This window comes from Neopelma chrysocephalum, unplaced genomic scaffold, assembly GCF_003984885.1.
Source record: "Neopelma chrysocephalum unplaced genomic scaffold, ASM398488v2 Primary Assembly neopelma1_59, whole genome shotgun sequence".
NCBI lineage: Eukaryota > Metazoa > Chordata > Aves > Passeriformes > Pipridae > Neopelma > Neopelma chrysocephalum.
In genome coordinates this window covers 12,127,316-12,236,013 of record NW_020897714.1, presented here as the reverse complement: position 1 = coordinate 12,236,013, position 108,698 = coordinate 12,127,316, and the positions used below count along the sequence as shown (strand labels likewise).

Below are 108,698 nucleotides of genomic sequence, written 5' to 3'. Positions count from 1 at the left end.
GCTGCAGGCGCTGTGCAGGACGCCGCGCCGGCCCGGGGGCTTCGCGCCGCGCGCGCTCTGCGCGCGCGGTTTTGGACCCCAGGCAAGGCCGCGGCAGGAGAAAGGAGAGAAAGGGGGAGCCTTGCCAGCGAGCACTGCACCCCCGTGGAAGATGAGAGCACAGCTTCGGAGCACACAGAGGTTTGCCGTTCCAGGTTTGGGGAGGGAGGGAGAGGGGGAGGGGGACGGAGCAGAGGGATGGGTGTTGAGCTGGCCATGGGGGTCCTTCGACTGGCGGGTGGGAGAGCAGGGCTGTCCCGTATGAAACATCACATCACATGTGAGCAGTGCACCTGGAATTTGTGGTAACACAGTGGGGGAAGGATAAGGTCTGGGTGGACAGAGGGTTCTTTTGATTGATGGGGGTCCCGGCCAGGCTGGGGCCTTGTAAGGTACCTCAGCCTTGGACAGGTACGGGGGCCAGAACGGTTGGTCGGTTGGTTTGTTTGTTTGTTTGTTTGTTTGTCTATTTATTTCTTTCGTTTTGGCTCTCCTGCGGCTACTGCCCAGGTTTGGCATATTCTGGATATATTTGCTTTGCTCTGTTACAACCTGAAAGAGTGGGCAGGACAAAGGGTTGTTACTGGAAATAAAAGACCTGCCCAAATCGTTCTAACAGGAACGTAGCCTATGTACCCCTGTGTGGTTGCGAGCTATGCTGGCGAGGGTTCATGCCTTCGGTAGGGTCGCCCATGCCAGACAGGTCAAAACCATAGGACCAGATAAACTACATCCCTGGGCAGGATGAGCTCATTAGCCTTCTGGCAGTCATCCTAGGAGAAGGACAACTCTCATCCCAAACCCGGGCAGATGGAGCTCGCTTAGCCCTGGAAGGCCATCCATCTCAGAGAAGGTCACTCTAATCAAACCTACGTCCTGAGGACCTCGCTGCCACCGTCCAAGCTTGCTCGGCCCTGGCAGATGAACCTCAGGATTAAAGGGTGGGTTCAGTTCCGCGCATACTGCATCTCACCTAAAAAATCCATTGCGCAGGCTTGAAGGCTTTACCCACATGCAAAAAGTCCTGTAGCGACGGGCGAGGGTCGAAACGGTAGGTGAAAGATGCACTGGGAGCCGCAGACTCAACCCTGCATACAGGCGGTTCAGGATATTGGTCATTTGAGACTGACGGAGATGAGAGTCTCTTGGGGCAGCACCCTGAACGACCAAGCAGCCTTTTCAAGGACAGCACTGCTTGCTCCACTCGGAGAGGGGCCTAGAAAAGGTGGCCTAAACAAAGCTCATCTCCACCTCCACCCGGTTGGTTAACCGCAGACCGACGGGCATCTTCTTCCAATGCGGTCGCACAAAGAGCAAAAGTCAAAGGCATGCACCTGCCTCCAAAGGTGTACTCAAATTAACTCTAGCATGTTGGAACATCAGAACCATGCTCGATTCTGCCAATAGTGGACGTCCTGAGCGACGTTCTGCCCTAATTGCCCATGAACTGGGTCGTCTCAACATCGACATTGCTGCTCTCAGTGAAGTTCGCCTTCACGAGGAAGGCAGCCTCAGAGAACATGGTGCCGGTTACACACTCTTCTGGTCAGGTAAGCCCAGAACCGAAAAACATCTCTCAGGTGTCGGCTTCATGATCAAAAACTCCATTGTCCCTAAACTCGAAAATCTGCCGACAGGTCACTCTGACCGCATTATCTCCCTACGCCTTCCACTAAACAACAAGCAACACGTTGTCATCTTCAGTATATATGCCCCAACTCTCCAAGCTGACCCTGCTGAAAAAGATAAATTTTACACTGACCTGCGCTGTCTTACCCAAAAGGTGCCCGCAGATGATAAGATCATTATCCTTGGTGATTTCAACGCCAGAGTAGGTAAGAATTTTGAAGCCTGGAAAGGAGTATTAGGCAAGCATGGTGTTGGAAACTGCAACGATAATGGTCGACTTCTGCTAGAATTCTGTGCGGAGCAACAGTTCACCATCACCAATACTATCTTTCAGCAGAAAAATAGTCTGAAGACAACCTGGATGCACCCCAGGTCTAAGCATTGGCACCTCATTGATTATGTCTTGGTGCGACAGAGAGATGTCCGCGATGTCCTCCATACCCGCGTGATGCCCAGCGCAGAATGTCAAACAGACCATCGGCTTGTGCGCTGTAAACTCAACCTTTATCTCAAATTCAAACCCAAAAGGGGCAGTATCCCAAGGAGAAGACTCCAAGTTAACGATCTCCAATCAGCCACAGTAAGAGAAAGATTCCAGGCAAACCTTCAAACTAAGCTTGATAACCATTCCACAGATTCTGCAGATTCCTCTCCCGAAACAATTTGGCAGCATATTAAAAGTAGCATCCTGCAATCCTCTGAAGAATCCTTAGGGTTCTCCCTCAAGAAGAACAAGGACTGGTTTGATGAAAACAATCAAGAAATCCAGGAATTGTTGAGGAAGAAGAGAACCGCCCACCAAGCACACCTTGCACTGCCATCCTGTCACGCAAGAAAAACAGCCTTTCGTCTTGCTTGCAGCAAGCTCCAACAGAAACTCCGTGACATCCAGAACAAATGGTGGACCGATCTAGCTGCAAAAACTCAACTATGTGCAGATACAGGGGATCACAAAGGATTCTATGAGGCCCTGAAAACAGCATACGGGCCTACATACCAAGTCCAAAGCCCACTACTCAGTGCAGATGGTCAAACGCTTCTGACAGATCAAACCTCCATTCTGAATAGATGGTCTGAACACTTTCAGACTCTTTTCAGTACCAACCGTGTAGTACAAGACTCAGCAATTCAGTCCATCACACAACAACCAGTGAAATACGAATTGGATACTGCCCCCACTCTAGGAGAAACCCTCAAGGCCATACAGCAGGTGAAAATCGGCAAGGCAGCTGGGGTTGATGGAATTCCACCTGAAGTCTGGAAACATGGGGGCCTTGCACTCCATGCTAAATTTCATGAGCTTGTGGTGCGCTGTTGGGAACTAGGCGAACTACCTTCAGACCTTCGTGATGCAGTCATCATCACCTTGTATAAGAAGAAAGGTACTAAATCAGACTGTTCAAATTACCGTGGTATTACTCTGCTCTCCATTGCTGGCAAAATCTTGGCAAGAATACTCCTGAACAGACTAATACCCGCTATAGCAGAAGAAATTCTACCTGAAAGTCAGTGTGGCTTCAGAGCCAACAGGAGCACCACAGACATGATATTTGTTCTCAGACAACTGCAAGAGAAGTGTAGGGAACAGAACAAAGGTCTCTATGTAACCTTTGTCGACCTCACCAAGGCTTTCGATACTGTGAGCAGAAAAGGTCTTTGGCAGATTTTGGAACGTTTAGGTTGTCCCCCCAAGTTCCTTAAAATGATCATCTCACTTCATGAGGATCAGCACGGCCAAGTCAGATATGGCAACACACTTTCTGAGACCTTTCTAATAAAGAATGGTGTGAAACAAGGCTGCGTTCTCGCTCCTACCCTATTCACAGTCTTTTTCAGTATGATGCTTCAAAGGGCCTCGGCAGACCTCCATGATCAGGACGGTATCTACATTCGATATCGTACTGATGGAAGCCTATTCAACCTAAGGCGACTGAAGGCCCACACTAAGACCCTAAACCATCTTGTCCGGGAGCTGCTCTATGCTGATGACGCCGCCCTTGTTGCCCACACAGAAGCAGCTCTGCAGCGTTTAACATCCTGCTTTGCAGAGGCTGCTGAGCTCTTTGGGCTGGAAGTCAGCTTAAAGAAGACAGAAGTTCTCCATCAGCCTGCACCTCAGGAAGTCCCCCACCGTCCCCACATCACCTTCGGCCAGTCAGAACTCAATTCAGTCCAACAGTTTAATTACCTAGGCAGCCTCATCTCCTCAGATGGTAAGATTGATGGGGAGATAGACAATAGGTTAGCGAAGGCATACAGTGCTTTTGGAAAACTCCATAAACGAGTTTGGCGTAATAAACACTTGAAGAAAAGCACCAAGATCAGTGTTTACAGAGCCATAGTGCTGTCTACTCTTTTATATGGTTCCGAATCATGGGTCATCTACCGCCACCACCTGCGTCTCCTAGAACGCTTCCATCAACGCTGCCTCCGTACAATCCTTAACATCCATTGGTCAGACTATGTGACCAATACATCTGTTCTCGAACAGGCAGCAATCACAAGTATTGAGGCCATGCTCCTGAGAACGCAACTGCGTTGGGCAGGGCACATCTCTAGGATGAAGGACCACCGCCTCCCTAAGATCCTGCTCTATGGTGAACTTGCCACTGGCTGCCGCAAGAGAGGAGCTCCAAAGAAAAGATACAAGGACTCCCTGAAGCAACAACTCAGCCTCGGGCATATTGATCACCATAACTGGTCTGCTCTGGCCTCTAATCGGGAGGCCTGGAGACAGACCATTTATAACGCTGCTGATGCTTTTGAGAAGGCACGCAGGATCACTCTTGAGGAGAAAAGACAACGCAGAAAGAATCGAACCTTGCAGAATATACCATCCAAGGAGTCTTTCTGCTGTGTCTTTTGCAACCGGACTTGCCTTTCTCGTATTGGCCTTTTTAGCCACCAACGCGCTTGCATGAAAAATGGGTAGAGCCCTTCCCAAATCTTCGTTCGCGAAGCCTAGCCATGAGAACAGTGCAGAAGTATAAGGATTTGTCCCGGTTCTGGTCAGGACAGGGTTAATTTCTGCAGTAGCCAGGAGGGGCCATGGTTAGGCCATGGAGGTTATTCTATATCACCTCACGTCCTTTTCTGGGGACAGGGGAAGGGATCCCTTCCAGGTCGCATAGGGTGGTGGCATGGTCGGGTATTTGCCAGGCTCCTTGTGGCAAGCAACCGTATGGGAATCGTTCGCCTCCTTTGTACACTGTTCATTTTCTTATCTCCTTGCTGTTTCCAGTAAATTGTTCTTATCTTAACTCATGATCTTTACCTTTTGTGCCTCTAATTCTCCCCTCCATCCTCCTGTGGTGGAGGAGGAGGTGGGGTGGGTGTGTGAGTGAGCAGCACAAGGTTTGGAGTGTTTCAGTGGGAACACTAAATTGGGGAATGTCATGTTCTTTCTTTTCTTGGGAAATTTGTTAAACTTCTCTGTGGAAAACAGAAGCTACTGCTGTCTCCTGCAGGATCAATTTGTACAAAGTACCTCTCTGTGCCTGAGCCACCTTTGCCAAATGGGATGGTCACCAGCATCTACCAGCATGGAACAGTTGCAAAGAGCAAGCTCTCGGCGGCCTTGTGTCTCTGTCCCTGCCTCTGGCTGTGTGGGCTTCAGCAAGGTGCACTTTAATGTTGGGGGGCAGGGAGGGAGGTTTATACACACTAGGGAAGATGTGGCGGGTGGAAGAAGTGTAATAGAAGGAGGAAGAATGATTGTCACCACAAAGTTTGTGGGCTCCCTTTGCCAGCTGGTTTAAGGCTTTTTGAGTGAGAGACAATTTCCTGCCCCTGCAGCACCTTCTCTTGAAAGAAGGGTTATTGGGTATCCTCCTTTTTAACATTTTTAGCTTTTTAAAATTATCATCAGCCTCAGAGCCTTTAAGTGGTGTAGTTGTAGTGCAGCTCCTGAAGGCTGTGTGGAGGTGTGGCAGGCACTGCATATCCAGCCTGTCCCTGGCCTGCTGCTGCTTCCTACAGGTGGGAAGGCAGCTGTGAATCCCCCTCCACCTAGGCCCTACAGGCTCAACAGCCACTGGGTTTTAGACCGTCCCCTCCCCAGCATCCTTTTCTTGTACTTCCCAACTTCAGCATGATGGAATTGTGCTGTGCTGACCTGCACGGTTCTGCCCTGCAGCCTCACAGGGCTGGAGCTGCAGCAGGTATTCCTCATCTGATGCCACTCTGTTCTTTGCATGACCTTGGATTGGATTACCAGCTGTTCTTGCTTTCTTTTAACCTTTTTAAAGTACACAATCAAACTAACCTCCAAATGCTTTTATTCTAGATAAACCCATACAAACACCAACATGTATTTGTCATTTGCACTTCTTTTTAAACCATTAATTTTAAACAACAGGTTAACTTCTGTACAACAGGAATTACTTTACACATTAGTAAGATTTGCCTTCAAACTAGATGACTGCAAAATAATGCTCTGTAAGCTAGTGTTAGAAAATACACTGTTTGCCATAGCAGTTTGCCTGTAAACATGTGACAGTAAGTTGAAAAGAAGTTTGCTTTCATTTCTGAGAATGTGATTAGAACTGTTGGGTTGCCATAACACAGAGGTTTCTTTTTGTCCGTGTAACAGTAATGGCAAATGGCAGATACGGAAGGTGTGCCAATGTTTTGTGTGCTGACCCAAACCTACCAAAAGAGCCACAATCACTTAATTATACTTCACATCACTTCGTGAGATCCACTTGATGGGTTACAAAGTCCCAGCATGACTTAAAAATGGTTCACTAACAGAGTGACACTGTTTAGGAGGCTTGAATAAAAGGCAATAATCCTATTCCAGGCTGTAGGTAAAGCTACAGGGCCTGCTTCAACACATACTTAATCTCTAGAAATCATTAAAGCTATTGTAGCAAACAAGCAGTAGTACAAATACAGAATAGGACTGATTTTCATTTCCTCATCAATATAAACACATATAGTGAAGCTCACAGGATCAGACCCACGCAAACAGATTATATTTTACAGTTTTTCAAGCAGAAATGTTGGATTTGTTTTTTCTGCCTGTACAGAAGGATACTGTTGAACAAAACTATCACAGTTCATTTGAATGCACTGCCAGCAAACACCTGAAGTGGAACAAAACTCTCGAACTGGGAAGAGTAATCCGCTCGTGCCTCTCCTTCAATATTAGTTACTGTGCTTTTTTATTTATTTGATGCTGCTTTAAAGTGTTAGATTAAGAATAATAAAAATCAAGCCCTTACATACAGGTATTCCAAGCTTAAGTGCTAGTCAAGCCATGATCCACTCCTTTAGGACAGAGGGCAAGATAGGTTAGGGTTGGGTTGGGGTTTTTTCCAATTAAAATTGAACTATCAAAATACATTGTGCCAGGTAGAGAACTGCTGAAAGTACTGCAACATTGTAGTGCAGTTTCCTGAACAAAGCCATACATTCCATCAAGTATAAAGTGTAAACTTAATAGCAAGAGTAAGACTTGAATTAAAAAAAAAAACACAACACAGCCATCACAGTATGGGTTGTTTGGTGGCTGCCCTCTCTGGTATGCAAGAGGTACAACTTGTGCAATCACACAGCAGGGAGGGGGCAGACCAGCAGGCAACATGTTTTGGTGTTTGCTTTTTTCCACGTTAACAGCCGGCCTTGCTTCTGCCAAGGCTTGGTTAGCGTGTGCGGGCGCTGGCCAGCCGTGTGCCATGGGACTGTACCTCATACCAGGTGCTGGGAGCCTTTGTGCCCAAACCAGCCAGCTTCAGCACTGCTGGCCTGCAGCTGCAGGGCTCCCCCAGTGCAGCAGCACATGGCAGTAAATCTTGGAGCTCTGCCGCCTGGGAGCCCTGCACAGCCATCTCTGGCTGCTCACAGTCCCAGCACTGCCTTCCTGTACCAAACTTGGCATATCCTGCCAAGGCAGGTGACAGTGTTTCCCTCTCCTGTGGGCCACTCACCTCCAGCAGTGAATCCCTCCAGAAATGTATGGAAACATTATCTCCATGTCATCAATGCCTTACCTCAAACCTAAGGGCACGTGACAGCCTCAGTATGAGTCTCCTGTGACGGAAGCAGAGTCCATGGTGACAAATCATTTCAGCTCTGTAGTAGAGGGTAGGACTGTGCTGGTGCAGTAGCAGAGCTGGAGCCATGGCTGCTCCTCCATGGCTTTTTTCAGTAGCCGCTGCACCAGCCTCATCCCAGCAGCACAGCCATGCACCTGCTTTCCAGTTGGGCTGACTTTAGCCACCAATGCAAATGTAATGGACTCCTTCCTTTCAAAACGGCCAAGCCTCAAAAACCTCAGCCAGACTAAGGCAGACAGTTACCCCTCCCCACCCCAACCCCAGCGAGCACATTTGTATCAGTTTCTCATACACAGTCAGAGATTACACCAGTCCTCCTGTTCCTACATATTATTAAACTAACCTTCTTTGACCTGAAACCCTCCCCACATGTTGGCTTCAGGTTTGTGAGGCCCTTGTACACAGACAGAAGCCTGGCCAGGACTGTCAGCATTGATGCATGGGCCGATCACGCACCTGAGTACAGATTTATGCATCGAAGTGCAGCCATCAGCTGCTTCATCAAATCACAACAGTGTTCTGATGCAGTGCAGTTTCACCTGTGAAGCCGCTCACAAGTGTTTCACAGCTTATTTAAGGATGGAAAGGTAGAAATGTAAACACAGACAGATGTCGGCCCAGCATCTTTCTCCAAAAGCCTCCCCCCTGCCTCTTCCCCTCAGCGGCTGGCTTCACTTCGCACATGGAATTTCTAAACTAAGGAAGGTAAGTCCTGCCATGTAGCATTTGGCCTTCAAACCTCAGACCCACTTTTTTCTGCTAAATACACTTATCTGAAATGTCACTTTGGTGCCGGGTTTTTGTTGGGTTTTATTGATGTGGGGGTTTGTTTTTTTTTTCCTGAACAGGAACCAGTGAACATTTGACTGGAAGGAAGGAAACTGGAGCTGACCCGTATTCTGAAGCCGGAGCTCACCCTCACAGTTTGCCAAGCTGCTGAAAGGATGTAGCGAAACATCAGCTTTCCCTCTTAAAAAACGAGCTAAGCAACTTGCAAGTTCACATGGGCAACTCTGAACTTACAGTGTATTTTGCACATCTCCTACGACCTTGTTTTTAAGTAAGCAGAAAGCTTACTTAGACAGTATTTTTGAACCAAAGGGTTATGTGTGTTCAAGTACCTAAAAATGCTGGCCCTGCCAACACCAGATTCACTTTTACATGCCCATGTCTGAATATGTAACCCTGCCCGTATTTCATTCCCAAATGTAGATATTATTTGAATGGTCAGAGTGGAGAAGAGTGTCCAAATGTTTCAAACCCTGTACATATAACCAGTCAAAACAGTTTCAGGAGCAGTAGCACTAATTTAAAATTCCCCATAGTGATGCTGTGAGTCAGTGCTCTGCTCAAAGCCATTTGCATTTTTTCTTTTCATCAAATAAGGCTTTTACTTGCTGGAGCTGCTTCTGGACTTCTTCAAACCCCCGTTCTCGCTCGAGTTTGCTGACAATCTGTTAACAATTAGCAAAAGAGAGAATAATTTTTTAGTGCTTATTTTACTTTCTATTTTTTAAAACCTGCTTTTCTGTATTCTAACAACTGCTGACAGAAAAATCCATCTGAATGCCTGCCTATCTGTAAACATTCTTTTCTGACTTTAACACTTTATTTTGGTAGTTTTCCTTTCAAGTCATTCTAATCACAGGATTTGCAACACTTCCACAAAAGAATGACTGAGCCAAGCAGAAAAAACAAAATAAATCTAGCACATGCTCATCTCTCAAAGCATGAGGCAAGGCCAGTGCTCCAGTTTTACCCTAGAGAAGATTTGCAAATGATATTTTATTTCTCTTTCTCTGTCATATAAACTGAGGGCAATAAACTGCCTCTCTTCTTCTAACTTGCCTATTTGGCCCCAGGCCCAGGTGATAGGAAGGAGCACCGCCACTGTCTGAAAACTCTTTGCTGGCAACTCTACAATGGGACAGGTCTCAGCAAACAATGAAGTTGCTCCCGGTCAAAAGCCAGAGGGAGAAGAGCAGAAGGAGGATTTCCATCTAAGGATGGCCTAAGTTTAGCCAGTGCGAGCTTCAAAAAACCAAAAATGGGCACTAAGACTTGAAAGTACACTGAATTTTCCTGTATCAACAATTTTGATGAGCTTAATAATGTGTGATTATCTGAGAATCATCCCAGGCTTCTTTTAAGAGGCAAGGATTTGATGCTGAACCCAGATAATTTGAGATGTAAGAGATCAGAAGTGGCAAGCCAGCTAACAGGTGACTGAGAGCTGGATGATTACAGCAAGTGCTGATGCTGTGCTGTTGGGGATGAAAGAGAGAAAGGCCTGGTTGCTGGGAGACCCAGACAACCTGCTGGAAGTGGTAAGGAGGCCTTCAGGCAAACACACCCCAGCTGGCTCTTATCTGAGTCCTTGCACAGGCACAAGCATCCTCCTTGCAGCAAAACGCAGAGCAAAATGGAGTGGAGAATCCTATCATGCAAAGTGGAGGGCAGGGATTTTCTCAGAAAGCAGCTTAGAGGTAGCCTGTGACTAAGTGCTTTCAGCTGAGAAAAGATTTCTTTTGTTAGTAATATCAGCGACTGGAAGCTATAGCTGCTTCTCTTTAAGAGAAAGGCTATTATAGCAGAGCATTAAGAGGGCTATGATGGGAAAGGAGCAGACTCCTCTTGCTGTAAGGCTGAGCGTGCTCTGCAGAGGTGTTTGTACTGACTGTTAAATTGAGAGCCCTGGTGCTACAGTCTGATCTGATTTCTGAATCTCTAGGGAAATGGAGCGTGTGCACAGGAGTTGTGACAGGCATTTGCAGAGACTCTGCAAACACAGTAGAATAAGAAACCTAGACTATATAGGAACTTCCTCAAAGCTGCAGGGGGAATTTTATTGCTAGTGTCTCTCTGAAATACAGCAGTGACAGGGGAGGTGCACTTACAGCCCTTTGACCTGTGATCCCTCAGAGGGGTGGGGGCTGCACTGCTCTGGCCCCACACGTCTCAGTGGAAGGAGCAGCCTCGGCTGTACTATGGAGGGGCTGCCTTTGAAGGGACACTCAGGAGGTTGCACATCAGGCCAGCCTCTGGTTACTTTGTCAAGCACCACTTTTAAGCCTAAGGTAGTAAGCTAACATTAAAGGGTTAAGCAGGCATAGCAGCTGTGCTTACCTCATCATAATATTTCACTATGTATCTGTAGATTTCAAACAAGGCCACTTTCTCATTAAATTCATTTTCATGTTTCTAAAACAGAAAATAGTTCCTGTCAGATAGTTGTCCTTTTTAAAAAATCTTAACATGAAAGCAAATGAAGTTCCTGCTTCTCAACCATACCTTAGATTCCTGAGCTAGAAATTCTTCAACCTCTGCAGTGGTCAATGGAGGCAGATCCCTGATGGCTTTGTAGTATGCTTTCACCTCTTTCTTGTAGAGTGGAATGTCCTTAGCATAGAGAAGTTTATTTGTTGGTGCTTCCTTAAAAGAAAAAATTTGAAGCGTTGTCACTTTTCACAGCACAGATTTCCTAAGATTCCACCTCCACACACTTAATTGCATCTAATTGTATCTGTGTGACTCATTTTTTCTTTGCAGTGGTTATATGCATGGAACCAAGGTTATGAAACAAAGATGAAAAACAGAGGCAGGACCTCAGTAGCGGTGTACTGTATCTCGTGACAGTTGCCATACAATGATTTCTATTGGCATCAGAAGGGGTGACCATTTGTTCCACAGATATATTTCTATTTCTCACTTCCTCCTTAAGGCTCCCTAGACCTGAAAGAGCGTGAAAGCTGAACCAAAGGGCCCGAGGCCGATACCCTGTTTACATGCAGCATTCAGCAGCACTGCTGAAAGTTCCCCTACACTAACACACCAGAAAGTCTTCCTAGATCCTGTCCTGGCAGAGGTCCTGCTAAAACCCTTTGGTCCCTACTACTCCTCTCCCTCCGTGGTTCGAGCACAAGGAGAGCTGACTGCCAGACATGCACAGCCAAAAGAATTTTTTTTCACCCCAGGACTTCAACAATCCGGGTCAACACTGACCTATCTGGGAACTTTAGGCTCATTCGAGGAAATAAGTGCTGATGTTTGTGGTAGGAGTCAAAGACCCATTTGGAAACTGTATTTTCAGAATGTAAAAGTGGGGGCTGGTAGTCTCCTGTCACCGCTCTGGTTTAAATTCTGGAGAAAAAATGACACAATCACATGATATCTTGTCACTACTGTTTCCACTGCGTGATGAAATGATTTAAAAGTTTGTTTTCTAAATGGCTAAAACATATTTAAAGATAAAATGCTAAAACTGATGAAAAGTAAACACATTTTAGTACTAAAAGACCACAAGACATTTCCTGCAGTATCAGCAATACTTCACAATATATGTTAAGCACAGAAATCTAACAATCATGCTCATTTGCAGTTTTTCCATGAAGGAAGTGATGTATTTGTTAGCTTTAATTTATGATACTTCACTCCTAAAATATGACAAATAAGCACATTATTTGCTATTTACCTCTAACAGATGAGCAGTTGGACCAGATCACATAGGAAATTAGTCCATTTTTACATAAATTTTTTTAGGGTAAAAAGTAGTATGAGCCTGAACAAATGCTTCCTGCTTTGGTCCAAAGAAAAGGAAAATACCCTGAGGAAAAATGAATTATTTATGGTCCTCAGAGTTCCGGACACTGTACTAAAGAGTTTCTGAATGTAAGATGTCTGGACTTGGTACTCCAGCAAATAATTTTCCATATAAAAAGAGAGCAGCTAATAGATGTGGAAGGAACTGTTTCAAACTTCAGAGCTCTTTCAAGTATTCTTACAGCTTCCAGCAGCTTACTGTATGTGTTTTCTGCAGATTGGTGTGTGGCAGACGAAATCTAGACTACTTATCAAATAATATTAGTACTCTTATGACCTTCATTTAAAACTAATTTGAAACTTCATTAAAATCTTACAATTTCCACCTTCTTCCACAAATTGTGTAAACTCACTGTGCAGAAATGAACTGCAGAGAAGACAAGCAGCAGTTAACTATAAATACGGCATTCTCATAGCTCTGTTTGTCTCCTTGTGAATTCTTCAAAGTCTCGGGAGACAGACCAGCAAGGAACAAAAACCCATCTTAATTAGGCCACTGACAGTTTTGCCCCAAATGTCAGCAGATCCAGAACTTCATCGCCTGAATCATTATACAGTTGAAAAAGACAGTAGTTGAGAAATTAGCAGAAGACTGGAAGGGCAGCATTACCTTCCCCAGGGTCTGTTCTGCTAGAGAAAAGGCATCCATGAAAGCTTGTGCAATTACAGACAAACAGCCATCTATATGTGAAGTCTTCTTAATATCAAAGACAAATTGGGGATTCTTCAGTATGTTCACCCAGAAGCGAAGAGGAAGACTAGACAGAGAAGGAACAAGCATCTTTAAAATTAACCACTCAGGTAGCACAACTGCTTTAAAATGGTACTTAATTACACTGCACTCATGGAAAGCAGCACATTTCAGGGCTGCTTATTCATGTTAAAAAAGAGGTCGGGAACAAAGGCTATGGAGCAAAGAGATCAGTCAGGCACCCATCTTCAAATAATGCTCTCAACCTGCTGCTACTGCTCTCTGAGTGTGAAGTCAGTATGCAGACTTACAAGTCCTGGAAGCCATGGTGGTTTTTATTGGTATCAAATTAACACACTGAAATTACTGTGATCCAGAGAGCCAAACCACATCTTATTCCCAGACATGCCAAAATCTTATTCTTCTGATCACAGATGACCCATTCCATCTTTGCAACGTCGTTTTCAGAAAGCACATGTGCCCCTGTGCATGTCCCACAGGCATACCTGTTGGTTTTCCATATGTGGACCACATCAGGGTCAGTAATTTTTTTGCTCTCAGCCTGGGCATCCAGAAAGTCAAAAAAGTACTTGATGGCAACAGGTGCTTTATTGTTGGGTAAACTCCAAATGCTCCTGAAGAGCTTTTCAACAACTGAATGAATTGCAACCTGAAAAAATAACACGAACATTTTGTTATTACACAAGAAAAGAATAGGATCTTTTATCTCAGAGAGCTGAGCATGTCCCAAGACAACCACACACAGAAACTACAATATGCTTGTGGCAAAAATCAAGGCCACAGGTTACTGGAAAATAAGATAGTCAGTAATAAAAATGAAAGTACAATACACTGCAGTGAGCTGCTTTCAAATGCCACACATCCTATTGCTCTGCCAACAGGGGAGTTGTGGTGAACTTCGTGATACATCGTAGGTGGAAGATATCACTTGGTCCAACAAAGGCTACATCAGCTCCTGGGATACTATTGGCACTGTTGCCAAAGGCATTTGGAACTTGTGGCTGAAAGTAAGATGAAGGTGAGGAAAACCAGGACACTGGTCTTCATGGTGCCATCTGCAACACATACTCAACACGTGCTCATCAACACTTCATAGCCAAGTGGCTCTGGCACTTGGTCTAATTCTAGCATAACAGCTATTGGTGGTATACAAAGACACTAATGCTAGAGAGAAGAACTGAAAACTGCGTATTTCTGATACAGAAGTGAAGCTATTTGGCTCACAAAAGCAAGGGCTTGGTTGCCGATGGACTCGCTGACATAATCATAAAGTATTCATAAGTAGAGGCAAACAAAGCAAAACATTGTTTTGTGCCTTTTTTCTTCACATCTGTTCTGAAGCTCAGTTCAGCCCTATCTCCTCTCAACGAGAAGGATTTAAGCATATCACAGGGTCTTGATGCACTACCAGCCAGTTAATTTCAAGTGGTAAGCTCTGCAATTGTGTCTGTGTGCATGTATGGGTGAGAGAGAGAGAGGGAGAGGGACATGGTGCAATGCAATTTCCTTTGGTGTGCAGCGTATCATGGGTGGAATTTCACAGAGAAGGGTATCAGAGCACTGTTGTTCAGAGCAGTTTCATTTTGGAGATGGAGATGACTAATTTAAAGCCCTTTAAAAGGACTGTTTCTTAAGAGCCTGATCTTTTCTTCTGTACTTCAGTCTTCCACCACAAGAGATTACTGGTTTACTCCAGCAGTTCCTGAGGGCTCATGTTAGTTTTCACAGCTAATGAGAAATGACCAGTCTTCACTCTCACTTTAGGTAGTATCCCAAATTACTTCAGATGCTATCAAAAACCTAATTAAATAATGACTGATAGATTTTTAAATGCAAGAAGGCTATAGTCATCATCCCTTCAGGCCTCTCATATTGCACAGCTCTCAGTGTTGTGCACTGATTAATATTTTAAGTAATATGCTGTTGCAAAGAGTTTTATAACCATTTTGAGTAAGTCAGAAACAAGATGACGTTACCAGAGGGAGTAAGCAGGGCTTATTCCTAAAGAATGCACATTGCATAAATTAGGTAATTGTATTATAAATCCTAAGGACCTTGTTTTTAAAATTAATCTAGTTATTTTAGATGCTTAATTTGAAACCCTAACAGACTATTTCATTTCATGGGCAGTATTTTGTGAAACTCAGGCTTTGGAAGTTGTCTCTAAGCTGAGCAAACTCTAGAGGAGACCAGGGAGATTGTTGACTGAAAGCTGTCTCTTCAGAGGGGATCATTCTTGCTCTATAGGACTCAGTGGTAAAACTCACTTTCCATTAGCTCAATAATTACCTTTTTTCTTTAACCTGAGAAAAAAGGTTGTGCTTACTGAGGAGACAGAGAGTCTGAGTAATAAACAATTTTAGAACTCTAGCATTAGAAAACCTGCAATGTGTCTTTGCAAATGGTGATAATCCATAGTTAGCAGTGATTTTTATATTCTACCTTTTCATTTAACATTTTATATACATGCAGGAAGTCTGCACAATTTCTGCTTTAATTTGTATTTCTGTTGTGTCAAACTAGCCAAGCCCAACATCAGCCCTCCCCCAAAATAAAGCCTTTACAGTTTACCTTGGTTGACAGAAGCTTTGTGAGATACATTTCTTTCACTTTGAATTTTTGCTTTCCTTTGTGGCCTGCTCCCTTCACATCTTTGTTTGCTTCCGAGTCTGGTAAAATCTGTCATGAAGAGATTAGAGAGATTACACAGATAAAAATACAGCTCAGTATTAAATCTACCACTTAGCAGTGTTAATGACTCCACTCACCAAATGACAGTGCTCATCTGAGTAGTCCACATCTAAACAACAGAAAGCAGAGAGCAAACAGGTATTAATAAAACACACAGCTACAGGCTCATGAGTTCTTCTGGGCTCTGGGCTGTGCAGCATGGTGCATGCCAGGATGCCAAGTAAGCAGACTCAGCATCATCCTTTCCTGCCTGCAGTGTGGGGGAAGCCTCTGAGAAATGCACAGGCTCGGGGCACCTCCCCAGTGCCAACCTGTAGCTCTGACCACTAAGCCAGAGCATCATATCTGCTGCGGGGGTAAGCTGGCAGCAATCACAGCTCCTCTGAAAGGAGGACAAGACACAAAAGATGAGATGATTGCATTGGTTTAGTCTCTAAGAGTGCTCAGCGCAGGTGGGCTGAGGTCAGGCTTGAACGCAATGGCTGAGAACAGCAACTCTTGCTGAGAGAGAGGGCAATGACATCCCAGTGAGATGCACACATCTCTCCTAACTTTGATGGTGAAGTGAACCACACATCAGGAGTGTGTTTTTCCCCAGGGGCTACAGAAAGTTCTCCCCTGAGCCACCAGGTGGGTGGGAGCAACCTGCATCCCAATGGTAGATGAGATGAACTGACCCCCTGTAAGCACCCTTTAACTCCTGACCTGCTGTTGAGACAGCCAAGCCAAAGATTTCAGAAACGCAGTCAAGAAAATAAGGAAAATTACATTGTTTTGTTATGCCTGTCTCTGGACAGTGCACCACTATGTCTGTGATATACAGTTCTGGGCACCAGAGAAAGCCACGTTCCCCGTGTTGGTTTCAACAGTCAGCACTTTGAGTCACCCAGGCTTCCTGCCTATGAGTCTGTATCTCTAAGTAATCATTTGCTGACAACTGTAAGTCCTTCTGTCCTCCTTCACATGTCCTAGGCCCACTGTGCCTGCCAGAGGCCCAGAGCCAGGGTAACACGGCTCTTCATTTGGCTCAACTAAATCCAAGTACATTTTTCTGTCCCCCTACTGACCAAGAGATAACTGGTCACAGCTCAGCTTTCTGCATTCCCAGTCATTCTCCACAAAAGTTTAAATAGATTGCAGTTCCTCTGTTACCTGATCGGATATTTGCTTTCTTTTTAAAGACTTTTATGGTTGCTCCATTTGAAATCTGAAAGAAAGAACAAATATATAATTTTGAAACAAAAGTCTAGAATTCACGAAACCAGCAGTTTCATTTCCTCCTTCATTTCCTTCAGTCCATGGCAGCACAGGCTCACTTCGTTCTCACCATGGTGTGCACAGGTTTCAGCAGCAGCCAGGGCTCGACCTTCAGGCACGGGCAGTAGCTGCAGTTCATTAGCCTTACCTAACAAGTAACTCTTACCTAAGAAGAGGGAAGGCACCTCTTCCAATGAACCAGCCTTGAAGACCTTTCCCTTTCTTTGATTTTTCTGGTTCAGCCCATATTGGGACATTTTCATTTTCATGTACTGCTTTGTGCTGTTTCTTGCACCCATCTTTCTATAGATTGCTGAGGTTAATTTCTCTGGCTCCAATGAAATAGGATCTTATGGGAAAGTGAGGCAGGGAGGTGCACACAAAGATGAATTCTCTTCTGGTCCCCTTTTCTTCAGATCAGTCTGTTCTCCCCATGTCCTATGAAGAGGCCATGTTGAGGGTCTAGCCTGGTGCTCCCAAGAACTATTTTCAAACTGAGCAAAATATTTATACACCATAAGATCAAGATCTGTATCTTACCACCACGGGGTTTCTAGGAAAAATCTACCTCCTCTTTCCCTGAATTTATAGTGCTGCCAGAATGTTAAGTATTATCTTTAAAACAAACTGGCAAACTATGCTTTTATTGTCAAAGAGTAACTAAAAAACGGCTCCCACTGAGAGCTACACCACTGCTCTGCTGTCAAATGTTGAGTCTTGCCAAGAACTAGTGCACTTGCCTCTATAATTACAAAAACAACTGTCCAGTTCTAGGAAGGGATCTCTGCCAAAACAATTTAAGTGTTTTTTAAACCTTGGCAGCCAGCCTGGTGTGAGAAACCAGTTTAAACATTAAGATACTCTATCAAAAGCTGTGTCTTATGCCAAAAAAATCTGCACTTACATTTGCTCCTGGAAAGTAAATGCAATCCATTTTATATGCATGATTTTTTGTGGGGATTCCATTTACCATACTGACTTTCAGACCTCTTTCAGATAACATAGTGCACTTGAAAACCACACTACAAGTGGGAATATGCTCTAAGGCTAGCTTGTGAGGTGAAACAAACACCCAGAGAGTCCTCCTACTTGGTCCTGAAGATAGGTAAACAGGAACAGGGCTACACAGCAGCTTATCCCCTCTCAGAGCTGTGTGGGCAATATGCTGCCTTCATTCCCTCTCCAAGAAGTAGGAGAGCAGCTCAATGATGTTGGCTCCAGTCCTGACTGAGATGGGCAGAGCTCAAAGGGAGAACCATGCTTTCCTCCAGGAACCAGAAGCGTTGCTGCAGCGCAGCCATGACCAAAGCCCCCACTTTAGGTTTTATTTCTGTGACAAATTATGCTTTTAGTATTGAGTGGACTATGCTTTCCCTTCTTTCATTACTGCATTCTTTCATTACTTTCATTACTGCAGCAGCCATACTTGCTGTTTCTTTCTGTGTGATCCAATTAAAAAAAAAAATTAAAAAAGCCCTTCTTTTTTGTGTCCTGCTGTCTAAATCACTTTTTGTAGTGGGCTGCTCCCATTGACACCTTAAAATATCTTTGCTCTTCCAGGTGCATTACCAAGCGGAGCAAACTGGTAGAGGGAAGATCTCTTCAGTTCCAGACAACATGGAATACAGCTACTTTGCAAAACAGAAGATGTAGTAGTGTGGCTCTATGCCTCTTCCTTGTTCTCCAGGCCTCCTGTCCTCACTATCATCCAGTTCATGCCAGTCAGCTCCCTAGATCACACATTCAGATTTGCTCTCTGGGGCTCTGCCTGCTCCTGGAACATGTGATGCTGTCCCAGGTTGAGGAATTGGAGATCTGTGACTGGACAGCAGATCTGAAAGTGGTTGTCTAGCTCTCTTCTTGCGTGGGGAATAGGATGTCAAGATAATCAGCAACTTTCTTGTAATGGCTTGTGGTTACTCTCATGGAAACAATAGTGCAGACCTCATAAATAATCATATCAATAACCCTACTAGGAACAAAAAATTAGAGCAAAAAAGCATACAGGTCAGAGACACACGTAAGTCTAACAGTACAGAGGATTTTTTTTCTCTTCACAGACACCACACAAAAATGCAAATAACCCCTTCTTGCATGTTTTAAAAATCAGTGTAGAAACTAAGTCTGCTTTTTCAAGAATGACTGCTGATTCTGGGACCTTCACAACACAACCCTCATGCTCCAGTATCTTAAAAAGATTTGGTGGTACTTCCCAGTCTCAAATATCTGGTTACTTTCTAGCATTTAAGGCTGGCAAACAAGAAGAAAAATTCAGACTTGCCACAGAACTCTAGGTACTGTTGAAATGTAAGTTGGAATTTTCTCAGGCAATTTTACTGCCCTCACACTATATGCAGTGTTCCTTTTTCTTGCTAACTAGACACCTTTACATTCCCTTTTGCATTAATATGCATACAAGAAAATACACTAGATATGTTAATGGCTAATACTTGCCACTAACACACTGCCTGAAATGCCACTGAGCTTCTGTCTAAAATGTAGACTATTTTGTCAGAAAAAGAGAACTAACATAGCTAACAGAGATATCCAGCACAATATTTATAAGGCAGATGCTAAGCTATAATTAGTGTGGTTACAGCTCAGTAAAAACAACTGAGTCTCCTAATTTGCACCCACCTGCAGAAACCTCAGATGATAGCAAGGGCTGGGATAAAGATACCCAGGGATGACAGTGACCAATAGACACCCATGACCCACAGCATGCCATGAGCTCAGGAAGTGCAAAGGGCTGCTGGGTAAAATCAGGGAGCACTTGCAATAGCTGCCTGTGGTAAAGAGGGCAGGTACTGTCACATTAGACAGAAGTTCGAACATCTAATCAGATTCAAATCTATGTTGACCTTTGTTGCATAGACTCAAACTGCAACACTACAGTGTCCTAATTTGTACAAAATCTCTGCAAGTGGAGTTGGAGGAGGTTAATCTATAGACAAAGTTCAAGACAGGCATAGGAAAAGCTGTATTTAAGCCACTGGATGGTGACTCGGAACATCTGGGTTCACCGCTGACTCCTATGAGGTAAGGAGAGCTACAAACACTTACAGAAATCTGTAAAGTGACTCTGAATGAGCTGGCTTCATATCTAAGCAGCCTTGTGCTCTGCCTAGGCTACAAGTCCTGCTAGGAGTCCTTGTTTCACTATGGATGGTACTCTATTTGCTCATGCAGACAGCAACATGTTCCGTGCTGGCTCAGGTTCCTCAGCACCATACTGCATTGCATGGCACAGACCTACAGCAGCAAAACTTCTAAATAAATAAAAATTTATGATCACGTTAAGAGCCAGACTTGTAAATTCAACAATGAGGCTTGAAGAAAGATCTCTGTCTAAAAGCACTCAGCATGATAACCTCCATTTCCCAAACCTATCTATCTGTAAGCATCACATGTGAACTTCCATATCACCTCAGGCTAATCACCTGTTGCACATTTTACACAGCCTCCCTCCCTCCATTTTGATTGGTGTCACTGGAAACTCCTTAGAGAGGTAACTCTGCTTGATACACTTTTACAGTGTGCTACACTCAGAAGTGCCCTGCCACCAGTTGCAGCCTTGTGTGTTGTTGCAGTGATGGACAGATTACTGCAGCACTGTAAATGACTGGTTTGCAGGTGCAATTGGAAGCAGAGAGAAAACTTAATGCTACAAGTGGCAACAGCAGATGGAAGCAGAAACAGAGAGAAAAAGGGAAATTGACTGACACAGGAGGTCTCAAGAGAAGAGAGAGCGAACTCATCAGTGTTTTTTATTCTGACTCTTGATGAGATTTCACAAGTATCACTACTGTCTATTGAGATAATCAAAATATGAGGTGGGATGAGGTAAACAATTGCTCATGGAGCAAGAAAAATTCAACAGCAGAGACTCAAAGAGACTCAAGGCAATGTTCATAGCCAGAAATCAGATACTGTTTTAAGTGACATGCTCAACAGAATTAACAGTTTACCTAGTACGCTTGAATCAAGCAGCCCTGTAAACATCTGAAAAGTAATAGAAAACATGACTCACTGGCAAAAACGTGTGTCACACAATTCTTTCCTTCTGTTGAAGACGCTCAGCTATCTCTTCAAGATTTTGATCAATCAACACTCTTCTGTGCAGACCACATTTAAGTTGTGGAGAAACTGCTTCTCAACTCATTGGTATGGCTTCTGTGCTTACCTCGTAATGACCGATGGTATTTAACTTCCTTATCCCATCCTCCATCACCTCTGAGGAACCATCAATATCTAACAATTCTCTTTGCTGCTCCTCAGACACAAGTTCTGCAACAGAAAAAAACAACAGCAACAGAAAAAAATTACATTCCAATGGCATTCTCACTGTACAGATGTTTGTAAAGAAAATAACACCTAATTATTTTTTGACCAGTGACTCCCAACTGAGCTGTTTCTCTCTGTCCTTGTGCCAGGTCACATGGAGGTGGTTTTGCACTCCCACACTACCGATTCCTTTTCTGAGTGACAGCCACGGTGGCTTCCATTACTGCGGGCTTTTGATGCTTCACTTTGTGTTCGCCAAGGCAGAGTTTTTGGAGGTTCTTTCACCTAATCTAGCTATTCCACTGCACAAGTGTGCCCTGGTGTTATGGATACACTGAGACTAGAAGAAAGGTTCCACAAGCCACTTCTAAGAGATCATTAAAATGAGCTGTAGATTGACATAGATTGACATAGCGCTTGTCAAGGGTGGTCAGGCGCTGGTGATGGATACAGACATCAGATATGAAAGCAAATTATGAACACTTGCCAACACAGAATCTGAGAAGGTGAGGAAATATCAACATTTTAAGGAGCAAGTCCAGGAGGTGACAAATGCCAACAATGTAGAATTTGTTAGATTTCCTACTGGGGCACATGGGAAGTGGTACAGTGGCAACTACAGACTTTTATCTGACCTTGGGCTCTTAAAAACCCAACAAGGAAAGGCCTGCTGGAATGGCTTTATTTACATCCGTAGATACTGTAGGTAACTTTGTGAGTCACATAAGAACTATTATATAAACCTAATCTGACTACAAATAAGCTATATTTGGAGGCTCTTTTGATCAAGGGCAACATAGGCCTGTAGGAAGGAAGGAAGGAAGGAAGGGAGGTAGGAGGAATAGGTAGGAACTAAAGTACTTCATAATCATGATGTGTCATGTGCTGATGAAATTTAACAACCAGCTGTATTTAGGTGGATGGGCCAGCCACCTTACTTAACCCAGAAAAGGAATATAGAAATTATATATGTTTAATAAATAACATCTGTTTGTTAACTGCAGTGCTGAAGTCCTTGCAGAACTGAAGCAGATACAGGTTCAGTGTTCTAACTGGTAGCATAAATGATCTAGTATTTGCCTCAAAATTCCTCACGAAGGCTACATTCTGTTTGAACTCTAAAAGAAATCAAAGGTAAGAATCCCTAACGTAAAAACTGCACAGACAGACCAGTGAACTCCATGAAAATATAACACAGTGACATTCTCTTACCAAGACCGATTTCATCCAGCTGAAGACCATAGAGAAAGCCATTCTTATTAAAGAAAGCCTGAAGGCTCTTCTCCTTGGCTTGGCCTATGGTGTCGCAGTCCAGAACATTAACCTGGATAGTCTGACAGGCATCTCCACTCTCGTTTTCTGGGACTTTTTCAAAGATAATGTTCACTGTCTAGGGAAAGAAACACATGTTATTCTGAATTACAGGGAACACCTAGCATGGGAAACCTAAAAATTCCTGACAGATTTTCAGCACAGAAGAGATTTTCAGCATATTTATTATTAAAGCTATTTCAAATAAAGATTATTTGAAGGAATTACACAATGAAGCATTTAGAATTCTTCATGTTCAAAAAGTCAAAGATATATATAGCTATATATTTCCAAAAGTGTATTCTGTCTTCTGCTTTTGTGCAAATGTATTTCAGTGAATCACCAAAAAAAGACAGGAGACAAGGAAAAATTACAATTCATGTTCTAAAAAAAGCAGATCTTTTATGTAAAATGAATGCCTTAACAGGAAAACTGCAAGTGACAGGAGATGTGATAAGGCTGCTGAGTAAGTCATGGTGAGGATGATTGATTTTGAGTGGATAGGAAGTAGTGTTAAAATGCATATTTACACCAGCAGATTATGCTGAGTGCCTTATATCATAAAATATATCCACCTCCCCTGGAGGTGTCAGTGTCTGTCTGTGTGTAGCCATGTCTCTAGAGGCAGCACAGACAAGGTTACTGCAGAAGCAATGGGAGCAGAAGCAGTGTGAAGAGAAAGCATGTTGCAGCAGGCAGAATTCAAAATGGTCCACATCTGCAAAGTGTGTTGTATTCTATTAGTTATTACTCCAGGTCAAACACCCACACAACCTGTCCAGTTATACCATCCTGCCCTTTAGCTCACAGCTCCTCTTAGCTGAGACCCAACTCATCTGCTAGGCTGCACACTAGCTGAGTACAGGCTACAGGTAGGTGCCAATGAGACTGGGTGACCATCTCTTGGGACCGTTTTTTGTCAGGTTGTATTTCTGATCAGGTCAGGCAGATTGATTGCTAGAAGGCAGGGAAAAAGGGATGAGGCACAGAACTGCTAGTGCCGAGCAATAATAGCAAAAATTTCCAGTGCCCCAGCCTGCTCTGTGCAGCAAAATCACTGTTCAGCTACATGGATACAGATGTTCTGCTGAAGATGTTCTGGGACAGAATTAAAACAAGTGTTTTAGGTGCTGGCACTTGACTACAAGTGGCATAGGAAAATAAACATACTTGAACCCTTCTGTTTGTTGGATGTTTCTGGTATAATATTTATGTTTGACTGAAACAAGAGTACTGCAGGTGTGACTCTGTGAAAGAGTGATCATTAAAACAGGAAGCATGTGAGACATTTTTTTATCTGCTGTCATGTGAAGGAAAGAACTTCTGTCCAGGTTGTTGCAGGGACAACTTTTCTCTCTTTTTAGAAAAATGGATAGTTATTAATAGTTGTAGAATGGTAGTTTCTGCTCATTACCCAGCAAGAATGGAAATTATAACACATTGGTAGTGAAAAAAAGTAGTCCAAGGCGACATAAGTTAAGTTTACTGTTTCTACAGAAGCAAAAGGAGTATTAAAACAGGGTTGCAAAACAATGAAGATCAGGATTTAAGAAAGACTAGGATGTAACTTAAGTAACAGAAAATAACTTAATCAGGACACCGAGATGTTTAATTGTGAGGAAAATGAGTCCATGGAAAGGACAGACGGAATGGAAGAGACGGATATGTGGGAACAGTGCCTGCAGAAGGAGAAGCAGACTGGACACCATGCCTCAGGTTGGGATTTCATGCGGAAAATTAGTAAAAAATATATTGGCACAGCAATGAGGGAGTTATGCTTGGTTAGGTCCACAGACCAACTGAACAGACAGCAGTCCTGTCCTTGACTTGGATTGCCCTGAGGTCATGGTCTTGTATGATAAAAATGTGGACAGGGACTAACTGTATTTTGTCCTTGGAAAACTCATTTTAATCAGTCTTTGCCTCTTCTAGTCTCTGAAATGACCTTCCTGGAGTAGCTCCTCGCACTTTAACTGCTGTTGATTTTGCTCTACATCCTTGGAAGCATTCCTTCCTTTAGCTGATCCTTTCCTCCTAACATTATTCCTACACTGCAATATTCATGTTCCTGCTTCTCCTTAATTTTCTATTCCTTTCAAACTATCAGGAGAAACTGTCTATTTCTCTGCTGCCTTTTCAGCTCATGCTCTCACACAGGTTGCACAGGAACGTGCAGCCTCTTCAGTTATTAGCAAGTGAGAATCCTCCCATTCCCACTCAACTCATTGTAGGAGACAGGACTGTAAAAAGAGAGTACTCATTCTTTATGTAGGTAGAATACAAGTCATTTGTGGACTGCTTAAGTGGAAGTGTCCAAAATGTTAGGATAATAGGAACACTTTACAACTCAAAGAAGTGGTCAGATGGGAAGGAATATTTAAATGCATAAAAGTCCCTAAACCATGAGAGCCAGACAGTTTTGCTGATATGATTTCCTGCAGAGGTTGATCTTAAGTGACAAAGCAATTGATGGGGAGCTAGGGAAGCCAATTATTACTAAGTTGTCCCTCTTCAGCTGAAGTTTTCATAAATCAAATTCAATCTGTCTGACAGCACAATCCCTGGCTTTAGAAACCATTAATCTGAAGTGGACAGTCACAATCACTGCACTTAGACACAAAGTGTAGAACTAGAAAAAGAATCAGAAATGACTGTAAAATAATCAGAAAACATATAACAGAAATTGCAGAAGGATACATGGAAGTCCCAAGAAAATATCATCAGGCCCTTTTCTAAGCTCTCTCACTTCGCAAAGGAAACAAAAATAAATTTAGGAAAGATTCAGGAGAAAATTACAGGATATGTTGTTTACCTTGTGATAGCTAGAGATGAGACTTCATGCACTAGAAGTTAGTGATTAGCAAGACGAAGTCACAGTGCTCTTCAGAAAAGCTTTCACACGGGTTGCAAGAATTGTTAAATGCTACCTAAGAAGAAGGTGGCAAGCACCTGCAACTACTTGTATAGAAAATAGCTTGGAACCTAGCTACAAGACAGGAATAACTGTAAAAAATATATTTGCACTCATGCAGTGACAGAAATAACATTTGAAGACAGTGTTTACAGATGGCTTTTCAGATTTGTGCTTTTCCTGAAAACTTATTTCAAACAATGAATTATTTACTAAAGCTATTAATAAACATAGCAGATAATAAATCAGATGTGGTTTAATAAAGACATGTGATAATATAATATTTTCTAAGAAATACAGAACAATAATCTGGGATATTCAAGGCCTCTTATTCATTACCCTGTTCTCTATTCAGCTATGCATCTGAACAGATCATATTTCCATTTATCAGAGAGACTGAAAAAAACAAAAAAACTTTTTGATTGGTAAAAGTTAGACAATTTATGTAAAGAGTCAGCATCATGATGTATAGCACAACAAAACTGCCTTAAACCACTCCCCTCTCTCCCAGACTATGAAATACAATAAACAGGAAAAATTAGATTGATTGGATGATCCTTCTGCAGCAGTTACCCATGAAGAAGTTATAGAACAGTTAACCAATTGGCACAGAAAATGTTATAGGAGTTAAATTTAGGCTAGATGGGCACTACATAAAGGAAGGGTTGTGCTGTAGATGTTGTAGGCACTCAATTTGTCTCTAATCCAGAAGACTCTCCTGTAGCCAACATCTGCATTGCTCACTTTCTAGTGAGGGCTTTTGTGTCCTTTTCTGCTGACAAAAATCCCCATATGTCACATGCTTTTAATATCTTCCTTATCTCTCACAAAGTGTGACTAATAATACCACAACCACGATGTCTTATTAGGAAATTGGTTTCCCTGTCTCAGCTTTACTCTTTTACAGGCCTCCCACTTCTTTTAACACCCTTTTAACTCAAAAAGCCGTTGAACACTTTAAAGAACCTTCCAGCACATGGCTTAGCTTTACTTTTAATAAAAGGCCCTTGACTGAACAGGTGAATTAGATCATTTATTCCCATCTAAAAACACAAACACATTTCAGCAAAGAATTCAACAGCCCAAATGCCTTTTTTAAAATAAACAGTGACTATTCAAAAGAATACTGGAGCACCAAGTCTACCATATGAGGAAATCTCCCCTCCACGGGAGATATACCACCGAGAACTCCTCCCATGCCAGACTGGCATTGTGTAGCTTTTCTATTCAAAATGAAACACTTCAGTGAAATGCTAACACTCAGCTGTGCAGTGCACTCCTTCAGCAGTCATTGAGCAAATTATCTGCCAAGGGGTGCAGCTGCTTGTCTGCCTGTGAGAAAGCAGGCTTGCTTCCTCAGCCTGAGAAAAGGCTCCATGACACATCCAAGTCTCTTTCAAGGCAGTTTTATTTCTCACTACTCAAATATAAGCACAGCATGAAACAGCACAGCTCCTCAGCTCATACTTGACCCATGCTTTTAGAAGCATCTTTCCTTCGATTCCTCCACTTGAGTATGTAGTTCAGCAGCCCATCTCTGTTCAGTATCTCACCCTTTCTAGCAGAGAGGGCTAAGAGTAGGGGGCTGGGTGGTCCCAAGGTCTGTGGCCTTTTTAAAAAGGCAGGGGGCCCTGCCAAGGAACAGTTGTAAAACAATTCAAACCCAACACGTTTCTTAGGTCTCTTTTTTTCTGGTTACAAATGGCCTGTCCTTCCTTCTTTCTCTATACCTAGGTTCTTTCTCCTTTGTCTGCCAAGAGTTTATCTGTATAGTGGTGTGTTTAGGAGAAGACCTGTGGAGCTGCCCCTGATTTTCAGGAGCCTGTCTGTATCCTGCTTTTATTGGATTGGAATTGAACTCCCAATCTTGAAAGGAGAGATTCTCATGCAGAGCGCCTATACTCTTGTTTGTGCCCTGTCACTGATTTGAGAATTGAACTCGCTAGCAGATGTGTCCCTGCGTCTTCAAGTGCCTACACAGCTTAGAAAATTTGGACACTAAGTGTCTGCAGCTGTGCTTCAGTATCTTTCTATCACCCTCTTCTTGGCTGTATTTTTATGCTTTGTTCTACACAGATATGTTTTCATTTACTGCTATTGCAGGGCTGGGGAAAGGGGCAAAACAAAATACCAACAAAATACTGTGAGACTCAGAATGTAACTGCAGTTAGCAAATGTGCAAATGCATTTGAAAACTCAGATCAGAATCTATTCCATGCAGAAAACAAACCCTGCAATACCTTAGACAGAAATGTTCTTCCACTGTAAGGTTCCCTGTTTGTATGCTCACAGGTCCTGCATGTCATTACAGTGCATGTGAAGTGGTGTTAGTAAGAGAAGAAAAGCTGACTACTTCCTCTTTAGCCTCCTGTTAAATGCTATTCTTCCAAGAGAAACCACGCACAGCTGACTTGCTTCCCCAGCCCAGAAAGCTTCACCATTCCACCTAAGTGTCTTTCACAGCACAGTTTTAGTTTCCAGCACAAATCTCAGATAAATACGCCAAACAAAACTGCTTCCATGTCCAGCGAGAACTACAGTCCTTGGACTTCACCTCTGCAATTTCACTGCAGGATCCTCTCTCCTTTTCTGATGGTTTTAAAGGGAACGTTAAGCCACTTCTCAGCTAAGAAAGTGCTGCACCTAATAACTGGGAAAGCTGACTTACTAACTGTGTAATAGTATCATTATCTCCTATTTAAAAGCAGGAATACAAAGTACAAAGGCAGCAAACAACATCTGAGAAAGGCTATGTGCTCTCTCACTTCCTCACCCATCTACAGACAGCCTTCCCCAGTGATATCAAGTCCTTCAGACCACTTCCCCTCTTTCCTCTTCTCTGCAGACTGACCACAAGACCCTCTTAGTGACTGCATGCATAGAAGTAGCACTAGGAAAAGTATTTAAGGTTGTTCAGCAGTTTCAGAGTCAGCTATACCCCAAGGGGCTCTCGATTTGAATTTGTGCTATAAATAAGAAAAGTCAATCAATTCCACAAGACCAGATGTTTCTGTGCAGTCTACCAGTAACAGGCATATTGGGCTTGCTTGAAAATTGTTGCTCTGTATCACTACTGGGTTTTGTATCCTATGGTTACATATAGGAATATATTTAAACTTACTCTGGATAATGCAGAATGCAGCACACAAAGGAACCCAATATCTTGTATTATGCATTTTATTTTTAGGTCCCAAACTTTCTTTCCAAATGTGGTAACTTAGCTTCAAGTACCTTCAAATGAAGCTTCTAACAACAGCCTTGTAAGAAGATTTAACTATAACTTCATCAGTTTGAGAATTTTCAGTAGAAAATCACAATTCAGAAATGATTCACAGAAATGTTGCCATTTCAGTGAGTTTCCTACATGACCCAGTGAGCTAAAACCAATGGATTGCTGACAAGCCAAATTTTCTAGGGTCAGGTAGTCTGCTCCAGTATACGGCATCTTAAGACCTCCAGGTTCTTCCTGCAAAACAGATGGGCAGACCCAGAAGCTTCAGCCCTACTTGAGACTCCGGATATAGGCTCTGAAAATGACTGAATTCTCCTCCAAAGCCACCTGCACTTGCAGTGTCCCTGCCATTGCCGTTGCTGCCTGGCAGTTTCTGTTGCCAATGTCTGAAGCCCACTTTTCAGTTGCAATTCCCATACTCCTAATTAAGTATGGTAACTCCATCAGGAAGCCAGGAGTTATGAAGCAAGGAAGCTATGCAAATGACTGGAAATGCACATTTTAAAGTTCTCAGACCCAAAATCACTCGGAAAATCTGGAGCAAAAAAGTGCTCTGATTATTCTGAAAACCTTTTTCAGACCTCCTACCCCCAAAGTCACAATTTTACATGCTCCAAAGTGCAATAATCCTGCTATGTCTTCTCATCTCAGTGTCAGAATGACAATCAGCAAGAGAATTCCAGCTTTTAGAGAAGTCTGGGTGTAACTGTAAAATAGAGAGTATTTCTTAGTTGCTTTGAGAAAGGCAAAAAAATCTATGGTAAAGTTCAGAAACTAAGCTAGACTTCCTAGATACCTAGTTTTTAACCAAGCAGGTAAATAAAATCCACCATGCTGTAACCTTGCTAATTTGAAGCTAATTTGGTTCTAAATAACATGGAAACCCACAGCAAATTATTGCTGCCTGAAGATTAGCCACAAGTAAACACAACAGAAAAATAAAACCTCTGCATTCCATTCTTTCATTCATTGGTAAAGTGTAATTTAGTTTAAATTCTAAGCATGTTTATATTTTTGTAGTACACTTTAAAATAAGGATTTTTTAATACCCTGAGACTTCACTAAACCTAATCTTTGGCAATTAATGCATGCTGTGAAGTGAGGAGTGAGTGCTATTTGTGAAATATATATTGGTGAAATACCAGCTAGTTAAACTCCATTGTGTTCTGAAACTTTGTCAACAATAATAATTTTACTATCTGGGTACTTAACCATCACCTTAGTGTCTAAGAACCTTAATTTAGCTTCCTAGAAAGAGAGAAAACATTGTAGTTGTCTGTGTTTGGAGGGAACACAAGCTGGCAAACATACCACTGTTTTGAATTCAGACACTTGCCACAGCAGCCAGTCTTCATTAAGTGTGTACAGGGCTTTGCAAGTTATCGCATCAACAGGTCCTTTGTTTATCCTCTGATTGAGGGTTGTCACTAGCAAATAGAAAGGTTCACCAATTGTCTCCTAGGATGTGAAAAGAATGCAAGAAACATGTTTATTTTTGTAATCCTTAAACGACCACGAATAACTAGAAAAAAATCAAGCGTAACAAATGATGTTATTTCCTTTTAACTAACTTGTTATCTTGCAATTAGAAAAGAAAATACCTCTGAGCAGATTTGTCTAGTTATTTGTTTAACCTCCATCCTTTGCTTTTCAGTGTAAAAGTCTCATGCAAATAGCAAGGGACAGCTGGAGCGCGTGGTAAGATAGCTCACAGGTCCTTGCTGTGCACAAGCACACTACAGACAAGCTGCTCCTACTCCACCTGGCAGACACTTCCTAGTTCCACCAAAGAGTGGGTGGGAGGTGAGACATGCACGTGTTCACACACACACTTCAGCTATTTCTTCCATTTTCAGTCCTGTGAGAAAAGCTAACAACTAAAATTCCTTTTGAATTGGTGTTTCCCCTTGTTGTCCCTGAATAAATGCCTTGGGACCAAGATGGTGGGACATACACTGGTGTATCAGCAAAAGAGGGAATGAAACTGAGCCTTTTCTCTCCTGCCTAAACCCCAGTCTTCAGGAAAGCACCCAAGAAAGGAAGGGTGTATCTTTGTTTTCACATGACACCATTCCTGCAGTCTGGCTAAGGCATCACACTAGCACAGCTCTGTAAAGATGACTGGTGTACCGAAAACGTATCTCTGACAGTTCCTTGGCACTCTCCTGGGGCTTCAGGAAACTGGTGTGAGCTGCTGAGCATCAACCAATTCTGCTGCTGTATGAATGCAAGGACTGATGAGAGTGATACCATCAATGCAATATCATCACATTGATAAGAGAGACAGGAAGCGTAACCAAGCTCTGAAACCAAGAACAAAGTGCTACCACGTGGACTTCAATAAACAAACAGTAAAATGAAACAAAATGGTTATTTTGTTTCTACTTGAAGTCATTTAGTTGTTGAAATTTGCAATGCTGTTTGGAGGTTGAAAAGTTCGGAAAGAATTTTAGTTTTCCAAAGGACGGTATTCCTTAAATGTCCATTACATGGTAGCTTCCCAACCACTTGCATAGAAAGGTACCGCTGCATTTTAACAAGTGCGTCAGCCTTTTAGTTTGATGATAATATATCTCACTGGGCTGAAATAATGTCTGACATGAGAAAAAGATATGCTAGATTACAAAATTACCCAAATCTTGGCCAAATAAATGACACGATCATGTCTTGGAGATGACCATGTCATACTCTTTTCCTGCATCCTACTGATGACAACCAGCTAAGTCACCTAAAACTAGAAGAGTGCACACCAGTAATGTTATATGTTAGAGTAAATGCTTTAAACTGATCCCTCGAACAGTTCCTATGGAAAAAATCAATTAAAGAAATTCTTCACGACTCTTATGTAGTGAGAAGATGTACACTACCCGGAGAAATCCAGAAAGGCAAACAGACATCCAGTTTGTCAGCAATTTTTCTACCACAGATTCGGTTCGTCTGAGCAGGAGCTTAGGCTGTACATTGCTTGATTGCTCCATCAAGTCCCTTGTCAACACTTCCAAAATATGGGTCAGATAAACTAGCTTAGTTTGTAATGCAATAGTCAAGAAGGATGCAAACAAGCACCTGTTAAAAAAAAAAAAATAAAAAGCTGTAATTTTAGAGTATCTCTTCCCAGTCAGATTTAATAAATGAAACACACTTTAGTGCAGTTAATATCCTATGTTTTCCCTCCTCAGGCACAGAAATTGTCCACTGTTCTCTACAAAAATATAAAAAATGCAAGTCCATCTGCTCTTGTAATTATTTTTTAAACACAGAATTTGTGCCTCTAAATTTAATTCTGCAGAACAACACCTGCTTCAGTGACAGAACATTTCTAAACTGTACAACTGTTGATCTAACTGCAGGAAGTGTTTACAGTTTTGAAGTGATATTTCCTGCTCCTCTGCCTCTGTTTACATGTACAAATATTCCACTTTCTCTTTAATGGCTTGTTTTAATGGTAATGTTTTTTCTTCCTCAGTGTGTGCAGATGGAGAAAAAGGAAAAACGCTCTGGAGTACTGCAAACTTGTTTTGCAAGTAGTAGAAATTACATTTGTGTGCTACAATCCATGTTGTTTTTTCTGGCTAATTCTTTGTCTTGAAGATGATAAGCATAATCATACTATACCTGTCTTTCACAGAGAAATTTTTCTGCTTTTCAAGGGTGTGAATGAGAGTAACAAGAAAGTTCTTGTTACAAATTAAAGCATGCAACATGTTGAAGCTTTCATCCTTGCTCGTTTGGTCTCTGCTCTGGAATAGTTAAACAAAAATAAGCAAACTGTAGATTTGCTATGATGGATTCTTAATGCTCAGAAAAATGGTAAGAAACATATGGGATAAGATCCTGGCCTCATTCAAATCAGTGGGAATTTTGCATTTATTTCATAGGTCTCAGGAGTTTACCGAAGATGCATTTGCATTTGTGTACAACACAGAGTACACACATACAGAGCATGCATTTACTGCCAAATATACAAAGTAATACCAATAGTGCCAATAGTTAAGTTTGCCTGCCATTTCTCATTACTAGATTCTGTTTATTTTATTTAAATAAGTCATAATATACATTGAGTAACAGCATCTTACATTTCAAATTCTTTTTATATATAAATCCACGTAAGCCTCCTCAAGGAGGGTAGGGAACATACTGAAAACGCAAGCTCGTGTTCTAGGACAACACTGAGAGAAGGGATACAATCACTCTTGAAAAAAAAATTATTAATTAAGGCATATCACACTACACAACTTACCTGTGGCATTTCTTCACTGAAGATGGATGCAAAGCCTCCTGACTAAAATATAAGGGGATATTTATCATTCTTAAGTATACCAAAAGTTTCTAACACATGTATGTTAAACACGCCAAACATTTTTCTAATACTACTTGAAATAAAACAATGGAAATGCTAGATTCTAAAGCAGAGACAATATAAAAACTCTACACAGTAACTTCTGCAAAAGTGTGGCCAAAGTTCACTGAAAAGTAAACTCTCAAAGATGACCTGGTATTGACTTCAGTGTTCTTGAATGTGTTACTTGATGTTGCTGAGCTGCTCTAGCACAGCAGTCAACTAATGCTCCGCAGGAAGAGCTGTTTATTACCCTCATCCTCAAATGTGCTCGTGTGCAAGGGGTGCTGCAGGCTGCATCCTTCTTGGATGGCAATGATAGCCTTTAGTATGCACAGTTTCCGTAACAGAGTGACACTTGAGCTCATCTGCCTCTACTAATTTCAAGGCACTTTATGAATGTTCACTAATGAACTCTCCAGGAGGTCCATGCTGTCAGTCTCCAGAGAGGCACAGGTGCCACCACACATCCAGTCCTGGTAGAAGCCTTCACACAAAAGGAAGGCCCCAGTTCTCAAATACCTTGTCAATGCCTCTTGAGCACCAAATTTACACTAGTAACAATTACTGTCACCCGCTTTATCTGTGATGCTGGCTGTCCCTAGTTTCCTTACAGAATCACAGAATGGTTTGGGTTAGAAGGGACCTTAATGTTCATCTAGTTCCAACCCCGCTACCATGGGCAGGGACGCTTTCCACTGGACCAGGTTGCTTAAATCCCCATCCAACCTGGCCTTAAACACTTCCAGGGATGGGACATCTACAACTGCTCTGGGCAACCGGTTCTGGTGTCTCATCACACCCATCATAAAAAATTTCTTCCTTATGTCCAATTTAAATTTATCCTCTTTCAGTTTGAAATCATTGCCCCTTGTGCTGTCACTAGAAGCCCTGCTAAAAAGTCTGCTTCTATCTTTCTTATAAGCCTCCTTTTTATTGAAAGGCTGCAATGAGGTCTCCCCAGAGCCTTCCTGAACAACCCCAACTCACTTGGACTTTCTTCATAGGAGAGGTGTCCCAACCTTCTGACCATTCTCATGGCCCTCCTCTGGACCCACTCGAACAGGTACAAGTCTTTCTTGTGTTGGGGACCCCAGAACTGGCCACAGTACTCCAGGTGGGGTCTCACAGGGGCAGAGAGGAAGAATCACCTCCCTTGACCAGTGGTCACACTTCTTTCTGATGCAGCTCAGGGTACAATTGACTTTTTGGGCTATGAGTGCACATTGCCATCTCACATCTAATTTTTCATCCCTATATGTGATTTTTCATCCCTCCCTTTCTTCATTCCTTATGTTCTCTTCTCCCCTACCATACTCTTCTTCCTCTTTCTCCACTGGCTATTCCAATTTTTCCAGAACTTCTTCAGCAACCCATACACCGATTACCAATAAAACACACACACACAATGAAAAAACCAGAACCACATTAATGGTTAAAAATGCTTGTAAACACGGAACAAGCACGCAGCATTAAACCCAAAAATATGTTAAATTTAGGGAAAACAGAAATAATACTACAAATTTAACAAGTAAAGGAAAAGATAGGCTGAACAGCAAGAACATTAGAAAACAGATATAACATCCATTTAACATCCACAAGCATTAAGCAAGAAAACAAAAGCTATCAAGCCAGATTAAATATAGAAAATTGAAGCAGTGGAAAGCAAGACTCTGAAAATGAAGATGGGGTCCATCACTCTTAATTTTATGTATCTGACTCCCTCTTTAAGCTTAAACTTGTCCCATCCTGAGAGAGATGTCTCAGGCAAATGGGATGAATCACTTTTTTGAGCTGCCCATCTCTGTACTGACTACAGAAGATGCTCAGTGAACAGCTTTGATCTCCATGTTTAAATAGCTTAGATTAGATGTGACAAAGCCCATTAAACACACTGGAAGGCAAAAAGCATACAATGTGGACATCATTCAAACACATGAGGTTAGTGAAGGAAGTGGTGGTTTTGCACTTTGACTGTTCTGTCAACCCTTGTGACACTCAGTTGCAATCTCTACCCCATTGGTTTTTCTGTTCGTCTATAACGTTTGTTTAGTGGAGCACGGCTTTCCTACCACATTCATACAGCACAAGGCATGTTTGGACACTCCTGCAATGTAAACAATAAGTACTTAGCAGAAAAAATTGGTACACAACACGTTAAATAACTTCCCTGACACCGCATGTTTGTAGAGAGCTAATAGTAGCAACTGACCCTTTGTGGTATCAGCATTTCAAACTGAGACAAAATCCAACTGGAATAATTTCCAGAATGTGCAGTGGCATGAGACCTGCCAAGGCAAAACAGGAGCCCTTCCCGTTCTGACTTTATATAATGCCACAGAGTGGCAGACTTTGTGCCTCTTTTTCTTTACTTTTTATTTGCATAAAGCACAGCATTTCCACTCAGACAGCTTCTACAGATTATTACTGCTTTGACAGAGGACTATCACTAGGAAAAGATATATTCTTAAAAATAAAAGTGCTATTTTAATGTTAATATGCCTGGCAACAAAACAAACAGAAAGGAAAGAGATGCAGATAGTAAGGTTGCCTTAGTCTACTTTCTTCAAACCACTGGTGACCCCTTACAAATTAGACTGGGGGCATCACAGTAGTACCAGAAGAGATATTTGCAGTGTCCTTTGGTGTGAGAACTGAACTCAAAGTGCACCAGGATTTTGCATATGTAATTGCTAAATATTATTCCACCTTAGTATCTGGTATTTGGTTTTGTACAAAAAACAAAGGCCCTGATTCCGCACTATCACATCTGTTTAACTTCATCACGAGTTTTCACTGGGATCACAAACAGCAATAAAGTGAAGCAGTGTGCAGACAAGACTACAGGACTTGGCCGCAGCAGTGATGAGTAGCACATGAAGACTAGTAGATAATTCACATACATTCCAGTTATGCCCTAAAATAACCAAGGGTTTCTACTCTTTGATGTCAGTTATACAAATAACCATCACCAATTGAGATCACAGCTTCTGCCAATTGGGTAAATGCTGGTAAGCACTGGTAAACACCATGATATAATTTGGAAAGTTGTGGCAAAGATACTTATCAGCTCGTAATGTGCCACATACGCAAAGAAAAAAAACCAGTAAGAAACATAAAACATTCAAGAGAAGGCGTCTGGTCCTCTGACACAGTGGCACAAACTGCTCCAATAAACACTGAAAATATCTACCTCTAAAGTGGACAACACAAGTACTTATGGAATTTCTAAGCATTTGACCTGCACCCCTTTGAATCAACATCTTACCACTTCTGTCAGCACTCTGGTGTAGAAAGTCAGCACAATTTCTTCATCAGTCTAATTAGGAAGTGTCATGATGTTAGCTAGCCTGACTGTTACTCTAATTAGCTATAGCATGGGAGGTGAAAGCATGGGAACGAAAAGAGCAATGGATAAATTATAGCTTAGTTAGGATGGCCTGAAAGGCAAGCAGCTGAGTGAGGCTGGACAAAAAGAAATGGATACACACACAACCCTTGAAAATTGAAGAATGTTGCTTTAGCTACAGCATAAAGGTTTGCTTAAATATAGAGAAGTAGAGCCTTAAGTGTTCTTTGGTAATTTTTGATTTAAGAAAAGTTTTTGTGAAAACAATGAGCAATTACTGTGTAGTATTTTCTTTAGTTATTTGATCCTGAGCTTCCTAGCTTATTTAATATTAGTCAGGCCTGAAAACTGAAAGACTTGTAAACATTACCTCTGGAAAGAAAGTTCTAAGAGCAAAGTGTTTGTAGTCAAGGAAGGGAACGGTTCCAAAACTATCCACCACATCTAATTCATCCATCTGTAGTTCAGCAAATCCTGAAAAACCCCATCCCCACCCAGAGAGTTAGTTTAGTTGACACAAAATCATCTTCACAAATATAACTTGTCCCCAGTAGATGTTCCCTAAAAAACAGTTCAGGGAAGAGTTCATTATAGCTGAAGCTCTTATAAGCAGGAAAGTAGCAATCCATTTTTTCCCCCGACTTCTGTTGAATGAAATACTATATGCAACCCTATTAGCTCAGTGCTATCTGCTACTGCAGTGCACACAATATTAAAGAGGAATTCTGATCCAACACAAAAATACTTTAACAGCTACAAAATAAAAACGTTTATATAATGTGAGCTTCTTGACAGGTTCAGTTCAGAAATTATGCTATACTTAAGCTCTGTAAAGCTCTTTAGACCTACCCTCGCGTATTTCCTTACGAATCTCATATTCCAGCAGTTCAAGTTGCTGACTCTGTTTACGAGTTAACTCTTTGGATTTGTATCTAGTAACTATGAATGCCGCTAAAAAGGAGGAAAAAAAGATTATGAGTATAAAAAGCGCAGAACAGAAAACCCTCATATAAGAGACATATTTTATTATTATTTTAAGAAACAGAAAAATTAATGTACACTTGCACTCTCCAGGAGGATTAGTGTTTTACCGTTGTCAGTGTGCTAGTACCCATGAGCCCTAGTTATCTGGATTTATACCCCAATGTTTAATGAAAATCATTCCTTTTAACAAGGTCTTAGAATTGTCAATCCAACTTCATTTGAAAGTACAACACACTCTGCTATATAGAGCCTGCACAGTGAGACACAGAATCTAACAAACACTTCTACTAATAGGAACCTACTTAAGGTAGCACTGATCAAACAGGAAAAACAGTTGTTTTGAAGAGGAAATCCACTTCTAAATTGTTAACTTCTCTGAAGCTTATTTTGAGAGCATAAAAGCATAAGATACGGTTCCTTTTTAAAATGAACTTTTTTAAAAAAATTAACCAACCAAAAGAACAAACACCTAAGCTTATTAAAATAAATGGAAATTTATCAAATATATAATCAGGTAAAAACGTGCAAAAAAAAAGGGAGCACTAAAAACAGGAAGGGATAACTATTTACCTCCCTCGGTTTAGTAATGACCCACAAGTTCACGAATGATCCAAATGAGACTGAGCAGAAACACCACAAACACTGCCTGAGGATAAGCAGTTTGTTAGGGAACATCTGCCCTAGGGACAGGAGGGTAGCCCAGCTCTGGCAGCTGGAATGGACCAAGTTGTGACACAAGGATGCCAGTCCTATGGCCTGCTTGGTGAAATGATAGTGAATAATCCCAGCAGAACAGACAGAACTACTGTCTTGTAATGTGCTGCAGTCTCACAAGATGGACTTCACCACCAGAACAGAGTTAACTTTGCCCTCTCTTATTGGGAACAGGGTAAAACCACCAGACTGTTAGTGACAGTTCCAGACGTGTATATGTATGCGTTTGTGTCATGATTATACCCTTCAGCAAATCAAAAAATGAAAATGCATTTTGTACTTACCTATAATGACACCCACTACAATAGGTAGCAAAATAAGAACATATAAATATATGTACGATGATGTTGGTTTGACTTCATGCTCAAAATTTCCCAATTTGACCTGAAGAAAAGTAATGGCTGTGTTAATAGAGGACAGTTATTATATCAGTGCTTAAAATAACATTTAATGTGTTTTTAAAAAAGTATTTAAGGCACATAAGGACCACGGTAGATTATTGGGAAGACAGCAGCAATTCAGGAAAACATGTGAACCAACATAAAATTAACTTTTACTGTATTTGATGTTTAAGCAGGACAACAGAGCAGTGATGATAAAAATCTGGAGGTCCTTATGCAGCACCACATTTTGTCATGCTCTTGCCGCAAACTAGAGCCCTCAAACAAACAGCAAGAACTGGCCTCCAGCTGGCCAAGTGGCTCATGCCCTTCAGAATTGCTGCTAAACATTCTGGCATTTTGAAGCAAAGAAGGCACACGTTAATAATTAAAAACATTCATATGCACTCACAGTGTTACTCTGCTGAGCAGAAAAGTAGCATAAGACTCATGCTAAGAATGAGGGAAGTAAAATTTTTCGTAAGACAACTGGCCCACAGCCCTCTTCCCTATTTCTTTGCAGAACTTTCAACCTCTTTATGTAGGATGTATAGCATTCCTGAAGGTCTTAAAAAAAAAAGCAACACACAATACATGGACAACATCCTCCAATAGCCAGTGGGCTTGTCAAAGGCAGGACAAGCATTAATTCTTGGGAGTACATAAAAGTGCTGAAGTCTGCCAGATGCCAAACTGAGGCATTCACCACTGGTAATTACAGCAAAAGAAATTTCACAAAGGAGGATCTCAAAGAGGACTGTGAAAGCACATAAATAAAGGGTAGCTAAGACTATAAACAGACTAGATGTAAAAATATGCTTTGACACATAAAAAGTTACCACCAAGTGCCAGGGATAGAAATGAGCTTGAGATAATTGAAAAGGAGGGTTGGGTTGAAATTATTTTGGGTTACAGCAGGGAAGGCAGAGATCTGGTGATTGCAATCACTGGCTTGTCACAGGAGGTGAGCAGCCAGGGCAGCAGCAGCCTGCCAACTGGATAGTCACATCGCAGCTACACAGACACAAGCAAGCAAAAACACCCCACAGGGCTGGAAGGACACAGCCTTTATATTTCTGGGGCTACAAAGAACAGAATACAAAGCAGATCTATTTCCTTCAGCAAATGTTATTTTTCCTCTGATGTTTCTATGTTTTCACAGTTCCTATAAAAAGTTATTTTGGTCTGAGCCTTCCTAGGATCCCATTTGCCTTTTCAAGGCTGAAATGCATTGGTGGCTAAATACATTAACCATCCTGTGACTAATACACCTGCTTTTATCTACTCGTGTCCAACTGCAGGATACCTAAAGCAGAAATTTCTGTTACTCAACTTTGTTTATTGAAATGTGAGACAAAGCATTCATTTCATTTTTTGCTCATATTTGGATTATCTTTAATCTTCACCATAACCTTCCTATCCAGTGGTCACATTTCTTTCCTCATCTTTTATCTCGCTTATGAATCATAAACTAAATAAGATACACCTGAATTAATCCAATTGCTATTTCTAAATTAACTTCATTTTTCCGCATGACATTATAAAACCTCCTCTGGACTGGTAATGCCTCTGAGCTTTATGTCATCAGCAAATGTTATTAGTGCATGCCTTATTTTTGTGTTCAAGGCACTAGTGATATTAAATAATATCTGTATGAACATCAACACTGCCCAGAGTCAGCTCCCTATACACAGTATTCGGTTTTTCTAACCCCTACCATCTTCATAATCCCCATGTTAAGTCACTGGAGTGACCTTCAGGTACGTGTGATCTACCGTGTTTCTATTGCTGAGGAAATCACTCATGTTACAAAATAAAGATATCTAGCATGATCTGCTTTCATTAAAAAGAAGTTGGCAATTACCCCATTTTCCACTTACCTCCAGGTCTTTCATGAGGCTCTCATTCAAAATACATTATGAAGTTTTACACAGAGCTGGGATTAAATCAGCAAGCCTGCATTTGCCTAGGTTTTTGGTTTTGGTTTTTTTTTTTTTTTTTGTTATGTAAAATACTAGTTTTATATTTGCTGTTCTCCAGTCATACAGTGTGTCTCCTGACTGCAATTTTATCTAAAATCTTTTCTACTTAGCCTACAATATCATGTGTCAGTTCTTCCTCAGTGCTGTGATAGGAATGATCCTGTTCTTGCTGTATTGAGCCCCTTGATCTATCTGAATCTTGCTTCTGTCACAAGAATGGCATTTTCTTCTCTGACAACTCTCTTCAGACTGATCATTCTGTCTTTGAACCCACACTCAATATCCTCTTTCTTCCAGAAAACTAAGGCAAGATACATTTATTCTTGAGCCAAAATTATCTTTTATACCTACGTTATCCTTTCTTCAGTGGTTCTACTTCTTCTATGATCTATTTATAAGATTTTAAAAAACATTTACTACTTTAAAAAACATTTACCACTGTAAACATTTTTTTTCATGTTGGAAAAAATAGTTTTTAAGGTACTAGAAGTGAAATGTTACATGGTAACTACTGCATTTGATTTGCCTTAGTGAAGTAGTGACCTTTCTATGACTGTCACTCCTTTGAAATCTGCAGGATAAGCATGTGATATTGCAAGGCAACATTAATATTTAAATGCAACACCAAACTCAGAAAGGCTTTTCCATGCCATAACTGGCTCAGACGGCAGGATTCACAGATGGGGGATCAGTTAACAGTGATACAAAGTCAAGAATAGCTTTGTTAATCTTTACTATGAGCCATATGCCTTGAAGTCAATAGAGTTATTTCAGTTTTATACCACCACACACTGCAATAAGAGTCTGGCATAATTTTTCTCCCTCTTAAATGGTGATGATTGCATTCTAAAAAATTTGTATCTTCATCTTACTCAGGGAGCAAATATCTTAAGCTGCAGTTTAGCTCTGACATCCATGCTAATGTTCGTATATTTGGGCTTGGCTTTGTGCCACATGCTCAAAGCATTTTAGCTCTCCCAATGCACATTGAATTTCACCCCCTTTTTCATCCAGAAATGCCTTCTCTTCTGTCTCAGTGGTGATCCTGAAGACAGATTCTTGTCTACTTCAGTAGGAAAAAGTGACTGGGAGGACACAATCCTTTCCCTCAAGAACATATTGCAGAAGCAGATTGCTTACAGATCTAAGATGAGGGGTTCTGGAGACAGTGCTGCTGTTATGATGATGTTTGTGCTGCAGACAGAGGTGTGACAAGCTACTGTTCTCTTGGAGCTCAGCTTGGACTGCAAAACCTACCTCTGACACTACCGCAGTAACCAGACAGAAAATGAACGCAGTACTGCCAGTGGTACCTAAGCTAGGCAGGCATGCTTAGATATGAGGAAGAAAACTGTACTACCAAGTATCAAGAGAGAAGAAAATGCATCCACTTTTGCCCTCAATAAAGAACATTCATGATGAGAATATTCATGATGAGAGCATTAATGATACATTTTACTTCACTTGTATAAATATTCAAACTGTTGAATTGTAACAAAAGAGAACTGTACTCACAAAAACTTTCACTGTGGAGAAGTCAATCTTGTCTGTTCCTTCCCTTTTGAATTTGCACAGTATGGTGCTACGGTCTGGCTTTTTGGTAATATTTTGGACGCTGAACCATATCTTTTTGGTCTGTGCACCAGTCATGTAAGACAGATAAACCTCTACCTCAGTTTTAGAAATATTCAAGTTATCATTTTCTTTCTAGAAAGGAAAAAAAATGAAGACAATAAAGTCACTAAATACAGAAAGAAAAAAAAAAAGTATCCCCAAACACTATTTAAAGTAAGGCATTGTACTTTATTACTTTCAAACTTACATATATTTTTAATTCCAGATCAGGATCCAGTTCAGTGTGCAGCTGGTAGTTAATGAACACTGGGTCAGGGTGATAGTGTAATTTGACACATGGTATAAAGGTAGTATCCACTTTTAACATCATATCAACAACTTTACCCTCAGTTGCATGGCTCAGGCTTGGTGTTAAGTAATGGTATTCAGATGCATTGCCAGGACACCTAGAGACCTAGAAATGCAATAGCAAAGTTGTAACAGTCATTAAGTACTCAACAGTGGGTACAATTACAAACAGAGGCACTCAAAACTCATTTTAATGTCTTCCTGACTTCACACAGATACCTGCTAAACCTCTTCTCTGCGATCAGGGTAGGGCTGCATGAAGAGCACCCAGCAAAATTTCTGAGTTTAGCCTGTGTCTACCTTCAAGCACATTTATCATACACTGCTTGAAGGCTGATTGCACACTGCTTAGGTAACTATTTCCTGCAGTGAGTGAGATAGGAATTGTGACAGCCATTTCTCCTCCCTTCCCCTCAATGCAGGTGACAAGAGTAAGACAAGCTCTCCAACTAAACTCCTGAGAGAGTGAGGTTGCTGCAGTCATTGTAGCATTAGGTCATTGTTTACTCCATTGAGTGATGCTCTGCTGTGTTATGGTCTCTGCGCTGCAAAGGGTCAATAAGATGCCTACCTCCTTAAATACTGGGAGAAAAGGTTTCATCCCAACATCAGCAACAGTCTGCTGCCCCTTCCTGAGGCAGTGGGACCATCTGGGTTCTCTGCACAGAGCCAGAGAGAAGTACAGAACCCCCTCTTCCAACAGACCCATATGTGGAGATTGGGGTGACTCAAAAAGGACAGATTTGGAATAACTTTCTAGACCATAAAAAAAGGCTCAGGGAATTATGCAGAGAGTAGCTTATGTATATCTGTGATTTTGTACTAAGAATGTGTCCAACTGTAATCCTATAGGTGGTCATATTTATTTCAGTAGGGTGACTGACACGTGCCTGCAAGTGTTTGGAAATTACTGATATCTCCTAAAACCTTAGGAACAAAATCAAATCCATCAAGATACTTCTATTTGGTATTATAAAGGAGATTTAGACTTACTGTGAGGTTTGATCTCTGGTCATCTGAAATAATGACACTGTCCACCACATTAAAATTTCTACCAGTTGTAGTAATTTTGCGACCACCACTGCAAAAAAAAAAAAAAGATGTGGAGGAAGGGAAGTTAATAACTGTGCTTCCACAGACAGACAAGTCCTGCATTAAGGCTTCAGCTATGCATAAACTACTCATGAGCATTTTGCTTTGGTAGAAGATGATAAAGTCAAACTGCAGGACAAGATAATTTGACCTATACAGTGTACTTCCACTCTTTCCTCATAATGTAATGGTAAATATTTTTTGCCACCTCAAAACTAAACTACTTGATTGCATATATATGTATATCCCTTTTCAGGGACTGTTCACCTTGTTTTCTATTCATGCAGCCAAAGAGCCAGACCATGATTTAATCTTGATGAAAGAGCATCATGGTATTTCGCTGCCCCAGCGCAGCCCAGCCTATGCTTAATTCTTGCCTTCTTCAGGACACATTGATCGTGCCAGGCACCTCACAGGAAACATTCTTGGCAGTGTTCAGACCATCTGTCTCAGCACACACAATGGTGCTTGTGTCTGAGGGCTCTGGCTCACAATCTCTGCTGAACACAGTTGGAGTGGTTCAAGGTATTATTAATTTCCAGCTGCCTGAGCTGCCTCTCACCTGGAGATGACGGCATGCATCCTAGCTGCTCAGCTGCTGCAGCTGCCAGCCCAACTCATTACCTCAAATCCACACTTGATGGCAAGATATCAGATTAAGAACCTGCAAGTGGGTAAAAACTGTGCAGGCAGAGGGACAGGTGGAAAGCTGTGCTGAAAATATCTTAAAAACCACCCTGTAAGTCTTTCACCAGATCTGTGAGACTCCCACAGAACAAGCAGAAGCTTGAATAGGGCTCTTTTGGCTTTAGGGAACATCGTCGTAAAGTCTGCACATATCACTGCAGGGGTGATTATTTTCACTTTATTTCACTGAAACTTTGCAGGTGAAGGGTATATTAGTATCAAGAAATCAAAGTTAATAGGAATTAGAATTTACACATGCTACCCATATTTTGGATTTAGCTTTAGTCTGAATAGACTATTTTTGACTTCTATAAAGGAGACCTGGGGTGGGTAGGAAGAAGTTTATAAAATCCTGCAAACACAGAATCCATCTTGCAGTTATCAAGTTAAAATATCTGTTAAATCAGTTCATGGGTGTTAATTTATCCTGAACAACAATCTTCCAAGTTTGCATCAGCTGCATCTGGCCAAGGAAGAAGGCTCATATTGGCTCAGTGCAACTACATTTGAATAAATACATAAAAAGTAGAGAAAGACAAAATTTACCTGATCCAGGAGGTATTTGGTGTGATTCTAGAACATGACGGCAGTGAAACATAATGCAGGGTCATTGGTGGTGAACATTTTTTCCCATTAGCCTGTATACATATACTTTTGGCCTCTTTACGTGTTGGTGGGAGAGCAAATGTCATTTGTGTATCATTTAGCACATTTCTAACTTTAATGCTGTAGGAGAAAAAACAGACAAACATTGAAACACAGATGTCATTCATTGGTGTTACTACACAAAGCCTATAACCTACAGCAAATGACAAGGAGAAAAGAGAACTGAATCTTTCTCTGAGCTGCCAAGTGGAGGCAGACAGAGAGAGCAGGGAGTTGAAAAGACAAAGTAGGGCATCTTTTGAATGAAGTTTCTATGTGACACAATAATCACAGAAGTCAGTATAGATATCTAACTTGGGATCAGGCTATGTAATGCAATGTGTGATTTTGCTGTTTACTGAGTACTTCTCTGTGCTACCAACACGGTCCATGAGATAGTCAAGAATGAGAATCTTCATCTTCTTTTTCTTTCTCTCTTTTCTCCCTCCTCTTTCTCTCTACTTCCTGTCTTTCCTCCTTCTCTCCTTTTGTTTTCTGTGGTCCCTTGGAAATTCATGGTTGAAGCAAAAATGGAACACTGTTTTTTCAAGTGCTAGCTGTGTAAAATGGCCTTGGTAATAACAGGCAGTCATTGCAGCTGCACCTGAAAATAACTGATTCAGAATACGATAGCCTAATTATTTAGGGGGTTACACTGTGCAATCATCAACAGAGAAAAGCAGGAGCTGTTGCATGAGATATTTCCTTCCGCGGCATGGTGTCTGCACTTTTACAAGCAGAACCCTAGAATATATGGCAAATCTTTTGAAGCAGAGAACTGTCAAACAAAAGCTGAGGCTTTCCTGTGACCTAACTTCTTCTAGCCTGCTAGAAGTCACAGAGGACCACAGGTATAGCACTGTCCTATAGCTACTGAGAGAACCGACCACCCACCCTTCCATTCTTTGTATTGTACCCAAACACCAAATTCATTTCCATCCTTTGGGAATTTAAAGTGGAAGTATAACCAGAGAGATGTAGAGCATCCCCTGCTCTGCTGAGGAGAGGTACATTATAACTGTTCATCCAACCATATTGCTGCTAGAGCAAAATGGGCATAATTTTCACCATGAAAAGTAAATAGTATTATTTTTCAGTTTAACTCACACGTCTGGTTTACAGCCAGTGATCCCAGTCAATATCAGTTTTATGCCTGATGCACGTGTAAAGTTTTCTCCTTTGACAGTTATTTCGCTTTTGCCTAATGTAGAAATCCACAAAGGTTCAATGGATTGAATACTGATATGCTATTAGGAAACAAAGCAAAACAAAATCTGGTTATAAACAGGCTAGGCAGATAAGCAACAGCTGTAAAAACAACTACCACTCAAGAATGCAGATTTTATGGCACTGGAATACATTTTTATTAATAATTTCAAATCTTGTTAAATTTAATCCTGGGAAGCACTGTCAATCACAACTTCTTTACAAGCCAACTATTTTTACCATCGTATTTTATATTTCAATTTATCCTGTAACAAAGTTGCCCAAAGGAATCCCAGTCTGACATACTGGAAGGTAGGTATCATAAAAACCCAGCTTGAAATTATATGTTTTGTGTGACCCCTGAAGAACTAAGAAACAACGCAAGACAAAACCCGTGGTACTGTCACTATGAGAGATCAGAGAACAAATGAAGGAATCTTTCATGACCTGAAAAGGGGAAGCAGGGTCAAATCCTTGAATGGAAAACTGAGAAAGAGCCCCAGAATTAGCTTTACTAGAAAGTCTTTTCGAAGTCATGCACAGAACTAAAGGTACAACACAACTGCGGGAGAATTTTTTGGTATTTCATTTTGATGCTAAGAAGTTCTCCAGCATTTAAGAACAATCCTAGTTTACTCTGATGCTGCCACAGTCTTACAGAAATGTGGTCAATTTTTAAACTGTGCTTTTTATTGTCTATATTTACTTGTTCTAACTTACTAACACTACTGAGTAAGAAGAGAGATTTTATCCCTAGTGCATGTACTTGATACATTTGACAGCATCTCATGTTTAATCATGTTGCTGCTTCCCCAGTTCCACAATCATACAGACGGTTTCCTCTTTATCTATCTTTCAGACAACAAACTGAAACATTCGAAAAAACAGGAAAATACGCATGTGAAACCACAAACTGTTTGGGACCTTCTCAGGCAAATGATTTCTAGACTGATTTTAGACTGCCTATAATACTAGTTTAAACTGAGTTTTTAGTGTATTGTGATTATCCTGATTTTTGCTGTGCACCCATGGACGCATCCCAGGGTTCATTCTTCCCAACCCTGTGAAGGGTGCTGGTGCAAAACCTCTAAGAAAGTCCATCCCACACACTTTTCTCTATCCACTAACCCTTTCATGTACCCAGAGCAGCACTAAGACTTTGGGCTGGTGGTCCGAGGGGACCATCAGGGTCACACCACCATCCTCTGCAAACAGCTTTTGCCCATTTCAGAAAGGTCCCCGGCACATTGTCCCCACATGCTATTATGGCTCACTGAATGCCAGAGCACTCCAAAGCTAATGTCACCTGTCACCACTGATTGAAAGCTTTAACTTGTGCCTTAGGAAACGGCAAGAGAGTGCAAAGGCTGAGGCCAGAGGGCCTGCAGAAGGGCCTCTATGACCTCTGGTATGGATAATAGAGGAAGGCAAAGGAAATCCCTCACAAACAGCCTGAGGGGGAAAATTTACGCCCATGATTACCCAGGAATCAGTTTAACCCTTGGGACAGGAAAACTGAAGCAGAAATCTAAGAGATTAAAGCTAGCAAACCACCAGTGCTTTTCTTCACCTACACCTTGTCCCTCTGCTTGTGTCCAACCTCCAGTGCAACAAGGACAGTCAATATCATCACACAAATCCAGAAGCCAACTACTACAGAAAGGAGTAAAACACTGCTTTGGGCTCTCACTGGTAACCAGCAAGGAGCCCTGAAGCACCAGAATACTGCAATATCACACAAACACATGGAGATCCCCCAGAGCTGCATAAGGGCTGTGGACCTCAGTGAAGGAAAGGTAAGGCATCCTTTGCCCAGGGGTGCAGTGGGATGCTCTAATGCTTCAGGGCTCCCACTGGTCTCTCTGCCAGCCTGCCTTGCTTCTTTTCTTACACCAAGAAGAAATCACAGGAAGATTTGTTCACTCTGGAAGTTTCAGTCCCCTCTGAAATAGTGCCTTCCCTGCGGCTACACAGCACAGACTCCCTCGCAGCATCTTGCCTTGGACTCATGGAGTCAGTGCAGTCATGGCACTGAGGTAAGCTGGCCTCAGCTACTCAAGAGCCTGATTCCCATTCAGCTTGACTGCGACATTTTCCTCAGCAGCAAAAGAAACCATGAATTTCCTCACTGAATGCGGGAGGGACCTAGTGTCCTCACTGGGTGCACTGCAGTGCTCATTTCCCCAGTACCAGAGAGCTGCTGACCTTCCAGTTGCTACGTGGCAGGGGGAGAGATGCCCAGCAACAAGAAGGGAGACAGCAGAGAGGCAGAAGGATATTTACAAAAATCACTAGTTGTGAGGCATGTGATGAAAGTGTAAACATGCAAAGAGACATATAGAGAGCGTGCACCAGGTCCTCAGGTAATGTAAATCAGCACAGCCCTGTCAACTTCAATAGAGCTCCATATTTCTGAGCTGCAGCCGCTTCCCCGTTCCCCTGGACAGCCTAACACTTCCCTGGGGCTGCATAAACAGTGGCAGCCACATCCTCAGAGGTGTGGTTAGCATGGTTGCAGGTCTTGGAGAGATATCTGGCAGCAGCCCAGGTTAAGAAGCCTCTGCCACCCTAGGGAGTCCCTCTCTGGCACAGCCCCTTCTGCACTGCTAGCACGGGGCCCTGAAGAACTGCATCAGGGAACTGGCTCAGATGAAAAATAACCTGCTGAAAGACAACGGTTATTTCCAGCCAAATCAGTTCCCTAGACAAGAATACTCAATCCAACCACTTCAACTGCTGCTCTGGCACAGGGAGGGAGAAGGTGAATGCATGGAAACCAGCAGCTGGAGTCAGGAGGAGGGCTGGGGCTCCCACTGAAAAAAAAGTATATTAATCTAAATGCTCAGCTGGGGTTATGGGAAAACACAAATCCTCTTTCTCCACTCTCCAGTATGTTCTCCTTAAAGCACCAGCAGTCAAAGGAGAGCAGGATTTCAAATGCAATTTCAAGCCCTCTGAATGGATCAATCACTTCTAAATAAACATCTGCCTTTGCACTGCCTCTGGTGCTTTCACTGCCTTGTCCATCACTGTCTTTCCAAGATAAGGCATGTGGAAGAAAGCCATCTCCCAGGCAATTCCAACTATTTACCAATGTCAAATTAATGCACTTGGAAGCAGAGCAAAGCAGAATTTCCTCTGTTCTTTCACCAGACATAATGCTTTAAATGCAGATCAAATCCAGAATATTAATGCTCAGAAGCACAAGTATAACAATCCTACTCGTCTCTGTGAAAAACAAAATGTATTTCATGATTTTGTTTAAGAAACATCAGCTGAATAGCTGAATTTAAGAGGTAATTTCTGCCTTCAGAGGTAAAAGTTTGGGTAGTTCTAATGAAACATTTAGAGATAAGAACACAGCTGCTATTTATAACAACCATGCATCACTCACAGAAAAGCAGAAACCAAAAAGTGTAGGAAGCAAATCTCTATGTACTTACTCATCAGTCAAATTTCTTCTCACTACTCATTTCTTTCCTAACACCCGTATGTCATAAGCAACCACTGATCAAAAGATCACTCAGTTTTATGAGAAAATAAAAACATTTGGGTTCCATAAAGAATGAAGGGATAACCTTGTGGTTAAAGGGCTGGCCTATGAGACAAATAATTTAGATTGTATGCACACATTCAATTGATATGATTTCTATAGAGAACTCAGCAATCAGATTCAGCAGGTACTTTGGCACCAGCGACACTTCTTCCTTTCTAGTGATCCAGCTTGTGTGGGGTAGATGGAGAGTAGCTCCACCTCCAGTTTTGTCTACAGCCTGGAAACAAGAAAATTTTTCTGGAAGTGTGAACTAGAGATTTACTAGCACTCGGGGATTTCAGTTCCTGGACTTATTCTCTAGCTACTTCTCTGTTATGCAGATGCTGGGTGGCACATGCTCCCCTTCTTTCTGCTACCCTGGCAGCTATGTTTCAGGAGAAGCTGTGATTTGGCTGCATAAAATGAGGAAGAGGTCTGAGACTCTGAAGTCTAGTTTCACAGAGTTGTCTGTGACAGCAGAACTCAAACATGTTTTTAAGTCTAGGTAAAAGATTAAGTCTGAAACATTCTCCTTTGTGTTTTGTTTTTTTTTTTGTTGGTCAGCTTACACATCCCAGCCCTCAGTGTGCTGGCTCCTGTGGAGTGCCTAAATACAGCATACAGGGACTCTGGCATTTAAAGCAATATTGCAAATACTGCATCTAGAGGTAGGCACATGACAATTGCAGTGTTCACTGTCTCAATGCCTGGATCTGAAACACAAGTTTTTGTTGGTACCTTTTAACACTACAAACCACTAAGAAAAAAATAGTATCAACCCAGGTTCTGCCTACCAACTGACTGCCTTTTCATCCATATCTCTATTCTTTCTGCAAAGTCCTCCCACTTTAAAAAAATTTCTGCCGCAACCCTCAGAACCTCAATAATGCCGATCTTAAAATACTAACTAACCTCTGTTTTCTGTGCAGTGGTGATCCCCTTGGAAGCAGTTGCATTACAATTATCCTGAAAAAAAAAATCAGCATTTCTCCATGTCAGGACAAAAAAAGAGACAGATTGCTGCTCAGCCATAAAAAAATACAAGGAAAAGGCATCCCAGAGGATTCCAGTTCTCCCCAACAAACTTCACCTGGCAGGTGGTGGCAGGAGAGACACGATTCCATTTACAGCTGGCACATTCACCCTTGTGTATACACTGTGAGCAGCTGGTAACACAGAAAGAGAGTTTTTGTAAGACACAGGAACTCAATCTAGATTCAGTCATGAATGTGAAATTTCAAGTGACAGAAAAGAAGCATAAACCCATGAGAACAACCTGGCAAACATGTAATGAAATGGATAAAACATGTAACCTGTGTTTACCCTCCAAGCCTATTGTTCTGTTGTGTTTATTCTGAGGAGGAATTTACTATGAAATACAGTCTGTGCTGAGATGCTTAAAGTCATAAATTTCAAAAAAAGCAGGAAGCAGACAGAACACTTTTGGTTTCATTTTGCTGTGATTTACTCCAGTTCATGAGTGGCCAGGTAGTACTTTTTAACCAGAAAAGGGCAGAAAATCATCACTGACTCTTTAACAGCTTGTCTGAATTTCTGTTCTGTGTGAGTAGTGCTAGCAAGTATCGCCAGTTTGCTATTGCCTTCTCCTACCAAAAAATATGCCTGTTGGAGACTACTTTGTCCCTATCTTGCTTTGCAATGCCTCTGTAAGTATGGAAGAGAGCCAAGGGCAGCACAGTTCCTCTCCACACATGCTGAGAAATGCTCTGATTTAGAGAAAGACAACTCCTTCCCTGTGTTGCCCCAGGGACAGGGAAGTGATGTGCCGCTTCCCAAAAAGCAAGAGTTAATTTCATCCCAGGTGCCTATGGATTAGTCTTTTTGTATAGAGGAGGAATGTTCTGAACAGGAACACTCTAATTATCTATAGTATATATTAGTCAGATCTTTCTAAATATTAACAACCTCCTATCATAAAGGATTAGGCCATGTACTGGGCACGAGTGCTTCCTCTGCCAGCTCTCAGAAAGAGTGTGGTTCTGAAAAATAATGTGTGCAGAAGAATAGGTATTCATTACTCATATTAGCAGATTAGACGTTACTCTCTGGTTTAATTGTATTCATTAGCCATGGACCATATTTAAATTGCATCTGGGTCTAATAAAAACCAGTTTCACAAAGTCACTTCTACAGAATCTCGACTCCTCTATTCTAGGTCTTATCCTGAGTACCAGGAATTCTCCTTTTTCCCAAGGGCAAAAAGGATTTTAATGTCATTGTGACATCCTTTATTATCTCTTCAGGCACACGCCATAGATTCAGTCACTATAATGACTCTCCTACAGTTAGCTGCCAGGGTCCCATTAAATGAGAGAGTCATCAGAAGAAGTAGCTCTCTAAGAACACACAAAAAAAAAAAAAAAAAACAAAAAAGGAAAAGAGAAGGAGGAGGAAGTGGGCCAAGAAAAGGGATTTTACTATCTTCAGTGAAATGTAGTTCCTTAATAAATACCAAAAATAGAATGATGAATGACTTCAGTCCCCCACATCCCCCACACATCAATCCCTCAATGAACTTTAGGAAGAACCAGACTCTTACTTTTTTGACTGAAATGTTTGTGTGATATTCCAAGAGCTTGAGGACAGTGATGCTTCGAGAATTAGACAATCTGGAAAAATGTTCATGTTAGATATATGCTGGATATCACAAGAAATAACTGTTAAAAAATAATAGAGTTGAAAGCTCATGTGCCTTCAGCTGTTCTTTACTTGGTATGCACCTTTTCTCATGCATTCACTCCCTCTTTTGACTGATATAGATTTTGTCCTTCTATAGCACCCTTCAGCTGAGTTGTGCCAAACCTTTAAACACACTCATTAATTAAGCTTGATGCCACCACTGCACGACAAACAAAAGTAATATTGTTAGGATACAGATAAGGAAATGCTACCATGAAGCAAGGATATAAAATCATCTCCCGGAAAGGACACAGTGATATGTACTGTGGCACAGCCAGACCCCTAATTCAAGTCTTCTAACTCAACAAACTGTTTTACTGTGAAAGACCCCAACATATCATACTTCTGTCTCTATCTGTCTCAGAGACTTGGTTTCAAGAGTCTCCTTTTGTAATCTATGCAGTAGCAATTTTCATCCTATTTAAATCTTTTATGATTGCATGAGTCAATTTGTCATTACTTCAGCTAGCAATTACTATACCGACAATTCACTGGCAGCTGTGGTATGAAAGACTATCTTCTCTTAAGAGCAGAATACCACATCGAAAAGTAGAGTTAGATATATACCACTTATGCCATGGTCTCTTTCATCTGTGTGCCTGCAGATATGTACATCTGTGAAATGAATGACTGCCTGAGATCAAATGAAACCCATGTGTGCAGACTCTTCTGGCTTCTCTATGCTAGGAAGTAGCTAGCTTTTTAATCCAGGAAAGCTACACATATTTTAAGTATATCTACCTTGCAAAGGTAGACAAACCTTGCCTTTATCGCAACCTGGCTTATTCAGATGAAAACCAGCTTTGGCTACATCTACAGTTGTTAAATCAGAAGTATCTCCCAGCTCCACATGTCAGCACGGCACTTGCTGCACTTGGGTGCTCACTGCAAAGGTCACCTGAACTGCTTGTTAGAAACAGCCCTTGGGGACCATTCATACTATTAAATACCTTACTAAATGGATAGCAAAGAGTCTGATTTTGATGGTATTTTAATGCTTAAAGATGTAGATGAGTAGACACAGACATTCTGAAATCCTTCATCAAACATTTGCATCTCCAGAAATCTACTTATCTGCAGAAATCTGAAATGTTGGCACACAATTGCCTAAATCACTTGCCTACATCAATATATGAGAAAGGCCTCAAGCCATGAGCTACAAAAAACAGTATTTTGCTAGGAGTAGTAAGTAAAAATAAGGAATTTATCTCCTTCTGGCAAAGCTTGGCTTTTAAGTTTGTATAAATATTTTAAAAACAACACCATCAAATATGGTTTCCTGATTCTGTCTGTGTTGAAATTAATGCAACCTCTTATTTTCTGTATGGTCTGGGCTGACCTTTTAAATGCACTAGACTGCACTGAGAAGCAGGTATTTTCAAAATGGTTTTTTCCGAGAAATCGCACCTAAAGGAGTTTTGCAAGTGCATCCTCTTGTGAGACTGAGGTCACTTTACAAGAGGTACTATAAATAGTAAACATAACTTCACACTTGCATTATCCACTAATACATCCCAGCTCATAGGAGCACATGAGTGACAGTAATACTGGCAGGCACAAGCTAACCTCACAGCCTTCTGGTTAACACTTGAAAAGGGTTCATTTTTGGCACAAAGCAAAGGCAAGGCACGCTGGCTTCCATAACGCTGTACTCTGAGATCCTGCTAACGGAGTTAAGAGAAAGCCTTAGTCCAAAAAGACAAAGAACCAAAACAATATACCCCATAATTACAAGAAAACATAGCTTTTGCGACTGGGTCAATAAAGAACATTTTCCTCTTTTCTAATGCATCTTTCCCTCTTAAAAATCCACTAACAGTGTTCACAAAAGGCAGCTTACTTAATAGACTAGAATACCTATGGATATCACTCTAGCTGTCACCTCCTAGTGACAGACAGTCTTTCCTCCTCAATTCCCAAATCAGTGTTGGATAGGAACTTGACACATTTCTATGATGCCAGAACAGCTTTTCCCATACAAAGGCCAAAGGCTCCTGAGATCCAAATATTCCAAGGAACCTCCTTCAGGGGCAAGGGTTTCCTGAGAGAGAGAGAGTTCTTTTGTAGCACTGAGCTCTTCAGAATAACAGATCCTTGTAAGTCAGGGATAACATTTCATTTGTCTTTTTTACACAAAGGTTTTATAAGAGAATCAGATTTATGCAGGGTATTCCATGCCTTTTGGGCTGTATTATTGAGGAAAAGATAGAGGCAGGCATTTATCTGAATTTTCTGTTTCGTCTCCAAGTCACTTAAGAGCACATGGTATCCCTTCAGCTTGCTATCTGTCCCTCTCTCTTGCATTCTAACATAAGCAACTTTAAGAAGTTATAAGGTCAATCTTTATTAAAAAAGCTTTGTGCTTCTATACAGACCCTTGAAGAAATGCAAGGGGGATGTGTCCCTACCTTCAGTCAAATATGACCCTACTGGGAAGGATTATCATCTGATCTTTAAGACCAAAGAACAGCTCAGAAGTCTAGACATTCAGCAATTTACTATCTCATTCTAGAACTTGTAGCTATTCATAAGATACACAAACCAGATCACAAGCATCACACATCCAATACAAATCACTCAGGTCTCTAATTCTGAGAACTACTGGTGAACAAAGTAGTATAGGAATCATTGCGATATGATTCAACCAATTATTCAGAAAGATGAATGAAATCAAGTCAAAAAGATGTACCCACCAAATTGCCCCTGAACCATATATTTTTCTACTAATCCTCTACACAGGACAATCACTGTCTCACAGTGCCTAAGTTAGGTTGAAACGGTTAATTAAATCTTAAGGTTATTTACTGTACAGACATTCATAATTAAATTCTCTTTTTATTTATGCTAGTACAGTTTCTTGCAAAAAAAAATATTCTGTTTACAGATGAGAGAAGAGTTAAAACAGGTTTATTTGTCAAGGGAGATCACTAGACCAACACTGCTTCCATTGCTCCAGCCAGTTTGATTGTCATTGCAGTTAAGTTTCCTTAGACAGTTATTAATGGCACAATGTAAATAAATATACTAGTAATGCTAAAACACTGCGTTGCCATAGGATGAATGGAAGAAGCTGCTTCCAGACATAGGGTAATGTGTTATTACTTCTAGAAAGGATTCCACATTAACAAAACTTTAATCATCAAGAACAGTGTGAGTATACTCAGATCACTTGACAAAACGTGAATTATTTTTCTTCAATGCCATTTCATAAAAAGCATTATGTACTCTCATACTCATTAGGCCTGTATGCAGTACTCCCCAGTAATAAGGGACAGTGAATAAGCACTAAATACATGTAATTGTATGTAATAGTAAAACATACCATTATCAGTTATCATCGGAGTGGTTAGATTGCAGAAGCAGGACGAATTTTTCAGCACTACATTTTCATAAAATATTTCAACAGATGTTACAATTTTTATCATACAGAAAGTAAGGATTTTGCTTACATTTGCAGTCACAACAACCTACAAAACAATAAAAACAAGAATACAATAGGTTTTTTGTAATACTTGCTAAGTCATCACCTTGTCTTTACAGAAGATGACAAACTATGAAATGTACAAAATGAAAATTTTTGTGGTGGAAGCAGACACTTCACTAGGTAGGCTCTCAAAGGAGTGCAACTCTCCTAACTGAAGAAGCAATACAGAAAGAATTCTGAAAGGAACAGCACTGCTTATTTCCAGAAATTAAATGCATTTGCACAATATGTTAGGGGAGCAATCTGAAATAATTTTGAATTTTAAAACTAGAATTTTGCTATAACAGTGTTATATGTTGTTATATTCCTTTAAAAATATTTGAGTAAAAATACACTCAGATCCTCAGAGAAAGACATCGTTTGCATACATAACCAAAGCGCTCTTAATTATGAAACAGAATTTGTATTGTAATGAATTATCCTTTGTTTTTGGCTGAGAGCACTTTACAAATATGATCGCATTAGTGTATTCAATCAGGAAATCAGAAACAATAGCGTGCAGATTAAGTGGCTGGTCACAAGAGTTGATAATCAAATACTCAAGGCTGTGGGTGCTGTGAACAGATACAGAGTAAATACTAATATCAAGCACTTAAAAGATGCATTTGTGTTAGCATATGTGTCCCACTGAATGTTTTCTAACTTGTTACAAAGCTCAGAACTTACATAATGCACTTGATATATAGTTACTGGAATATTTAACATAGCTGATACAGTGATACAACAGAAACATAGCCTTCATCAGCATAGCGCATATTTGAATTTTTGACTCAACAGCATGAAATATAGCTTCAGGATACAAATCCTAGGAGAGGAAGAGAATATTTATCTAATCGACACATTGAGCTTACTGAGATTTCCAAGACATTTGCCAATTGTTGAGGTAGGAAGCACTAATATATGGATCACGGTGACAAAAGAAAGAAGCTGCAATAAGCAACAAAATCACACATTTTAAGTCACAATAAACAAACATACACAAAACTGGGTGTACATACCTGATTTTTGGCAGGGAAACTTAGCAGGATTTCCAGATCTTTACTGGGTGCATGTGAAATGTTATACCAACCATTTATGTTGTTTGAATGTGTACAATTTTCTTTTAATGTGCACCTAAAAGTATACATAAAATTATACTAGCCTCCTTATCATGGCTTTGACTTCAGACACTGTACTTCAACTTATTTAAAGTTATTGATTTTTTACAGAAATACTATTGATTTTTTTACAGGAATATGGTTACAACTGCAAAAAGCTTCAGGAAAACAATCAGTAAAATCTTCTGCTTATCAAAATAAATTACAATGCATTGATATATGCTTGAGGGTCTTGATTAAATCCATGGGACTGAAGCAAGTGTTATATGCTTGGCCAGTAACAGTGGAATTGGTAGCCTGGGATGGAATTCATCACCCCCAACTTGATTTCTTCATTGTACAGCTCTAGATCCGACCCTGCTCTGCCAACACGCCCTGCCCCACCCCCCTGCCGGTTCCCTCTACAGTCTGCAGGGAAAAATACATTCTTTTAGGGTGCAATTCACCTAACCTATTTTAGACATTCATACAAAGATGAAATGAACTACACTATAGAAGCTGCTTATTCTCTCCAGAGAGTATAAGAAGAGATGGGGGCAAAGAGCAGATGTAGAGCTATGCTACAAATGTATATAGTTGATGAGATGCATCCTCCTTCTTAATTTTCTTTGTCATTCACTGATGTCAGCGCACTTGGTTAAAATCACCAGATTTGAAAAGGTAGTTCAAAATAGATTTCTCTGTCTTCAAGCATAAAATCCATTTCAGAAGTAGGATGGCATAAAGGAAACAAAAATGTTATATACGCCAAATTGTAGGAAACAGAAAATACGCTACAAAAATTAAGGAAGAATGAGGAAACACTGAGATAAACAAGTACTACGAAGATTATGTTATAACATGTTATAAGAAAAAGAGAACATAGGTATACAACTTAGATGCACAATCACTGTGTTTGAAAGGTGAATCCTTAAAATATTGTCTGCTTTCAACAGTTAACGAACAATTCATAGATTAACTCCAAGTAATTTAATATTGTTAGCAATTAAAGTAAGTGCTAACTGAATATATCTTCATGTTTTCATATTGAGTATTTATAAAGATAAAATATTTATAAATATTCAACCTTTATTGAATATTTATAAATAAATGTAACATTTAATATTGTTTTAATCCTACTTTTCTACCAAACATAGATGATGTATAGCTTCAATCATATGACCAGTTACATGTACCTTAACGAGCCATTCATGAGTATATAGTTGCAAAGCATGGTCATTTTTTATGAGAAGCTCACTGCATAAACGTATTTCACAAGCAATGTGTTTTTTCCCCAGAAGGAATAACACAAGAATGACTTTTAACAAAAATATCCACCACTTTCCAGAATGCACAAAATAACCTCACAAACCATAGAATACCTTAAAGTCGTCTTCTCTGTAGATCAAGTTGTTGTCAACTAGAATGCAGTTGAGCACAAGGTCACTTCCTTTGTGGTCTAACTCAGGAAACTGAGTTCCTGCTGCACAAGAAACTGGTAGGGCTTTGCATCTGAATATATTCAGATCATAATGATAATGTAATAAATTGGGACTATATGCCTGACACTTCAAACTGTCTGAACTAGGACAAATTTCAGTCTCGTTTATGTCTCTCTTCACCGAGATCACAAAAGTCCATTAGCACCACAGTTTAGCACCAGAGTTTCAGAACCACAGAGGATGGGATCTGTCATCAATAGACATTCATAAACCAGATTCTCAGATAGGTACAGGAAGGTAACTCGCACCGGCAATGGTGCACAGAAGAAAGACATTCCACAGTTTCTGACAGGCTGAGGATTATGAAGGTAAATTTGCAAGGCAACACATTCTGCAATACTTGGCACTAAATTAAGCGTATGCATTTCAGTGACACTAATATTAAAATATTAAAAAAGAAAACTGTCAAGCTGAATATTTACAACTGTCCTAGGACAAAGTTATTTGCTTTCTTAGACTGCCTGAGGAACAAGCAGTGAACTTGTTTCCCTCATCTGCAACGAAGAATCTGAGAGTTTAATAGCAAAACCAGTAATGCCGCACAGGACCCAGGGTCATGCTTGCTTTTATGTCACGAAAAAATGCATCTTTTGTTGCTCTAAAAGCTGACCTTTAACAGTCAAACAATGTGCTGTGGAGAACAGTCATTTTCATAGGAAGCAGTGACATCTGATGCCCCTCAGAATAAATTCTCACAATTGCCCTGCACAGACCAAGAGTAACATGAATTCCATTCACCTAAAGAGGAAAATATTTTGTAATATCCCTATTTTTAGAAAATTTATATTGATTGCAAGCACATTGGAATGAATATAACAGATAAATATTACTTGTGAACCACATGGTTCGGAACATTAACATACAGACGCAGAAAACTACTAAGTCTGGCTTTCTTGGAAAGGTGGAGTGGACCCTATACAAGTATGAAGATAAAGGTATGAAACCCTTGGGTCAGGTTTCAGACATGCATAGATACGTGTACAGAGGAAAGTAGATTGAGGATTTTTTAAAAATATTTCACAGCAAGCTAGTTCTTTATACTACTAAAGATTCCTCTACACAACTGGAATGGAGTTCTTCTAATTCCATTATGATAAAACAATGTCTATGCATACTGGTTCATTCATATTTACTTAAGTCTCTGCTTCACTGATCTTGTATTAGCCGCAGATCCTACAATGTTTGCCCTCTCTACCTTGCTAAAGCATACTGATTTCCTCATGGAATGAGAACATGCTTTCAGAGAAAGTTTTGGCTTCCTTCTTTCTCCAAGGTACCAACACCTGAATGAAGCCTACATCCTACACACTGACCAATTCAAAAGTAAGTCTGGTCCTGCCAGATAACATATTGTGTCATTTCCATATGGAAAATACATGTAAAACATCAGTGCCTTGTATCAGAATTGTATTTCAGCATAATTCAGGTAAATCTGATTCATCTATAGAAAACCTGTAAACATTAAAAGAAATCACACAATGCTATGACTAATTGTTTTGAATGATCGTAACTGAAAAGGAGAATTTATATATTTGTCGCTATGGAAGAAAGAGTAGAAATAGGAACAGTAGAAATGTTTTGTTTAATTTTGTTTTCTCTTGCGATGGATGTGCAGATTTTTTCTTTAAAATACTGGATTTCAGTTCACACCATCTTTAAGATGAGGTACTAGCATTGCTAGTAAGTTTTACTTAAAAATGGAGTGTGCATTTTATAGAAAGTTTATTTCCCTGTAAGCACAAAACATATCATTGATCTCAAAATTACTACGGAATATATTGTTTTAGTGGGCATATATGGACTTTGACTAAAATACTGGCTAAAAACATGTCTTTTTCTCTAAAGCTTTGCTCAGACCTCTCTCTTCCCAAACCAAATATTTCATAATGCAAAGTGTTTAACAGTAAAAAATTATGTGGGTGTTGAACAGGAGTCATCTTATAGTAATTAATTTTTTCGCCAAAAGAGTAAATTATTTCTGTTTCAACCAGGTGGAAACTTTTGGTGATTCCCCTCAAAAGCGGGGGATTCCCTGACTAATAACTGTTACTCACAAACTCTTTATAATGTAACTAAAAGCCTGATAAGCTTAGCACCATTACACACACAGTTTCTAACAAGGTAGCAAAAGAGAGTTTGAAGAAAATATATTACAGAATAAACACCTACTCTCTTCCAATAACTACCTTTGCAAACATACAGTAGCAGGTCTTCAGCAAAATCATGTTTATACTGAAACAAACCAAAATGGGTAGTATTAACCTTCTAAAAGAAGGCTACTAGTGAAATTCATCAAAAATCCGTCTTACAGCCACTTTGGTTTAAGGTTTTAATCGGTGAACAAACTGGCATAAGAGAAGGCTTACACTGTCGACATTTGCTGATGATACAAGGTTGGCAACATTATCATGTAGAGGAAGATAAGAATATCACACAGGAAAACTTAGATAACCTTCACATGAGATGGCATTTCAAAGCATAAAGTACAAGAGCATATACCTAGAGTAGTAAAAATCTCACAACCCATGTGTTATAGACCGGAAACTCATCAGCTGGAAAGAAAACAAAGAAAGAGAAGGACCTGGGGGCATTATTTGATCATGGATGATTGTGGCCCATCAATGTGATGCTGTTATGAAAAAGACGTTTGTGATTCCAGAACACACTAAGATGCTTCCTGGACACACTGATTAAACAACATTAAGCAAGGCACAGCTGAAATTCCTTCTGGAACAATGTGACAGTCCTGACCATCCTTATTTTAAAAGGATGCATAAATTTCACAGAAGGGTTAATGGAGTTGAGGTAAGTAAGGAGTATCCTATGTGAGACGATCTCAGTGAAGTTTGCTGTTTTAGCACACCAAAATAAAAGCAAAGAGAGAGATTGCTTCCACAAAAAATATTGAAGAGGTAAGCGTAAGGGAGGGGGGAAACCTATTTAGGCCAAGGTGATGTGAGCACCATAACAAGTAAGAATAACCTGTCCATAAACACACACATGATGAAAATGAGCAGACATATTTTAACCAGAAGAAAAATGAGACTGTTATGTAGTCACACAACCAGGACAGGGAGGACAAAAGGTCTATCTAAATTTATGATGGTCCTTGATAAGTTTTTTAATTTTACATGGTGTGGTTGCTTGCAATTGCCAAGACTGGGCCTGATGACCAAAGAATTTCTCCAGTGCAGGTCAGAGATAGCTTTCAAACCTGCTTCAAATGTATGAATGAAGTATTAGAAAAAAATTCTCCTTTGGCCTAAACCAAAGGCAGAGGTTTCAAAGCAAGGAACTATCAATACTGAAGCACATCTGAGCACTCTTCTCATTCTCACATACAAGATGGTCCCAGCTATTAAGATGCTTCAAGCACAAGTATACTATTTCATCTCTCAATCAATCTGGAAAGTAAAAATATCTGTTGTAAAAGCAAAATAATTTAATATTCTTAGCCCAACATATATTTTATGGGTAGATCTCAAAAATCTGAGGGTTACATAGTCTTTAAAAGGTGCAGAGTTCCCTTTCACATGACAAGAAAGTCTCTCACATTTATGGCTATGACTGATTCCATAAAAATTCAGTAGATAAAATCATGATGCTGAATAGCCCCAAGCCAGCCAAAATGTACATTGACTAATAATGCTCTGCTTTTATATGACAGTCTAAAATACTAAAAAATACCTTTGATTCAAAGAACACCACCCACAGTAGGGATCCTTTGCAGATAAGCATTCTTGCTCAGAAGCGTATCTACCGCAATTTGCTACTGGTATTCTTCTCACCTGAAACCAAAGAATGCGGTAATACACTGAATTAAAATAGCCTCCATAAACAGGGAAGTTAACGGTTACCATTAAAAATCTGACAGCAACCAAGCACAATTCCTTTGGGGAAGTCTCCTTATGGATTCCCCTCTGCCAGAAGACCTTTGGATAGAAATAGGCAGCCTATTTTGCACACGCTGTATTTTGCCATCAGATAATGAAACACCTCTGACAATAACAATTTGGTTCTACTACTCAAAGGCCAGCATGGGCAGATTAATGCAAGAAAGACTGATTAGCATAGTGAATTATAGATAATAATAGAAAGGAGGTATATTTTACAAATAATGCTCTGCTTAGCAGAACACCATTTTCCTCTCCTCAGAACTGAGATATTTAAATGATTGATGAAGGTGCATCCAAAAATGCATGCGCATAACAAAATGCATCTGTGTTTGCATCACCATGTCAGGTTACTGCATGTGCACACTAGAACAAACGCATGCAACTGCTTAGCATGCATGAAAATGCCATTTCAATAAGTAAATGTAGATAATTGTGGCTATATTGTATGTATCTATACTTGTACATTCAGCTTGAATATCCTAGCCAGCCATTTTCAGAAAAGGAAAGGAAAAAGAAAAAGAGAAAGCTGATTACAAATACTGAATACAGATACAAGTAACATTATTAATAACAATGTGAATTAATGATCTTAGTAAGAAAAACTAATTCAAACCTTTTTTTTTTTTTACAAATTTGCAAGAATTAAAAGTTCCTATATTTTGTGAACAGAAACAAGGATATATGGCTTTCTGCCATCCATATATTGTAAAATGCGATTTATCTGAAAGTACGTGAGATAATCAGTTCAGAAACTAGTCAAAATCCTAGATTACTAGCAAGTTAAAAAAGACAGTGTAGAAGCCTTAGTTCAGTTCCAAGAGATGATCAGAGAGGTATATTTATTTCTAAAAGCTGCTGTTTCTCTGTAACAACTTGCTCTTTTAGCAAACCTAAAGAAAATTCAAGTCTTAATTTGAAAATATACATATACTTTTGACTGAAATTTTGATTTTTTTCTGCATTTGTGATAGATGATTTATATCAGTCAGGGGTTCTCCTACAATTTACCCCCACTCTGAGACAGCAGGCCAAAATGCTATGCTCACTGCTGGAAAAGTCATTTTATTTTAAATGACGGTAATTAAGTGCTGTGTGAAATCCTGTCCAGCTAAGATGGACAGCCAGCCCTTGTGTTTTCAATGCCATCTTCCCCACTGCTGGTGAGACAAAGGGATTTTCTGAGTTGCTGCTTAGTAGCCCTGCTGCAGGATGTGCTGCAACAACTGCACTGGCTCCTGGGAGCCACTCACTGCTTGACATGCAGCTCCAACACGTTTGCTCACGTGCAGCAGCTCTCAGTGACTGCTGATCTCCTGGCCTCTCTATGCATACACATTACTCACTTTTCATTGTGCTTTTGTTTTGTTCTGTTCTTATAAAGTCTATGTGTAACTGAAGACAATGGGAATTTTATCACAGATTTCAGTTTTATCACTGATTTCATAACTAAGACTTCAAAGCCATCTCTCAAATTAAGATCTATCTCCAAGTTGATTCTGCATGATGCCTCCAGGAAAAACAAAACCAAATACTCTCTTGACAGAATGGCATAAAATAAGGATAGGATTAAAGGTATTGCTGGATCATAGCAACACTGGGCAGCACCATGACAGTAGAAACTCTTCTGAGTTCTGCAGAAGTGATGCTCAAATTTAGACAACATGATCAGATACTAGATGTAAAGTGGGATATTAAAGGTTTAACTTGGACCCAAACTCATGCTTCCCTTTACGGTAGTAGAAGTCCTTAAAGCAGTAGTTTACACGAACTTATTATTTTCTTAAATATTGTACTTACCTTATTGGCAGAGGACAGATAGATGTAGTTATTATTCACCGGATCAAGTCGAAGTTTATGGAAAATGGAAGTTTCTTCCTCAATTTCATATAAAACCTCTGGGCAATTAGATTCCATATCCTCATTAAGAATAGCCTAAAACACATAGAATTAAATTATTCACAAGTTTTTACTGATCAGTCAACGTTTTAAACACAAGCCTAATTTCAGCTACATCAAAGATTCTAAGATGAATTACTGTGCCCTGATTCAATTCACCTACTGCACTGGTTCTCACACTGGAGAAAGATGAAAAAAACACCAGAACAGAAGTTCCAGAAAATCCATGCCAGACACATTTTGCTCTGAATCTGGCACTGAAACATGCCTTCCACCAATCATGTTCCTTATTGATGCAGAAACTGAATGTGGAAGAGATGCCTATACCCTAAAGTCATAATGTGTTATGTACTCTTATGAATGGAGAAGAAAGGATTGGCCTTCAGAAAAAAAATTAACATCCAGACACTCACAATGCAAAAAGGAACTTACACAAGTTTCTTTGTGGCTTCTGTAAACACACATCTGTGATAGCGTTTCTTTTTCTTATCTCGCCCAGCTCTACCATTTTGCATCACTCTTCACACAGAATTCAGGGGAACCAGAGACCACAGAAACTTAATTTTGCAACTTAATAAGCACACCCACATTGCTTTTTCATGACTAAAAATGTGTTCATGGTCTGCATTGTGTTAAGGAGACAGAGAACACTTCAATTTCATTTTTCACTATCAAAAGCACAATGAAATCAAATGGGCAAAAGCTTTTTCAAGGTCTCTACTATATTCCTCTCCAAATGTCTGCTTAATAAAGACAAAGAATGAGAGTCATCCTTTGCAGTGTAGACAGGAAATCCACATTCTTGCAAAACTCAGAAAAAAATTAAAGCATAAAAGACATTTGACTGGATGGTTGAAATGTTTGATAATGAGATAAGATGACTTTCATTTTCAGGTGATTGATGGAAGTTAGTGTAGGTCAACTATTGAGAAGCTAAGGCAAAATGAATCTTGATTTTTCTCTCTAACAGACTGCTATTCACATCAAACAGATAGGCTAAGAAACAAATAAATATGGTTCCAAAATCCAACAATATTTAATATTTCTACTGAAAAATCAAAGCAAAGAAGGAAAAAAAAAGACAAAATAACTGAGAACTCTGCAATATAATACTGTGGGCATTAGCAGTCTCATGAAATGTTTCCTTGAATTTTAGGCAGGATACATAATTGCTTTTGAAAGTTACCTTGCTCTCCAAGTGACAATACAACAGTTATTCCACAAACAAACAAAAAAGAAATAGAGACTCAGGGGATCATATCTGTTTATAATACAGTGCCTAAACAAGGAACCATTTACCCACCTGAACACAGCAGCAGCTGGTGGAAAAGGGCAGAACTGCCACACTCAGCTTACCTTCAGTAACTGTCCATCATCTGTTCCCAAAAAGAGAACTATCCGATTCAAGACAACTGTGCCATAAACAGCCACTAATCCAGAGTGAATCAAGGTAGGTAATTTCTTGATTGATCGTGCCTCCTGAAAATCAGATACAAGAAAAATGTATCATAAAATCATTCACCTACACTCCGAAACTTTAAGAAAAAGAAGAATCCCTGGAAAGATTTTCAGAGAACCAACTTAAGACAATACTTTGGGTAACATTCTCATTCTGACACAATTTCAGAGCAACGAATCATTGGAAATGGCACATGAAACTAGTTTTTTATACATGGCAACTAGTCACATCTGTGACAAAGATTACATCTACTGAAGCTAAATCACTGACTTCAGTGGGATACAGACTTGGCCCAGCAGCAGTAAGTTACTTTGCAATAGAATCTCTCTTTTTTGAGACATAATGTCCTAGGCTTATTCTGAATTGCCAGTTCTTCTCAACGAAGCCTTCCTTTGTCATCACCTGACTGCACCTACCATGAAGGTTACAGATACATTCTGCAACCACTTTTATAGGCATGCACATATTCTGCAGAAAGGAGACACTTCAAACAGACTGTGTGTCTGTGTGTGTCTGCGTGTGTCAAAAGACATGAAGCTGCGTCCTCCTTTACACTAAAGTAAGTTGAGACCTGAGTATTGCATAAATATAAAATTAATATAAAGCAGCATGAAGTTCACATCAGGGAGAACGTAATGTAGCTGTGCGAACCTTAAAATCAACATGTTACCCTCAGTTCTCCATCCAAGCTGGAGGAAGTTAAGTGGCAAACGCGTAAGCAGCTCATGAAAGAAAACATGACGCAGGAAATCCCTGTATCTTATGGAAGGAAAAACCAAACCAAATAACCCCAATGCAGATGATTGAGTGCTGAAAGGAAATTTACATGTGTGATAATAAGACCATTTACTGGTTGAACTCCCTAGAAGCACAGGAATCTCCCTAGCAAGTAGTAACTCCATTTTAAAGTCCTCTAATTGCTTTTAGTCAATCTCTGTGGCAGATACTGCCAAGGGTGTGATCCCACCTGACCTCCAAATAGGCCCAACCTAAGCTTTACCTCCCCATCCCCTCTATAACATTGTCCAGTGAGCTCTGTTAAGGAAATTATGTGCCTAGAAAATGGTCTGTAAATCCACCTACCTACCCATTTAAATTTTCATTTGAGTCATTCTCCTCAACACATAAACATGTGGCTGCACAGACACCAGTGCTGGCACAAAGAGTGGCACGCATGGAGAGGGGACAAGGGGTAGGGGACAAGAGCTCAGGTAGGACCGGGTCCTTGGGAACAAGCTGTACATCACCTTACAAAGCCCCCAATTTCAGCCTCAAGGACAGATTCCTATACCTACAAAAACCCTCTGAGCGCAAGAATCACTTCAATGCACCAAATAAAGTGTGAGAATGGACCATCAAAACTGACATTTAGAAGAAAGGTGAAGGCATTTCTCAAAATTATGAAGTGAACCCATAACACGCTAACAGCTGAATTCAAATCTCTTGCATACTAGGACGTTGGCTTAATTCCAAAAAGTCTTTCCACCAGAAATTTTTTTTTCAGAACTGCAATACTAAGTCAATTAAGACATTCTCGAGTCACCTGAATTATTTTAATTAGCTTGAAAGAAAAGCCACTTGGAAAAAAAAAGACTTGATTAACTTTCATATACTTGATATACTTTCATAACCCTAACCTTAACCCTAAATCTAACAAACCCTAAACTTAACCCTAACTCTAACCCTAACCCAGAATCAAAAGGTGTGGAGACAGCAATGTTGGGGCCCCGCCATGATCCTCTTGGAATGCATTTTCCAGCCCTGGGGGCTCTGGGCTCTTTCACTGTCTCAACCTTAACCCTAACCTTAGTAATATACTAATTCTTTTTCATGCAGCAATAAGAAGACACAGAAACTGTCATACACTGGCACGGAACTTCAGTAAAACCCACTTGGGCATGAGAATCCAGTACCATGGAGGTCTGTGTTAGATATGGGGGCTGGGGCAGGGTGTGATTGCGAGCATTTTAAGGTGGAAAAAGTTAATTCACTTTTTTAATAGATCAGAAGGTAACAAAACTCCAGGACTGGTGCACACAATGAGTCTTCGCTCAGGCTAAGGAGTGAGGAAGTGGAGCTTCCAGGCTTTCATTTCCACCAAAATTAGGAAATTTTTTTCTGCAGTGCACCATGTAGTAGTGTAAGGAAGACAAACCACCCTAGGTTTCTTGCACACTCTGTACAACAAGATCACAGAAAAGAGGAGTACTCACCCAGTTTCTGAAAAGCTTTGCTGTCAGATTTTATTTTGACCCACATACTAGTAAAATAACCAGTGTCATATCAGTGCATTCTCCTCATCTGACTGAAGAACCAATACTGACAAGTGTGGAAGTCTCCTCCCCTCTCTATGCCTGCTAGAGGGAGGGTCAATGCGACATTGAGCTAATATGGATAAGAAGAGGGGGAATTCAGATGGTGGGCAGTCACAACAAAAATTGCCTTCTCTCTTTTGCAACCTATTTCTCCAGTTTGCCTGTTCCCTCCAGGGTGCAGCTCCTGCTTTCACCCTTCTGTCACCCCTTTTCCATGTGCATTTATTGTTTTAACAAGCCTTTTTACCTCTTCCACTGTGACTAATGGGGTTACAGCACTGTAGGGTCTTCCCAAGCTGCTTCTTTCACAGCTAAATCCATTCTTAAAAATGCATTTACAGTCTAAACTTCCTTTATACTTGAAGAGTCACTCATCTCCATGGTCATCTGTTTTTATATCCTGTAGCATTTTCGGGTTCCTACAAAACCAAGAAAATCAAAAGAAAACACAATACTGCCCTATAAGACCCATCTTCTTTTAATTGTTCAGTCACATCCTCTGTTCTATTCTACAGTCCCCCAAAATATTCACATGCACAGGTAAGCCTAGAGATCTTGTGAATTAACTTACATATTGCTTTTAAGTTCATCTCACCATGCTGTTTGGTTATTGGTATGGAAGGTATTAATACTCATTTTCTATTTTGCATTTAATTTTTAGATTTATCTCCGTATGATTTCAGCTGCAGCAACCATATTCACATTTCTACTTTCTGTCTTGATTTCCCTCTGATTATTTTACATTGTGTGCCTCAAAGGAAAGGGCAGCATTTTTAGCTCATGCAGCACTCATCATACTGCAGCTGTCCAAAAAGTAAAAATAAAGGGTTTGAGTACCAGAGTAAAAGAACAGATGCAGCTATACAAAAGGACATGAGACTTGTAAGTAGTGTATAGCAATAGTCAACACTGGAACAATACAAAAGATGTTTTTCCTGGGGGGGGAAAACCTTCTGGAGCATCATCCTTTTTTCTTAACTTTACCATCCTTTAACCACCTGCACCAATTTTTACTATATCAGAGGGTAAAAAACTTAAATATTGGTGCATGCAATGAGCCGTTATTCAGGTAAAGAAGTGAGGAGATTAACTGTTCCAAAATTTTATTTCCAGGAGGTTTTTTAATTTGTGCACTGCATAGCAGTGTTAGGTGGACAAACCTGCCCAGGCAAGCAGACTGCAAAAAATCAAGAAGGATGACCAGGAAATCAGAGTCTTCAGAGAGGCCTTGCAGAGGCAAGATCCTGAGACTCATGATGCAAGGCAGGAGGGACAGTCAGAGGCTATGCTTGAGCAAGATGCTGATGGAGACTCCTGAGATGGGAAAGCTAGAAACCTGTGGCTTCTCACAGCAGCAGAAAGGGTCCTTTTCTGCCCTCAGATCTAAGTTCACAGAATTGGTAAAGTGTCATAATAACCAATGAGGGAGAACAAGCTCTGTTAAGGAAGGCTTTGAAACCAACTAAGCTTGAACAGAGCATTAGCAGAGAGCAAGAGAACACAGTGGGTGAATGTAGTTGGAGATTGCCTCCTGTGAGGGATGAAGGAACACACTTGCCAAGCAGTCAGTTACAACAGGTTTCTTTTTTATTTTGGGCAACCTATCCATTACATTGCAGAGAGACTGCTAGTAATTTTCCATTCCTTGGAACATTACCCATTTTTGCACATCCATGTGGACACCAAAGACACTGGCTAGTGCAGATGAGGACTACAAAGCTCTGTGGGCAAAGTGAATGAGATGGGATCCCAGGCTTTGTTAACCCTATGGGGTCAGTGAAGAGTGATGCTCTTCTGGATTTGCTACTCACAAACAAGGAAGAACTGACTGGAAATGTGATAATCAACGGCAGCCTTCACTGTAGTAACTATGAAACAACTGGTTCATGATCCTAAGAACTTGAGGAAAGAACAACAGAGTACAGAGCTGGACACCAGGCTTCAGCTTGTTCAGGGAAATGGTCTGTGGGATCCTCTGAGAGGCAGCTTTGAAGGGAAATGGAGCTCAGGAAAGCTAGCAGGTCTTTCAGGACAATCTCCTCCAAGCACAAAACTCAGGAAAACAGGCAGATGGCCTCTAGCTAAGCAGGGAAATCATGATTGAACTACACTGCAGAACAACAGGATAAAGGAGGTGGAAGCAGGAACAAGTGACTAAGGAGGAACTGCCTGAACATACAGGTGCTAAGAAAATCCAAGCTCGCTTGATTTTGAAACTGGCAAGGTGTGTTATGGACAACAAGAAAAACTTCCACCACCACATGAGCAATAAAGGAATAAACAATGAAAATGCACATCAGCTGCTGAATAGGTGACAAGATTTACTGACAGTGGAAGCAGACATGGTGCTGGACTTCACCAGCAACATCTTGAAGTCCTTTGTACATACAGAGTTCAAGGAGGAAAGAAACTAGAAGTACTGAAAGAAGATTAAGCCAGGGATCTCTCAAGAAATCTCAGCTTTTAGAAGTTTTAGGGAAGACAGATGGGATCTGTAGGAAGATGCTGAGAGACTGTCTGATGAGGCTGAAAGGCTATTCTCTCATATTTCAAAAGTTGTGGAGATCAGGGGAAGTTTCCAACTGAATACATTCAAATACTGCACCCATCTTCAAAAAAGGCAAGAATTACCTAGGGAACTTCACATGATCACTCTCACTTTTTACCTTGGAAAATCATGGACAAAATCCTATTTGAAAGCACTTCTGGACACGAGAAGATGAACAAAGTGACTGGGAAAAGCCAGCATAAATTCACCAAGGATAAATCATGCCTGTCCAACCTGAAGCATTTAGAAGATTTGTAGATGTGGTGCTTAGGAACATGGTTTAGTGGTGGACTTGGCAGTGCTGAGTTAATGGTCGGACTCAACAACCTTAAAGGTCTTTTCCAAAACTGTGCTGGTTCAGCCTACAGAAGAGACAATTTCAGAGGGACCAAGGAAACACAGCCAGGCTTTTGACGGAGGTGTATGTAAGATAACAAGAGACAATGACACAGACTGAAACAGCAGAGGTTTCTAGTGGACAGGAGATTAAAAAACAACACTATGAGGACAATCAAGCAGAACAGGTTGTCCAGAGAGGTTGTGCAGTCTCTACCCCTGGAGTCTGAGAGCTGACAAGTCTCCCACGGCTTACTTCCCACACTTAACAAGGATGAACTTCACAATGAAACTCACTGAAACCAGACAGAAATACTCACTTCAGAAACATTAACTCTAGAAATCCATCAAACATCAGATGCAATACTAGCAGTCTGTAATACACAGGAGACTGACTTTACTACTGGAAAATTAATTACAGGATCAATTTTGATTCAAAATTATATTTAGAAGTTTGTAATTCTTTCCTTAAATAAAAGACCATGAATCACTTTGGGATGAATTACCACACAAATTCACTTTTCATTCTTGCAAATTAATGGCCGTGATTAAACTGACATGACTGTTGACTTCAGAATCTCATTTCAGTAGACCTTACACCAGCTAATATTTGTCCTAGGATTTCAAACCATGCTTGTTACATTAAGGGGAATATACCAATCTTTATATTATCAACCAGATTGTTACATATGGTCACTTGCATTAAATAGCAGATGAAAACCCAAGCAAAATAGCTTATCATTTATAACTGTCACAACTACTTGGCCTCTGCACATGATATAATAAACACCTTAATATAAACCACGGCAACTTCTCTCTGCCTTACAGGTATATGCCTAACACCTTTTTTGATTTTTGTCCCTCAAAAATTGTAGGATCCTTTTCTTCCCATGCAAGTTTTTTAATGGCAAATTTGTGACAAATTCTAGCATTCCTCCTCTGTTTGTTAGTACAAGATTTGGCAAATTTACGTTTATTAACTAAGGAAATTGTGAAGAAGTGCACTTATGTACATGCAGGTTATGCCAGAGAGTCCGTTAACACATACACCTTGACAGTGCACAAAAGTAGATATATTCAAAACTAAGGGACGTGTGGATCAAAGAAAAAAAAAGCTGAATATAAAACTGCAAAATGTTTTCAGAGTAGTTTCATCTAAAACACCACTTGCTTCTTGCTAGTTAGGGATGATGTCTCTGGGAATCCACTACTGCATATGTCCTGAATGAAGCCATCCAACTAGGACAAACTGCTTTGTGCACACTACTGCACAAAACAAAAATGGGATTAGCTAGTTCTCATAAGCAGCAATTCCACAGAATTTGTAGCAGTCACATACTTTTCAATAAAGTTGCTAAGCAAGAATCATAAAAATCACTAATTTTAAATGACAGACTCTAATCCAGCATTAAAACTTAATGCAGATACGAATTTTGGCCTAAGAGGCAATGTAAGGCTAAAGAGATTACATACCTACAATGAGCTCCTACAGGATGCAGAGCAATTTGGTTCCAGCCCAGTGAAGTACTCCAGTTCACACTTAACTTTAAATGCATGGGCATGAAGATGATGGAACTATTTATACACCTAATGTTAAATATGTCCTTAAGTGCTTCACTGGATTAGGGCCAGAAAGCTCAGTACCTTACAGGAATGATTTTGGAGTAGAACATGCAGCAATAGCATAGCAGGGAATTTAGGACCACAAATACCCCAGGGCTAAGTCCCTCTTGCAGTGGCCTGTTGAGAAACACAGTGTCAACACAGCACAAATACATGCAGCTGTGTGAGTGTAGAGGGGTAAGAGGATGTCTTGCCTAAAGGTAATCAGAATAATTACAGAAATCTGAAGGGTGACAAGATCAGAAGGAAAACAACTGCCACTACTCCCTAATGTATATGCTAACTATATATGGTATTCCTGCAGTGAAAAAAAATCCCTGTATTTTCAATTCCTACATAAACTGACAGTCTGTGTCTGGGATCTGTGTATCCCATCACATCATACCTGAGCTCCAGCATTCAAGTGTTCCCAGCAAAGAAAACTAAGACCTGCAGCACCCTACAACACCTGGCATCCGCAATGAGAAAGCCAGACTGATATTCAGCATGGTCCATTCACTGCAAGCACCACACAGGTCTTGCACTCCAAGCACTTATAAAGCTGCAACACACTCTTTTGCCCAGGACCAACACTGTCTTTAAAGGACCAGACTCTAAAGCACGTGTTAAGTACTGTTGCTTGCTGCCATTCCTACAAATGGTAGTACAATGTACTCATGACAGTCCTGTGCTAGGAGGCACTCCTTTCTGCTAGCTGTTGCACACACCTCAACAAGCTGCACACTGACGGATGTGCCACACTCCATCTTCCTGTCAGCTCTGAAGCCCGTGTGCTTCTGAGTCCAAGAAGAGCATATTCCATGTTTGCAGGGACTCCCATAATTGGTGAGAGACAGTAGAAGGATCAGGTCTACAACAACCCAGAAGCAGCAGCATATGGGCCTGTCATCTCCAAACTTACTCTGCAATAGCCTAGTCTAACCTTCTGTAGTATAAAGAAAATATTGAAGCTGAACTACATGCATTTATTTCTATGCTTATACACCATAAGTACATATAATTAGCTTACAAAGGAAACTAATTAGCCATTTAATGTTACAGGTCATATTACTTCAGAGGATCCAGATGTCCTGCTATCTCACAAAATATTAAAATACCACTTTTCTTTCAGTGGTATACTGTATTTATTTTGCCAAAATATCATGATTAATAACATCATCATAGTTAGGGACATCAGGTTAAGTAACCTATCCTTTTAATGACTGATAAACTTGGGATACTTCAGCATTGTACCCACATATAATCTAAATTCCCAGGGGGGTGAGCCTTTTAGGACACGAAAGTAACTCTGGAGTCACGGGAGGCTGATCTGAATCAGACCAATTGTGAAACAAGTGGATCATTGATTTTTCATATTCAAACCCTGAGAGGCAATGGGGACAGGGATTTCCCCTGTGCACAGAAATACGTGCCTCACCTTACCCACATTATGTTACTCTATGAAATCCATAAGACTCTTCTGAAATTTCTTGCATGGAGCTTTGTAAAGTATTTATAAAGGATCTACTGCCCAGGGACGTTTCTTTTTCTGTTTTGTTTTGCAGGCTCAGAAAGCACCTCACAAATAAACTTCACAAGTGATTAGGAACAAACAATACAAACTATAATTCCAACAAGCACATAGGTATTTTGGGACCAGTATGAGACTTAAAATTCACTCCGGAAATTTGACTTGTGAGAGCACAGACATTATGCAGTAAGCTACAAGCTAGCACTGGAAAGCAAAGGATTGGCTCTGGCTCCGGCTCCGTAGTGAGTTTCACTATTTACTTCAGCACAGTTGTCTCACCCACGTATGGGGTTCTCATTCACAACCATGTCCTCTAACACTGGCAATAGTCTCGCAACTCAATAGGGAGATGAGCAGACTGAATCACACATGCCCTCCGGTAATTTGGAAAAAATCTCAGCGCTACAATCCGCTATGAGTTAGCTCTGGGAAGCCAAGGAGTGACAGTAAACCTACTGCACTTCTTTCAAGGAATTTCCAACAAACTCCCATCCTAACACAGCAACGATTCAGGGGTTAAGCTGCAAAGTCCCTGGATGGAGGGGGAACTGCAAAAGGCTTAAGGCTTGCTTTATGACGGCTTGCTTGACCCCTTACAGTTCTTGATACTTTTCAGTGTTCCTTTTGCCACAGGTCTGAAAAGACTTCTGAGTGTAACTTAAGAGCATGGACAGGCCTTGCAAAAGCACCTTCTTCACCTGAATTACATTTTTACCTTCTTGAATTTAATTTTTAGTTAACTTCTTTAGTACCAAGGCCACCGCAAAGCCAGTACCCTTGCCCATCCCACCCTCCCTGTGCCCAGCTCACCCTCAAAAGGAGGAAGGAGCTGAAGAGAGAGTGTTACTGAAGTAGCTGACCGGGGGATCTCCATAGGATACCATTGCCTGCGAAAATGTAACCACTGCAACAAGGAGGTATTGCCTATCCTTGTCTGCTGCACATAACGGGTTCGGGGGGTTGTCTGTGAGCCCTCCCAGGAAAGGCCAATCCTGGGAGGCGCGGGAAACACCTACCACTGAACAAGCAACCGCAGATAACTAGTGAGCAATAGGGATAACAATGCATACAACCCAGTGCACAGGAGTCAATTTGATGGGCCTTTTTTCATTTTTGATGCAGCTGCAATGACATGAGATATGAACGCACACAACAAGGTAGGAGATGCTTTATCTAGGCTGTACAGAAAATAAAATGAAGTACGACTAATCCTAGGCAGAAAAGTGCACACTGACCAAGGAGCCTAAGACCCCAGCCTGACTCAGGATGCCCTCAGGTGCTCCCTCAGACACATCTTTTCCAACAGATAGGTGGGAAGAATACTCCGGGATCTGGTAAGCAATCAGCTTTTTAGTAACGGGAAGAGCTGGAGAAATCACTAGGGCTAACAGAGCCAGGGCTGACGTGCAAAGCCTAATGCGGCTCTGAAGTTCCCCACAAACTTCACATGCCTTGAGGTCAAGGACACCACACCAGTCATGCACAGGGACACCAGCCACAACAACAGTGTCAACAAGGGCGTGCAGGACGAAAGCTTAGCAAAACGATGCCCAGACTTACACAGCTCTTCCCGTTCATATTGAAGTGTGTGGATGCACAGGCTTGCTCCTTCATCTCCTCCATCTCAAAGATGCAGACAGCGGTGGTGTTCCAGGCCTTGGCATTGTGGCTGTGGCGGAAAACACCCACCCACCAGCCCCGCTCACCCTGGCGTACGAGGCTGGAGGAAACAATGAGGCTCCTGCAGCCGCAGTCCAAATAGACGTGCCCTTGCAAAGTAAGGCCGCCTTCTGAGGGGCGCAGCTGGCGCAGGACAGCCATGCTGGGTGGTTCCGTGTTATTGCCCGACCTGGCCTTCAACGTGTAGTAAGGAAAGAAGAGGTGATCCCCCCACTGGAGCGCGTCAACGAAGTGTAAAGGCTCCTCCTTGCGCTTGATGATGCCCAGCTCCTCCTTGGACTTCAGGTTGACCATGCTGCGCACCGTGATGACAGTCTCCTTGTCCGACTTGGAGGGCTCACAGCGCAGGTGGTTCGTGTCAGCGCTGGTTGAGTAGGTGGCCGCCACAGCCAGGTACCAGGCGCCGGCCTGCTGGAAGACGACGCCGGCGGTGGAGCCATCGGGCAGGCAACTGACCACCTCTCTTTCGTTCAAGCGCTGGCGGTAGGACGGCTGTTCCCACACCTGGCAGGCACCGTCCTCCTGGGTCCAGCCAGTCAGCAGGACGCCCACCCCGCCGGCCTCCTCGTAGTACAGCAGCAGGTTGCTGCGCATGCCGGGGGGCTCCCCGCAGCTCTGCCCCGCCGCCGGCACCACGCGGCGCCGGGGCCGCAGCTCGGGCCGCAGTTCATAGAGGCAGCTGCCGCCCGCCACCAGCACGGCGCCGCCGCTCACCTCGATGTTGTCGATGGGGGCCCCCGGCAGCTCGAAGCTCTGGGGTCCGGTGGCGCCCGCCAGCGCCGCCAGCAGGGGCAGCGCCCAGCTGAGGGCGGGCGGCGGCGCCGCCGCCATGGGCGCGGACTCGGCTCGGCGCCGCGGGGCGCCTCAGGCGGCGGCGGGCGGCGGGCGCTGCTCCGCCATGGTGCGCGGAGGGGCGGGCGCGCTGCCGCCGCTGCCACCGCCGCTTCTCCTGCGCCGCGGCCGGGCTGCGCGGGCGGGGAGTTCCTCTTTCGGGGCGGGGAGGAGGGGGTGCCTGCACGGGAGAGGTGGGCCGGGCTCCTCCGGGAGGGTTGCCGAGCCACCTCGCCGCCGTGCGCCGCCGTTCCCCCTCCGCCCCCTGGCCCCGCCGGCCCGCCTCGCCGCGGACGGTGGGCGGTGGCGGCTCCGCGGGAGCCCACCTCGGCCGCCGGGCTGGGGGGGACCGGGGGCAGAGGGGGGCGAGACCCACCTCGCCCGGCGGCGCTCAACACCCGGTCCCTCACAGGGACCCCTCCGGGGCAGGGCGGCCGCCGCGCACCCCGCTTTGCTTCGCTCCCGACTCGGCTGAAGTGGCTGTGCCGGCAGCGGGCGGACAGGGAAGCGGGGCGAACAGGGCGAAGGTGCTAAGCGGGAGCAGCCGGTGATGCCGGTCCGCTGGCGGGTGCGGGGTGTGGGCGTAGGGTCAGGCTCTCCTGGGCACCGCAGCGCCCGCTACGAGCTTGAAAACCCGTCTTGTCCTCGTTCAAATGCTCCGCAGAACCTCCCTGCTAAACAGCACCCCCGTCGCGCAGTCGGTCGCTGCCACCAGGAGCAGGAAGGTTGAGGTGTCAGATCTCTGGTTACAAACCTCATGGTCTTGCCTGAGGTAGAACAAAGACTCTCGGCGCTCCCGAGTCTTGCAGGGCCGACAAAAAGCCCGGCCCTCTCCAGCTGTGATGCTGCGAGCTGGACGCCCATCCAACACGCGCTGGGGACAGGATGGGCCATGTTGAATGGCACAGCCGGTTTACTTCATTTCCCACTGCGTCACTACTGGTTTAGGCTCAACATAATGTGAAGTATGCATTGCATGCTCAACTTACGGTAAATTACCATTTTGCTGAATTTTAAATGAAAATTGGGTTTATGAAAGGTAGCAAAGATGCATTTTAGTGTTCTCTCTTGGGTGCCTCTGGAAACTGGGTGAGGATGGGCATAGGGCCCATTGTGTTACTGAGGACATAATGTTCAATCCGAGAGGCCATTTACAAAAGCATTTACACTGCTTTTATCTTAAAGTAGCTTGATAGCGGGAATAAGTGGAACTGTAAAAACTGGAACTGAAGTAACCTCTGTATGAATCAGTCAAGTGCAACATTTTCAAGTAGGAAGTGCAACAAAGTTAACAAATTTTTATTATCTTTCTCCATTACTGTACCCAAGAGCAGCTATTGTGCAAGAATTGATGTTGCTCTGGTCAGCAAAAATATTCAACCATCTTGCAGTAATCAGTGTCTAGGGCAAAATTACCATGAAATTCAGAGCCCTCCACAACCCATCTGCTTATCTCTTGTACAGTGACTCCAAAATGGATCCAAAATGTAGCAGAGGATGTGGAACACAATCATTTCACAATTTGTCTTCTTGCCAGATGCAAAGAGATGCTCTATGTGCTAACAAACACTGCCTGCAGCTCCTTGTGGAGGACTGAACTTCTAGTCAATGTATAGGCAAAGTAAATCCTCATGCCCATATCACCAAAATAGATTGCGTACAGAAATGCTATTTATACAGCTTTGCAAAGGAGGCTGAACATGTCACGCTGGAGTGCATTACACACTACCTTGCCTTCTAGTTTCTTTTCAGTGCAAATATAAAGCTGTCAGTGTTCCTTATCTTGCTCACAACCAATGAGGCTAACCATGAAAACACATCAACATCCTAGCTGGAAGACATTTTTGATTCTGACCATGGAGTATGTCCAGCAACAGGTCATCTTCTGCAGCCATCCCTTCTTTTGCAAAATCACCAGATTCTGCATTTGTTGTTTTTCAGGACTAACCAAACACAGTTTCTCAGGCTTTATGTTTAGAATAAGCCACATGCACTTCCCCAAATGCCTAGTTTGTTTAAATGGGTGAGGCCAAGCTTGTTCTAGCCTTAGAGAACAGCAATTACTCATAAGGCTGCAGACTTCTCTGACTGCCAAAACTGCCAAAAAGCAGTATTCTACTTCAGTTTTTGCTTATTCTACGATCTGGAAATACTGGACTGTGTACAACTGCTGCTACATGAAAACAGTCCAGCTGTGTGGGGTAGGAGGTGCTACCACAGTGGGATGGGATGGGATGGGATGGAATAGGGGCTTGTATCCTTCTTGTCCCAGGGACAGTCATCAGAGCACAGTTCTGCACTCTTCCCTGCCTAAATCACTCTTCTATTTCTGTTTGTTTTTACCTCTTCCTAGGGAAGAAGTAGCTCAGGCTAGAGCCTCATCTTGCAATATTTATTCTACATACACTTTGAGAGCCACTGAATCAGCTTTGCACTGAGAATTAGTGCATGAAGTTTTGCTCATGAGTGACCCAGTTCTTGAAGCGGCAAAGTGTTCCCAATTCCTTTCAAAGCCCCTGAAGTAAACAGGAGCTTCTATCTTCAACATATTCTACCAGAGATACCCATCAGGATACCAGAAAAGTTGAGCTTCTCCTGATGTTATGGAAATAGAAAGAGAGGCTAAAGGTTTATTTTGTGCTGCTGGAGAGTATAATATTTGTTACTAACACAGCAGACCAGGAAAAGCATAATCAGTTCATGATTGAACTGATTCCAACCTGAACTGATGTTCTTGTTGGAACTAGATGATCTGCAAAGATCCCTTCCAACCCAAACTGTTCTATGATACTTCTATAAAAACTAAGCAGACAACTGCAAATCATCTTGCTGTACTTCCTTGGCTGTCAGTTCCATAGCTGGTGTTTTTATCCTGTTCTTGCACTGTGTTTTATTTTTTAGGTACTGAATGAAAGACAAACAAGGTAGTCTGCTTGTTAATATTAGATTTTACAAAGCATTGCTGCCTAATTCTGGCACTCCTACCAAAATTTCTAAAAAAGCCAGGGAACCAAACTGAGCTTCCTTTGCTGTCCTAAGCAAGATTTATCTATTTCAGCATGGCATATGAGATCTGAAGTTAGAATGTGAATCACACCAGGACTTGGCTCTACATCTACAGTTTAAAGAGTTCTCATTTAGATCTTCAACAATATTAGACAGAACACATCCTGAATTAATTTAGGAATGCTTTCCCACTACAATTCATCTACCTGCTTCCCTCCTCCTTATTTCTTATCTGCATGCTAAATTTCTTTGAATTTATGACTCCACAGACAATCTTGCAAAGTATTACTAGTAAATGAGATGTATTTTTTATATTTAATTTATGTAGCCTAACTTTGATATTTCCCCTTTTTTGAAGTTCCAAGCCCAATTAAGATTTTATTTGATTTTTTTAAATTAAATCTATGTGGCTACCTTAGCTGGGTTCTGAAATGTTTTTTCTCAGAGGGTAAATAACCTTCCATTTACAAAGTAATAATAGGTAGCATTAATGTTAACATGCATTTTATCTTTAGTGTAATATATGAAATAACTGGTTTTCTCATTATATAGTTAAGCCAATTTTGTACTGTAGCTAAATGTTGACAAAATAGAAAGGAAATGCTGGGCAGTTTTTCAAACAGCTTTGCTGAGAAGTATTCCCTTCCTGGCAGAGTAAGTGCATTTGAATACTGAAACTGAGTTTGCAGATTTGGAATTTACTTCTGCTTTTCAGTTTTGTTTCTTTTTTGTTGAGTTTTGTTTTGTTGTTTTAGATTAAACTTTTGTTTTATCTAAAACTTACCGAGAGTTTTGCACTTTTTTAGTGGTCTTCACAATAAAGAAATGGCAAATTCAAGAACAGGACTATGTTGTTATAACTCCTTGGGGATCTGTGTGGAGTGGTGTCAACTGTAGCCAGCAGTGATATGTACTCCAGGATATGAGCTCCATGGGCTAATGTTGCTTTGCTGGAGTCCCACTAATGCATTGGAGCCACTTGCCCAGGGAGATGCTCCCTTTTGATGGAATGCTGGAGTTATACATATCTCCTGGACATCTCTGACCTAGCAAAGTGCTCTGGATGCTGGTTGATGCTTCTCTTCATGGGACAAGCATGTTATAACCAAAAGACTCAGCCTACAGCTAACGGGCTGGAAATTTAGGGATGGGTTCTGATTATCAGAACGTGATCCTTGCAGAAACTGGAGTGAGGAGAGGGCAATGCTTTTAGAGAAGAACTTCATGAATTTATGGGGGGGGTATATGGCATGGAAATCTGCAGGAATTTGTGACCCGGGAGGCTCCTTCCAGTGCTTGCATGTCAAACTGTCCAGGAAGGGTGGTGCATGGTGTTACTCAAATGCTTTTAAAAGTGACTCAGGCTCTTGACCTGGGTGTGTCTTCAGTCAGAGATAATAATCACCCAGTGGAGGGCCTGAAGACCTAGGGCAAGGTGTGAAACAAGAGCAATTGATGTGGCCCTTCCTGTATGAACCAAAATACAAACCAGAAATCAGTTCAAATCAGTTCCTCAGCATTAGAAAAACATGCCGTGAGTAATTCAAAGACAAATTTAACCTGCAGCATCTAACTGTGCCAGTTGAGAAGGAAAATTATCTACAACCTGTTTTATACTCCTCTTTATTTTCCCCCTTTTCATCTTTGCACCTGCACCTACTCATCTGAAGGCTTACTTAAACCATTTCAAACAAATTCTGTTGGGTCAACATGTTTTCTGTTTAAGTTGTCTAAACCAGCCTATTGGATTTGAATGAGTCAGCTTTAGGAGAGTGTGCTGGTTTAAAGGTAAACCGGCAGGAGAAACAAACCCAACTCAAAAAGAGATTATAAGTCAGAGTTACAATTTAATAAAAATGATACAATAAATACAATTATATGGACAAACAATTGGTTTTAACCCACAAAACCCAGATGTATAACCCAGCACGCTGGAGCACGAACAGAATGGTGTTTGTTGACCCCCATGCTGAGCCCCACGTGGTCCCCCTGAGTCCAGCATAAAAGGAGAGGGAAAACCTGTTGGTGAGAGTGCCGGTTGCAGTCCGGTTGAGGTTCTGATCCTCCTCTAGATCCGACAAATGGGGCCAGAAGTCCCCAGACCCCCAAGATTATATACACTCCGGTTTGAGTGGGAATGCCCAGTACCTCCTCCAGGGTGGGTAGTTCCACAATGGGTGATTGTGAGATATTTTTGGAATCCTTGGTGGTCCGATAGCAGACATGACCCCTCAGGCTGGGTGTGGAGGTGCTAATGACTCCCCGGAGGAGAGTTATCACACCTGACTCATTGGTGTGAGGATAGGAACATCCTCCTATCTCACAGGCTTCCCAACACCCAGCCTATAGCCTGAGGGGGCAGGTGTGCTCTGGGCAGCTGCTGCAAATGGTCTATTGTTAACAGTTCCTGGGAAATGACATAGAAGGTGTAGAATACACAGTTTGGGTTACACCCACGCAGTGATGAACTGGTCCCAACTGCTCTAACTAGGAAGGAGAGCTTGTACAGGTTTTCCTGCTGGCATATCTGAAGGGACGATAAATTCAAACGGGGGTTGTGATGGTAAACAGCTGAGTATTGTCCAAAAAGTGGTAAAAGAAATGGTGGACAAACCCCCAGGAGTCTGGGTATATCTCTGTTAAGGTGTTATTGATGTGAACTACAGCTGTAAGATGCGAACATCCCTTTCACAGATGGCTTAAGTGTTTCTTAGTTGACCTTTTAATTAAAAACACATCATCTGTCATTAAGAGTGTCTAGCACAAAAACACCGTAGTACTGCCTTGCATCAGCACAAAACCACCACAGTATTGCCTTACATAAGCTTAGCCTTTTGCAAAGTCACCTAAATCCTTAATATTTTCCTATCTCTGACACTTTTCTCTTATTCAGTTTTGTCCTCAGCCTATTCAATTCTATCAAACATAACATTTAATGGATATATTTTAACAGAGAAGTTTAGCAAGAACTTTTAAAAATTTTGCACCTGAATTCAATAAACTTTCACCTAGTAGGTTTTAAAAAGTCTGTGTCATTCCACTAATAAGAACCTTCAAGTTACAGAAAAGTTAAAATGCATCCAAAAATATGTTTATGAAATTATTCAATTTTCAAATTAAAACTTGGAAATTATTTCAAATTAAACTTGGAATACTCACTTAGAATTGGAAAAACCAAGTGCTTAATGTTGGGGAATAAGATACTGTAATCTTTCTCAGGGATAAGCAAAATGACTGACTGCTTTAAAGAATAATCATTTCAGCTCCAGTTACAAAACTGGTACAAGAGCCATCCACCTTAGCATTATCACATATTGATATGCTGCAGGATTAGAATAGATTCTGAATGGATCAAATACTATTTATTTCCACCATTCTTTTCTCCTATTTCCCCAAATTATACCTATTTTGTGCACACCCACTGCAGCTGTGAGTAAACACTCCTACTGTTATTTATAACTCTGCCTTGTGTTTATGGTTGTTAGTCTGGTCACAGCCAGAGTTCCATAGCATGAAACAAGGATATCACCTGGGAACTGAATCAGATTACAGATATATACCACTGCAGCAAATGGATAGGAATATTTATTAACTTTAAGAGAAAGGTACTAAAGGCTGTTATATACAAAGGAACAAGGCTTAATTATAGATAGTTTCCACTAATCCTGACAGTTTCTTACAATATGAAGTGTTACTTTTGCTTGCTGTTAGAACCGCTAGCTTCAGTTGGGTCTACGCTCAGATTCCAAGTCCACTCTTCAAGTGTAACACTGACGTTGCATCCTTTACTTTTCAGTATGTGAACTATAAGATGACAGCTTACCAAAACTGCTTTGCCAGGGCAGTTTGGAAAAAGGATCCTTCACAATCTCTCATGCCAGAAATTCCAGTTCCCTCCATGTGCCTTTTCTCCTAGAGCCCAGAAACTAACTGTAAGAGAGATCCTGTCTGAAACACTGACCATGACATTCAATTGTTATCAAATATACAAGCCTCCACATACCCAGATCAAGAAATTAAAGCCTATGTCAGAGAAAGGTCAAACATGTCTGCAGAAAAGCATCTTATTTTTTCTTTTGCAAGTAAAGATGGTGCTAGGTAGGTTAACACAGAGAGGTTAAGGGAATTGGTAAGAGAAAGAGAAATAACTGTATTATTTCCCAAAATTAAACATCTATGCAATTGGGTTGTGAAATGAATGGCTTATCAGACAAAAAACCCCCAACTTTGCAATTAGCTGTGTTTAGGAAGACAGTTAAAGAGGTTAGTTCCACTCAGGGGGTAACCTGAAAGCTATTCTGGTGTTCAGGCTGGTTTTGATCTCTCACTGCTGGTGTTTGACCTTCCGTCCCTGACTCCATAGCTGGTTTCCACTAGCAAGTCTTCAAGGGAAGGTAAAAACTGACCCAAGTTTAACTTCTTATTAATCATTCTGGCAAATTTTTTTTGTATATCTCAATCTCACTCCCCCCTGTTTGTTTGTGCTGAAGAGAATTTTGCGTGGAACGAATGACTCTGCACATTAGTGGCAGAGAAGCTATCCCAAGCTGCAGGTTATTCAGTGCCTGCAGGCTGCAATCTGCAAGCTGATACCTTTTTTCTTCTAAAGTCATCTAAGAAAAATCACAAAGGCAACAGAGTGAAAGACAAGCTTGGCACGTAAAACACCTCAGTTTCTATGGAGAATATTTTTCAAAGTTGTCTGGGGAGGAACACCTTTTAATGAGCATTATTTTAAAAAAACATTGTCAACACAAAAGCAATATTTAGTTTCTTTTTTATCAGTTTTGATGAAAATCTAATTAATTAAGTTGGCCAAATTAATTAAACTAATGAAATTAACCAAGAGAACTTTCAATTTTGTGTCCAGAGGCTACAAAGATATTTTTTGCCAAATAATCTCCTCGGTGTTCCTGCTCTGAGCTAATAGAAAGACCCAAGATATACACTAACTTTACCACCTGAGAGCAGTGGAATTAAGTATTTTAATTACTACTATAATTGGTTTTAATTAGTGACATGCACTATAATGCAAGAGCTTGTCTTCCTTTGAATACTGTTGAATAGTGGTGTTTCTGACGGAAAAAAGGACAAACTCCTAAATACTATATGAATTTGCTTGATGTTAATTTTTCTCCTAACATTTCTCTTCTCTGTGTTCATTCTGAGAAGGATCTAATGGAATTGTCATTGTCTCTGGTGATTTACCTACAAATGTATGCAGAAGAGCCTGTTAGTTGATGGTTGTATCCCCAGCTATCATTGTACATCAATCTGGAATACTATTTGGAAAGCCTGTCTCCAGTCTTTCCATGGTTGCCACTTTTGAGATGAAAAGTCTATCAGACAGGTTGCTCTACCTTTTCCTTCCTTCCTTCCTTTCTTTCTTTCTTTCTCTTTTTCTTTCTTTCTTTCTTTCTTTCTTTTTTCTTTCTTTCTCTCTCTCTTTCATTCTTTTTTCTTTCTTTCTCTCTCTCTCTTTCTCTCTTTTCTTTCTCTCTTTCTTTTCTTTCTCTCTTTCTCTCTCTTCCTCTCTCTCTCCTTTTTCTTTCTCTCCTGCTTTTTCTATTTCTCCCATTATTTTTCCCTTCTTAATTACTCCAAATTTCAGGCATGTTTGTCTTTATGTTTATAAAAATGCTACACGCTCCTTGCAAGTTCCCACTTTCGTGGGAGATGTTTACAACCCATTATATGACCGTGTTCCCACAGATTCCCCAGTCTGTTCCTCTCCTTTCTGTCTAGAGCACTGTTCAGATCTGGGCAACAAACCTGTGCTGCATGCCCTACTTGCCTTCTTTCTCAGATAAAATTCACATTGTGAATGCAAAGCCAGAGGAAGGTGGATTCTATACCTGAATGAAGGTTAGTGCAAGTAAGAAACCTCTATGTATATGAGATCAGTCAGCTTCCCATTACAAGTGCCATTGAGCTTATTTATAATCTGCAGAAATGTCTCATATCTCTTCTCTCTCGTTACAAATATCTGTGGCTTTTCTCTTAATCTACAAATACGTCCAGGATCTCTTATGTTCCCCATATCCTCTAACTTCAGTAATTCACCAAATAATCTGCCAGAAGACCTTCTATCCTATCCTATACACTAAGTATTTTAATGACACTACTTATATGAAATGAAATGTTTACTGTACAGTCTGAAACCGAAATAGAGCTTAAATTACTGAAACATACCCTGCTTTAAAACCTTTCATTATTTTGTCTACATGAAAGGACACCAGATGTCATTACCCTTTTTTTTTTAATTATTTTGTGAAGAGTATATTGCTTTTAATATTCTAGCTGAAGTATATTGGAAGCAGGTCCTCAGCTGGTATAAAAGTCACAAGTCTGCTGTGGTCACTGAAGCAATAGCAGTTTATCCCAAAGGAGGATATGAAACAAAAGAGGATATTTAGTATGAATTGATGGAAAAATAAATTCATAATTTGTTTGTCTGCAAAATCAATGCCTGAAAGGTGATGGTGTTCTCTGAATCTCCTTATCTCCATATTCTCTATATACTTTTAATTTTATTTCAAAAAATCTATATTCTTTAATTCAATATATAATCTATTGTGAGACATCCCATCCAAATAATCCTCCAGATAACATGGCACTGAAAGGTATACATTTAATAAAAAGCCACTTTGTGACAGTATGTTACATGATAATGAACCAGAAGCTAAGAGCTCATCCTGATCCAAAACATATACTAGTGAGAACTGGTTTTCTGCATAAGCATTTCTGTGAAGTATTTCTGTGATCATCCAACATGTACAAAAATCCTTTGAATCATTGCCTTAAAAAAATGAATAGATAGAATGCAGTTAGGCCAGGATTCAAAAAGACAGTTCAAGAATTAGATCTATGACAGAAGAATATGAAGGCCAGACAGTGTCTCAAAGAGCAAAACAAGAAGGTTGCTTTTTACACAGGGAAAAGCTGCAAGAAATACAGTCTTTGCAGGACTGCTCTGTATTAACAGAGTTTGCCAGCCCATATGTTGCTTCCTTTAGAAGAGTAGCAGTAAATAAGGTCTCTGTCTTTTCAAGGTACCTTAAGTCTCTGTTAATATAGGCTAAGGAAAACACTTTTCAAAACTGACCTGTAGGTGAAAGCAAAAAAAGTCAACTTTTAACAGCAATGTACAAAAATCTAGGATCATTGTCTACAATGAGTGTTGGCAGCCACCAGGCCAAGAGGGACATCAAACATTTTGAAGGGTGGGATTGTAGTTCAAAATGATCTTTACAAATTGGAGAAGTATCTTGGGGAAAAAATAGAATGAAATTTAATACAGGAAAAGAAAAACCCACATCATTTTTTGACTGTAAAACCCAATGATGCGAATTCCTGGAAGTAAAAGGTTCTACATGTAACTGAAACAACCAGTAATACAGGCAAAAGTTTGGGAGAAACACGGTAACCCACAATTTTACAGAAAATGGTCCATAGAGTAGCCTATCATAAGCTGGGATAAAAGTCAACAGCATCATGCTTTTGTGCAAAATCACTTGGGGATAAAAATTCTGTATAAGCAGAAATATTGCCTGCAAGAGCATGAAGCAACCTTTCTGCTCTATTCAGCAGTGGCAAGGGTGATGTGTTGTCTCAGTTTTTGGACATCATCCTTCAAAGAAGAGAAGAACTAGAAAGCAACAAAAACCAGAATAGACCTTTGAAGACAACACTTGATTCACTAGAATTGCTTTGAATTTGTTCTTCTCCACAGGGAAAGAGAAAAGAATCAACTAAGAAGGTGTGTGATGATCAACTGTGCAACAGAAAATGAAACCGATTGTTCCCCTTGACTGCGGTTGATTGCATGACAGGAAAACTAGAGTGAGTAAGGTTCAGCTTTCCTCACAGGAAATGTGAGGAAAGCAAAGTCTCAAAGGGCTGATCACTGAGCAGTATTTTAGGATGTAAACCGTGGTCAGAACTGACAGGCAGAGTTCATCTCTATCAGTTCCCTGTGTTTATAATTCCTTCTCCGCATTCAAACTGTTGTTTGGGTTTTTTGAGGGGTGGGGAAGTGGGGAAGGGAGTTCTCACTCTCTCATCCCATTGGAACCTCCTGCATTTTACAGAGATTAGGAAAAGGTCCTAAAAGTCCACCTGGGGATGCTGGGCTCTCTATAATACTGTGAGAAAAGGGAAGGTTCCCTCATTCTGTGACAGCTGCAGAGGCCACTAAGCTTGAGCAAAGCAAAAGAAGGTCAAGGTTTTGCAGGTAGAACATTTGCAAAGTATTTCCTGGAAAGCTGATGAGAAAATATTTCACTAATACATCTTTACTGAAGGTAGAAGAATTATCTGAAATATGAAAGACAACATTTACTGAGACATGAAAAAGGGATGTGGATCTTCTTTTAAATATAATTTTAAATGCAACACAAACTTTAGGTATTAATCAGTCCTTTTTAAATTGTCCTCAACTAATTGGCAAATATTTTTCTGCATTTAGTGCACTTAAGACAGAATAAAAGTTGACTTTTCCTGCTAAGAAGTATCACTGTGGGGAGAGGAGCAGGGGAGTTCTTTTTCTTTTCTTCTTTCTTTTTTCGGTTAGGATGGTAATCAGTGTAGAAAGTCCCTTCATGTCAGTCAGAGAATTTTAGTCACAAATAGAAATATAGAAAACAGGGCTGCAGAGTACCTTGGGAGGTCTTCTAGTCCATCCTCTCTCTCATAATGGAGGAACAGTGACAAATAAATAATTCTCAGTGATGAAGAATCTTCTGCCTCCCAAAACGAGCTGCTTCTGTGCTTCATTAACCATACAGGCAGAGCCTGAATGCATGAGGTGTACCAGATCTTCTCTGGCTATTTAGGAAACTATCACTACAAGTTTCCTGTTCCATCCTGCTCTTCAAGGTGTCTGCCCAGCAGCTGGAGACTGAAAATAGAGAATCAAGCTCATGGTACAGTCTGTGAAAGTATCCATGAAGATGCGTGACTGAGATGAATTTGCTTCTGCTTTGCCTCTGCTTCTGCAGAGGAAGCCCTGGAAAAGGGGTGGGAGTTAGAGATGGGGATGTGTTCAGCTGTTTGCTTCTTCCTAACTCCAACACCTTCTATTTAAGATGTGAGTGTTCATATGGCACAATGTTCTCTTGGCCAGTGATTCCCAGAGGAAGAACAACTCACCAAAGTGAGAATCGCATCTGTAACTAGTTTGAGCAGTAGGTGTGTTTCTCTCTGGTGCTGAAATCTGGTGTGGTAGAAGGGAGACTTACAACTAGGAGGAACAAATGGAACAGCAACTATTTTGGAAACTCTCCTGCCAGGCAGTTATCTTGGTGCACAAGGAGCAGAACAACATGGCACTTGCTGGTGTGTGTTTTTAAGGCTCTTCATGCTGAGTGTGCTTGACATCTTCCCCTTAAGCTTCACAGGCAGCTCTGAGAGGGCAGCAGTGATCTGTCATTATGACCACAAGCCAGCAAGTGAGATCTGGGTTGTGCTGAGCCCTCAGAAAATGCTCACTCTCACTGCCTTTCGCATCAACCAGCTTTTCCAGTTTTTAAACATTCCATGGCACTTTCTGCTGCTGCTTCTCAGCTTTCTGCACACCAAGTTATCTCTTTGAACTACCACAGCCGGCCACAGATTTGTAACCACCTGCACCTTACAACAGCTGTGTTTATTATCTCCTGTGAAGGGTGTATTGATGGTTTTCATATTAGTACTGATCTTACATTGCCTTGAAAATGTTGTTTTATGTGGTGCACTAAGATCTTTGACTGAGTATTTACAAATACATTTATTATTGCAAGATATTTCCAGCTGCTACTGGAAACAGAGTAGTTGCCCCTCTATGGGCAAACACTCCGAGGTCCACCCCAAGGTTCAGCCTTGAGGGCTCCTGAAAGGGTCTTGGGGCTCAGTCCAAAGGCTCAAAGCCATGCAGTAAGAAACTCATGTCTTGGGGAAGTTCGTGCGAGTTTTGTCAGCAGCAGGGATGATATGGCAGCAGAAGCCTTCCTATACACACTTAAGGGATGTGTAGGACATCTCCAGTTAACATAGGTCACAGCCAGTGCCATTGCAGCTCTGCTGCTCCTGTTACCCTGACCAGGGGCATGAAGCCTGCAGGAGAGTAGGAGGATCAGCTGCCTTCATGCCTACATGGGATGGATGCATTCAGGGGGCCAATATTTCAGCCCCAGTGTTTCTTCCACAAACCCTGATTCTTGAAGTGTTGATACTGTACAACCTTATGTCAGGTTTTAAATTGTAAGCAATGTGGACGAGCAGATGGTGGACTCTGTTGATGTTCTGGGTCTGCCTGTTTGTTTTCCTACAAAATACAAGTGCGCGCACACACACACATAATTATATGTAATACATATAATTATATATTACACACACATACATGTGTAAATAGAAATATACGTAGTGTCAAAGGCAGGGAATATTATAGTGTGCTATAGCATAGCCTATATATAGCCAGGAGCTCAGTGAAGATATTTTGGTTCCTATGAGGATCACATCCCTTCCCACAAATCATTATATAACCCTCCCATGGCAACTGCAGCAGTTGCATAGGAAAATAATGTTAGGAAAATGTGTATATTTAGCTGTTTCAGTGCAAAAGGGCGTATTCCAAGGGTAATTAAATACCTCAACATCTAATTCTTTTAGTACTTATGAGAGAGGCTGGAAACAGTTTCCCCTTGCTAGGATCTCCCTGAGCTTAGCTGGAAGCTTTTTACCAGATGGACATGAATATGTTGGAGTCGGGAAATTTTGGGGCTAGTAAAATTTGCGGTCTGTATTTTAGCCACTGGGTGCCGCTACCAAATCAGTTGTCAAAAACAGTTTCTCCATTAAATACGAGATTGTAGTTTTAACAGCATGCCTTGTTCTACCTACCTGTCTTACCTGTAAGACTAGGTTTTGTGGGGCTTCCTGTTATCCAAAGATTAATACAATAATCTTTTTCTCACAGCTGCCAGTGGACTTCATTTCAGCTACACTCAAGATGTTTCTTCACAAAAGAATCATGGAATCACAGAATGGCTTTTTCTTAAACTGCGCAAGTGAAAGGTGGGCAGGATTAATAACAAAAAGATCTAAAAGAAAGCTTTAAGCAGTATTTTGTAAGTGTCATGTAGTTATAGAGGGTTAAAAAACCTGATTCTTACGATATGGTTTGAGAGGAATCAGCTGAAAATAAAACATGCATCCCTGCTCTTACACAAACTCATAAAAAGTATCAGTGAAACAAGATGATCAATTAATCCTATTTCAAACTTCAAACACCATCATTAGAAAAGTGTCGTTTCAGGTATTTTTTAATCAACTGCAGATTTTTTCAAACTGGTTCTTCACATTATCCTCACTATTTTAAGTGATCTTTGTTCTGTTGAGAACTCCTGAATGTAAATGCAATACTGTCTAATAGTCTAATGATACATACAGACCTGAGACCATTTATTTGCAATCCTTAGTGGTTATGAAAATGCGTATTTCTATTACAGGAAAAGCATACATCTCAACAGAGGCAACTATGTACTGAAAAGCCCATCAGCATTTTGCAGCATCTTCAGATAGAGGGAGAAACTGTGATGCTGTTGAGTGATCTCTCCAACAACAGCTGGACAGATGCCAGCTGAAAACCACTGACAGGAGCACTCACCTGGGTCTCCTCTGAGAGGCAATGACAAAAGGAAAGGAGGACATGGTGGGAATCCTGTGTTGGGTGGCCAGAGATGAAGAGGGGAGTGGTGATAGCAGCAGCATGTGGGACAAGTGACAGGAAGAAAAACAGCAGGATTTTGGGGGTGGAGGGAAAGGCATATAATAGTACCAATTTTCTGTAGTGAGCCTTTCTTATGAAACAATGGGGAGCCACCAACCTACAATTCTTGGTTCTGCAGTTGATAGAGACCATGTCCTCATCCTGGAAATCATCAATTTTTTTCTTGGTAGTCACAACCTCTTTAATGCTGCTGGCACCTTGCCAAGTCAGATATAGTTTCACTGATCCTCTTCCTGAAATCAATTTGTGATAGTGTAGCATGGTGAGGGCCTGACAAATAACCTCAGAGAGCTGTTCTTGATTGCAGAGGGAAATTCATATTTTAAACAGAAATCTACCTGTCTTCCTGGCCAGTTGCTTTCATTTGCCTGATATTAGCTCATGCAAGAGTGAGTTTCAGGCATGCATTTCAATGTCAAGACTTTTAAAAGAATTTCACATTTTTCTGTTAGTTATATATCATCTTGTTTCACTCCCCTGTATTCTGCAACATCCTGGATTTTAAAAAGTAAATAAAAGGAATTAAGGGTGACTTCATGCCATTTCTCTGCAAGGTACAGGACTGATTTTCCCACAGGAAAATAGTCTGCTCAAGTCCCTAAATGTGAGCTCAATAAAAATCCCCAGTTTCTCATTAAATGGCTGGAATGTGTCAGACTGTAGAAATCAAAACACTGCTGAAATCGTTCAGAGAAAGCTCTGGCAGTCTCCTGCCTGATGTGCATGTGAATATGTGCATGTATGTAGGCATATACATTCTCCTGCCCTACTCTGTGGCAGCTCAGATGCTGGATTGCCTTTGGTTTTTAGTCTGAGAGATCCATGGTGGTTACCTTCTTTCAGAGAACAGGAAGCACATTGATATCTGCTCCCCAACAGGATGAAAATACCTTTCAAAATGCTAAAATCCTCTTCTAAATACATTCACATTGCTCTGGCAAGTCCAATCACTGTCTTAAAACTTTTTTTTTTCTCTAGAGATGTGCTGCAATGAGGTTTTATTTGCATGAGCTGTCTACTCACAGTTAACTAACCCTATGTGAAGTCATTATTGCTGTCCATGAACTTGTGTCCTGAGAGAACAGATAGCCCTCCCAGATCTCATATGTTGGGTAAGCACTAACTTTTGAAGCTATTATTACTACTCCAGGGCTTTGTATCTTCTTGTTCCTCCTTTGTGAGGACTTTGGTGCAGGGGTCTGGTTTCGGTGGCAGCTCGATAGGCACTGGCAAGGCACTGGCCACTACTGATTCCATTTGCAAATGTAATTAGTGTTGTGTTTTCCCAGACTGATAACCATGACCCCTTTTTTTTAAAATAATGATCTCATTGTTTGCATCATTTCTCACGTGCCTGCTTGCAGCAGGTTTAAGAGCAGGCTGGGCGAGTGCCTTTAGCTTTTACAGGCTTTATAGAATGTGGGCTCAAGTTGCTAAGGCACTTGGCAGATGATTGACAATTGCATTCAAAATGGTAGGAAAGAATGATATTCATTTAAAGAATTAAGCTAATGAAGAATATGGCAGGGGGATGTGGTACAAGGGAGTAACAGAACCCAACTGCCACAGGACCTGCCAGCAGATAGCTGTAGATAAACCATAGATACTTGTGCTACACAAAGACAATAATTGTTGTCCTTCAGAGTTTTTCTGATTAGAGCAGTGGTCAAACACAACTGTGTGTTTTTTAAAAGATCTGACAGGAGCAAAAGTGCAAATGGGTGGGAGGAGGCCTGACTCAGTCAGTCACTTTTTATTGATACCCCATGCAGGCAAATTGGCAGGAGTAGAAATCTAAGATCCCTGGAAAAAAAAAAAAGCAGCATGGTCTTCTGTAGTGGAGACTGGAGAATAAAACAGTGAGAGTTCTACTAAATTCCTCAGCAGGGGAAGAGCCTGCCCACCTTCACATGTACAGCTGAACAAATATTCTGCCTTTGCTGTGATCCAAAGATACAGTGCCCGAGCCTCCTTCCCACTATTAGCTTTCTAAACATGGCACAACAACTGCAGGCTTCTGCTTGCACAACTCCTGCAAAAAATCAGTTCTATTGCTTCTTGGTTAAAGCTGGTTTGGATATTCCTGAAATGCATTGCAGTAATCACAGTCTGACTGCCTTCTGGAGATCTTGTTCTGACTCAAAACCAACAAAAGCTGGAGTCTGCAGGATAATCCCTATGCTTCAAACAGTCTCTTTTACTCCATGTGGATGGTCCCAAAATTGGGGCCTGAATGTAACTGCCATTGGAATTAGTGGCTTCGGGCGAACAAAGAAGGGGCTCTTTTTACTACAGTGAAACTGGTAAGATGATCTCTTTCCCAGACCTAAGCTCCCACTGGTCCAATAATAACCAATAACTGTGATTTCCATCACTTGCATCCTTTGGGAGATACTTATGTATCACTGATTCATATTGCAAGTTTCCTCACTATGTGAGTGCCGTAAGCCTGGCAAATGAAAGAGCGCTGACAGCTTACTGAAGGAAGGGATACTGAGCAGAGACAGACAGGAATTTTTCAACAAAACAACATGTCAACACGAAAACTTTTAAAGGAAACAATAGGAGTGCCAGTGAAAGTTTAATGAGGAAGGTATTTTGGAGAGAGGCGCATCCACTCGCAATTGATGGGTACCCCATGGGGAGGGATGTTATCTGGCAAGCAGGAAACTACCACTCATTGAATCTCTGCTTAGCTGTCTCTCTCTGCCCTGACCCACCAGAGCTGCTGCTGGCAATATGAAGTACGGGCATACTCCCTTCAAAGCTGATATGCCAGATGGATCCTCCCTTACCAAATTAGAGATAAAGCATATTGGCAGAAACTCCTTGGGAAGCAGGAAATGCCTGCACGATGCTTCCCACTCCCTTCCCAGCAGATCTTGCTGCCTCACCGCTGCCTCAGTTGGCAGCTCCCAGCTCCCACTGGCATCAGAACCCAAAACTCCTTAGTTTTCTGAAATTACAGAAACAACTCTGTGTAGCTGAGACCTCCGTTATCACCATTTTATTTCCAGTGCTTCCAAACCCTGTTTGATCACATGCTACAAAGACAGCAGGTCTAGTTTAATATGATACAGTTGAATACTAAAAAGTACACCATTTTGATAGTACCTAGAAGAAAAAAAACACCACCACCAACTTTCTAAATTTTGAATTATTTGCAGGAAGTTTGTACAATGAGATATTTAAGACTAAAAGTTTGCACTTGACAAAAAATAGGAGCTAAAGTAGATTTAGCATTTTGGTTGTGTGCCATTGGTATTATAATCACACTCCAAGCCCAGAGCTGCTCACCTGATTTCCACAGGCATCATTTGAGAGGAACAGCCAGTCTATTCCCTTGTGAAAAGACCAACTTTCATGTATTAACTAAAGCACTCGCAACAGGTGTAAACAACTTTCCATTAGATGTAAAGTTCCTGGTACATTAGACAACATCACACTTTAACCTTCCAAGATCTAATTTAATTCCTAGGATCAAGAGCTCATGTTACTAATACATTTTGCCAAAACCCTGGGATCATGTCCTACATATTACAGTAATTCTTTCCAGAAGAATTTAAATTTGTAAATAATGAAGAGCTCGTACAACTCCTTCTGTTAGCAGTGCTGCTGGGCCTTTTGCCAGTTTGTAAGCTGAAGAATTTCAGTGTTTAGTGCTCCCATCTGTTAGGAAAGCCTGAGGGTGAGTAGTTATCAAAAGCAATATGTGGGCTTTTTTATTCCATGTCTGAGATTTTATGACATACTTTGTCACAAAACAGGCCACTAGGGAGAAGAGATTTCCCTCCACCCAAATCTCTCTCCTTGGGGAACCTCTGAAGTCCCACATACTTGATTTTTGCCCAGTCTTGATCTAAACAGACCAAAATTCACACAAATGTATAATAATTCTCATCCTGATACCTCTGATAGAAATACAACTAAGTGTTTCTCAGTTATGAAAGAATTAAAATCTCAAGCATGTATATACTCAGTGCAGAGGAATTCGATAAACACAGCTCTGTTTGAACGAGGGCTTTTGAAGGCAGTCCTGCTGTCAAGGTATAAGGAACCTTTTGTTCCCCCAAAAAACCACTTCAAATGTGCTCTTCTGCTGCATCAAGGTCTGGAATGTAAGGGCTCGTCTCCCCATGGGGATGGCGGAGCACTAAGGGGACAGGAGGCTGCAGGCAACCTGCTTGCTCCAGGGGACTCTCTGCCAAGTGCAAGTCTGTCTGATCCACCCTGTGAAATGGCATTCTTGCTGCCTTTCAGATGGGATATGTCAACCCTCCTGGCTTGAATGCACTCTAGTATAAAGGCTATTTTCTACAAGTAACCATTTCACTAGAAGGCGCTCAGGACACCTGAGGGCAGGTAGTTCGGAAGCTATGAACTCTCTGCATGCTGTGTTCAATGGGCAGTTTGCTATCTGTCCTGAGAGGACACCCTCCTCTCCTGCCAAAGGTGACCTCTGCCTGTTTGCCTGGGTCAAGTGGGTCATACAGGGGTGTGGTTCACATTACATCTCCTGCAAACTTTGTCTGTAGAGCTTGCACAAGAATAAAGGTTGTCAATAACTTCTTCTGGCAAGACATGAGATGAGACAGATGTTGATGGCTCCAGGGCTGGTGGAGCCATCCTGCAGAAAGCAGAGGTAGGAAATGTCAGTCTATATAGAAGCCTCTTTCTCATTCATCAGGACAAGTTACTGCACCCAGTAGAATCCTGTGAGATGCCAGGATATAGAGTAATTCCTCCCCCTGCTTTTTATTTCTTAAGGAATGTTTAACTGTACAAATTGAGAAACTGAATTCCTAAAGTGAACAAAATAAGGAAAAAACTCCAAAGCATCTTAGATGACAAGTAGATTTTTAACTGTCAATCAAAGCTTACAGATTATGGACACCAGCTTCTTCAGGGTTTGCTCTTGGCCTGCTTTAATTCAGAAGGCTCACTGTCAAGATGATAATGAGTGGGATCCCAATGTTTATTGAAGTTTCTACTCTGTTTGTTGTAAATGCTAAGTGTTGTAAATGTTGTAAATGTTGATTGTTTTTGTTAGGTTCTTCCACTAGAAAACTGGTGGTTTCATGTAGCTGTGTTTTAGCACAGCAGAAACCAGACAAAATCCAAAGGAACTCTATTACTAAAATTAAAACCAGTACTAAGAACTTTGCATTTGGAGAAGACTGGCATGGCAGGCACAAGGTGAAAAAGAAGTGTAAAAATACAATCCTGAGAAGGAGCTCCAAGGAACCATTTTTTAATACCTTTTTATCTCCAAATCAGCCAGTTTCCATATTCATCAGACATAGTCTGTAAATATAACTCCATTGTTAACTCAGAGTACCACATTTGACTGGTTCCACATAACTTTGCCTGCACTTATTTTGCAATATCTTTACAGTTACGAAGCAACTTTCACTCAATCCTGCACAGGTCTATTGAACGTTTTGAAAGTCAGGCCAGCTAGTCTTATTAAAAAAACCCACATCAGTTAAAAGTGTCAGAGCTGTTTTTATTTTCCTTCGTCATGATGCATTCCAGAGGTTTATTACCATTTTGCTCGGTTAGGAAACAACAGGAGTCTTACATGTCAATGCAGATCATCTAAAAAAACCTTCTGCTTTGTATTTGTTATCAGATCTTCTAATGCACCACAGCTAATTAGGCCTTTGCCTTTCAGACCCCAGTTCTTCTCTTACTGCTGCCCTTCAGTTTCAGTTTTATTTGGCTTATGTACATGGAACTGAATAAGCCTGCTCTTGCTAAATTTACTGGCTCAAGAGGGTTTGTTTGGAAAGTGATGAGAAGAATCTAAACCCAGTACCTGAGTAAGATTTAGGCACTTACTCTTTTTCATGTAAATGAGAGGCCCACATTTTAAATATCCTTGAAATTCAATGCCTTAAGGGCAGGAAATTGCACATTTAGGGTTTTATTCTCAAGCTGGTAGAAGTCATTGCAACTGCAGCCATTCGTCAGGCTGGAATAATGAGTAACACCAGTAGTCCATGGCCAAGGCATCCCCTAGGTGCGAGAGGTTGCTACTCTTCCCTGCTGGGATGCCTGAACTCTGCTCATTCTGGTACTGTGGCAGGTCGAAGAGGCTAGACAGTTGGCAAGCAAAGATGGGGTGCAGTCAAGGTCACCACACTCTGGGGGGTTCTGCAGCTCCTGGAACACACTGGCTGCTGAGGATGGCCCCGGGGGAGATGCCATGCAATATCTTTTGGGAAATTATAGTCTTAGCGTCCATAGTGGTTGTGAAGGGCAGGGTTCAACAGATGAGGCACAGGCTTTGGCTCCTTGCCACTGCTGGGAAAGATGGTAGGAAAGCAGTCAGTTCAGCTTGCTGCATGGCTGATTTAGCTGACTCTGCTGTGGTTCTGCCAGTGGGCTACCCGGGAGAGTAAACACACACGGTGCTGGCACAGTGAGGTGTCAAAAGACATTTTATTTGCTTGCTTGTTTTTGTGTTTGTTTTCAAAGGGAACCCACTTTTCCCTCCTTTTTCCATGGGATTTCAGCGCAGGCAGAAAGCACGTCTTTAGAGCAGCGTGATGTGCTGTGAAAGGCCTTACAGAAACATACATCTCTGTAATTGCAGTGATTAGGGATGGGGGCATGCCATGTCCCATGGGAAAGGGGAGGTCTCTGGAAATGCAGCTTAACGAAGTGAAAGGGTCTCTTTCAGCAGCCAGGAAAGCATCAGTATTGACTGGAAACATTAAGCTTGTATCAATAGTTGTATAGTTTAGAAAGTTTGACTTCCTGGACATTAATTGAACATTTCTTTTCCAAGTAGGAGCACAGTACCTCCTCATGGAGACTCCAATGGATGAATTCATTCTTTTGTATACTTTGCAGCATGGTACATGACATCTGTGATGCTCACACATTCTCTGAGAGACTTGTTGCCATTTTAAAAACTGGAGGTTTTGGTGAGATCTTTTCCATTTGAAGGTCAGCTACAGGAACTCCAATTTTACTTAGCTGAATAATAAATTAAATGCACATGACTTGTTTGTCTTTAGTGTCTAATTTGTCAGCTTTAAACTTTACAGTTAACAGCTGCAAGGACGCACAAAGTTGGAGTTTGTATTTCCCAGCCACTGCCCAGACAGCTGCAAGCTCAAGATGTGGGGTATCTATTTTCAGGAGTTTCTTTAAAATATTGAGATCTAGCCTGTTCATTTCATCTTAATGGTCCAATGCCAAACCATGGTGGAGGATGTAATGGGCACAGGGAGCTTCCACATGGAATGGTAAAGTTCCCAGGAGTCACCCCATCCAGAGATGTGAGTTATGTATGCTAAAGTGAGTATGGACTATGGAAATCATGGTCAAGTCAAAGTTTTATCTTCAAGGCTTCTGGATTAAAACCCAACTGCAACAAATCTTCTGTGCAAGGTGCTACAATTTGCTACAAAAATTTGCTTTTAAAGACCCTAAGGAAAGGGAACTCACCACACAGAAAAAAATTCGTGACATCACTTTAGAACAGATTTTCAAAGCAGGTATTAAAGGGCCACTGGCAATTAGAAAATTACTAGAGATTTATTAGAAAACTAGTTTTCTAATTTATCTTAAAACCACTTTCAGAATTTATCCTTCTGCACCTTATCAGGTTTTGCAGTGGAAGCATCATATTAGTCATTGTTTTAATGGGCAGTTCCCTGAGCAGAAGATTCTGATGAGCTCTGGTTACTTGTGACTTAGTGACTATTGACATTCTGCACCTCATACGGTGCAAGTTCTGACAGAAGCGTTTTTATGGCTGGAATATTTAATAAACTTCCCTTCTCCTGGGTGTCTTACTTTAATGTCTCTTAGTAGTTTTCAGAGCTTATAGTAAAAGTACTATTTTAGGTCTCTCCTGTCCCCCCAGACACAAAAGATCACAAAACTTGTAGGAATTTAATAAATTTAAGAATTCTACATCTCTCTTTGATATGGCTGCCACTGACCAAAAGTCATTGAAGAGGACAAGGAGAAAGACAAATGGATCTCCAGGCTCTGTAATCATGTCAACAGCCAGATATCTGTAGGAAATTCCACTAAAAATAGTTTCTCTGTAAGTTCTTTCTGTGCGACTGGCCTACACAAGCCACAGGATATCCTCATTAGAGGACTACTCTAGGAAACAGGAAAACTGACTTGATTATTTTCTTCAGTGTAGTCATCCTGAGTGTTGCTTGTCAGGGCTCTAAGTTTGGAATATTAACCTTGAAATTGCCATGTTATCTCCCAATATGTTGTTTTGCTAAAGTTTCCTCTCTCTTGCTTTTCTTCAGGGCTCACACACACATCTATAAAATCTACTGTCTGTGTGAATGTCGTGTAGAGGCACACCCACTTATTGATATGTAAAATTCATACTAGTAAATTCTTGGTGTTAGGTTTCTATTTCCAGCATTGCTAACAATTCACACTACATGTGTGTATTTAATTTATGTATATAAATAAACAAACAAATAAATGTACATATACGCGCACGCACACACAAAAAAGAGGCATCTATATGTACATATTTGGTAACTGTTCCTTTAAGGTGCCAGAAATGAGGCAGCCAGAGGTCAGTTTAGGCAACATAGTAAGCTGTGTGTAGGCAGTGAGAAGCAACCTGGAATATGAATCCTGGCTCAACTTTGATGTAATCTCCACTGAAGTTAGGGGAGTTGCTCTGGATTTACAATGATGTTTATGAGAGTGGAGCCTGGCGCAGAGCCCTGTGGCTCAGCCTTTATCATCGTACAAAGTATCATCTAATTGTACTTGCTTCTACAAGATTAACCCATCTGGTGAGATTTTTGCATGTAAATAGCAATGAAATACGTTGTGTAATCTCCATGACTGATGTTTTTGAGCACATTTTGGGCAGTGCTGTGGTGGCTGTCTACACCAGACTCGTTACCTACTGGAGGGCTGACAGTATCAGCACAAGCACTGGTTTGCAAAGCCTCCTGTGCAGTCAAATCACGACAAAATGAACCACTTCAAAGCAAAGATGTGTGGAAGGCAAAAATGTCTGATTCACTCTCCCCTGAAGGAGAATGCGTAATGCTGACGTGTGTAGCTCTTGCCCTATGTACCTTCCTTTCCCCATCTTTCTTTATTGATAGATTAACAAGCTTCCTGACACAGAGATAGGAATGTATGTAGCTACAGTAGTTCAACAGCTCTCACTACTAGTTCCTTGAGGAACTAGTGACTGACTGAGGAACTTTGTAACATCACAGCTACTTTCTGTGAACATGATCAAAGATTAGGTGACACGTGAAGATTTATAGCCAAGGCAAGAATGGGTGGTTTTAATGGGAGGATTGACTGTGATCTTAATCTGTGTTGGTTTGTTCCCAGTTAATTTCACATGGAGACCCCAGCTCATGTGAACTCAGAAATCACAGCTGAAAAAAGAGAGGTCACATAAGACTCTACCCTTCTTCCTTGGGTTACCCATGACTTGAAAGCCACAAGTTTGGCCTCTTTTACCTGGAAAACCATAGAAAGCATGCTGCAGATGCAAACAGGAGCATGCAAGCCTATGATGAAAGCTGGGTTTATGACACAAGCCCAGCAACAGGTGAGCTCCATAGCAAGCTTGGTTAGAACTGTGAAGTCTAATTAAGCAGCAGCCAAACAAAGAACTGATAGCTTTGTACTCAGTGCTCTACTGAGAAAAAGTAAAGAATCCACCCAGCTCCTACCAAAATTAAAGACATATTTATAAACAGAATGGTTTCTGACAAGAAGACAAATCTCATCCTTGTGTAACTATCCTGAGGTCAATGGAGAACCCTGAGGGAAAGTTCATAAAACTCTTCTATGATGTGCCAGCTGTTCTTAAACAGGGAAACACATTAATTGTTTCTCAACAAACATATTGCAAGATTAGCTTCTTTTATTCAGCAATTTTTGTGTTCAGAAATGTTTTTGGTTTTGGTTTTTTTTACAGAAACAATATTCCCCAGTACTGTTGGAAAAAAACCAAACAAACAACAAAAAACCAAACTAATACTCTTTGGATGGATTCTAAATCTTTAATTTGTTAAGGCACTGTTCTGGATGTTGTGGAATCTATTTCGTTTTTCCTTTTATTATAATTTGCAGAAAAATTCTTGCTCTGTAGAAAATGATGAGTAAGTCACTGATTAAAAAATTCGTTGTTTTGGTTAACTGTGTCTAGTCAATAACGTCACAATAAAAGTGTCATGGTCATAATCCATTTAATCTTTTGAGTCAGATTTCCAATACAAAAGTTCATGTTTGTAGATTTTAAATTATTTTGAAAAATGCTTTGCAGTTTCAATGGAAATTGAGTGCTTCTTTACACAATTCTCTCCAATAAAATTATTTTTACTGTTTATTTTCCTTTAATACAGAATATGTATAACATCTACAGAAATCCACTAAAATAAATGAGTAAAGAAATTTCGTCATTAGAAGGAATATTCTCACAACTTCTCATGTTGGTTTTAGCAGCTTTGAGAAATACCTCATCATATGTTATTGTATATCAGTAGTCCTGCTCTGTATGTAATTTTTCTTCCATTTTTCTTTACTTTTTAAAGAACCTAACGTTGTTTATGAGGTCCTCCCAGTTCCCTGAGCTTCCAAAAAAGATAGTTTATGTAAAAAAATTTACAAACCCATTTCCCCATTTCAGTCTGTTATAGTAGCTTGCTATTTATTTTAAAACTGAGTGAACAGCATTACATTATTTTTTTCTAATAATTTCTCCTTCCTAAATCTCAGATTTTTTTTTCTAACACAAAGGAGAATTTGAACAGTAGAAGTGAAACTGTATATGAAGGTACAAAAGCGTAGAATACAAGAATTAGTATAGGGAAACAAAAGCAGCAACGGTAGAGCTGAGCTTTTACTTCTATGAAAACTGAAAACTTCCACTTATTTTTCTATCTCTGCTTTCCATCTTTTTGAAGTCACGAAGACATCTTTAGGGACCACAGTCATGGAAGACATGCGCTTGTTGCGTGAAGCACCACTGTAATATATGACAGAAAGATATAAGGACTGTAGAGGAGGAAACACCCCACTGTACATTTGTAGACCTATTGTGTGGCACAACAAAAGATCTCTGTAGAAACATTCTATCCCGCAGCACAGTTCCTGGAAGTTTAAGATCTGGCTGTAACTGTGAGAACTATACTAAGAACTAAGAACTATAGCTGGCTTATTACATAAAATCATAATGACTTAGTACTTAGCTATTAATTTTAAACTGTAAGGAGCTCTGTTTTAGGAATGTCTTGACTGGACATCCAGGGGCTTATCTGTACAGACAGAAAGCAAGCTTCTGAGTTTCAGCCAAATCCACAACCACCTAAACTCCATAAGGACTTCAGGCCTTACTTCTCAAAGCCAGGCATTTTACTTTTCAATAATTGGTGCTTATATTCCTTCTGGCTTGATGTAAACAGCAGTCTGTTATTCTCCAAGCAGGGCTCTCAGTTTTGGAGTAGCAGAATATGATAGACAGCAGTCAAAAAGGCCTTGATTCTGGGATGTTCAGTGGGAATCTTTTATGCCACTGGTTTTGCTTGGATTTGATAAGAAGCGAAAGAATTTTCAAGACCATTCAGTCTTGGCATAAATCTGTCTTTTCCATTACATGTCCACAGCTGCAACAAAACAACATACAAAGGGGTCACTTGAATGAATGCCCAGGAGGAAACACAAAAGACAACATTAGTCAACACTCCTCACCTTCTGGAGCATGTCTTAGGGTTTCTCACACCTTAACCTCACCCTTTCATCCTCTTGCTCGTTACCATTCCTATATTATCTACCTGGGTCAGATTATCCATTGCTTCTACAGTCCCACATCACATGAGAGAATGTTACAAGCAGGAAAAGTAGAATACAAAGTGAATCCAAACCTCACTCATAATGTCACAGCATGTCTCCACATTTTGGAGCCAGATATGGTGCAGGAGAGAGCAAGTCAAGGTATCAATGGCCCTCTCCTCCTTATAAACCCTCAAGCCACAAATCTGAACATGGAGATACACATTAAAGGATTTATATGAGTCCATGAGCCCAAAACAACCATTGGAAGTTACATATCTAGTACAATTGCTTCTTCATCATCAGGGCAGCACCAACACCTTGACAACACTAGTGAACCCTAATGACGAGTTTGAACTTCTATTGCCCTCAGCGTCCTTTCAAACTTCAATTTCCATTGATCTAACTCTTATTTCTCCTTCCTAATAGACACTGTCTGCACATCTCTGTCTTGTATTTCAGGGCTAGTTGCAGATCATGCTCCTTTACCTATTCCACTAATGTTTACCTGGTGCTCATTTAAGGGATACAAAATAAGCAAGAAACGACAGCTATGCCATGCCTCCCCCCCAGTCAGTCAGTGAATTATATGGCAATTTTTTATTGGAAATTGCCTCATTGTGTCCTAATTTTGTGGGGTGATCTGAAGAACAATTCTGTTAAGCCACAGCACGTAAATGCCTTGAAAGTATTCAGCTGGAGCCTATAACCATGGAGGATTCCTGTGCTGTTGGCAGCTAAAATGTAGCTCACATTTGTAAGTGACAAATTACATAACAATCATCTTTATGGAGTTATTTATCACGGAACAAGAGACAATAAAAATCACTGTGTAAAGATGGTGTGGAGAAGCATTATTTATATGAAGTGGCTGTATATTCAAAAGAAAACCAAAATAAAACAGGATACTCCTGTGCTGTGTTGACATTTTGCAATCAATAAATGCTCACATGACAAGTGTATTTTTTAATTTTAGAAGTATGTATAGATTTTGCCAGCACAAGCACCTCTTGCTGCCATCTTCCTCCTAACTACCCTCTTCTTGAATGGTAGGCAGGTTTGATTTGGTCACTGTTCATCTGCTAAATTTGAACAGGAAAAATAATCTCTGACATTTCATAATCATTTCAAGAGATGATCATTTTAGATCAGAGTTTTACAAATGTAATTATTTTCTTGAGAGTAGCTTTGGACTGATTTGAAATTACGTGTAAAGTGTCCCTTTGGAAGTCACACTTGTTAAAACTTTGTTTCAAGGTTCTTCTAAAGAAGAGGTTTTCTCCAGATGAACAACCTTCCTCTGAAAAATGCCATTAAATTCTCTGTCTCTTTCAAGAAGACAAACCCTTCCCCTTATTTGCTTGCTTGATTTACACAGTCCACATGGGATATATAATTTTATGTATCATTTAAAAAATATTAAGTGAATGAGTAAGGAAGTGAAGACTATAATTTTAATTGAATGGGCACTTTGGTTATTCAAGGGTTCCTAAATCATTTGAGCTTCTTATAGATATTTCTGAGGGACTCATTACCTAAGCTTCCAGCATGCTTCTACCTTGCATATCCATCAGAGTTATGCCAGCAAAAACACTGAATTCAGAGTGGGATGTGGTAGCTTTGGATAACCCAGATCACATGCTCAATAGTAGGAAAAATGACAGTAATGTAGGTATTCTGTACTATAGATAATAGTTTTTTTCCCCCTAAAATTAAAATACAGCTAAAGGGGGAGAAATACTATTTACAGGAAGTAAGCTTGCACTTCCTAGTTATTTTGCATGGGTCTCTAAATAATGCTTTTAAGCTATTTCACTTTCAAATCCAGCAAAGCTTTAAACATAGGCTTATATTAAGCATGTAAGCAAAGTGCTATAAGGCCAATGGAACTGTTCTTGTATTAAAAGGATAAGTATCGGGTTAGGTGCTTTGTTCAACTCTAAGCACTTAAATTTTCTGTACCTGAAATTGGCACATACAATATTTAAAAGAGAAACATTTTTAACATAAGCAGCACAAGTAGGAAATAGAAGTATTAACAAAGCCTCCATAGAGTTTCACAAGCAATGGATTTTGAAATCGCTGTGAATAACATCATCGGATGTTTCGCTGGTCAGTTAAAGGCAAACCAAACGTTTCTACAGTTTGTGTCACATATAATTGCAGTAGCCCAGAAGGTGGGAGTGCTGCAACTTTCATTAAAATAACTGTTACACCTCATAGCATCAACCTCTTAAATCTCTTAAATGAGCAGCAGGCATTTCAGTAAAGTCAGAAATAACTGTGACTTTGTAAAGTACTGCTACTTCATGCATGTATGCATTTTCAGCAGTTAAAGGCACCATCAACAGTCCTTTTTTCTACTTACTGCCTCTGATTTACTGGCTGACTTTGTTATTTCCTTTGTGCAGTTTATAGGACATAATTATCTAAAATGGAAAAGAGAGAATTTCTAATACGCATTTTACCACAGACAGCTTCTGCTTTGTATTTATTTAGTTCACCAGCCTCTTACATCAAGGAAGATGTACTGGCTTGCATAGGGAATAAAAATGGCAAAATTGTGATGAAAATAAGCGATAAATAATGAAAGATATATTACCAAATCATTCATTATTTCAGCCATGTATTTTCTGTACTATAAAATCAAAACAGAAATTAAGCCATCACTTCCAAAATGTATCAAAGGCTCTTGTGACTGTAGGGACTCAGCACAGAATTTATACTCCTTTTAAAGCAAACAATCTCTTTGAGAAACAGTGATTCAACTATCCAGCTGCAAAAGGAGTGCTTTGTTTCATTTTCAGGTTATTGAACCCCATTTTCAAGATACCTCCATCAATTTCAAAATGAAAATAGTTTTGAAATGAGGAGTCCAGACATGCCCTGTTAAAAATGTTTAAATTAAGCTATCACCACTACCAAAATTAGAATATTCTTTGCTGTTCATGTCACATGTGTAGAAGAGACCATGCTGTACAAAGCCCAATTTGCAAAATGACTCAACCTCATTTACATATTACATAGGCCCAGTTTCAAATCAAGTGCATATTGTTTGCCAACACTTAATTAGAAAGGATGTATGTCTGAACATGAGTTGCTACATCTTGATTCTTCTCTTGGTGAGGCAGTTCAGCAGCAACATCAAAAGCAGAGTGAGGAGGATGAAAGAGAAATTGTCCTGGACTTTTGTTTGGAAGATGAGCACCAGAGAGCAGCAGTTCCCAGGAGTTGGAGAGCTGTCAGCCAGCAGAGCAGCTTTCACTGTACTCAGTATTTGTTGAGGGAAACAAAGCTGCAACTTGTGTTCTTCTAACAAGCTCTTTTAGTTTAAAAAATGAGATTTTTTTGTTATTAACAATGACTGTCACCTTTTTAGAGAGTAATATTTTTTATCTCTACAAGACCCAGCTCATCATGCCTTTCCCCTATTCTTATTTTAGGGATTTCCAAGTTTGTGAAGTTTCAATTTTTGAAATGGAAAGTGCTAATCCATATGTTAGATATGGTGCAAGGAAATCCAAAGGTGCTCAGTGAATGTCCCTGGCATTTATCCTTTAATGCCATGAGAGCTTCATCAGTAACAGCTTGGGCTCATGTTAATAATTTCCTTCCTTTCAGTTACAGCATAGTCTTATTTTCTACCCAAACGTGCTACCTGTGCAACATTCTGGGTTGAGGGATTACTGCCTTTTAACATGACAGACTTCAGCTTTGGGGAATTATCATCTATTTTGAGCTGTTTGGAAGTATGAGATAATCCTGCTCTTTTCCTCCAAGCTTTTCTGTGCACCTGAGCATCAGAACAACCATCAGGCCACCTCCCTCTTGCCTCAGCGCTGCCGGATAACGGATTGCTAAAGTGAACACAAGCACAGAGAGAATTTAAAGAATATATGCTGGGTCAGAACAAGGGTCCATCTATCTCATCTGGCTGCAGCATCTGGAGGGAGAGTCCATGACAAATGGGCTTACATTGTCATATTTTCCCAGTTTCTAGAAATCAGAGATTAGGGACTTGATGAGCAGAGTTGCAGTCTAACAGTCACAAATCTCTCTCCATATAGCCACCTGATTTTATTTTGAAACTTTTCAGATGCTAAACCTCCATGGCATCCTATGGCACTTCCATAATTTTATGTGTGATATGTGTAAAATTATTTATTTTTATTGGGTTTAGGTGTGCTACTAAAGCTTTCTGATGGATGATCCTAGTCCTTGTATTGGGAAAAGTGGAATTGTTCCCTCCTCCTCTTCTCCATATCATTCAGGATTTTTATACATCTTAGGTGTGTTCTGTTTGGACCTTTTTCCAGTGTTAGAAGTCTTCATATATTAAGCTCCATTTTGCATAGATGCCTCATTTTTGCTACCTTTCTTTCTGCTCGTTTTTGCTACTTCTTCTTGAGTTTTCCAATTTGTCTACATCCTTTATGAGACAGAGGCTGAGACACAAGTCAGCCCTGTCTCTAAGCTGTGACAGCATTATTAAAATATTAGTGTTTTCTCTTTGTCTACTCTGATGTTGTTTACCTTTTTGACAATGAAAGATTATCAAGCAGATGTCTTTGGAGAATGATCCAAAGTTGTCCCTTATCTCCAAAACAAAACCAGCTAAATTTGGATCTGATCAAAGCGTGCTTAGGGCTGCATTCCCACAGTGTATTACTTCACATTTATCAAGGATTAATTTTATCTTCCATTTTATCACCCGTTCAGCACGATGCAAACTTCTGAAATCCTCCAGTCTGCTTTGGTTTCGATTGTCCTGACTACTTCCAAAACATTAGCAAAGTTTCCCCTCTCACTGTTCTTCAACTTTCTAGGTGATTTGTGGCCATTCCCAGCCAGATCCCCCTGGGATTCCCTGGGTAACTGCTCCAGGAAGAATAGCAACCATTTATTCCTGCCTGCCACTCCATCTCCTTTGAGCAGTTATTAATGCACAGCAATCTCCCCCTGACGTTAGGTTTCTGTAAGATTGTTTAGGAAGGGATATTTTAGAAAGGTTTAGGAATCCAAAGGTAATTTTTTTTTCTCAAGTTGCCCTTGTCTACAAGGGCAATGATCCTTTCAAAGAACTGTACAGGATTTGTGAGGCATAATGTCTTTATTTATGAACCCTGTCCACTATCTCCAGTAAGCTGTATATATTCATGTCTACTAATTCTGCTCATTATTATAACTTCCATCAGTCTGCCTCAGCAGGAAGTCGAATTTACCATTCTCTGGTTTCCTGGCTCCCCTCCGGAGATTATTTTAAAAATTGAGGCCACATTTGCCACCTTCCATTACTCTGGAACCTGGGCCAATGTAAGCGATAAGTTACACACTACTGTGAAAAGTTCAGCAATTTTATATTTGAATTCCCTTAGATCCCTCGAGTGATTGTTACCTGCTCCTGGCAATGTGTTGCTACTCACTTTATTGATTTGCTCTAAAACCTCTCTACTGACAGTTCAATTTGACATAACCCCTCAGCCTCACCCCTGTAAATAAAAACCTGTTGTGCAAACTTCCTTAAGACTCTCTGTGTTGAATCTTGACACAAAGAATCTTTTTCTTTTTCTTTTTCTTTTTCTTTTTCTTTTTCTTTTTCTTTTTCTTTTTCTTTTTCTTTTTCTTTTTCTTTTTCTTTTTCTTTTTCTTTTTCTTTTTCTTTTTCTTTTTCTTTTTCTTTTTCTTTTTCTTTTTCTTTTTCTTTTTCTTT

At 40.9% G+C, this 108,698-nt stretch overlaps 1 protein-coding gene across 1 annotated transcript; it reads right to left on the bottom strand.

Annotated features, from left to right (window-relative positions):
- Positions 1-5,927: 5,927 nt before the first annotated feature.
- PLXNC1 (plexin C1) lies at positions 5,928-76,402 on the bottom strand. Its single transcript, XM_027679887.1, has 31 exons — positions 75,466-76,402; positions 65,471-65,593; positions 64,016-64,150; positions 62,010-62,110; positions 56,743-56,857; positions 55,583-55,727; positions 52,121-52,190; positions 50,651-50,726; positions 50,473-50,526; positions 45,927-46,066; positions 44,721-44,900; positions 43,389-43,476; positions 42,295-42,501; positions 41,988-42,179; positions 38,395-38,494; positions 37,262-37,363; positions 36,783-36,886; positions 32,965-33,006; positions 32,340-32,464; positions 31,592-31,790; positions 30,036-30,182; positions 22,483-22,660; positions 21,170-21,273; positions 16,882-16,936; positions 15,807-15,838; positions 15,610-15,717; positions 13,524-13,687; positions 12,937-13,084; positions 11,019-11,159; positions 10,854-10,928; positions 5,928-9,181 (listed from the first exon to the last, which is right to left on the bottom strand). The coding sequence occupies exons 1-31, from the start codon at positions 76,177-76,179 to the stop codon at positions 9,077-9,079; spliced, it is 4,269 nt and encodes a 1,422-aa protein (XP_027535688.1). The 5' UTR covers positions 76,180-76,402; the 3' UTR covers positions 5,928-9,076.
- Positions 76,403-108,698: the final 32,296 nt, after the last annotated feature.

Bases quoted from the DNA above. Each gene is read 5' to 3' on its own strand.
- PLXNC1 (XM_027679887.1), bottom strand. From the start codon at position 76,179: ATGCGCAGCAACCTGCTGCTGTACTACGAGGAGGCCGGCGGGGTGGGC. The intron at 55,728-56,742 runs GTATGTACACCC...ATTGTTTTGTAG, and splicing joins GTTTCCCTGCCAAAAATCAG to GTTGTTGTGACTGCAAATGT. The intron at 22,661-30,035 runs GTATGTTTGCCA...TTCTTTCCCTAG, and splicing joins TGTCTGAATTCAAAACAGTG to ACAGTGAACATTATCTTTGA.